Consider the following 111,486-nt stretch of genomic DNA (forward strand, 5'->3'; position numbering starts at 1 on the left):
CCATTACTGAACATTTTGATCAAAGAGTCTATAGAAGAATCCTTATCAAAAGGGGGGAAATGTTTCAAATTCTCACAGACTTCAGACTTTCTGGAGCCCCGGAGACTGGATGAACCCCCCGAAACTACTGCTCTGGGATAATCTTTAAACCTTAACCCAAAAATATCCCCTTAAGTCTTCCTAAAACCAAACAATAGTTTAGCTTAACTAGTAAAAAATGTCTGCTTTAAGCATTGTACTTTTTTTTTTTTTAAGTAATAGTGTTTTCAGTGAAAGTTTACACAGCAAATTAGGTTCCCATTTGACAATTTCTAAACAAATTATTCAGCGATATTAGTTACATTTTTTCACAATGTGTCAACATTCTCTTTGTGTTCTGGCTCTTCCATTTTCAGTGCTCTAGTATCCCTGCCCCCTCATCTTCTCATTTTTGCTTTAAAGTAATTGTTGACCTTTTGGTCTCCTATAGATTTTTTTTAATGGAGTACTGTACTCCTGGGTAATTTCCTTTATTTTGTGTGCTAATCTGTTATTTTCCTGAAGGGTGACCTCAAGGGATAGTTTCAGTTAAGGTTTAAAGAATATCTCAGGGTAATAGTCTCAGGAAGCCCTACAGTCTCAACTGGTGCAGTAAGTCTGGACTTTTTAAGAATTTAAGTTCTGTTTCACATTTTTCTCCCATTCTATCAGGGTCCATCTATTGTAGGCCTGATCAGAATGGTCGTAGTAGTAACTGAGCACCATCTAGTTCTTCTGGTCTCAGGGTAGATGAACTCGTGGCTCATATAGACTATTAGCTCTGCAGACTAGTTTCCTTCTCTCTTTGCTCCTGACAAGTAGAGACCAACAGTTGTATCTTAGATGGCTGCTTGCAAGCTTTTAAGACCCCAGACACAAGTCACAAAAGTAGGATGCAGAAAACACTGTACTCTTTTAAAGAACTATCTATACGGGATCAATCTGACAGCAGCAACTAGAAAGATTAGATAGAAAACCTAGGGGGCAGTGAGTTTATGTTAATGGGGGAGGAACAACTCAGAAAAGGAAGGTAAGAATGGTTGCACAACTTGAAGAATGTAATCAATGTCACTGAATTATACACTTAGAAACTGTTGAATTGGTGTATATTCTCAACAATAAAAATACATAAATTATAAAAAGAATAAATAAATAAGGTCAGAGGCCTGGGAAACCTGAACTAATGCAGGCACTGAACAAAATACAGAGTAGGTAACTACTGGCTCAAAAGCAATAGAAGTTGCAGAAGAGAAGGATGTCATTTAGATAAAAATTCCACAGCTCAATCCATTAAAAAAATGACAAAATGAGCCAGCACATGACTGAGGAGAGAATACAGCTGCAAATTAGGCAGAAGGTTAAAATCTCTGGGTTGTGAACCTTTTCAAAAAACAGCATCAGTAAATACCTCTAGGGTAAACTAGGAAAAGACGGAGACTGAATTTGCATGGAACAGAGGAAAGACATGGGAGCCCACTCTCACTTACAGAGAAAGGAAAGTTGGGGCAACTCTGGGACACCATCTTATGCATTAAAGCTACAGAAAACTTGTACAGAGATAACTTCCAATGCTGGCAGGCGTGCGGCAGAGCTGACACTGGTAAACACGGAGGAAATGTACATTGGCCTGCCCTCTTTGGGACCCTCAGGCCATTAATGGCACGGCAGTAGGGGTGGCTGTTCCCTAGGGGTGGGCTCTGAGCCTCCACACAATGAAGGGGTCAAGGGAAGGGCTGAGTCAAAGACCATCTGCAGACACGATGGAAGAGCCTTCAGGATAAACACCCACCTCACCTTTGAAGTACCCAGTGAATCACAACCACGATGGATTCAAAAACGCGAATACTGCCATTGAACAGAGGACAAGAACAGATCTCAGGAAATACAAGTGGCTCAAACATGCTCAACCTCACTCATAAGAGAAATGCAGGTATAACTAGACTGACAGAACATTTCTGAAGTTATTAGGGTGGACAAAATCCAGACATTTGAGAACAAGGCCGTGGGGAAACAGGCCTCTCACGTGGCTGAAGTAGAACGGTTCACCCCGGTGGAGGGTACTCAGGCGTATCTATCAAATTTACAAATGTCGTTTTCCTCTGCCCCAGCCACTCTGGTTCTGGGGGTTTGTCCTGGTGTCAGTTTGTCACACTGTGGTAGCTTGTGTGTTGCTGTGATGCTGGAAGATATGCCACTGGTAGTGCAAATACCCAGCAGGGTTACCCGTGGTGAACGGTTTTCAGAGGAGCTTTCAGACTGACAGACTAGGAAGAAAGGCCTGGTGATCCACTCCCCTGGAGAAGGACAGGCCAAGTGCCGGTACACCCTCTCGGTGGGGCGCTACGCGGCTGTGACAGACAGCTGTGACACCCCCACACACGCGGCTGTGACAGACAGCTGTGACACCCCCACACACGCGGCTGTGACAGACAGCTGTGACACCCCCACATACACGGCTGTGACAGACAGCTGTGACACCCCCACACACGTGGCTGTGACAGCTATGACACCCCCACACACGCGGCTGTGACAGACAGCTATGACACCCCTACACACGCGGCTGTGACAGAGAGCTGTGACACCCCCACACACGCGGCTGTGACAGACAGCTGACACCCCCACACACGCGGCTGTGACAGCTGTGACACCCCCACACACGCAGCTGTGACAGACAGCTGTGACACCCCCACACACGCGGCTGTGACAGACAGCTGTGACACCCCCACACACGCGGCTGTGACAGAGAGCTGTGACACCCCCACACACGCGGCTGTGACAGCTATGACACCCCTACACACGCGGCTGACAGACAGCTGTGACACCCCCACATACGCGGCTGTGACAGACAGCTGTGACACCCCCACACACGCGGCTGTGACAGCTATGACACCCCACACACGCGGCTGTGACAGACAGCTGTGACACCCCCACACATGCGGCGGTGACAGACAGCTGTGACACCCCTACACACATGGCTGTGACAGCTATGACACCCCCACACACGCAGCTGTGACAGACAGCTGTGACACCCCCACACACACAGCTGTGACAGACAGCTGTGACACCCCTACACATGCGGCTGTGACAGCTGTGACACCCCCACACACGCGGCTGTGACAGCTATGACACCCCCACACACGGCTGTGAGACAGCTGTGACACCCCACACACGCGGCTGTGACAGACAGCTGTGACACCCCCACACACGCGGCTGTGACACCCCCACACACGCTACTGTGACAGACAGCTGTGACACCCCCACACACGCGGCTGTGACAGCTGTGACACCCCCACACACGCAGCTGTGACAGCTGTGACACCCCACACACACGGCTGTGACAGACAGCTGTGACACCCCTACACACGCGGCTGTGACAAACAGCTATGACACCCCCTACGCGCTGCAAAGGAAAGCTCTCCAGGATATACCATGAAAGTGAAAAAAAAAAAGTGCAGGACAGTGTATATATACATGACACACTACCCTGTGTTACAAAGAGAGGGAAGTCATACACATTCACAGTTGCTTACACTGGCATAAAGATACTCTAGGAGGACAAATAAAAGAGAGAAAGTGATTGGGGCAAACAACACTTAGCACCGTGTGCCTTTTTATGCTGTTTTGATAGCTGAGCCACGTGGATTTACTATTTATTCATAAAACACTTTTTAATCTGCCATAGTAATTCCATTTTTAGTCATTTGTCCCACGGAAATAATTCAAACTCACACCAAAGAGAGCCTGCATGAGAGCATTCACTGTAGCACTGTTTATAAGCACATAAACCAGGAAGCAGGCTCCATGTCGAACACTTACGGAAAAGCTTAATAAGCTGCTACAGGACACAGCAGACCATCATACGGCCGTTATGACAGATGATGCCGACCACGGACCATGTTTGTTTGGGGTTTCTGAATCATCTATTAAACAGAATCCAGTAAGCCTGTACATGGCTTGCAGCCAAAAAAGGAAACAGTTGCACTTGGCTGCTAGAAATTGTAGCTTTTCAAAACGTTTATACATTTCAATATATTATCTTATACATTTTGATATATTGTTTTGTCTGTGTTTTTAAATAGGTAAAAAGAAAGGGCGGGGTCAATAACGAAGGCCCCAGCATGGCCTCTTACTCCCTGTACTAGGTCAGACCTTCTAGAGCCTCAAGATCAAGGCCAAAGGGATCCTATGTACATCATCTGGCCTTTGACTCCATCGACATTTTGTTTCTCGCTTAAAACATTTCTTCAAGCCTTCCTACAGGCAGGGATCCTAAACTGCTGCTCAGAGCCTCCTGGCCACGGGCAGATCAAGGTCAGCTTGACAGTCAGTCCATGACCCCGTCCCCACCGCCCCTGTGCTCCTGCTCTGGGCCAGGACCAGCTCTGTAGGGGGACCGCTACCCTCAGGGGAAGACAGATGGGGGGGCCCCATCCAGTGTCAGCTGATCAGGGGTCGCCCTGAGCATCTGGGTGAGATCACCTGTCCAGTGATGTTGGCAGGATGGCCCCCAGGGGAGAACACCACACCAGAGGCACGAAGGCTGGAGAGAACTCGGCGTGTTCCCAAAACTGTGGCTCAGGAGTGGGGCATGGGGACAGGGCATGAGGTAGGAGCTTGGTCTCTATTCTGTGGGCACAGGGAACCCATGGGGGTACAGAGGGGCTGCGAGAGAGGGCAGGGGGCAGCAGATAGACATGTGCCAACACTGAAGGGCCCCGAAGGGAGCCACTTGTCCCCAACAGGGACACAGAGGCCAAGGAGGGACTTGTCGAAATGGCCTGGTGACTCCTGTGGTTAACAGGGGCTGACACAGAAGGATGGGGGGGAATGGAGGGGTGCTAATCCTTGTGATGACCTCTGGGCAGGAGGGGCATGGCCTAGGGAGGGGACAACGGTGTTGACCTAGGGCAGCCCAGCCCCTCACCGCCCACTGCCCCCACCACCACCCCCACCACCACCCCCACCCTGGCCCCCAGTGTCCGGCGCTCCTGACATCATGAGGAACAGCACGACGGGGATGATGTACATCCACTGTGGGCAGAGAGCAGACAGGAGCACAGACAAACGGACACAGACACAGGGAGAGAGAGGAGGATGTGAGTGTCAGCATCGTTCTGCCCAGACCCCAGGCCCCGGGGTAAGAGGTAGGTGTGGGGACCGGCATGGGGGAGGCCACGTGAGGGGGGCCCAGGTCCCCTACATCACTACAGGCAGGGTAGGGTGTGGGAGGGTGGGGGGGGTCCTCACTCAGGCCTCCTGCGGTGGCGGTGCGGGCCCCGGGGCAGCAGGACGCAGGGCTGTGAGCAACACGGCCCCCCCCAGGATGAGGTGCCACTGAGAAGGGAGGGGGTGACACGTCAGGGCAGCCTCAGGGCCTGCGGCCATCGGGTGGGTGGGGGACCCTTGGATGGGGGACCCTCAGACAAGGCCGCAGCCTCCCCTGGGTCTCAGTTTCCCCACAGTGTGGTTATTCCTGTTGTCCTGACCTCAGGCTGGCAGTCAGCACCCAGCACGCACAGGGCAGTGGGGCTCAGTGTCCTGGGCTCAGCAACCTGCCACCCACCCTTGCCCACTCTGCCTCCTAGCTGGTCCTTGCCCACAGCCTGGCCCTGGTCTCCATTCTCAGGTGACCAGCACCTCAGACAAGACCGGCCACTCCCAACTTGCCCACCCTCCATCCCCCCCAGCCCTCTGCCCACTAGGCCTCCTGGGCCTTTGAGCTGCTTCTGGAAGCACAGTCCCTACCCCCCAGCTCAAGGTGGCCTCCTGGGCCCCAGCACTCCCAAGTGCCCCACACTCGGCCACAGTCTCCCAGGCTCCCCCAGTCCTGGCCCTTTTCTGCTCTCCAGCTGCCCAACTTTCCTGACCCCCTTTCCCAACCCCCCCTTCCTCCTGCCAAACCCCCCACCTGCCTTTCAAATCTCTCAGCCCATCCCATCCCTTACAGCCTCACGTGCCCCCAGCTCAGGCCTCCTTCGCCCCCACCAGGCCCTCATCCCAGCCTCCCCATGGTCTCCTGTCAGCGCCTAGAGCCTACCTATGCCTCCCCTCCTCACAGCCATCACACAGCCCTTCCTCCAAACAAGTCCCCACTTGAGAGACTGGGATGCCTGTGCCTCCCCTTACACTCCCCCCCAGTGTCCACACCTCCCCCCTCAAGCCTCTCTTGTTCCTAGCACCATCCAGCTCCCCAGCTGGCAGGCTGCTGAACTGGGACATTCCAGAGCTTTTTTTGTGGGGGGGCCGCTGACAGGGGCTGGGGACCACAGCCCTCCCCCCAGCTCCATGCGGGCCTAGATCAGGAAGGGGCGAGAAGGGACACGATGAGCCCTGCACTCAGGAGATCTGGAGGGTAAGAGACAGGACCCCAAGGGCCACGGGGGAGGAAAGGGCAAAGGGCCCAGCCACCTGGGCCTGCAGAAGGGGCAGAGGGGCGGGGGAACCACACTCACATATTTAGCAAAAAAAGACTTCTGCTCCTGAGGGTTCTTGGCCTTCTGGGCCTGCTCCATCTCCAGGCGCTCGATGAAGGCTGCTGTCTCAGGGCTGGACAGAAGGACAGAAGGGCTGGTGAGGGGCCAGCAGGGCAGGTGGAAGGAAGAGGTGCACGGGTGGTGAGATCCTGCGGTAGCAGGAGGAGTCATGGGAGGAAGCCAGTCCTCTGGGCGCTCACCCTGGAGCAGTGGTGGGCGGCTGCAGCTGCACTGTGGTGTTGAACAGCTCCAGGTCCACGTCTTCCACCTCGTAGCCGCGGCAGCCCCCGGGCAGTGTCACCACCGACACACCCACCACATTGCCAACCACGTCCACATGCAGGGTCAGCTGGTCTGAGAGGTGTGACTCCACCAGGGAGCACTGCGGGGGGGGGGGTGCGGGACGTCAGGGAGGCTAAGGGGCTGCTGCCCAGGCCACATCCCCTCCCCCAGGGCCCCCAAAGCACCTTAAGCACCTCTCAAACCCTTCCATGGCTCCTGCCACCCTCAGGCACAAGCCCACGCTTGCTAGCCTTGCCTGGGCCCCCATTATGCCCATGCTGCCTCCACTGAGGCCCCAGGCACCCTGGTTGCCCCCTCCGCCCCGCCGGGAGGTCCTCAGTGGTGGGGCCAGCTCCCTGTCCTCTGCCCAGTGGAGGCAGGAACAGTGGGACTGGATGGAGGCAGACAGGAGGAACGAGGAGGGGTCTTGGTCCTCGTCACTGACTCACCGCAGGGACAAAGGAGGAGACATAGCCGCCAGCTTCTGGGCCCTCAGGGGCCCCGGGTCGCCGTGGGACCCGGACCCGGTAGAGGCCATTCAGGGCTGCCACATCCTACAGGGAGGGCAGAGGGAGGGTGGTGAGAGGGACGGTGCCCAGCCCCCACAGGCCTTGGTGACCACTGGGCCCCCTGCAGGAAGACTGTCCCAGGCTCAACCAACTAGCATCCCTCACCCCTGGCCCAGCAACCTGAGTCTGCCCAGGACTCTTCCTGCTGGCGTGGCCCAGCCAGTGAGGGAGGCTGGAGCAGCAGAGGCCACCCCACCTGATGACAGCCATAAGAGGAGAACAAAGCCCAGCAATGGAGTGAGGCAAGGTCTAAGGACGCCATTCACGTACCTGGATCCAGCCGCACCTGACACTAACCCCATTCCTGAACTCTACAATTACATGGGCCAATAAATTTTCCTTGAAGCTTAAGCCAGTTTAAAAAACTCCCAGTACGAAGGCCAAAGCCAAAGGTACTTTCCCACACAAGGCAGGATCCTCTCGCCCTCTGCTGGGTGCCCACAGTCTCCAAGGCCCCTGAGACTCCACCCTCGTCAGGCACTGGGCCAGGGCTTATACATCCAACTTCCATAGCAAGCCAGGGGCCCTCCAATAAGCCATCCCCGGGCCTGGGTTGGCCAGGACCTCCTTGGACTCCAGTGCTCTGGGATGCCTGTCACAGGGCAGATCTGGCTGTGGTGTGTGTGTCTGGGGCTATCTGTCCCACCAGGCTGGGAGCTCTCGGGGCACAGCCCTGGGCTGACTCATCTCCACCCGCCATCCCCACCCAGGGCCAGGCACATGGGGTCCTGCCATCACCTGACAGTTCAACCAGAGCACTGGCCCGAGATGGGTTGACCCCCCCACACAGCTCCCAGGCTGGAGGACAGAGACACAGACGACCACGCAATGATGGCTGTGAGCTGTGCCAAAGAGTCAGTAGGTACCAGGTGGGACAGGTGGGTTGAGGCAGACCACCCCCAACATCCTCCACAGCGAAGGCACCACTGAACAGGGGCTACCAGGACGAAACCCATGTCTCCCAGCCTTCCTTCCGGCTGCCTCTGGCCCACGGCAAAGTGGATGGGAACGAAGCAGCTTTGGCACACTCACTAAAAGACGGCTGTTCCCCTCTGTTCCCCTTCGTCCCCTCCTCTAGCCTGCTGCCTTGAGAACTGGCTGGAGCCCCCACCTCCTTGCACCACCACTAGTGGGGCCAGGCAAGGCCTGGGAGGGGGTGGTGGAGCCTTTGCTTATCTAATCATGGCTGTTAGGGGAACCTCTTCCTCCTTACAACCAAACTTCATCCTAACTGACTACAGGCAGAGGAGAGAGAGGAAGCCATGGTGTGGGGACTGTCTGGGAGGAGAGCGCAGGCAGAAGGAGCAGCACACTCAGAGGCCCTGAGGCACGCAGGCCGCAGGCTGCCCGCACTCCGGGCAGAGCATGTGGCTGCCCGGGTACTACTTGGCCCTGGGAGGATGGCTGGGGCAGAGGGTGAGGGCGCAGGTGGCATAGACAGGGAGGGAGAGGTACAGGGAGGCCGGAGGGGGCTGCTGAGAGAAACGAACGGCTAGATGTCCCCCCCATCCCAGGCCCCACCTCACCCGGAGACGGCCCCGCTCCTCCTCACTGAGCTGCCGCTGGGACAGGGACAAGGTGCCATCCTGCTGGTTCCATAGCAGCGAGCCCCGCTTCCTGAAGTGCATGGCATCATCTGTGGGGAGCCCAGGTTCAGCAGCCACCCTCCCACAGCACCCGCTGACTCCCACAGGGGCCAGGAGGCCTGGACTCCACCTTCTGCCTCACCTCTGCTCAGCAGGGACCGAGTCCCTTCCCTATCTGGAGCCTTTATTTTCCCATCTGCGGTTCAGGGACATCCCACCCTGGCCTGCCCTCCTGCCCCACAGTGCAGCCTACAGCAGGTACCTGAACTCCAAAGCTCCTAAGCCCTGCCTCTGCCTTACCAGGTGACCCAGGGAATGGTCACATAACCTCTCTGAGCCTCAAGCTTCCCTAGCTGCAAAATACGGGGTTGTGGAGCTCAGAAACTCCAACTGTTTGGCTGTCAAAATTCACAGACTTGTTCTAGGTATATGCCAGGCTCTGAGTCAGTGGGTCTGGGGAGGGCAGAGCTTTGGTGTTTGTAACAAGCGCCCAGGGGTCTGGGGCCTGAGACTCTGTTATTAGCTCTGTCAGCACTGACGCTGGGGCTCTGGGAACCTGGACACCTGAATCTTGGCTGTTTAAGTTGGGCTTTGGAGTTGGTCCCACCTCCTATTCACTTGACAAGGGACCTTGTGTGGTGTGCTTCCCCATCTGAGTCTCAGCTTCCTTTTCTGGAAAATAGGGACAACACCAACACTTACTACCTCGAATAGCTGCTGTGAGGATGCTTGAGTTTATCCGTGACAAGCAGCCAACCAGTGCAGGGCACACGGCCATTGTTGCAAAAAGCCTGCTCTGAAATGATGACTGCTGCACCGACGAGTACTCTGAAAACTTTCTGACAGCGATGCTATAGGACAGGGAAGAACTAGCCCATAAAATTTCCAAGGCTGTAATCTTTTCGGGAGCAGACTACCACATCTTTCTCCTTTGGAGCAGCTGGTGGGTTTTAACTGTCAACCCTTTGTCAGCAACAGCGCAACCAGGGCTCCCCTAACAAGGCAAAAAACCAAAACCAAACCCGTTGCCACGTTAACCTTTGCACCACCCAGGGACTCTACAACCCGTTGCCATAGAGTCGCTTCCAACTCATAGGGACCCTATAGGACAGGGTAGAACTACCCCAGAGGGTTTCCAAGGAGTGCCTGGTGGACAAGACAAAAAAAAAAAATTTTTTTTTTTCTAAAGGAGCATTTAAATGCAATGTTTGTCTTCTCCCATGCCCTCCGCTCCAGAGGAAATCTGTTAGTAAATGGACAGGCACGGAATGGCACCTGGACCGGAGTCCTGACTCCAGAGCCGGAGCCTTTTGGCGTGTGGGCGCGGACTCACCAATCTCAAATGAGTGCTCCAGCAGCAGCCCCACCGTGCCGCAGCCCTCGTTTTCTCGGCCTTCTGCCCCGGCCTGCAGGAGAAACAGGCCCAGATAAGGACCACTGAGCCCCTGGTAGGGCAGAATCCACAGACCCCAGGAACGATGTGTTAAGAACCCAAAAAACCCAGAGCCCTCGAGTCGATTCTGACTCATAGCAACCCTATAGGACAGAGTAGAACTGCCCCATAGAGTTTCCAAGGAGCGCCTGGTGGATTCGAACTGCCGACCCTTTGGCTAGCAGCTGTAGCACTTAACCACTATGCCACCAGGTTTCCGATGTGTTAAGAGAGGCCTTATTTTCATATTAACACCAACAACTGACTCTAGCCCAGGATTCCACAGGAAACTACCGTCATAAATATTCATTATCTGGGTTCCCACCCCCTCTAAACCAGACCTTCAATTTGCAGGTCATGAGTTAAAGGGCACCTTCCAGGCGGCCTCGTTTTCACCTTAACAACCCCAACAGCCTGGACCCCATCCGCTCATATAAATTAAAGATCAACACCTTCCCTTTCTCCAACTTTCAAATTTCGCCTACTTCTGTATCCTCCACAGACCTACACCCTAGTACCTGTGCAGCTTTACTTCCACAGTACAAGAATCCCGAGAGCTCAAGACTCCGCCCCAGCCACGCCCCTCATGCACATTCACGAGGCACATCTCCAATCCCTCAAGAGCGCTCCGCCTTTCTTGCATTAACCGCCCCAAAGTCTGATTGGCCAAGATACCATTGGGGCCACACTTTCTCATGTATATTCAAAAGCTGCGAATTCCCAACGTTCTTTCCCCTCGCCCCCAACCTTTCGCTTAGGAGGAGCCTCGTTTTCACCCCACCAAACGCGCAGGCACCAGGGTCCATCCGAGCCCCGCCCCTCATGCATATTCATAAGTTAAAGCCTTCCTAACGTTCCTCTCGCTTTCTCTCCCAGCCGGTGCGGTCTCGTTCCTGGCCCGGGCACTTCATCGTATGCAGAACTGCAGCCTCGCTTTCCACCATTTTTTCACTTTTTCACTCTCGGGCCTGCGCAACTTTGTTTCCACCTTAGCCGATCTCAAAGCCCAAGACCTGGATTTCCGTCGGCCCCGCCTCCTATGCACAGCCAATAAGAACTCACCCCCCGTGTCGCGGCCCCGGCCCGACAGCCGCTGCCCCGAGCCCGGCTGGGCGCTGCTGCCGCCATCAGCAAGAGCAGGAGCAGCCGAGTTGCGCCAGCGCCGGCCGCCGCCATCTCGGTGCTCTCCCACCTGTCAAAAGGCCGGTGTGAGCAGAGCGCCGCGGAGCACTGCGGGATGAACGTGCCGCATCCCCCGCCCCCGTGCGCCTGCGCGGGCTCCTGACGCCTGCGCACTGACACCGCCGGGCGAGCGAGACGTGACGTCAGCGGCGTGGTAGCCTCTTCACCCTTGTCTCCGGGCACCGCCCCTCCAGTGACGTCACCAACCCTGTCCTCCGCCTTGTGACGTCACAGAGCCCGCGTCTCCGCCCTCCCGTTTCCTCCTGGGGCTTTTCCTTCCTGTCCCCGCAGGGGGCGGGGGCGTAGCGATGAAGCGGGGCAAATCTAAGTCGGACCTCTGTGGAGCAGGTGAGGCTAGACTAGGTGGGATGGCAGGTGAGGAGCTGAACTGGGCCGAAGGGAAGGGAGTGGAGCATGGGCAGGCTCCGGGGTGGAACCAGGCCGATGAAGCGGCGGCAGAGAGCCGGGATACCACCACCCTTACCGTGGGGCGTCCCCAAGCTCAACCTATTGCTATAGACCCCGGAACTTTGCCCTTCCAGAAAGCTCCCTGGCTCCAGCCTGTCCCACGGGCCGGCCTGGCCGGCTCCAACGCCACCTTCTGAGCGGCGAATTCGACCAGCTGCGGGACTTCCCTATCTTTGAGAGCAACTTCGTGCAGGTGTGGAGCCCCGGGGACCCGTCACATACCTCAGAGCCTTGCCCTGACCCTTCACCTCATGACTTGGGAAACCCCTGCTCTCCGTGCTTCTGACCTCGCCCATAATCTCCATCTCATGGGATTCCCCATCTCCAGCTCTTGATAATATATGACCTTATGCCCTCCATACTTCCAAACCCTTTGTTTCTCTATGAATCCTGACACCTGGCTCCCTTGCTTCCCTTTATGACTCTTGACGTTTGATCCCAGGATATCTGATCCCTGCCCTGATTTTTAACTCGCCTGGTTCATGACCCTTAACCCTACCAACATTTCCAACCTTTCATCCATTCTCAATTCTGCTGCTCATCTATCCCACCTCTAACCTCTGACCCCCGGCCCCAGGTGACCCGGTTAGGAGAAGTCGCCAACAAGGTCACCATGGGAGTGGCAGCCTCCAGTCCAGCCCTGGAACTCCCAGACCTGTTGCTGCTAGCAGGCCCTGCCAAGGAGAATGGACACCTACAGCTCTTTGGGTGACTGCCCCCACCCCAGCCTCCTTCCTCAACTCTGGGCATCCTCCTCCCCTCCAACACCTCTCTTCACCCAGGCAACCCCCAGGGCCAGGAGCCTTGAATGGCTGCCAGCCTTCTCTGGGCTGCCATCCACTCCCAGGAGAACCAGCCTGAGCCATCCCCAGGGACCAAAAAACAGGGGCTAAATAGACATGAGAGGGCAGTGGTGGTTCAGTGGTGGGATTCTCGCCTTCCTTGGGGAGACCTGGTTCGATTCCTGGCCAATACCCCTCTTGCACAGCCATCACCCATCTGTCAGTGGGGGCTTGCCTGTTGTTGTGATGCTGCACAGATTACAACGGATCCTCCAGACTAAGACTGGGAAGAAAGGCCTGGTGATTGACTTCTGAAAATCAGCCAGTGGAAACTCTATGAATCCCAATCCACAACAGATGTATGGGGATGGTGCAGGACCAGGGAGTGTCTTGTTCTGCTGTGCAAGGGGTCACCATGAGTTGGGGGCTGACTGGATGGCAGTTAACAATAACAACAGATAGACACAAGGGAAACAGTCCTCAGCTATATGCTGGGAGGGGTTAGGAGAACCGGCATTTATGCTGCTCCTACTGCATCCCAAGTACCCCCTGGGCCCAGGCACACAATCTCATCTCTGATCTCATACAAGGAGCCCCACACTCCAAAGAGAGAAATTGAGGCTTAGAGAGGGGAGCCACTTGCCCAGGGTCCCACAGGGGTTAGGGCTGGGCTGGGATTCAAACCTGAGGCTCCTTGTGATTGCTAATAATTGCCAACTTCCAATTTTTGAGTTCCTGTGCCACACAGACACTGCCCTTTCAGACTTTATTTTTTATCGAAAAAGTAATATACTGCAAACACTCAAAAGTACAAAACACAGCATAAAGTCATCCTTGGCACCTGCCCACCTCCATGCCCTCTCCAGCTGCAAATAATGAAACATTTAAATAATTGAAACGTTCTGCCTGCCAGTGGTTCTCACTATACTGACCACATTTCAAAGTTAATAAGAGAGAAAAAAGAACAACAAAAAAAGATAAATACAGAAAAACAAAGACAAAAATGAAGAAAAAAGATAAAAAAAGAAAAGGAAGGAAGGAAGAAATTTGCATTGTGACACACACAAGTCAACAACCCTTTGTCTGCAATTTTGAAATCCAAAAGATTTCTTAGTAACTCACTCGGAGGCAGAATCTGATTCTGACCAGAACTAATTCACTCAAGGCACTTGGCTGCTAACCAAAAGGTCAGCAGTTCGAATCCACCAGTTGCTCCTTGGAAACCCTATGGGGCTATAGGGTTGCTGTGAGTCGGAATCGACTCTATGGCAGTGGGTTGGGTTTGGCTTTTACAAGTTAAAAGGAGTCCCTGGTGGTGCAAATGTTTAAGTGCTCAGCTGCTAATCTAAAGGTTAGATGTTCGAGTCTACCCAGGGAAGTCTCCAGAGAAAGGCCTGGAGATGTACTTGTGAAAAATCAGCCACTGAGAACCATGTGGGGCACAGTTCTGTGCTGACACACAGGGTCGCCATGAGTTGGAGTCAGCTGACTACAACTGGTTTGTAAGTTTCACAAAGCAGTACTCTATTCTGTATTCTACTGTCTAGCATTCCTTTTGTTTGAAATACTAGTGCCCCATCAATTGACCTCCCCACTCACAAGAGTACAGCTGGAAGAACACTTATGGTGGTGCTGAGGAGTGGGTGGCTTTGACCCTCTCATGAGCTCCTTAAGCACCCTGCCCTACCCTGCAAATACCAAACTGATTGCCATCAAGGTGATTCCAACTCATAGCAACCCCGTAGGACACAGAACTGCCCTGTAGGGTTTCCAAGTCTTTACAGACGCAGACTACCACATCTCTCTCCCGCGGAGCGGCTGGTGGGTTCAAACTGCCAGCCTTCTGGTTAGCAGCCAAGTGCCTAACCACTGTACCACCAGGGCTCCTTCCCTTCAAGTAAACACCTCATCAAATAAAAATGGTGCCCTTGCTCTGCAAACGCAGCCTCAAGATGCTCCCCCCGGCCCCCCAAATCTAACCAGCTTGTGGCCCCCGAGCTATTCTGATGCAGTTAAACCAGTTCCTGTTGAGTCAACTCCAACTCATCGAGATCCCCGAGTGTGCATGTGTCCAAGAGTAGAGCTGTGCTTCCTAGGGTTTTTAATGGCTGGTTTTTGGAAAGTTGTCTGCCAGACTTTTCTTCTGAGGTACCTCTGGGTAGACTTGAACCTCCAACCTTTTGGTTAGCAGCTATGTGTGTTAACCGTTTGCACCCGAGGACTCCTCTGGAGCAGTTACTGATGTTGTTAGGTGCCATTAAGTCAATTCCAACCCATAGTAATCCCATGTGACAGAGTAGAACTGCCCCCATAGGGTTTCCAAGGCTGTAATTTTGATGGAAGCAAGACTGTCAGATCTTTCTCCCTGGGAGCAACTGGAGGATTTGAACCGCCAACTTTTTGCTTAGCAGCCAAGTTCGTAATCACTGAGCGACCGGGGCTCCTGTAATTACTGATGGGCGTATATATATGTGTGTTAGACACCTACTGTATGCTACTTCCTACTCCTATTTCCTTCATAAGCACTATATGTGTACTCATATCAGCACGAGTACTGCCACCGGCACCTTTTTTCGGACATACAAGATTAATAAGCCACACCTCTTCAGGCACCATGTCCACTTCGTGCTGTTACAATGTGCCAGTGACTGGCTTGGAACAAATATTTACCTTCAAACAGCCTAGGTTCAAAACTTGGCTTCACTTCTTGTTCACTGACTTTGGCCAAGTTCCATACCTGTTTGTGCCTCGGGTTTTCTCATCTGGAAAATGGGCATAAGGGAAGAGCCCATCTCCTGAGTTAGTATTCGTAAGCACTTAGAACAGTGCCTGCCACAGAGTAAAGCACTCCGTAAATGCCACCTGTTATTCTTCCAGCAGTTGATTGAGTTGCTGGCTATCTGGTGTCACCTGGGATTATAGCCAATGGAACCCCTCCTCATTGTGGACATCCATGTGCAGAAGTCTGCGCAGGTGTGAGAGAATCTTAAGGTCATTCCTAGAGGTGGTATTGCTGGCCCACAGGGTGTGTGTTTAAGACCATTAACTGGCCTGGGTTCACATCGCAGCTGGGTGACCTCAGGCAAGTCACCCACCCTCTCTTGATTCAGTTACGTCATCTGCCTTGTTGGACCTTAAATCAAGCTCAGTGCCACACTGGGGGCCTGAGTGGTTCATTCATTCAGATATCCAACAAGTATTCATTAAGCAGAAGCCCCGGTGGCACAGTGGTTAAGCATTCAGCTGCTAACCAAAAGGTTGGCCGTTCAAACCCACCAGCTACCTGAGGGAGAAAGACGTGGCAGTCTGCTTCCGCAAAGATTACAGCCTTGGAAACCCTATGGGGCAGTTCTGCCCTGTCCTACAGGGTGGCTATGAATCAGAATCAACTCAAAGACAATGGGTTTATTTGTTGAGCACCTACTAATGTGTAGGGAACAAACTGGGCCCAGATCCCTGCCCTCAGCGAGCTTGCAGTCTACTGGGAAGGCAGACAAAATACTGAACCATTTGTTAGGCGCGGTAAGGTCCGTGGAGACATATAAGACAGGGAGGGCATGAAGGTGCCCCTTGAGGAAGACCTGAAAGAAAAGAAGGGGAAGAGCAATTCGGACAGAAGGAACAACTGGTACAAAGGTCCTGAGGCAGGTTGAGTCTGGTGTGTTTACCACTGCTTGGTGTTGTGGAGGAATGGCAAGTAATCGAGGGGAAGGCATGGGACGTGAGGTCAGAGGGGGAACCATACCTCTTGCAGGGCCATGTGGGCCACAGTGAGGACTTCGCATTTTTTCTGAGGAAGACGGAAGCCACAGAGGAGTATGAGCAGAGAAGGGGGTAGCTGACTCAGGTTTTCACAGGCATCCTCTGGTGGCCGTGTGGGGAACAGACTGGGGGTAGGAGCAGAGTCAGGGAGCCCAGTGAGGGAGCGACTGGGCGGGGCGGTGGAGGGAGCGAGAAGTGGTTGTAGTGTGGGTACATCTTGAAGATGGAGCTACCAGGGTTTGCGGAGAATTGGATCGGGCAGGATGGAGCTGGAATGGGGACACAGGAGCCCATTGGGGGTAGGGGTCAGGCACTTGGATTTGGGACGTTATGTAGCCAATGTCGATCCAACACGCAAATGGAGATTGCACGTGTGCAGTTGTATATTCTGGAGTAGAGGAGAGAGGGCCAGCAGGAGCCACAAAGGGGAGAAATCTTTGTTGTTGTTGGGTGCCGTCGAGTAAGGGACCCCGTGTGACAGTAGAACTGCCGCCATTGAGTTTCCTAGGCTGTAGTCTTTATGGGAGCAGATCGCCAAGTCTTTCTCCTGAGTAGCCTCTGGGTGGGTTTCAGCCACCAACTTTTGGTGAGCAGCCAAGCGCTTAACCATTGCGTCACCAGGGCTCCTTAGAGAAATCTTTATGTATATATATATATATATATATATATATATATATATATATATATATATATATACCCACTGCCTTCCAGTCGATTCCGACTCATAGAGAAATCTTATAGGTGAATTTAAATCCATGCCTTTGGAATAAAGCTGGAGATGGATTGAAATTCAGGAAACAACGGAATTTCTTCCAGACAGAGGAGGGGCGGGCGAGTTGGGGCGGGGGGAGGCTGGGACCCTAAGGCCACCCCTCCTGCCCGCCCAGGCTGTTCCCCTTAGAGTTTGTCCAGCTCTTCGTCCACAACGAGTGCCGCAGGCAGCTCAAGGTCAAGTTCCGCACTGGCCGTGCCTTCTACCTGCAGCTGCGGGCCCCACCTGAGACCCGCGACAGAGAGTTTGGCCAGTGGGTGCGGCTGCTCTACCGCCTTCGCTTCCACTCAGCACAGGGAGCCGTGCCCTTCACGCAGGAGGACTCGGGGCTCGAGGATGGGGAGGATGAAGAGGAAGAGGAGGACGAAGAGGAGGAGGAGGACCAGGAGGCAGCTGCAGCCCGAGAGGAGGGGAATGAGGTGAAGGGGCGGGACCAGAGGAAGCTAGAAGGCTGGAAGATGGTGGGGGTGGGGTAGTGGGTGGTTCCAGGTCGGTGGAGGGGAGAGGAGAAGGGAGCTGGGGGCCTGGACTCCTGGGTCTGGGGGAGGAGAGGACCGTGGCCTAGGTTCCAGTGTTTGAGGATAGAGGGGGCTGGAGGCCTGGACTCCTGAGTCTGAGGGGGACCTGGACTCCTGAGTCTGAGGGAGGAGGGGCTGGGGGCCCGGATGCCTGGGTCCTTGAAGTTTATAAAGCCTGAGAGTAAAGACAGCAAGATCATAAAGCAGGGCAAGGCCTACAGGGCCTTGGTGCCTCTAGCCAAAGTGGTTTTATTTTCCTACTTGGGGACACTTGGTAGCCTCTCTCCCCCGAGCTACCACAGTGGAATATAGGCAGTGACTGCCTGGGCCCTGAAGGTGTGGAGTCCACCAGGCCAGATGTCCCAGTTCCCTGTAAGGCCTGGGGGAGGGAAGAGGTAGGGCAAGAGTCCATGAAGGTGGGGGGCACTGGAACCTGTGTAGCCTCTTCCTCTCGATATACCCCTCTCCCTGCCTTTCCAGTAAATACAGAGCTCACCTCCCCACCCCCAAACTGCAGAAATATCCACAGATCCAGGCCTCTGAGATAAGCTCTCTCTCATACCCAGACTCCAGCTATGGAAACTAGACTTGACCCACAGATCTCGGAACTCTGGGGACTCTGACTCTTCCAACATCCTTTGAGAGTATGAAAGACTAAGAATGCCTTCCCTCGGGGCTGGACAGATAAATTATTAAAGTTAATAAAGATCAGCCAATTAAGAACCAACATCCAGGTCAGTGAGCAGTTTCATCATTGTCGTCGTCAGTTCAACATGGCTACCTCACTGAAGTAGCTTTTCCAGTGTGGCTGTCTCAACCTGGTCTTCACTTCACCATGTCTTAATTCCTTGGGGCCGTCCCTATGAGATAGTGCCCACCATTGCAGCATAGCTTCTTCACTAGAATACCTTTCCAGTCTAGCTGCCTCAGCATGGCCTTGGGTCATCTTTGACTTGTAGTTGCCAGTACCACATGGTTGCCTCACTAAAGTAGCTGTTCCGAGATGGGTGGATCAATTTGGTCAGTTTCATCATGGCTGCCTTATTGTGGTTGCCATTCCAACATGACGGCCCTCATCACCAACCCAGACATGACCACCCTCAACTGCAAATTGAAGAACACACACGTGAGAGTCCGAGACAAGACTCATCAACTCATGTTCTTAATGCTAACTCCAGAAACGGAAACACAGACCCGGGAGGTCAGGGATTGGGATGACGATTCAGCAGGCAGTCATCTTGATGCATAGAAGAGAAGGCTTCACTGTGGCACTGTGGGGGAAATGAGGAAGGGGTGAGTAAGAAGCCCTGGTGGCACAGTGGTTAAAGGCTCACCTGCTAACTGCAAGGTCGACAGTTGGAACTCACTGAGTAGCTCTGTGGAAATAAGGACCTGGCAGTCTGCTCCCAGAAAGATTACAGCCTAGGAAACCCTATGGGGCAGTTCTACTTGGACATACAGGGTTACCATGAGTCAGAGTGGACTCAACGGCACCCAGCAACAACAAGGTGGGTTCAGGGACAGGTCCTAAATTCATGTGCCCCCACCACACCCCCTTCGTGTGCTGTATTCATTGACCAGCAAGGGGAGCAAGCTTACACTGTCCCACCCAGTTCCTTGGGTGGTGCTAACGGTTAATGCTCGACCACTAGCCAAAAGGTTGTTGGTTCAAACCCACCCAGAGGTGCCTTCAAGGACAGGCCTGGCGATCTGCTTCTGAAAGGTCACAGCCATTCAAAACCCTGTGGAGCAGTTCTACTCTGTACACATGGGGTCGCCCTAAGTCAGAATCGACTCGATGGCAACTAAAACTAAAAACCCAAACCTGTTGCTGTGGAGTTGATTCCGACTCACAGGGACCCTATAGGACACAGTAGAATTGCCTCATAGGGTTTCCAAGGAGCAGCTGATAGATTTGAACTGCCGACCATTTGGTTAGCAGCCAAGCTCTTAAATACTGCGCCATCAGGGCTCCCGACGGCAGTTAGCAACAAATTTCTCCTCCTTCACCTCACTTTTATTTGTTCTTCAACTCCTTTGGAAAACCTTCACTGACTCCCTCTCCTGCCCAGGCTGGGTCAGGTGCTGCCTCCACCCCGGCTCCCATAATGCCCTGGGGCTACCTTCTTTAATAGCAGCAGTCACCCTGCATTGTTCCTGTATGTGTCTGAGTTCGGCTTCCTAATTAGCCCAGGGCTGAGTCCTCTCTGGATCCTAACATTGCTTTCCCTGGGGCCCCCTGTTCTGTTTGTAAAGGACAGGAGTAAGGGTCAGCCAGGCAATATGTAGGGGACCCCGCATCCTCACCTCGGACGTCCAGCCGGCACTCAGCCAGCGCCTCCCCCAGCTCATTGACGGCCCGACAGGAGTAAGTCCCAGCGTCAAAGGGGGAAGGGCGGCGGATGTTCAGTGTCAGGACTCCCTGGTGATTGGTCATCAGGAACTTGGGGTCTTCACCAATCTCCATCTTGTTCTTCATCCAGACCACCTTCGGCTGTTGAGGGGAACAGGGGAAGAAGCAAAATTAGAGAGGATCATATGGGTGATGGCCCAAGGGGGCTCTGGAAGTAGATTTGGATTCTAGTCTTGGCTGTGCCACCTCCTTGCTGAATGATCTAGAATTAGTCACTTATTCTCTCTGACCCTCAGTCTCCTCTTCTATAATAGTAGGCTGATATTGTCTACTTTGCAGGGTAGTGGTTAAAGGCACCCTATTGCTGTCAGAATAGGAGCCCTGGTGACACAATGGTTAAGCGCCCCACTGGTAACCAAAAGATTGGTGGTTTGAACCCACCCAGCAGCTCCACAGGAGAAAAGACCTGGCAATCTATTCCCATCAAGATTATAGCCAAGAAAACCCTATGGGGCAGTTCTACTCTGTCACATGGTGTTGCTATAAGTCGGAATCAACTCAATGGCATCCAACAACGTCAACATTGCTTTCAGAATAAAGAGCTTACTTGTGTGGCTCACAGGGCCCTACATAACTTGGCCCCCATTACTTCTCTGTCCTCACCTCTTGTCTTAGTTATCTAGTGCTGCTGTAACAGAAAAACCACAAGTGAATGGATTTAACAAACAGAAATTTATTCTGTTTAGGAGACTAGAAGTCCAAATTCAGGACGCCAGCTCCAGAGGAAGGCTTCCTGTCTCTGTTGGCTCTGGGGAAAAGCCCTTGTCATTAATCTTCCCCTGGTCTAGGAGCTTCTCAGTGCAAGGACCCCAGGCCCAAAGGATGTGCTCAGCTTCTGGCTCTTTTTACTTGGTGGGAATGAGGTCTCTCTCCTCTCTACTCCGTTCTCTCTTTTATATCTCAAAGAGATTGGACTCAAAATACAACCTAATCCTGTAGATTGAGTCCTGTGTCATTAGCATAACTGCCTCTAATCCTGCCTCATTAACATCATAGAGGTTAGAATTTGTGTCACAGAGGATAATCACATCAGATCACAAAATGGAGAAAACCACACAATACTGAGAATCATGGCCTAACCAAGTTACACACATTGTGTGTGTGGGGGTGGGGGGGAACACAATTCAATCCATAACATTACACCCTTTGACCCCCAGAAATTCATGTCCTTGCAACACGTAAAACACATTGACCTGTCACTCCTCTCCCTCCCTCCCTCTACTGCAACCACACCTCAAACGGACCAGTCTAGACTCCCATCTCAAGTCCTTGGCACTGACTGTTTCCTCTTTGGACACTGCCCTTCCCTCCTCATTTTACTTAATTCGCATCTTCCTATCCTTCAGGTCTCAGCCCACATGCCATTTCTTGGCCCCCAGACTGGGACTAGTAACCCGTTGCCATTGAGTCAATTCCAAATCATGCTGGCCCCATGTGTGTCAGAGTAGAACTCTGCTCTGTAGGGTTTTCAATGGCTTATTTTTCGGAAGTAGATTGCCAGGCCTTTCTTCTAAGTCATCTCTGTGTGAACTCAAACCTCCAGCCTTTCATTTAGCAGCCAAGCACATTAACTGTTTGCACCACCCCAGGGACTCCTCGGACTGGGATGGGAACACCTGTTTTATACTCTCATAACTGCCTGCACTTCTCTACCAAAGTTACCACCATTTATAAGCTTTACTTGTGTGACTTTTGATTAATGTCAGTCTCCCTCAACATACAGAAACTTCTTGTCTGGTTCTTCCAGCACATAGAAAGCCTCTGAAAATGTTTGTTGAAAGAATAAATGAAAACGAGTGAATGAATGAATGAGGTAAATGAGTAAATGGAGTGAATGATGAAGTGAACAAATGAATGGATTGGTAAGTGAACGAATGAGTGGAGTTAGTAAATAACATGAGTAGTAGGAGAACTAATGAATCCATGGTGCGTCTAAGGGGGCTGAAGCTAAAAAAGCCTGAGGTCTAGATCACAGGTTGGCAAAGTTTTTTTGTAAAGGCCCAGATAGTAAAATAGTTTTGGCTTTGTGGGCCTTATGGTCTCTGTTGTAACTACTGAGCTTTCCTGTTCGTAGTGCAAAAGCAGCGCAGACAGTATGTAAACAAATGGTCATAGCTGTGTTTCAGTGTAACTTAGAAAAACAAGTGGTGGGCTGGATCTGGCGCACTGTAGTTTGCCAACCACTAATCTAGCCAGGTCACTGGAGCTCGAGGTTGCAAGTGTTCACATTCACAAACATCAGTCTGGAAATTGAGGGAGCAGGAACACCCTAGAAAGCCATGGAATTTTAAACCTGCCAGTGATTTCTGTTTCAGAGCAGTTGACGTTTATCCTTGAGTAAAACAAAAGAGACTAAATGGCCATTTCCTCAGGCTGCCAAGACGAGCTGTACCTGGCAGTCATGGGGCAGAGAAAAAGGCAAGAAGCCAGAGTGATTTGTGAGACCCAGGCTCTGGCCAGGGGAGGAGAGGAACAGGAAGCTAGAAAGTTCAGTTTGAGCCAGAGAAAGGAGGCAGTGTGCTTTTGGTGTTGGAAGTGGGCTTTTGGTGTTGGAAATGGGTTTAAAATGAGGAGATCCCATGAATCTCAGGGATGAAGAGCAGGCATGGCAGGGAGTGAGGTTTTATCTTATCGAAGATTTCCTTCCAAGATTCTGTACACATATATACCCACAGATCTCAGAGCCCCATCCTGGCACCTTAGGGTGGCCTCTGACAGCGCAGTTGAGAGCAGCAGAATACCCAGCAATGACAACCCGGTCTATTAGAGGTGTCAGGAACTTGGGAGCTGTTCGGAAGTCATGCTCCTGGTACTCAAACGGTTTGAGGGTGAGTCCTGGATGAGAGGAGATATACCTGTAAGGTGACTGAGTTCCCAGAATGTCCCCCAATCCACGGAACAAACCCAACCCCTCTTTTTTGTCACCAGGTACCATCTACATTGAGTCCTGGGGAGAAGGAGAGGGTCAGAGGAGTCAAGGGTGGACCTCTGTGGAGGGCGGCAGAAATACCTTTCTTGAGGATACGGGCCGTGTTCTTGGAGACACCAGGTAAGTCACTGAGTCCACAGATGTTCTCACTGTATACACGGAAATAGTATTCGTTGCCCACGATGAGGTCAGACACAGTGCAGGAGGTATGGCGATTGTGCTCGTAAACGGTGAACCACTCCTAGTGCAGGGACAGGGAGGGTCAGGCCCACAGGGACACACACAAGTGGACGGAGACACAAGAAGGGACAGGGGGTGAGAGAAGTACACCCAAGTGCACCCCACTTAAAAGAAACCCATCAATTTTGATCAAAGATTTATAGAAGAATTCTGATCAAAAGGGGGGAAATGTTGAACAAGATTTCAAATACTCATGGAACCCAGACTTTCTGGAGCCATTGAAGCTGAATGAACCACTGAAACTATTGCCCTGAGATAATTGTTACACCTTACACCAAAAATATCCCCTGAAGTCTTCTTAAAACCAAACAGTAGCTTCAATTTAACTAGTAAAAAGAATGTCTGCCTTACTCCTGTTTGGTGGCGAGCTGAGAAGAGGGGGACAGAAGCTGGTTGAATGGTCATGGGGAGTACAGGGTGGAGAGGAGGAATGTTCTGTCTCATTAGGAGGATAGCAGCTAGGTGTGCATAACTTTTTGTATGAGAGACTGACTTGATTTGTAAACTTTCACCTAAAGCACAATAAATAAATAAATAAATAAATTAGAATGTGTGCCTTGAGCATTGTGCTCTTCTAAAATCTATAAGGGAACAAATGGACAACAGCAACTTGAAAGATTAGGTAGGAAATTTAGGGGGCAGTGAATTTATGTTAATGAAGGAGGAACAACTTGGAAAAGGAGGGTGAGAATGGTTGCACAACTTGAAGAATGTGATCAATGCCACTGAATTGTACAGGTCGAAGTTGTGGCATTAGTGTAGATTCTGCTGTGTATATTCTCAAGAAGAACAAAAATAAAATAAAACAAAAAACCATCATTCTTAGTAACACCATTCCCAATAGTCAAAGATGGAAACAACCAAAGTGTCCATCAACTGATGAACAGAGACATAAAATTAGGGACATTCATAGAGTGAAATGAAGTTCCTATACACGCTATGACATGGATGAACCTTGAAAAAATTATGCTGAGCGAAAGAAGCCAAACACAAAAGGACAAACATCGTCTGCTTCCATTTATGTGAAAAACTCACAATAGGCAAATCCGTAGAGACACAAAGGAGATTAGTGGTTGCCAGGGGCTTGAGGGAGGGGACCATGGAGACACTGCTTAATGGGTACTGAGTTCCTTTTGGGGGTGATGGAAATGCTTTGCAACTAGACATTGGTGATGGCTGCACAACACCGTGCATGTGCTAAATGCCACTGAATGGTACACTCACTTTAAAATGGTTCATTGTTAATTTTGTATTGTGAATTTTACACATGACAACCTATCAGGCACCAAATCTCAGCCAAAAGGCTTCCCTCGCAGCCACACCCTGTCCTCCTAATCTCTCAGAGCCTCAGTGTCCCCAGCTGTGAAATGGGAACAGCAACACCTGCTCTGGCAACCTCACCAGCTCTACTCCCCTACTGCCCACCCCATCCCTTCCCTCTTATCTCTCACCATGGTTTTCTTGTCAGCTTTCTGGATGAGATAGCCCGTGACCTCGCTGTTCCCATCATCTCTGGGGGGCTGCCACTGCACCAGGGCGTTGGTGCCCCACACCTCCTTCACCATCACGTTCTCTGCTGGCCCTGCCTTTTCTGAAGAGGGAGGGTCACATGCCAGCCCCAGTCCCTCACCTGTCCAGCTCCTTACCTCCTGTCCCTCCTCACCTCCTCCCCCTACACCCACCCTCCTCACCTCTTGTCCCCACACCGACTCTCCTCACCTCTTCCCTCCACACCCACCCCTCCTCAACTCCTCCCCCCACTTACTCTCCTCACCTGTCCTCACACCCACTCTCCTCACCTCTTCCCTCCACACCCACTCCTCCTTACCTCCTCCCCATACCTACTCTCTTCACTCCTCTCACCACACCTGCTCTCGTCACCTCTTCCCTCTATACCCACCCTCCTCACCTCCTGTCCCCAAACCTGCCCCTCCTCACCTCCTCTCCCCAAGCCCACCTTCTTCACCTTGTCTCCCCATGACCACCCTCTTTACCTCCTCTTCTCATGCCAATCTTTCTTCATTTCCTCATTTCCTCTTCCCATCTCCAGCTCTTCTCAGCAACTCTCCCCTTTCTAATATTTCTTATGCCTTTTCCCCACTCTCATACCCTCACCTTACCGTATTCCCACCTTACCTCCTCCCTCATTCCAGTCTCTTTCACTTCCTCACCTTTGTGCTATCCTCATCTTGTCTCACCTCCTTCCCTACCGCCATGTATTTTCACTTGTGCTCTCCATCCCATTCTCTCTTCCTCACCTGTTCTCCTTCCTCCCTCCTCTCATCAATTCCTGGTCCATTCCTCTCCCAGCCCACGGTTCCTCTCTCCCTGCCCACCCCCCACCCTGTCCCAGAGGCGCACCCACGACCCGGATGCTGATGGTGGCTGTGTCTGTCATGTTCTCGATCTTCACACTCAGCTCATACTCCCCGGAGTCAGAGCGGGCCACCTGGCGCACGAATAGCACTGTGTCCATGTCGCTAGTCCGCACGTGCACCCGGGACGAGTCCAGCGGCGCCCCACCCTTTGTCCACACCACCTGGGGCCGTGGCTTTCCCTGGGGGGGCACCCACAGACAGGGAGAGAGGTCAGACCAGGCTCTGCACACACAGAAGTGTCCCACCTGGAGGAGCTCACACTTCAACCCTGGTCCCAGCTCCCCCAGCTCCCTGTACCTGGAAGGGGATGACGAGGTTGAGCTGCTCCCCCACTTTACGGATATAAGTCTGGCGAAGATGGCGGGGGAGACGGATCTTGGGTTGCTCTGTGGGCATAAACAGGGAAGGGGCTCAGCGCTGGGTTGAGGGGATATTTCAAGGATGGCGAGACCAATGGTGATGAGGTTGACTGGGGAGACCCTAATGATGACTACTGAAAAGGCAGGTTGAATGACACCAACTTGGTATTTAGGACATCAGGGGTCACTCACCTACAATCTCCCGGATGGTGACTGGCTGGGTCAGGGTAGCCGGCTGGCTTCGTCCTGCAATGTTGACCGCAACAACCCGGAAGGTAATTTTTGCTCCTGTTGGGAGATTCTTGACAGTGAAGCCACATCGCTCTGTGGGCTCCGTGTTAGCAGGGATCCATTCATTAGCTACGAAGACAGGAGCATGGCTGGTGGAACTCAAGACCTCCATCTGAGCCTTTCTGCACACCCTCAACTCAATGGCCTTCTGGTCACTTGGGCCCCACCAAAATAAAATTGCACCAACAGCAGCAGCAGCTTACATTTATTAGCACTTACTATGACCAGGATTCTAAGGGTGCCACATGTATTAGCTCATCAGTTCTCACCTCAGTACTATGTTATTCTCATTTTAGAGATCAGTAAATTGAGGCCCAGAGCGGTTAAGGAACTTGCCAAAGTCACATAGCTAGGATGTGTTGGATTAGGAAGGAAACCCAGACCTGTCTGATTCTAGGAAGCTCTTAGGCTCTGCTGTCCTGCCAAAATTGGGATAGAAGAACAGGGAGCATGGCTCTGTCTGAGGGCTCGAGAGGAGGGGGCCAGGGGAGCAAGCATACAAGTGTATCTGGGAGGGAAAACTGGGAGTAGTGGTTAGAGACAGCTCAACAAATTTCCTGCTTTTTTTGTGATATGCCGTTCTAGCCTTGATCCCATGGGTTGGTGAACCAGTGTGGGTCAGACCAACAATCAACAGACTAAACTCTAGCAAGCTTGGTTCTGAAACATCAGAGTGGCTGTAGCACAGATGGGGCGTGGGGCAACATGGAAAGAACAAGGTAAAGTGTTCCGGGAAGAGAAAGAGGGAAGAAGCTGACAAGAGTTCAACCATCCATTCATGTACATGCATTACCGAATGCAGTCATCACTGTACCCTGGCAAGATAGGAATTGTCTTCGCCATTTTGAGATGAAGAAATTGAGGCTCAGAGACTTGCCCAAGGTCACACAATTAGAAAGTTCAGGGGCAGGATTGGAACCCACATCTGTCTGACTTTGAAGCCTGGGATACGGTGTCGAGATGATCTGTATTCGGGTCTGTCTTTCCAGAGAGATGACCATGTTGGAGATATCTCTGTAGCCGTGGCACTGGGTCTGGCATGGAGTTAGTGCTCAATAAATGTTTGTTCAGTGGATGATGGAGAGATGGATGGATGGATGGATGGATGGATGGATGGATGGATGGATGGATGGATGGATGGATGGATGGATGGATGGATGGATGGATGAAGAGGTTGTTAATAGATGATTAGATAGTCACGGGTAGATAGATGGAAGAAAGGGAAGAGTGAGGGAAGGAAGGAAGGAATGAAAGAAGAAAGAAAATGTGGTAAGTAGGTACATGGGAGAAAAAAAATATTACTAGATAGATGGTTGGATGATCCAAAAGATTTTCAGATGGACAGAAGAATGAGTGGATGGATGGATGAATGACTGGATAGGCAAATGATTAGGAGGGAACAAGGAAGGAAGAAAATAAGGAAATGGATGGGTGGATGAATGGGTGGAGGGATTAATGGGTGGGAGGAAGAAGAGGAAATATGGCTGGATGGATGGACGGATGGATGGATGGATGGACAAATGGATAAAAGAAAGGAAAGAGGAAAGGAGGAGGGAAGGGAGGGATATAGGCATTAGATAAACAGATGTACTGAAGGATAGATGGATGGAAGAAAAGGTATTGCTGGATGGAGAATGGATTGAGGGAAGGAAGGGAGAGGGGGCAAGCTGGTCATTGGGGGCCTGGCTTCACCCATCCATCGTAGAACTTCAGGCAATTACAAACAAAACAAGAGCAGCCCACTACACCGGTTATCTCTCCCTGCACTTCCCCATTTTCAGTTCCCTGGACTGGATACGACAAGGCTCTGGGTGAGCCACTGCCCCCAACCAGGCCCAACAGGGTCACTCACATCCCTCCAGGCAGTACTCCACCAGGTACCCATCGATGCCACCTCCCCCAATCCTTTCTGGAGGCCTCCACTTGAGTGTAGCAGTAGTGTCTGTCACATCCTCCACCATCAGGTGCTGGGGTTCACTCGTGGGTGCTATAAAGATCCAGAGAAAGGGGTTGTTGGGGTAAATGAGAGATCAAAGGTCAGAGCTGGAGTCATTGGTCAGGAAAGGGATCAAATGGTGGAACAAAGGTCAATGAGCAACGAAGTATCAAGGATCATTAAAACAGCAAAATATCAAGGGACAGTGAGGTCTCCAAGGTCATGAATAGGTGTTAATCTGATAGGTCAGAAGTCAGTGGGGAATGTCAGCACAGAGTCTGGGGTCACAATGGTAAGTGTGTTGGATCAGGCAGGGATCAAGAGGATGGGTAAGGTTGGGAGTCAGTATGTTGGGTTGTTGGATGAGAGGAAACAAATCAACAGACTGTTTGGTCTAAGATCAATGGGTCAGAGATCAATGGCAGGGCAGGATGTGGGTCAGAAGTTGATAGAGGGTCAGTGAGGGGGCTAGGAAGGCCTTACCAACGGGCATAAAAGGTTTGGTGTTCATGCTGGGCTGGGAGGCTCCAATGGCGTTGACAGCAAAGACTCGCATCTCATAGAAAATGCCCTCGATCATGTTGGTGGACTCGTAGGTTGTGTCCGTAAAGACCTCAAAGTTCAGCTTCATCCAGCGCTGAGAGCCCTTCTTTTTCCGCTCCAGGAGGTACCCTGGAGGATCCCCAAGCAGAAAGAAGCAGGTGGTCAAGAGGAGGTTGTGGGGGTCACAAGTCAGTTGGGGCAGTGAGACTCACATCAGAGAGGTCACATGGCCCAGAGTTGATCTCAGAAGTCACAGAGCAGTTAGAGGCCACCAGTCATGGGGTTAGGAATCAAGAGGGGGTCATGGGTCACACAAAAAAAATTCCAGGCCATTGGCCAAAGTGAGGATTCTCAGGTCACTGGGGAGAAAAGACTCATGGGGGGAAGACCAAAGGAATTGTGGGGCATCAAAGATGAAAAACAATGACCTTCGCGGGAGGTCATTGAGGATCCTGAGGAATCTGGGAGGCAAAGGAGGAGTTATGGGGTAGGGGAGATAAGAGTCTATGGGGACACTGGCATATGGGCACTCACCGGTGACTGGCTGACCTCCGTCGTACTTGGGTGGGTCCCAGACAAGGATGGCCCAATCCTCTCCAACTGAGGTGACACGCACAGCCTCTGGGGGGTCTGGGACATCTGCGGGGAGTCAGGGGAATTAGGGGCCTCCTCATAGTCTCTGGGAACCACCCCCTGGCCCAGTGCTCCCAGCTGTCTCTGCTCACCCACAATTCTCACGAAGATGGAGGTCGAGCATTCGCCAGTGGGGCTGGTGACCTTGACAGTGTAGCGGCCTTCATCTGATCGCTCAGTACTCTCGAACACGAAGCTGCTGCAGTCGACCCACTGCTCAATGCGGGTCCTGCCCTCTGTGGCCGAGAATACCTAGACACAGCCAAGAGATGGCCTTGCTCTACATCTTCTTCCCAAACCCAGATCTGACTGTGCTTCCTCTACTGCTCAAAGTTTATCAGTAGTTTCTTATCACCACACAAGGTACAAGGCTCTGAACTTGGCCTTTGAGGCTTTTTTGGATCTAGACCCAGCCTTTTCATTCCTCCCAACTGTATTCCTCACCCTTCAAGCACCATCCTTAATTTCAAACAATAGACTGTTTTGTCCCCAGCCTTTGCAAGGTTGTCCTCTATACATGCAATGCCCTGTCCCACTTCTTTATCTGCAGTACTCTTACTCATCCTTTAGGACCCATTTAGGAGTCACCTCTTCCAGGAAGCATCCTTGGATGCCTCCAGCTGAAAGTGGTGGCTCCATATCTTGGATTCTCATAGCTTCTGGTATCTCCCTTTCTCTCAGCCCTGACCTCCCTGGACTGTGACTATCTTTTCCCAAGCCTGAAGGCTCTTGGAAGGCAGGGGCTGGGTCTGATTCATGGTTGTATCCTGAATGTCTGGCATAGAGGAAAACTAAGGGGATGTATGCTGAGTGAATGAATGATTGAAGACTGAGGCAAGTCTATCCGTTTTATAGAAGAGGAAACTGAACTCCAGAGGAGAGAAGAAAAATTGAACTGCCCCAGGGTTTGAAACATGCAGGATTAAAATATTCGCCAGATGGACGGGTGGGTGGGGTGAATGAATGAACTGATGGATCAATGGATTGATGGATGGACAGATATATGAGTATATAGAGAGATGAATGAAGGAATTGATGGTTGGATGGATGGCTGTATTGATGCATGGATGGATAAGTGGATTGAATGTCCACCATGTGCTGGGCCCTATATTAGATGATAGACAAATGTAACCTCTAATTTTCAAAACAATTCTCTGAAGAAGGAATCATCATCCTCGTTTTACAGACAATGAAACTGAGGCTTAGAGATGGAAAGCAACTTTCCTAAGCTCATCCAGCAGAGCTGAGAGGGAAAAGAACCCAGGGCACCCAGAAGTCCCCCCATACCTCATCTTCCTTTAGCCAAGTGGTGATGGGACGGGGCTCCCCTGCGATAGCCACATTCAGCCTCAGCTTGTTTCCAGCCACAACCACAATTGAATTATCTGCGGCCTTGCCTGTGCAGTCCAGGTGGATTGTTGGTGGCTCTGGTGGCAGAGAAGAGATACTGGGGGCTTGGGGTTGGGCATCTGGGCCCTCCCAATCTCCCACCAGAGGATACCCCAGAAGCTGGGTTCCAACAACCATAAAGATCCAGGAGTCCGACGCCCTAACTCTCTCATCTCCTGAGACCCAGAAGTCTAGCCTCCAGCTTCCTCCTCCCCTCAGACTCAGGAGTCTGGGCCCCCAGCCCCTTCTTCCCCCAGACCCAGGAGTCCGAGCCCCCAGCCCCCTGCTCTCTCACACATAGGATTCCAGGCCCTCTGCCCCTCCTCCCTGAGACCCAGGAGTTGGAGCCCCCATCCCCCTCCTCCCTGAGACCCAGGAATCTGGGTCCCCAGCTTCCTCCTCTCTTAGTCCCAGGAATTTGGGCCCCCAGCCCACTCCTCCCTTAAACCCAGGAGTCCAGCCACCTAGCTTACCAGAGTAGCTGTTGTCCTTACCTTGCTTGGGTACATACTCCACCTTAATTTCTGGAGGACAAAGAAGACTGGAGGGTTAGGTCTAAATCCAGCAAGACCCTCACCCCACCTTCACCACCCAGAGGCTGAGATGAAGGCTTGGCAGTCACCCAGGGAACTGGGGTGTTGGGGTGAGGTTCAGGCCCACAAACTATTCCTAATCCTGCTTTTCCTCCCACATGGACACCCTTCAGTGTATACAATGCTCTCTCCCACCATTTCTGACCTAACTCCATCACAGGAGAAGGACAGACGCTTGCCCTCAGCCCCACTGTACGGGGAGAAAATCATGAAAGGAGGTGGCCAGGGGTCCCAGGGCCTGGGAGGGTGGATCCTGAGACCCTTAGGGAAAAAGAAGGGGTGTTTTCACCCAGGAAGTGGAGCTTGGCCGAGAGGGACAGGGCATAGCCATCAGGCACAAATGTGTAGTCTCCCTCATCCTCGGGATGGACGTCATCAATCACCAATTTGTGGACTCTAAAGAGTTTGGGGAACAGGGTAGGAGTTAAGCCAGGCCACCCTGGAGAACACCACACAGCCAGGCTGCCCCCATCTCTTTCCCTCAGTGCCACCTAGAAAAACACCCACCTCAATCCCATCTACATGCCTGCCATTTTCATTCTGGGCTCTGAAATGCTGTTACCTGGGTTTAAATCCCACTCTGCCACATACTAGTTGTGTGACGTTGGGCAAAGCTACTTAACGTCTCTGTGCCTCAAGTTTCCTTATCTGTAAGATGGGGATGCTAGAAGCTATTCATAGTTTGATGAGGAATAAATGTACGTAAAGCATTTGAACCAGTGTCTGGCATACAGTAGCAACAAATGTTAGCTTTTCTCATTACTAATATTATCTTCTGTGTCTCCCCAAAAGATATGTCAAAATCCTGACCCCTGCATCGATGACTTGACCTTGTTTGGGGAAATGGAATTTATCTTTGCAGATGTTATCAGTTAACAAATCATGCCAGAGTAGAGTGAGTCCTAACCCTAATCCCCTCCGAGTAGCATCTTATAAAAGAGAGGGACAGACATGGAAACAGTCACAAGCACAGGGGGAAAAAGTCGCCATGTGATGACAGAGGCAGATGCATCTATAAGCAGCAAACAAAGGCCAAGGGTCGCCAGCAGCCACTAGAAGTTAGGAGGGAGGCATGGAACAGTTCCTCTCTCAAAGCCCTCAGAAGGAATCAACATGGTTGATACCCTGATTTGGACTTCTGGTCTCCAGGACTGAGACAATAAATTTCTGTTCTTTAAAGCCACCCACTGTGGAGCCCTGGTGGCACTAACAGTTAAGTGCTTGGCTGCTAACCAAAAGGTTGACAGTTCGAAGCCACCCAGCAACTCTGTAGGAGAAAGAACTGGCGATGCACTTCCATAAAGATTACAGCTTGGAAAACTCTATGGGCAGTTCTGTGCTGTCACATGGGGTCACTATGAGTCAAAATTGACTCAACAGCACCTAACAACAAAATACATGTCTATAGACACACACATACAGCCACCCACTTTGTGGTATTTTGTTATGGCCGCCCTAGGAAATTATGACATGCAGCTATAGCTAGGGATACACACACCCCACCCCTACCCCAGCCACTTCCGCGGCCTCCTCCTTACCTCCCTGTGTGGGAGATGGTGATCCTCTTGCTGGGCCGCACCTCAACCCTATTCCTGTACCACTTTCCCGTCACCTTCTCATCAGATACCTCGCAGGTGAACTCAGCCCGTTCTGCAGCCTTCACTGTCAGATCTGCGACATCCTGCAGGACTTCCAACTGCTTCGCTGAAAGGGGAGGGAAGGAGTGGGACCATCACAATCCCCAAATACTTGTGAGAACTCACTATGTGTCAGGCACTGCTCTAGGCACTGGGGATACAGCTGTGAACAAAATGGGAAAAGAAAAAAACTTCCTTCTTTCCTACCACCCTGCTTCCCTCCCTCCCTCCCTTCCTCCTTCTCTCCTTTCCTTCCTCCCTCATTCCCTCCCTCCCTCCCTTCCTTTCTTCCCTCTTTCCTTCCTTCCTCTCTTCCTCCCTATACAAATAGTAGCATATTTGCTCTTTTCGCCTAACACTGTATCTTAGAAATCCTTCCATATGAATAAATTTTTAAACGTTCCTTTTTTATGGCTGCATATAGATATACAGAAACCCTGGTAGTGCAGAGGTTAAGAGCTACGGCTGCTAACCAAGAGGTTGGCAGTTCAAATCCACCATGTGCTCCTTGAAAACTCTATAGGGCAGTTCTCTGTCCTATAGAGTCGCTATGAGTTGGAATTGACTCGATGGCAATGGGGTTTGGGTTTTTTTGGGTTTTTTATGGATATACAGTTGATTCTCATTATTTGTGGTAATTATGCTCTACAAAGTCACTGCGAACACTGAATTAGCGAATACTGAACCACTCTCCAGGGGAAATGCAGGATTAGGTTCCTGTGAGCCTCTGGTCACAACAGTTTCATCAACTGATCAATACGTGAGTTTATTTTACTTGTATTTCTGTTTAAAGATGCCTTACTTAATATATATTATTGATTCATGAATAATGAACTAATGGCCAATGGCACTGTAACTCATGCCTGAATGAAGCTTACCTCACACACGTTATTTTCTCCGTAAGGCACATCACAGCCTTCTTGCACTTAGGAACACTAGACAGCACTTCAGCACTACTCTTGGGGGCCATTTGAAACAGTGAAATCACCAACATAAGGCACAAAAATGTGAAACACATGGCACTAAATAGATCGTGAAAAGGATGCTTGTTACAGTTCAAGAGCTGAAACAAGAGGGTAGAGTGTCACTGTGCTCCACCTTGGCTGGGAACGTGCACGTGGGGTAACTCAGATTTTTCACTGCTTCGTGCGAGTCTGTGAATGACCATGGAGGCACAACGCACACTGATTTTGGGGTTATGACTAAATGTTAGTGAGTGGGCAAATTTGCAAATACAGAATCCGCAGAGAAAGAGAATCAACTGTACCAGAATTTATTTGGCTATAAATGACTTGGCTTTTCTTAACTTTTTATTTTGAAATGAGTATAGGTTCATAGGAGTTTGCGAAAAAAAAAAAAAAAAAGTTCATAGAGTCCCATGTACCTTTCGCCCAGCTTCCCTTAACGGGGTCATCTTATAAAACTGTAGTACTATATCCAAACTGCTTAAGCACTCGGTGGCTAACCTAAAGGTTGGTGGTTCGAAACCACCCAGCTGCTCCAAGGGGGAAAGGCCTGGCCATCTGCTTCCATAAAGATTATAACCAAGAAAACTCTGTTGAGCAGCTCTACTCTGTCACGTGGGGTCACTATGAGTCAAAAAATCGACTCAGCAGCACCCAAAAACAACATATTCAAACTAGAAGATTGACGATACAAGAATGTTGGAGTCCCTGGGTGGCACAAATGGTTAAGCATTTGGTTAAGGAAAAGATTAGTGGTTCAAACCCACCAGTAGGCACCTTGGAAGACAGACCTGATGATCTGCTTCCGAAAGGTCACAACCTTGAAAACCCTCTGAAGCACAGTTCTACTCTGCACACACAGGGCCGCCATGAGTCAGAATCGACTGAGTGGCAACTAGCAACAGCAACAAAAATACTGTTAACTAGATAGTAGACCTCATTTAGTTTTCACCATCTGGCTTATATTTTACAAAGATCATTCTGACTTGTGTGTGTGTGTGCATGTGTGTGTGTGTGTGAGGGTGAAGGGTGGGGATCAGCTATAAGGGGGAGAGGGAGCAGTAGAAACAGGGTAACCAGTGACATGATGGGACCAGATGGGAGCAGCAGAGATGGGGAGAAGTGGTCAGATTCAAGTTATGCTTTGAAGGTGGAACCAATAGGACTTGCCGGTGGATTGATTGCAGGGAGTGAGGGAAAGGGAGGAGTCAGGGACAGAGCCGAGATTTGGGGTCTGAGCAACTTGGAGCTATGAGAGGCATGCACAGCCAAGGCCTCCTCCCCATTTGGAGTCCCCTTACCTGCCACAATGAGCTCAGCCTCACACTGGCCACCGTTGGTTTTGACCTGATAACGACCCTCGTCATCCTGGGTCACGTCTGAGTAGATAAGAATATGGCGCTTCCCGTCCTTCTTGAAGCGATATGGGGCCTGGTGGGAATCCCCCCGAGTCATTTCCACACCATCTTTCATCCTGAGAGGAGGGGACGAGAAAGGGAGAAGTGAGAGGCCAGCACAGCTTTGAGTCTGGATATCAGGGGAGCCCTGGTGGTGCAATGATTAAGTGCTCAGCTCCTAACCGAAAGGTTGGCAGTTCAAACCCACCAGCCACTCCACAGGAGAAAGATGTGGCAGTCTGCTTTCATAGACTTACAGCCTCAGAAACCCTATGGGGCAGTTCTACTCTGTCCTACAGGGTCGCTATGAATCGGAATCCACTTGCCCGTAGTGGGTTTGGTTTATTGTTGTTGTTTTGTTTTTTGTCAGGAGCCAGGGAGTCCCTGGGTGGTACAAACAGTTAATGTGCTTGGCTGCTAACCAAAAAGGTTGGAGGTTTGAGTCCATCCAGAGGCACCTTGGAAGAAGGGCCTGGTGATCTACTTCTGAAAAATTAGCCATTGAAAACCCTATGGAGCACAGTTCTACTCTGACATACATGGGCTGCCATGAGTCTGAATCAACTCGATGGCAACTGACTGGATGAATGGAGGGGTGGATGGTTAAGTGGATGGATGATTGACTGGCTGCCTGAATGGATGATGGATGGATGGATGGATGGATGGATGGATGGATGGATGGATGGATGGATGGATGGATGGATGGATGGATGGATGGATGGATGGATGGATGGATGGATGAGTAGATGAATGACTGGACAGATTCATGAGCAGATACATGAGTAGATACGTGGCTGGATGAACCAAAGGATGGATGATTGATTAAATGAAAGAATAAGTATATGAACGGTAGATGAATAAATGATTTAATGAGTCTGTGAAACAGTAGAGATCAGAAAAAGGACCCCAAAGAGAAGTCATAGGTCATAATGCTGAGTAGATGCCAGAAATTCTAGAAAGAGTTCATGGGTGAAGGTCATGATATATAAAGGCTGAGGTCTCGTGGTAACTACCAAGTAAAGGTCAGAAATCCCTGAGACAGGTCATAGGGTGTCCCATAAAGATCAGAGCAGATTCAAAGAAGCTATGGGTACTTGCGAGGTTATCAGAGATCAAGTCACTTACCATGTGACCTCAGCACCTTCTTGTGACACCTCCACCATCATTTCCACACGGTCACCCACAAACACCTGCTGGTCCTCAAGGGGTTTGATGATCAGGACTGGAGGTACTATGAGGCAGGGGGGACAGGAGGTCAGTAGTTTCAGGACCCCTCCGGAGTTCCACACCCCAAGCAAGCTCAGGCCCAAATTCTGACCTCACCTCTGACGAAGAGCTCAGTGAAACACTTCTCATCATTGATGACTGCCTCATAAGCAGCATCGTCTGCCAATGTGCACTTGTTGATGGTGAGAATTCGCTTCTTACCAACATTCTCAAACATGTACCTGGTACAAAAGTCTCACCTCAACCCAGGGCATGGAGTACCACCCTAGCTCTGGGGTAGGTCCTCGCACCAGTTCTCAGGATGAGTCACCTCCCATCAGAGCCAAATTATGTGGAAGGGGCTATATTGTTCAATTCGTGTTTCTTCTCAGCTAAATCCGTGCTCTTTATCACCTTTACGTATTTTTTAGTAGGTATTTGCATTTTTCCTGTATGTTTGTGAGTGTCCTTTCTGTGTTGAGTGGCCAAGGAAAAAGACTAAACCCGTTGCCATCGCGTCAATTTCGACTCATAGTGACCCTATAGGACAGAGTAGAACTGTTCTATAGAGTTTCCAAGGAGCGCCTGGTCGATTCAAACTGCTGACCTTTCGGTTAGCAGCCCTAGCACTTAACCACTACACCGCCAGGGTTTCCTAAGAGTGGCCAGCCTTCCTTAAAAAGTTAAACATAGGATTACAATTAAAAAAAAAAAAATGTTGCCAACGAGTCAATTCTGACTCATAGCAACCCCATTTGTTTCAGAGTGGAACTGATCTTTTGGAAGTAGGTAGCCAAGGTTTTCTTCTGAGGTGCCTCTGAGTGGATTCAAACCACCAACATTTTTGTTGGTAGCAGAGCACTTAACTGTTGGTGCCACCCAGGGGCTCCTGGAATTACTATATGACCCAGCAATTTCACTCCTAGGTATATACCCAAAATACTTGAAAGGAAGGACTCAATAGACGAATGGATAAACAAAATGTGGTAATCCATACAATGGAATATTACTCAGTCATAAAGAGAAAAGAAGTCCTGAGACATGCTACAACATGGGTTAACCCTGAAAACATTAGGCTGAGTGAAAGAAGTCAGACACAAAAGGACAAATATTATATGATCCCACTTATATGAAATAGCTAGAATAGGCAAAAGCATAGAGACAAAAATAGATTAATGGTTACCAGGGGATGGGGAGAGGAGGGAATGGACAGTTATTGATTTAAAAAGAAAAGGATAGTCAGTCCAATTTCTCGGCTCTGTCTCCAGGCCTAGGATCTCGCCCACCCAGGGACTGCTCCATACATACTTGCCACTTGGTTTGATCTCCTGGCCATTCTTGAACCACTTGAGGGGAAGGTCTGGGTCACTGATCTCCAACACCAACTTGATCTTGTTGCCCTGGTCCACATGGTAGGCTGGATCCAGTTTCTTTGTGAAGGCTGGAGATTGGGGGAATGCAGAGCAGATGGAGGCGAGAAGTTCTCACTGCCTTTACTGCACCCAGAAGTGCCAAATCTCCCTCCATAGACCATGAACTCTCCAAGGTCAAGGTCAGGAAGCCTTCTATAAATTTGGAAGTCCCTGAGAACAGGGCTCTGTTAACCCTCATACGGGGCCTTCAAAAGTCAGGTCCAGGATCCAAACATCAGATACCCATGATGCAGGGCCCATCTCCTCTAAGACCAAGACTGACCTGAACTCTTCTTGACTTCGACCTTGACCTTCTTGAGCCGCTTTAGCATGCCTCGGAGGTCAGTGATGCCATACTGGAAGGCGATCCTCTCATACTCACTCTTCTTTGCCCCTTTCAGGAGCTCCCAAACCTCAGGTGGGATTCCTAGGTCATCATCATCACTCTTCTTCTTCTTCTTCTCTTGCTCTTCAGCCACCTCCCTGGGGGGTGGGGAGAGCAGGCCAGGGCCACCAGGGGTGAGAAGGTATGGGTCCTCCTTTACCTTCTCCCCTTGCTTGCTGTATGACTTGACCAAGTCGCTTTCTCTCTCTAGACCTGTTATATCTTATTCTGTCCTTCCTGGACCATTGTCCCAGCCTCCTCCCTGCCTTCTGGCCTCTGGTCTTTTCTCCTCCAGTCTGTTCCCCAAGTGGCCCCAGAGGGATATTTCTGACACCCACATCAGATGCCATCCTTTCTCTCTTCAAAACTGTCCGTGGCTCACTATTGCCTTGAAGAAGCCCCATCTCCTCAGCCTGACATTCACAACCCCACCTACCTTCCAGACTCCTCTCCTATCACCACTCCCACAACCATCCAAACCAAGCTACTTTTTTTTTTTTTCTGAACACACTAGGATCTTTCCTGCGTCCAAGTCTTTGCATAAAATGTTTCTCTTTCTGGATGACGCTTCCCCACCTTCCCTTCCCAATGAACTCCTCTTCATCCTACAAGATCCATTGCCAATGTTCCCGTCTCCCTCCCAGGAAGTAAGTTGCCCTCACTCTGGCTCTCACAGGTCCCTGTGGTTCCCTCTCTCTAATCACACAGGATAGTCTCAATCTGTGTATGTGTCTACTGGACCAGATCCATCTACCCACAGCAGCAATGTCAGAGACCCAGTCAAACTTCTCTCTGTCCCCTGATTTCAGCCCAGGGGTTGATTGACAGGAGCCTTCAGATGTCTGATGAGTGTTTGAGTGCATAATAAATGGATAGACCTTTGGAAGGAAGGGAAGGGAACAAAGAAAGGATGGATGAGTGGGTGAATATGGGGTCAATGAGTATTTGGATTGAAGTACAGAGTAATGAGTGGATAGACTGATAAATAGATGGGGGGTGGAAGGGACAAGAGAGGAGATGGATGGATAGGTCAATGGATGGCTAGATGGATGACCAGGTGGCTTGCTGAGGGATGGGTGAGTAGACAGATGAATGAGTTGGTGGGAGATGAGTGGGTATGTGGATGGATGGATGAGTGGTGGGGGGGGTGGTTGGGTGAATGAGTGGATTGATAGATTGGGACATGGTTAAGTGGGCTGCTGGATGAATATATTGATGGGAAATGGTTGGATAGGTGGTTGCCTGAGTGGAGACAAATAGATGAATCTATTACACCCTCTCCCTACTTATCAATATAGTTAAATTCAAAGACCAAGTCATTATGTGAAATTGGTGTTAATGTGAAAATGGAGAATGACCACATCAGCTCATAAAATGGAGGGTGACTACATCATTACAAAACTTCCGAATTACATCATTACTTAACTGCCAAACCACTGATAATCATGGCCCAGCCAAGGTGACCCCTAACCTTAACCGTCAAAGCCAGTGTTACTCTTACCTCGCTCCTCAGCATTCATTACTGCCAGACATACATCATTAATGTGCAAAATAGTCAGATAGTAGAATTTTTACCATTGTTGTAAATGAGAAATATTGGATAATGAGATAGTCGATAAGTGAGGAGAAGCTGTAGTAAGTGAGGTTGTCATGGATTTGGTTATGGAGATATATGGGAGAGTAGAAGAATTGATAAGTAGACCAGTAGATAATGAATATATGAGTGAGTGGGCAAATATTTCATTGAACCATATGAAATTGCCAATATTCAGCCATTTTTGACCTATAGAACAGCAATCTCATATAGCTCAATCTAACAGAGAGCTGTCTGGGTGGATGAATGTGTCAATGGAGGGGTGAACAGTTGATAGAGGAATGTATGGCTAGGTGGATGTGTGGAATGCTGGGTTCAATTGCAAGCAAATGGAGAGACAGATGGGAAGGTGGATGTATTGTAGACAGGTAGTGAAGAGGTGGGTAGGTGGGTGACTAGAGAGGTGGGAAAGTGTATGGGCAAATGAATGGACAGAATGGGTGGATGGAGGATGAATAGAAGGGTTAATAAATGGGTGACTGGATATATGGGCAAATGGGTGGATGGATAGGTGGGAAGATATGTGGGTAGGTGGATGGATGGATAAATGGATGGATTAGTGGGTGGGTTGATGGACAAGTGGATGGATGAATAAAGAAGAGTGAATGTGAGGAGAATAGGTTAAAGTGTGGGTAGGTAGGTGAATTGGTGGGCAGTTGGTTGAATGGATGGGGGTGTGGATGAATGGGTAGATGGGTGAATAGACAGGGGAACGGATGGGTTGATAGGTTGAATATTGGGTGGGCCCAGGGGAGTGGATGGATGGAGGAGGGGTTGAATGGTGGGCAGCAAGTCTAGGGATAACAGATGGGAAGCAACAGAGGCCCTACCTCAACCTTACCCACCATCCTCCTCCTCCCTGTGCCCCCACTTCCCCCTCCCTATGCCGGGTGGAGTTGACTCACCTCTTCTTCAACAGGCTGCTGAAATCCAGCTCACCTGCGTCTGACTTCGCATCACCCCTATGGTCATTGAGATGAGTGTGAACCCCACTGTGGTCCTGTCCCCCAGACTCATCCCAGGGTTCCCATTCCTTGCCTTCCCCAGTCCTCTCTTCTCCCACATCTCCCAAACCCAAGGGAGACCCTCCCACGGTCCTTGGCATCAGGAGACAGGAATCCTCTCCCCAGGGTCCAGGGTTACTTACGTACGCTTGAAGCTTTCTAGACTCTGCCCAGAGGCATCCTGACGAGGTGCTGGGGGGAGGGGATGAGGGGGTGGGAGAATGATAAGCTGGAGGCAAAGTTTGCTCCAAGACCAGAGTGCCCCTCCAGGCCTGCACAGCCTTTCCAGGACCCCCCCTTACTCTCTAAAGGTGGACACCTTCGCTCCCCAAGCCCTTCCTGATACATTCTCAAGCCTGTACACCATGACCTTGGAGTCCGCATAACTCACCACCTAAACCTTCGTATGTGCATTCCAAAACCCTGGACGCTTTCACCCCCAAATCTATACCTTCTTGCTCCTAAGCCTGATGCACACCCTCACATTCTAAGCCTATAGACTGTCGCTCCCAATTTTGAATTCCCTGACAAAAGTCCACCTATCCATATTTCTACCCAAAGCCTGTGTCCCCTTACCCCACTCCTGCACACTCTGGTTACACATGGCTGGTACAACTGTCTGCCACCCTAGACCCACAGCCCTTCACGTCCACCCCCGCCAGTGCACCCTCCACATCGATGCTGAAGCCACAGCTGTCGCAGGTGTCCTTGGATTTGACCTCGAGCCGGTAATCCCCACGGTCCCCCAGTACCACCTTTCCAATGTGCAGCTCCACGGTGTACACCTGGGGGCAGGACCAGGGGTGTGGGTGCACATGACCACCCCCCATCACCACCCCCATCATCCCCAGAACCTGCTTCATAACCCTCTCCCTGAGTCCTCCCACCCCCACCCCACACCGGGGCTGAGAGAGACAGAGAGTAGGGAAGCCTTGGCCAGCACCCAGTGGGGCTGGCTCAGTCTCTTGCTTATACCTGAACAATCTTGACCCCTGTGGGCCCCTAGTCCCTGACTCCCTGAAACCTTTCTGGGATCACACAGCCACAGCCAAGTGCACCCTGCCCTAACCCAACCATTCTCCCCTCCTGCCCAGCACAATCTAATGAACAGCCTGCGCAACCTCTGTTCTGAGAATCTCATTCTCCATCTACAAGGCTCCAGGCTTATAGTTTGGTCTCAGGCAACAGGCCTTCTGGGAAATGGGGCCTCCACAACCTCCAGCCCCAGCTGGCATGCTCACATTACTGGCAGAGTCGTGATGCTCTTTGAAGGAGAACCGGGTGCCACTCTTGATGCCCAGCTCCAGCCACTTCCCCTTGAACCACTTGATGATTGGTGTGCCGGAGAGCTCCTTCCCATTCAACTTGGCCACGATCAGCGTGTCCTTTCCTGGGTGGGAGGTGAAGATGGGGATGGGGCAAGTCAGGAATCATAAGACCTTCCAGAATAGGCTAAGGAGTCCAGGCCCCAGCTCCTCCACCCTCAGACCTGGGAATCTGGGCCCCCAGCTCCCTCCTCCCTCAGACCCAGGAGTCCTGGCCTAAGCCACATCCTCCCCAGGCCCCCTCTCTCACCAGCCTCCACTGACACCGAGTTCGGCTTCTTCAGGAACACCCCAGTGGGCTCCTCGCTGAGGGGGGACTGATCCTCAGCTGGGGCTTCTGCTCAGGAGACAGGATTCTGGGGTCAGAGACAAGCTGGGCAGGGGGCTTAGAGCCAGTGACAACCCTCTGCTCAGAAGCCAAAGGTCAGAGGGGGAGAAGTGGCTTCCCCTGACCTGGGAAAGATCCACTGTCACCCAGGTGGCTGTGTGACCTTGGCAAGGCTCCCTGCTCCCTTTGGGCCTCAGTTACCCATCTGTGAACTGAAGGGTGGTGGTCTGGATGGTCTCAAATGGGCCTTTGGGGTAGGAGAACCTTAAAGATGGCCTGGAGGTGTTTGGAGCTGGGCAGGACTTGATCAGCCAGCATGTTGGTGAGACTGAGAGGCTGGGCTCTGTCCTGGGGTACTGGGGAGCCATGGGAAGGGTGGAAGCAGAGGAGGGGCATGGTCAGCTCTGGGGCCTTGTAGGGGCTGGACTGGGAAGGGGAGACTAGAGGCTGGGAGGAGGCTGGGCCAAGGGTACACAGGAGTGAGGGGAACAGGGGGAAAATGAGATGCCAAGTTTGGCTGAGCCCAAGGGAATCCCAGTCTCACCTTTGGGGGGCTCTGCAGGAGCACCCTTAGGGAGAGTTTCTTTGGGGGCTTGTTTAGGGGCATCTTTGCCTTTGGGGGCCTTTTTGTCCTCTGTGAAGTGGAAGAAAGAGATATTCACAGTTGACCACGTTCTTCCGCCTTCCTCTTCCAGGACCCAGGAGTGGAGGCCACCAGCCCCCTCCACCCTCAGACCCAGGAGTCCAGGCCCTCAGCCCCCTCCTCCCTTAGACCTAGGAGTCCAGACCCCCAGGCCCCTCCTCCCTCAGGCCCAGGAATCTGGTCCCTAGCTCTCTCCTCCTTCAGACCCAGGAGGCCAGGCCCCCAGCCTCCTCCTCCTCAGACCCAGGAGTCCAGGCCCCCATTCAAAGTGTAAATTTATCTCTAATCTTAAGTATCTGTGGAATCAGGTTTCCCTTTACCCCAAGCAGGCTCTGCCTCATCTACCCAGGCCACCAGGCCTTGACCTTTTGGGATCTGGGGGTATAATTAGCTCTTTCCTTGAGCTGGAAACTGGACACCCTGTGCTGACCACAGCACCCTCCACCTGCCCTGCTTCTGGCTCCAGGCCTGCCAGGGCCCCAGCTTCAGTGAGGGCTGGACCCTCGCCCCACAGCCTGGTTAGCCTAGGGCCAGTGAACTGGACACCCCAGGGGAGGTGACTTCTGGGGGCTGTGTCTCCTGTGTTCATCTCAATCTAGAGAGAAAGACCCTGTTCCTGTATAAAGCAATGCCTCCTAGTTCCATTCAAATAGGGTCTCCAAACTCCACTTAAAGAAAGGACCCCCAGCCCTTATATGGAGAAGGCCCCCTAATTCCTACACAGGGAAGCTCCCAATCCCCGTATAAAAAGGGTCTCTCATCCTTATACAGGAAGAGCATACCTCACCACGCAGAGAGGAACCCTTGTCTTCTTACACTTGAGGATCTCAACCCTCTACAGAGAAAGACCCCCCATCTTCACGCAGTGGCATGGCCCTAATTCCTACCTAAAGAATGCCAACCCCAGATGTAGAAGAACCCCCAAGTGCCATGCAAGAGAGACTCCCTTATCTGCACACACAGGTTCCCCTGCCCCAATAAGAAATGACTCCTTTCACAATCAGAGAATCCCCATTTATACCCAGAGATGGCTCCCTAAACCCCAACAGAGAAGGGATCCCTTCCCCATGCAGAGAAAAGACACTCCCCTAAACAGATAGGGGCTCCCCTACCCCCACACACAAGGAAGAGAATCTCCTCCCCACACAGAGAAGGAACCCCATTCTCCCAACCCTACAAAGAGAGAAATCCTCAATTCCCATTCAAAAAAGAGGGTCCCCGTCCCCATATAGAGAAGGGGTCCTGGCAGCCACCTGGCTTTGCCTCAGGCATGTCGGCGGCGGCGGAACTCCTTCTGCTCCTCCGACTGCAACCGCTTCCCGCTGGGCCCTGGGGAGGATGCGTGGGCCCCCAGGGAGAGCCCTTTAAGGAGTCCAGAGACTCCCAAGAGGCCCCGGGAGGCATCGGGCTGCAGCCCTCCCCGCCCCCTGCCGCCCCACATTCCGCCCGCGTGCTCTAAAGAGCGACAAATAACAGCTGGACCTAGAGAGACGCCAAGTCCTCGGGGAGGAGGGGCTGGGGGCTCGGACACCTGGTCTGAAGGAGGGGGCTAGAGGATCCGACTCCCAGGTCTGAGGGAGGAAGAGCTCAGGGTCCAGAGTCCCAGACCAGAGGGAGGAGGAGGCTAGGACCCCGGACTTCAGAGTCTGAGGGAGGAGTGAAGGGGCAGGGGTCTCAAGTAGGTAAGGGCTGGGAGCCAGCTCTGGCCTAGGGGTGTGGGGCCGGCGAGGGGGGGAGGGGTGGGGGGAAGGGGTGCGGAGGAAGGCCAGGTCTAGAAAACCATTCTTAGTATCTGCAAGTCAGGAGTTTTCGGGAAACTGGAGCCGAGAGGGAGGGTCCTGTTTCCCAGCGGAGGCAGGACGGCCGGGGCGGGGGAGTCTCTGTGCCTGTGGGGACGGCGCTGGGGCACTGGGACTTCAGTCCCCTCCCCAGGCTTAAGCAGGTCCCTCCTGGGACCACGCCCGGCCACCTCCCCAGACTGTTCCAGGTGCTGGTGCGGCGGGCACCGGACGCGGGAGACGAGGCGGGTGTCCCCGGCGGGGGCAGGGGGCTGGGGGAGCCGGGAAGGCCCTGGAGGGCTGCCCGGACGCTGGCGCCCTTCCCGGCAGGGGGACCTGTGGCTTTCTGAATGGGGGTGGTGGCTGGACTCCAGGCGGGGGGGGGAGGTTTCTGGGGCGGTAAGGGGCGGGGCTTGAGGAGACCAGGTGTTCTGGGGAGAAGCGCCAGGTGGGTGTGAAAGGGAGGGCAAGGATGTGAGAGGGAAAGGAAGAGTCTGGGGACTTGGCGTTAAGGATTTGGGGACGGGACGGGAAGTAACGCAGGGTGAGGGACACAAGTGTGACGGAAGACCAGCCCCTAGTCTCTTTCTGCCTGCCCATCTCCCTCCTCCCCCTTTTTCCAAAACCCCCTATGAGCCGGAAAGTTCCCCGCCTCCCGGGCGCGCCAAGCCAACCCGGCGGCGGCCGCTAGATGACGTCATGGGTTGCCAGGCAGACCGCCACGCCACTTCGGCCAGCCCAGAGAAGTCCCGACCCATATTAGGAGTGGCAGAGCTGCCACCAGGAGCCCTGCACCCCGCCTTGCCACCCCAAGGTCTCAATCTAGTGACAGGAGGACGGAGACCCAGAGAAAGAGGATCCCATAGATCCGGGAGGGTAGAGACCTAAAGAAAGGGCAGTGACCCAGAGAGAGAGGGAGATACAGACCCAGAGAAAGAGAGGGAGATGGAGACCCAAAAAGAGGGGGTACAGAGACCCAGAGAGAGAGAGGGACAGAGACCCTGAAAGAGAGGTGAAGAGACCCTGAGGGGAGAGGAGACAGGGAAGGGGTGGGGAAGCACAGATTGGCAGGAAGAGAGGAAGACGCAAACATTAAATGCAACCCCTCAGGCCCACATCTCAAGCGCCTTGCCGGGACATTCAAGGCGCAGCCTGCCTGGCTCTCTTGCTTCTCTGCTCTTTCTCTTCTTCCCCTTGCCGTCTAGTGTCTCTGAGAGTCAGCAACTCCGGTGGTGGAAGGGGCAGGGTTGCAGTTCCAGGCACTGACAAAGGGTCCCACAGGCCTAACCTTGTTTTTTTTTTTTTAAGTTTATTTCACATTTGGGTGATGGTGATTTTTTTTTTTTTTTTTGCAAAATGTACATCATTTGTAGGAGGAAGCCCTATGGAGGACATGTTGGGCCCCACATGCCCCTCCCAGCTGCCTCCTGCCCCTGGGGCAGTTCCTCTCTTGAGGGCAGGTCCCCGGCTGGGCTCTGCCACCAGCAGCTGTGTGCCCCCTAGTGGACCCCTCCTCGCCCCTCTGGGTCCTTGATGCTTCCTCCTCATCCTCTTCCTGGTTACCAGTTGAGGGTGGGGTGCACCACAAAGGCTTAACTGGGCTGCAAGAGATTTTGCTCCTCTTCCCCTTTCACAGACGGGGCAAACTGAGGCCCAGATGCAGCAAGTCATGTGTCTTCAGTCTCCCAGGCACCCAGGCTCAAGGATCTCTGGGCCACAGCCTCTGACCCCTTAGCAGTTCCAATCAGATCTCCCGTGGTTCGTCTCAGCTTCAGTTCCAGCTTGGTGTGCACCAGGGGTTGAAATGCAAACAGTGTGGGCTGAACAGGCAACTGAGTGAAGTAGATGGTGTAAGACAGCCAGGAGTGGTGGGGACTCAGGCAAACTGCAGAGCAAATGCCCCATCAGGAGGGGGCCACTGGCTGGCTCCACACAGTGGAGCTGGCCCATTGCCATCACTGGATCACCCAGAGTTTTAAGTGAAGCCAGAAATCGGGATTTTGTAAACTTTCCCCATTTTTGGAACGTTGGATAATTCGGATTTCCCCCCACCCCCCCCCCCCCCACCACCAAAATGCTGCAGTGAACCAAAGAAAACACCACCAGGGGCCTGGTTTGCCCTTGGGGTCTACCAGCATGAGACATCTGGTTAGAAATGAAATGGGAGAGGGGTGCCAAGGTCACCCAGAAATCAGGCAAGCAGCTAGAATGATCCCCAGTGTGGCCACAACAAGGGCACCCCAGAAGGGCACAGGCCCCACAAGAACTCAGGGTTGCTGGTAAGGTCCCCGAACAGACATATCTGATGGGGATCTCATGGGTGGGCCTCATATATTGATTGGAGGATTCCAGACATGACAAAGTTCACCAAGGTCCCCCTGACAGGCCTGACAAGGGTGATTTCAGACATGATCAGACCATCCCAGCGGGACCCTATATGTGATTGGAGAGTTCCAGACACGAAAAAATGATTGCATGGTGGTTCCAGGCCATCTCAAAGATGACAGGGGAATTTGGGGGGACACATATGACGACGGGGTCCCAGATGGGCTCCAAACGTGACACAGAGATCTGAGACGTAATAAGGGGTTCCCAGACATAACTGAAAGATCTCAGACCTGACAAGAGGGGCCCAGACACGACAAGGGGGTCCCGGAGGGGCCCTGTACAGGGCTTAGGGTTGCTGGAGTGGCCCCCTTTGGATGTAGGAGTCTGTGGGTTCCTCCTCAAATGTAACTGAGGGGCTGCAGACACACACACGATCTCAGAGAGGTCCCAGGTCTGTTTGAGGGACCTCAGACATCACAGAGGAATCCCAGAGAAGCTCTGGAGGGCCCAGGGATTCTGGAAGCACTGCCCCCCAGCATCCACCACCCCACAGTGGTCTATGGGTCCGGTGACCCAAGACATAGGATCCTAGACATGAAAAGGGATTCCCAAAGGGGCCCCAAACACGAGTGGGGGATCCCAGGGGGGCCCTGGGTAAGGTTTAGGGATTACAGGAACCCCCCTCCCCCCAGTGCGGGGTCCATGGGCCCCAGGACCCAGGGTGTGGGGACACCAACGTGATGCAGGAATCCCAGAGAGGTTCTGGCTGGGGCATGAGGTCCCCAGGTGGCTCCACAAGCGGCGTGGGACTCCTGGCGCTCCCCAGGCAGGGCGCGGAGCCCCCAAGAACCCCCAAGTAGGGGTTCAGGCCCGGCGGGCGGCGGGCAGCAACGCGCTGTCGAATTGGTAGGTGAGCTTGCGCTTGACCTTGCGGATCTCGCCGGTCTTGGCGTAGTTGCGCAGGGCGCGCGCCAGCTTCTGGTAGGTCATGCGCTTGCGGTTGCCCTTCTGCTGGCCCCAGCGGCGCGCCAGCAGCTCCTTGTGCTTGGAGGAGAACTGGAAGACCCCGGCGCCCGGCTCCACCCACCACACGCACTCGCGCATGTCGCCGCGGGTCAGCAGCCCCAGCAGGAACTGGTACAAGCGCAGCTTCTTGCGGGCTCCTTGGGGCGTGGTGGGGGCGGTGCGTCAGGGTGAGTATTCCTCAGACCCTACCCCCCACGCCCAACCCTCTTCCACCCAACTGGGGCCCTTGCCAAGCCTCAGCCTCCCCATCTAGAGAGTGAGGTGAAGCAGGTGGCTGTGTGGGGGTCTGCGCCCCTGCCGCCAGCAAGTGGCTCCACTATCTGAGCCCAATACCCCCAGAACCCCATCCCCCGCTTCCCATTCCCAGTGGGATCCTGCGGGAGACCAGAGGGTCTGATTCATGCACTCCTAGGAGCGGCAAGGGCCCCACAGAGCTGGGTAGCTCACTGGATACAAGAACCTCACCTCTGCCATTTCCCAGCTGTGTGATCTTGGGGTGGTGACTTAACCTCTCTGAGTTTTTCATCTCCTCAGCTATAAAATGAGGCTAATGTGTGTGTGGAGTCCCTGGGTGATGCAAACGGTTAATGAGCTCGGCTGTTAACAGAAAGGTTGGTGGTTCGAGTCCACACAGAGATGCCTCGGAAGAAAGGTCTGGCGATCTGCTTCTGAAAAATCAGCCAATGAAAATCCCATGGAGCACAGTTCTACTCTGACACACATGAGGTCGTCACCATGAGTCAGAGTCGGCTCAGTAGCAACTGGATTAATGTGTGTGTGTGTTTTAATTTTATAGACATTTTACATTTTGCAAAGTTGTTGAGAATTTAGTGCCAGGCAGAGTGCCAGATGCTTTACTGTTATTTAGCTCATTTAATCTTCATCATGGGTGGCGCAAACAGTAAAGCACTCAGCTACTAGAAGAAAGGTTGGCAGTTTAAACCCACCCAGAGGCGCCTCGGAAGAAAGGCCTGGTGATCTGCTTCTGAAAGGTGACAGCCATTGAAAACCCTATGGAGCACAGTTCTACTCTGTACACATGGGGTCGCCATGAGTCAGAACCTTCATCATAATCCCGAAAGGTGGAGATGATGATGATGGCATTCATTTTACAGGGGTGAAACTGAAGCCCAGATAGGTGAAGTAACTAATAACCGCAACTCCCCCGGGGGTTCAGCCTAATGGATGCCAGGCACATGGCTGAAAGCAGGGGTTGACTAGATGGGGGTGGACATTGTTATTTGTTGCTATTTTGTTGCTAATGCTGATGAAGACAGCTGATTTTTTGTGCCCTGGCTCTATCCCATTTCCTTGGAGTCCCTCGGTGGGGCAAACGGCTAACTTGCTGGTAACCCAAAAGTTGGCAGTTCACACTCACCCAGCAGCTCCATGGGAGCAAGACCCGGCGATCTGCTCTTGTGAAATTTACAACCGAGAAAACCCTATGGGGAAGTTCTGCTTTTGCCGGCACCTAACAACAACGGCAGCATTCCATGTAATCCTCCCACTGACCTTATGAGGGTAGACACTGTGACTGTCATCCCCATTGTACAGATAGGAAACTGAGGCACAGAGAGGTAGAGGAACTTGCCCAAGGTCACACAGCCAGCAAGTGGCAGATCATTGCTCCCAGGGCTGACATATACAGTAGGTCCTTTTTGAGAAGCCATGGTCCCTTCCACTCCCTCCCCCAATCCCCAGCCAGAGCATCACCCCCACCTCACTGGCTCACACGTACCTGCATCAGATCCTCTCCCCTCAGTGGCACCAGTCAGGAGGGCCTCATCGGACTCGCTATCCGACACTTCCAGGGCAGGACTGTTTAGCACAAAGTCTTCCTCCTCGGATAATGCAGGGCTGGGGTATGGGGCGTATGCTGCTGGCGGGCTCAGGGTCTGCAGAAGGTCAGGGTCACCCGCACATTCAGGGGGGCCCTTCTCTCCCTCCCTCACCCCTCAGGTGTCCCTCCCCCTCCATCTTGGTTATGAGTATGGACTCTGGCCTCGGTTCCCATCCGCATGCTGTGGCCAGGGGATGCCCGAGCTACATCCAGGAACACAGGTCTAATACAAGTACTGCTATTCCATAGTCTCGTCTGGGCCTCAGTGGGCTCATTTGTGCAATGGGATAATGTTGCTATTGTTAGTTGCCTTCGAGTCAGATCTGACTCACGGCGACCCCATGTGTGCAGAGTAGAACTGTGCTCCACAGGGTTTTTTGGCTGTGATCGTTCAGAAGCAGATCGCCAGGCCTTTCTTTTGAGGCACCTAAGGGTGAGTTCAAACTGCCAACCTTTTAGCTAGTAGTTGAATGCTTAACCGTTTGCGATACCCAGGGACTCCAATGGGGTAACAGTGGTATGGAAGCTCAGAGGGTTGTTAAAAGGATGCCAGTCAATTGAAAAAACAAAAAAACAAACCCACTGCCATCAAGTCAATTCCAACTCACAGTGACCCTATAGGACAGAGTAGAACTGCCCCCATAGGGTTCCAAGGCTGTAAATCTTTACAGAAGCAGACCGCTGCATCTGTCTCCCTCGGAGTAGCCAATGGGTTTGAACAGCCCAGCACTTAACCACTGTGCCACCAGGGCTTCTGGCCAGGCAATAGTTTAGCTTCACTAGTGAAAAAGAAATGTCAGCCTTGAGCATTATGCTCTTTTAAAACCATTTATAGGGGATCAGATTGACAACAGCAAATTGAAAGGTTAGCTAGGAACCTTAGAAGGTGGTGAATTCATGTGAATGGGGGAAGAACAACTCAGAAAAGGAGGGTGAGAATGGTTGTCCAACTCAAAGAATGTCATCAGCGTCAATGAACTGTACATGCAGAAACTGTTGAATTGATGTACATTCTGTTGTGCACATTCTTAGCCACAACAAAATAAAATAAATTATTTAAACAAAAAACACAAGGGTACCAGTTGCCGTTGAGTGGATTCTGACTCACGGCAACCCCACGTGTGTCAGACTAGAACTGCTCCACAGGGTTTTCAATGGCTGTAAACTTTCAAAGTAGATCGCCAGGACTGTCTTTGAGGCATCTCTGGATGGGTTCGAGCCATCAACCTTTTAGTTAGTAGCCAAGCACTTAACCCTTCGACTCACCCCTGGACTCCATCAAAAAGGTGAAAGGGGTTAAATATGGATAGGTTTTAATGCAGTGCCTGGTATCTTTTTTTTTTTTGGTATCTAGTAAACACACTCATTCAAATGATGGGGGGTTTTCAGGTTCTCCAAGCCCCTCACCTGGCTAGTAAAGTCCTCCGTGGGGTACATTGAGAGGCTGGGCCCCAGGGCCTCCAGGCTGGGCACTGGGTCAAGGCCCCCTGCAGGGCTGTAGGTCGAGGGTCCATAGCAGAGAGGGACACCCTGGGAGTGGCCGAAAGTGGCCGATGTGGGGTCGAAGGCCTCGTAGAGGGCAGGTGGGGCAGGCGGGGCCTCGGTCCAGCCCCATGGCGAGTCTAGGGGGAGGATGCTGAGTCAGATGCCAGGAGGCCTGGCCATGCCCTTCCCCCTACACCTACAGTCCCCAGCACAGAGGGGCCATTGTGGGCCGTGCAAATCTCTGAACCCAGGATTTGCATGGGGTGGGGGGAGGAAACTGATCTACCCTTATCTTGCCAAGTCAGGTGACAGCCTCCCCTGGGCCTCAGCTTCCCTGTCTGTGAAATGGGCCAGGGAGGGAGGAGATGGGCCAGGGTGACTCACCAGGAGCTCCCTCTGCATCAGGGTAGCTGGGGTGTTTGCAGCTGTCCAGGTCATAGAAGACACCATCCGAGTACTGAGGAGGGTAGAGGTGGGAGAGGGGTCATCCCAGGCTGCAGGGAACCCCTACCCCCACCCTGGACAAGTGGGGAGACTTCGACACAGACAGTGGAGCAGAGGGGAGAGACTAGGAGAGAGACAGAAAGTAAGAAATAGAAACGCGGAAACAGAGAGACGCCTGGTGAGAGAGGTACGGAGAGACACACAGAGACAGAGAGACAGCGGTATACAGAGATACGGGACAATGCAGGAGAAACACACACACACACAGAATGGAAAAGAGAGAGAGATACAGGGAAAGACATACAGATACAGAAACTCAGAGACTCAGAAAGAGACAGAGCAAGCCAGCTCCTGCTGAGACATGGACTCCCGAGGACCTTGACTGGGCAGTCCTGTCACCACTGGGTCCCCAGTACCGCGGTACACAGTCAGCGCTCCATAGAGCCCAGGGAAGGTGTGGAAGAATTCACCCCAGTCTTGCCTCCAGGGTGTGGGACAGATTGGGGGTGGTGAGAGGCTGAGGGGGAGGAGGTATTTTTGCAAAGCTGAGTCTCAGCGTTTCTTTGATGCCCCTACAAATTCCTTTGATTCGTCCCAGGAATCACGTGTGGCTTTAGTATTTAACATCTAGTAAAGATGAAGGAAAAAAAAATTTTTTTTTTTTTTTTTTTTTTTAAAAGATGAAAGCAAGGAGCCCTGGTGACCCAGTGGTTAAATGCTTGGCTGCTAACCAAAAGGATGGCAGTTTGAACTCACCGGCCACTCAGCAGAAGAAAGACCTGGCAATCTGCGGCCTAGAAAGGTTACAGCCTAGAAAACGCCATGGGGCAGCTCTGCTCTGTCCTGTAGGGTCCCTATGAGTCAGAATCGATGCAGCTGCACACAACAATAGCACCGTATTCATACCATGGAGTACTATACAGCAAGCAAAAAAATCAATTGCTGACACACATTCAATGCTGAGTGAACGAAGCCAGATACCAACGGGGACACACTGTAAGATTTACTTTATAGAAAATTCAGAAACAGGCAGAACAAACCCATGGAGGGAAATGTGAGAGGGGGTGGGTATCAGGGGAAGGAACACAAGGGAAACTTCTGGAGGGGTGGGGAGATGCTCTGTCTAGATCTCGATCTGGTGAGTGGTTACGCAGGTGCATTCATATGTAAAAACTCAGCGAGGTGTGCACAGGGGATTTGCCACTTTGCTGATTGTAAATTATACCTTAATTAAAAAAAAAAAAAAAAAAAAACCTCATCAAGTTGGAGGGGGACGGGATGTGATGGAGAGGGGCACACATACATCCAAAATCCACTGCCGTCGAGTTGATTCTGACTCACAGCAACCCTGTAGGACAGAGTAGAACTGCCCCACAGGGTTTCCAAGGCTGTCATCTTTATGAAGGCAGACTGCTACATATTTCTCCCAAGGAGCGGCTGGTGGGTTTGAACCACCAACCTTTTGGTTAGCAGCCGAGTGCTTGACCACTATGGCACCAAGGCTACTTATTACACATACATCAGTAAGGTTTTATTTCTCAGACTGGGTGGTGGGTTACTGGGGGGTGGGTATGTATATCTGAAACATTACAGAATTAATTTTTAAAAAATACAAAGAAAAGGAAAGAGGGAATAAATAAATCTCTGGAATGTGGCATGAACAGAGACACAAACGCCAGAGAAACACAAACACACAGCACACACACAACACATATACACAGCTCACATTTCATACACACGTAACATTACAGCATACAGACATCACATACCCACAACACATATACACTGCACACACGCAAGACATACACAGCACACACAATGCACACACGTACACATCCAAGGAAGTGGACCCAACACCGGAGAGAGGGAGACATCAGAAACATGTTAATGATACAGACAGAAAAGGGGGACATACTTGAGGGAGAGACACCCAGGGAGAGATTCAGAAAGACAGACAGGAAGAAGAAACTGAGGCAGGGAGCCAGCGACCCCTCTGAGGGAGGTTGTGGTGGGCCACATGAGTCCCCCCACCCTTCCCTGGTCCTCAGGGGCCCCAACTCACCAGACAGCTGAAGTGTGGCCCATCAAGCCTAGCGAGGGAGAGACACAAGGGCATGTCAGGGCACCTCCAGCCACCTGAGCCTCCGAGTGATTGGGGAAGCTGGTGGGGGGCAGAGGTGGCAACAGCTGTGGCCACAGCTCATCTGCTGTGTGGGACCAGCCGCAGCACTTTCTCCCCACTCCGCAAGGGGACAGGAAGTGGGAGGTGGGGGCTAGGCAAATGCCCCCCCACCCAGATTTGCATAGACACAACTTGGGGGGGGCAGGAAAAGTAAGGGAGAGAAAGTCCCCAGAGAGGAGGTGTAGGCACCAAGGGCAGGTGGGGGTTGGAAGGGGCCCTCTGGGTCATCGGCTATCCAGTCTGCTAAATGGGGAGAGCGGAGTCCCTGGGACAGGAGAGAGATGGACGAGAGATACCTGGATAGAGAAGGAAAGACACAGAAGAGGCTCAGACAAGGGCGGAGGGGAGAGGTGGGAAGAGAACAGTGTGGGGAGAGTTAGATATGGGTACAGGAAATATTTACTGAGTCCCAGAGGAAGAAAGATGAAGTGGGGGAGAGAGAGGGAGGCAGGAGAGACCAGTAATTGGACAGAGAAGAGAGACACACAGAACTGGAAAGACAGAGGGACAGAGAGAGAGAGCAACAGGCAGTCAGAGGAACAAGGAAAGAAATGGCCAGATACAGAGTGACCCAGTGAGAGACAGAGAGAGGACTGAGTGGGGTGCTGGGAGGGACAGAGATGGAGAGAGACCAACAGAGATGAAGACCCACCTGGAAGAGGCCAGCGGCAGGAGGGGAGAGAAGCAAGTGTTCCAGGGCAATGAGATCTCTGGGGACTAAGAAAGACAAGGATGGGAAAGGAGGATGTAGAAGAGTCAGGGGTGGGAAAAGAAACAAAGATCCAGAAGGGGCAAGAGAGTATACCCCCTCTCCCTGCCCACCTCCCCCTCTGTGAGGGTCCCAAGTACAAAATCAGGGGCTCCCACTTACTGTGCAGCCTCCAAGGCGAGCATGGTGGCACTGGGCTAGGCTGGTCGCCGGCTGCAGCCACCACCCCTATTTATACCATGGCCCAGCCCCCAGGGAAGGGGGGGGTGCTGGGGCTGTCAGCTCAGCCCTCCTCGAAAATCCCCTCGGGGAGGGGGCCAGGTTGCGCAACCCCTTGGTCACGTGGTAGGGAGAACGGGTCTGGATTTGGGGATCCCCAAGGTTGGGGGTGGGGATGGGGAGTTGACCCTGAGGGGTAGAGATGGGAGGAACTGGGTTTGGGGGGGACCCTGGAAAAGTAAAGGAAGGGCTGGGCAAGAGGTGGGTCTCTGGGACCAGAGGGGGTGGAAACGGGTGTGGGGAACACTGGACCCAGGAGCCAAACTTCAACCCCAAAAGGGGAGTACTGGGGTGCTGGGGTCTGGGGGGGTGACAGGAGGACCTGTGTCCCTGGGGATGTATAAGCTCGAAGGTGACCAGCCCTAGGGGACAGATATAGGGACCACCAGGAAGTCTCAGAAGAGGACATGAGGAAGACCCAGGCCCGAAGGTGATCACCAGGACCCCAAGGTGGAAACATTTGTGGGTGTGATATGGGGGGGTCCCCTAGGTCAGGCCAGGGAGCGGAAACCCGCAGTCCTTGGGGCTGCCCCAGGGCCTGGTGGAAATGGGCCAGCACCTGGTGGGCGGGGCAACTGCGGGGCACCCCAGGGGCCATGTGGGGGAGATAGATGGCCCCCAGAGAGGGCAGGTGTTTGTGCTGGACACCAGGGTTCCCTGAGCAGAGCAGAGAGGAACTGGCAAAAATGTTCACTCAGGGGCGCACGGGGAGAGGGAACTGAGGTAGCCTCGGCAGCAGAGGCCACAGCCCCAGAGTTTGCACTGAAATCCAGGGGGGCCCCACTGGAGTCAAGGGGTCCTGATGAGTAGAGATAAGCCACGCCTTCCGGGCCAGGCAAGGGCTTAGGAGACTGAACTCGCCCCTCAGAGACCACAAAGACCGTAACAAAAGGACGAACTTTATTAATCCCCCTGCCCTGGTGGGAGGCCCGAGAGGTCACCAGGCCTCAGGGCCTGGGGGTCCAAAGCGCCGCAGCAGCTGCTCCTGGTCCTCCAAGTCCTTCCGCACCTTCTTGCGCATGTAGAAGATGGGGCAGTCCCGGCTGTGGGTGGGGGCAGGTCAGGGTCAGGGCCAGTGGGCCCAGGTGGCCCCAGGAGTCCCGATGAAGCCCAGCAATGGGGCAGGGGCCTTGAGCACAGGTCCCCAGGGACAGGAGCTGCTCCCAGGACTTTGGCCCCGCCTGCTGCCCCCCCACCTGACTCCTCCCGCCAACGGGCTGTTTGCTCAGCGGGCACAGGGAGACGATAACAGTGGGTACCTGCCGAGGCGCCGGCCACCAGCCGTATATCACCTGTCACCTGGCGTGGGAACCTGCCCCGCCCACATGTTCCCTGGGGAAAGCAGCCCCGCCCCAGGGGGTGGGGGACCGTGGGGGTGGGGGTGTGTGTCCAGAAGGGCTGCCACCCCCCAGCAGATCCTGGGGGCCCAGCCCTGCCCCCAGGCACCCACACCCTCCCAGAAGACTGGACACGGGCCCACCCATCAGGCAAGAACACTGAGGCCCCACCAGGAGGGATATAGGAGAAGACCCTGGTGTCCAGGCAGCTGGGGACCACCAGCCACAGGCCCAGGAGCCTGGTGAGGGGGTGGCACCTGGTACAGATGACATCCTCGTGCAGGCTGCCCTGGCAGCGCTGGCACTGGGTCCACAGTCGTGAGAAGCGCTCCTCCAGGGCGTTTAGGTGGGACACCTGGGTGGGCAGCGGGGGTGCTGAGCAGGGTGGACCCTCACTCCCCTGCCCGGCCTCCCCGGCCCCCCTGCCAGGCCTCCCTGGCCCTCACCTCCTTCTGATAGAGCTCTGACTCCCGTGGCCGGCAGAACTTGCACACGGCTCCTGGGGGCAGGGGGGTCAGCACAGGGCTCGGCTGCCCATCCCTGCCCCTTTCCCGCCCGCCGCCCATCCGGCTCCTGAAAGTCCCCAGAGGCTCAAGAACAAGGGAGCAAGTGTGTGTGGGGAAAACTCCCCTGGGGAAGTCCCAGGGTGGGGGATGTGGACCCTCCTGGGTGGGCGCAGGCCAAGGAGAGCCCCCTACCCGCAACCCTGGAGGCAGCGCTGGCTGGTGGGGAGGGGGCTCACCCTGGTGGTTTAGCACAGTGCGGCAGCCGATGCAGCAGGTGCGGCGCTTGGCAAAGGCCAGCAGGCCGCCCACCTTGCCCGTGAGCACGGTCTTGCAGCGGGTATGCTCCCCTCCTACAGCGCAAGGGCAGGTGGTGGGCTGGGGTCCCCAACTCCTGGTGTCTCCCCACTCCCATGTCCCCCACCCACTGGCTTGCCCTTACGCAGCAGCACAGCCTCGGCGCGGCCCTCGCCCAGGATCGGCTCAAAGATACGCAGGAGGGGCTTGGCCAGCTGCTGCTCCAGGTAGTACTGCGTGTCAATGGGCAGACTGTGCTCCAGCACGAAGAGAGGGTCCTGCAAGCAGGGCTGCGGTCACCATGTGGGGGATGGGTGGTGGTCACCCACGGGGACAGGGGGCAGTGGTCATCCACGGTGGGGACAGAGGGGCCATGGTCATCCACGGTGGGGACAGAGGGGCCATGGTCATCCACGGGATGACAACAGAGGGGCCACGGTCACATACTGGATGGCCTAGGAGAATGCAGGGGGGACTCAGTCACACAAAGTGTGGATAAGGGAATTGGGGACACAGTCACACAGAAGTGGGCAGGGCACTGAAGGGTACAGCCACACCCCAGGAGCGGGGAGGGGAAGCTGCAATCACACATTAGGCAGCTGAGTGAGGGGCACCTGGAGCCCAAGGGTCCTCCAGTCACAAACTGGTGGTGGTGGTGGGGGTGCTGCCCTTGGGTCTGGAGTGGGTCAGAGGTCATGGGGAGTCTCTGAGCCACAGACTCTGTGATTCATGCTGGGGGACACAGGTGGGGGCCCTCTCATCACCAAATAAGGGTCAGAGTTCTAGGTGGGGGGGGCAAGGGTGACGGTGGGCAGGAGCTGGAGCTGGAAGCCATGAAGTGAGGAGGCAGCACAAGAAAGGAGGTGGGTGGCTGAGGGAGGGTCATGAGGGTCAGAGATCACAGGAGCTGAGAAGCAGGTCACTGCTTGGAGGTCTGGGTAGGAGGCAGTGGAATGCGGATCTAAGGGGATCAAGGGCTGCAGCACAGGAACCAGAGAGAGACAGAAAGAGACAGAGATGGAGAGAGACAGACAGACGGGGTGGGTATGCAGGATGAGGACCCGGGGGCCCCTTTTTCTATGGGGGGAATCTGACACTGCAGAGGATGCTGGGAGCCTGGGAGCACAGGGTCACAGAGCATCCCCAGGCTGCCGGGGACCCCGGGTGTGTCTTGGGGGGCGGTTCCCAGGGTCCCGTGGGGCTGTGGAAGGAGCCGCCCTGCCCTCCCCCTGCCCCTGCAGGAAAGCAGAAGTGAGAGTGGGGGAGAACTGGGGAGGGGCCTGGCCAGGTGGGGCCGACCTCAGACTTCATGTAGGCAGCCACGCCTTTGGTGGCCCCGATGATCACGTAGGGGACACGGTCGCCCAGGCTGGGCGCACTCCCGGGGTCCCGCTTCCTCATCCTGTGGGGGGACAGGGTGGCAGGCGGGTAAGGGCAGGTGGGGTGGCCGGGCTCACAGGAAGTGGTGGCCCAGCTGGCACAAGGGAGGCTATTTCTGTCCCGCCTCCCCATGTCTCCTGGCCCGTGTCCCTCAGGCGGACCTCTCAGCCAGCTCCACGTGGGCCTGCTTGCCGGCGTAGTCGGCGGCTGCACGGGTCAGCTCCTTGGTGATGACCAGCTGCGAGATGTCAATGCGGTTGCACAGCAGGTCTGAGATGACGTCCTGTGCATGGGCCACTGCACCATCAGGGTCTCTGTAGAAGGTGGGGCCGGGGGTGTCACTGATGCCACCGAAGGCCAGGCTAGACCCCCACTGCCTGCATAAATCACCCCAGGGCCAAGGGGTGGGGCAGGTGCTGAGTGGAGGTTCAGAACAGGGAAGGGCTGCAGGCCCCAGGGCAGCAGGATGGTGGAGGTGGGGCTGAGTCCACAGCTGCCCACTCAGACTCTTTCCACTGCTCCACCACAGGGGGAGAGTGAGCCTGACACCTGTGTCCCCAGGGAAGGGCTGAACCCTGGGTCTGAGGGAGGAGGGGCTGGGGGCCCAGACTCCTGGGTTTGAGGGAGGAGGGGCCGGGAGCCTGGGCTCCTGGGTCTGAGGCAGGAGGGAGCTAGGGGCCTGGGCTCCTGGGTCTGAAGGAGGAGGGGGCCGGGGGCCTAGACTCTTGGGTCTGAAGGAGGCGGCTGCGGCCTTGGCTCCTGGGTCTGAAGGAGGAGGGGGTGGGGACCTGGGTTCCTGGGTCTGAAGGAGGAGGGGGCTGGGGGCCTAGACTCTTGGGTCTGAAGGAGGAGGGGGCTGGGGGCTTAGACTCTTGGGTCTGAGGGAGAAGGGGGCAGGGGGCCTGGGCTCCTGGGTTTGAAGGAAGAGGGGGCTGGGGGCCTGGATTCTTGGGTCTGAGGGAGGAGGGGGCTGGGGGCCTGGGCTCCCGGGTTTGAAGGAGGAAGGTGCCGGGAGCCTAGATTCTTGGGTCTGAGGGAAGAGGGGCTGGGGGCCTGGGCTCTTGGGTCTGAGGGAGAAGCGGGTGGTGGGCCTGGGCTCCTGGGTCTGATGGAGGAGGGCCTAGGTGCAGTGCCTCTCACCGGTCGATGAGCAGGCGACGCAGCGAGGCGGTGACGAGGTTGGCCACGAGGGGGCAGTTGTCCCTCCGCACGGCCTCCAGGCCCTTGCAGTCCATGCGGTCGTGGACATCAGGGCAGGAGGAGAAGAGCAGACCAGCGTAGCGCTTCTTGCTGATGAGCAGGTAGGGGAAGTAGACCTGGGGGAACCCATTCCCAAACTTGGGATTCAGACACTTGGGGAGACGGGCCTAAACCTGAGGTAAGTACACCCTACGAGTGAGATGGGCCTAAGACCCTGGCATGTTGTCAGAACACAGCTCCTGAGCCCAGGAGCATGCTCACACCAGGGACCCAAATCTGAAACAGAGCCTGGGGTGAACCAGAGATAGCCCCAAATCTGCATGTGGGACAGACCTCTGAGGCAGACAGGGGGACAAAGTGAGGCCCCCTCAAAGAGAAAGGGACTGAAATCAGGGTGGGCCCTGACACAGGAGCTCCTCCACACCAAGGGGCCCCAAGCCCAAGAGTGGCTGTGCCCTGAGGCCTCACCCCACATTTGAATCTTGGGGGAAAGAATGTCAGTCTGAGATTGCCCAGGACCCAGGACTGATACCTGCTGGGGTCTGGGGGGCCTGGATGATGGTGCCCAAGCCAAGATATGCCCACATCACAGTCCCACTGCCCAGGGCAGCCCTCAAACTTGCAGCAGGAATTGGTAAACCCAAATGCGGGAGAGACTCCAAGCCTGTGACATGGTGTCACAAGGCAGACATCATCTTGTCTCGTAAAGCCCAAAATTCTAGACATTTCTAAAACTAAGGCCTGTGTCATGGGTTGAATCATGTCGCCTAAAAAGAAATGTTGTTTACCAATGTTCACTGCAGTACTTTTCATAATAGCAAAAAAGTACAAATAACTGAAATGTCCATCAACGAATGAATGGATAATGGAATATTACTCAGCCATAAAGAGGGATGAAGTCCCTCTGTGTGCCACAACATGGATGAAATGAGAACACTATGCTGAGAGAAATAAGTCAGACACACAAGGACAAATACTGCATGACATCACTTACAGGATATCAGCAATTATATAGAAGCCATAAGTAGTTAACGGTTACCAAAGGCAGGAGGGAGGGGAAAGTGGAGGTTTTTGCTTAGAATGGATTGAATGCATGTTAATGGAGGTGGGATCATTTGGAAAAAGATACCAAGAATGGTTGTACAACTTGAAGAATGTAATCAATGTCACTGAAGCATATATGTAGAAACTAACAAAATATTGTATGTCGGTTGTATGCATAGTGCTATAATAAAAAAGTAGATATTAAACCCATAACCCATTGCTGTCAAGTCGATTCTGACTCATAGCGACCCTATATGCCAGAGTACAACTGCCCCATAGAGTTTCCAAGCCTGGTAGATTCAAACTGCTGACCTTTTGGTCTGCAGCCATAGCTCTTAACCACACACACCACCAGGGTGTGTATATATGTATATACACACATATATATATCTATACACATACATACACATACATCTACACGCATACATATATAAAGATATGTGGAAATCCTAACCCCTGTTCCTGTGAATGTAACTCTGCTTGGAAACAGGGGCTTTCTTTTGTTATATTAATGAGGGCATATGGAGTAGGGTGGGGCCTAAACCCAATCCCTTCTGAGCAGTGTAGAATATAGAGCAGAAGAGATACAGAGACACACAGACAGGAGGAAGACAGACACCATGTGAAGAAGGAGACAGATGCATCTACAACACCAAGGGAACGTCAAGGATTACCAGCAGTCACCAGAAACTAGGAGAGACACCCCCAGAAAGAATTGACACAGCTGAGACCCTGATTTGGACTTCAGCTTCCAGAACTGTGAGAAAATAAATTCCTATTCTTTGAAGCCATCGCCGTGGTTTTTGTTATAGCAGAACTAGGTAATAAGACAGCCCCAAACTAAGGAGATCTAGGTAGCAAAACACCTTGTAACTGGGGCTTATGAACCTGAAGAGTACCCCAGTTAAAGTACCCCAAAATGAAGAGACCCTGAGCAACATCAAGGTTCCCCCAGATCCTGACATGTAAGAGGGTCCCCAAACTAAAACATTCTTAAGCTTTGAAGGTGCCCTGAATATCAGAGACCCCTCAAAACTGGCAAGACCCACACATAGCCCACTCCAAGCCCTGGGTTGGGGGGTCCTCACTTACCTTCTCAAACTCAAGCCGAATGGGCGGGGGGAAGTGGCCTGACACCCAGTCGGCAGCCTCCCGCCCTAGGGCCATGGCTTCAGCCACCGAGGAGACGCCAAATCGGCACATGACGGAGTCAGTGTCACCATATACCACCTGGAAGATGGGGCACAGGGAAGGGTGAGTACCCCAGGGACGTGTACCCTTCTGCCACCACCAAGTGCTCAAGGGACCCCAAGGGCACAGTGGTAGAGCAGGTAGGTGTGACCAGGAAGCCTAGCCCCCAGCAGTCACCCACACCAGCCCAGGTGCATCTCCAGACCCATCGCAGGGTGGTGGAGCTGGCGGGGCAGCCCCTAACCTTGGCATCAGCGCTGTAACCATTCTCCACTGTGTACTTGGACTCCACCAGTTGCTTCGTTTTCTCAATCATCTGGCGCCCGAACCCAGTGACACTCTGCAGGGTGGGAAATCATGCTGAGTGAAATGCCAGTGCCTTCTGCAGTGGATGTGAGCTCAGGGCCCCATCTCAGTTTCCAAATGTGCAAAAGGGGTCTCTAGGCTGCTCTTCAAAGGTCTGTTGGGTTCCCCGGCCTAGAGCTCTGGGCACAGAGAAAGTGGCTGGGGCATGGACAAGGAATTGGTTGCATCAAAGTGTTGGAAGGATCTGAGCCAGAAAAAGCCATCAGTTCAGTGTTTCTCCAGAGGTGCTGTGACATCATGGGAGGGGGCAGCTCTCCTCACTGTAGGACCCCTGACATTCCTGCCTCCTCACTGAATGCCAGTAGCACCACACACGCCCATCCCTGGGCAACAGAAATGATCCCACACACTGTCAAATGTCCCCCAGGGGGTAATATCATGTCAACTGAAACACAATATTTCTTCCCAACTGAGAAAACTGAGTCTGGTGAGGGGGTGGGGACACCAAGGAGAGACAAATATAATTCTTTTGCTTTTTTTTGTTTGGATTTAGTCAGAAAATCTTTGTCTTTTAACTAGAACATTTAGTCCACTTATATTTAGTGTAGTAACAGACGTACTTAGGCTTAAATCTACCATCTTATTATTTGCTTTGTTATATGCCACCTGTTCTTTGTTGCTGTTGTTCTTGTTTTTTTTTCAATCCTTTATTCTCTTCTTCTGGAATAACTCAGTACTTTAAAAAAATTATTCTATCCCCCTATCCCCGTAAGCTTCAGACATAAATACAAAAAGAGGCCAAGAGAAAGAGACAGAACAGAGAGACAGAAGGAAGGGATCAAGAGAGAAAAGACAAAAGAGGGTCTAGAAGGAGCAGCCCTTGTGAGGAAGCATGAGGGGAAGGCAAAGCCCTAGTTGGCAATACTCGTGTGTGTTGTCTCACACTGTTGTTGGGAGAATTAAGTGTACAACTCCAGTGGGAGAGGACAGTGGGAAGCTCATGCTGGGTCCCAGAGCTCACCTGTGAGATCTCCAGGCATGGCAGCTTGCCCACCTGGGCGCCAGTGAACCCATACACGGAGTTAGCGCTTATCTTTAGTGCCAGCTGCCGCCCATCCAAGACCTGCCGGCGCAGGGGGTCCTTTTCCTTGGCTAGTTCGGCCTTTGCCCTGTTGGGGGGTGGGGGGGACGGGGAAACAAATCTCACTCAGATGGCACCCCAGAGGAGACAGAGGTCTGGGTACTGGAAAGAGGTGCCCTATACAGCACCCATGGGACCTGGGCCACTTAGAAGGGGGTGTCTTTCTCTAAGTCAAGAAAAGACACGGATGAGTTGCTGCCAGGCGGCCCTGGGGTAACCCAGAGGGGTATGGGGACTGCCAAGAAGCCTCAGCAAGTTTAAGCGGGGGCAGGGGACTCAGACCACCTTTTCCGGGCGCTGAGTAGGTTCTCCAGGATCTGCGGTAGCAGCCCCTTGCGCACCGACGTCTTCACAAACTCATCCCCTGTGGGTGTCTTGATGAACTGCTCTGAAGTCAGGCTGGGTCAAAGGTGGGTGGGGCATAACTGCCTGGCCTCTCCCTTCTTCTCCCTTCAGCCCCACCTCTGCCCTTGCCTTGGTGTGAGCGGGCTCAGGCCCTGCAAACTTCCCCACCTCGCCTGTCTCTCCCTTCCTCACTGTCTGTACCCGCCAGACTGGAAGTTCCCAGGGGGCAGGGCCCTGGCCGGCCTGTCTCTAGCCCCCAGAGGCCTCAGAAGACACGTGTGGGGTAGGGGTGTCCATACCCCAGCTTCTGGGCAGTGCCAGGCCGCAGCAGAGTGGTATAGCACAGGTTGTGAGCCATCATGATGGACGGGTACAGTGAGGAGAAGTCCAGGGTGGCGATGGGCACGTCATAGTACCTGGGGGCAGGGATGCGAGAAGTCAGGCTGGGGCCCCCACCACCCCTGCCCGGCTGCAGGGTCCGGGGCCTTACCCTTTGAGTGGCTCGATGACCGTGGCCCCTGTGTAGTCTTCGCCTCCCTCTGTCTTCACCACAGGCATCACCAGCCCCTGGCTCATGGCCTGGGAGGAAGAGGGGGACAAGCAGGTGGAAGGAAGCAGAAGGGGAAGGAGAATCTCATATGCCGGGGTCGTGGGGGAATTCAGTGGGTGTCGGGGGACAGGGGCCCACTGACCTGCCGAAGCAGTTGGGACACGACCTTGACCTGCTGGCCGCGGGTGAGCAGGTAGCTGAGGGGCACACCAGTGACACGTGCCATCTCCACAGAGTTGACGAGCACCATGAGCCGCTCAAGCAGCCGCAGTGGCAGGAAGGCGTCCTTGAGGCAGTACACAGCCAGGCGGCGACGCGTCTGCTCATTCCCGTTCTGGTGGTGGGGGCAGGGGGAGAGGGATTGGCTTCTGAGTGGCCAAGAGAGGGCGAGAGTCTGACTGTGTGAGTGGAGGGAGGTCAGGGGTCAGGGTCAGTGTGAAAGGACCAGTGTGGACTAGAGGTCAGCAGTGGGGGAGGAAAACAAAGTTCACAGGGCTGGAGGTCATGGGAGCAGGCAGAAAATCAAAGTCAGAAGTCAGAAGAGCAAACAAGAGGGTGAGGTGAGAGGGTAGGAGGTGGGGGTTTAAGGTGAGAGTCTAGGAGAACATGTGGGACTCTGAGGTCAGGGGAGCAGATGAACGGGTGAAGTCGGGGGTAAGGCTGGGAAAACAGGTGGGAGGTTGAAGTCAAAGGTCAGGAAGGTGGGCAGGAGTTGAGGTCAGAAGAGTAGACAAAAAGGTCATGTCAGAGGTTAGGAGCTAGGACATTAAAATAAGAGGTCGAGAGAGCAGGTGGGAATTTGAGGTCCGAGGACAGGGGTGTAGACAAAAGCATGAGGTCAGAGGTCAGGAGGCTAAGGTGAGAGATTGGGAGAACAGGTTGGCGGTTGAGGTCAAAGGTCAGGGAACTGAGTGGGTAGTTGAGGTCAGGAGGGTGGGTGTGAGGGTGAGGCTGGGGCAGGGTATGAGGTCAGAGGGTGAGGCCGGGCACCTGCAGGTCGGTGATGATGCTGTGCTGCACATCTTCCTTCTGCTCACCCAGGAAGTGGAAGCTCACGGCATTGAGCGTGTAGGAGCGCAGCTTGTACTCCCGCAGCAGCACCTGGGTGGGCGGGGGAGGCACGGTGGGCATGGGCCCGGGAGTGGCCACCTGGGCAGACAGGCAACCCCAGGAGCGAGCACCTGGGTGGGTGGGGGAAGCATGGTGGGTGCGGGGCTGGGAGTGACTTGCCTGCCCGCTGGCTGCCATACCTGCAGCATGTCCATCTGCACTCGCCCCACCATGCTGACCACTTTGCTGTCCCGTCGGCCCATCTGCTTTGACTGGAAAGACGAGTCGCGGATGGTGGAGGGGAGCCCAGAGACACGGCCCAAGAAGGGGAACCTCTGTACCTGGAGGGACAGCCCAGCGGGTATGGGTCGGCTACTTAGAAACCAACCACGACACCCCCACAACAGCACATCACCCCTGGTGGGAGCCATGGGAGGGTGGGTGGCTTTGGAGGTGAGACTCCTCCGGGGCTGTGTGGGGGATAGGCTGGGAGTGGCAGAATGGAGGCTGGGGAGGGTCCAGGGGGAGACGGTGAAGGAGGGGCCAGAGGGGTGGGCTGTGGGGCACCAAGGACCACTGTCCGCCACCAGAAGCTAGAGAGAGGCCTGGAACAGATTCTCCCTCAGAGCCTCAGAAGGGATCAACACAGCCAATACCCTGACTTCTGACTTGTAGACTGCAGAACTGTGAGACAAAAAATTCCTACTCTTTTAAGCCACCTAGTTTGTGGTGACTTGTTATAACAGCCCTAGGAAACTCGTGAGGAGCTGTCTTAGTCACCTAGTGCTGTTATAATAGAAATACTGTTTAAGTGGATAGCTTTAACTGAAGTTTATTCTCTCACAGTCTAGGAGGCTAGAAGTCCGAACTCAGTGTGCCAGCTCCAGCTTTCTCTCTGTTGGCTCTGGGGGAAAGTCTTTGTCATCAATCTTTCCTGGTGGAGGAGCTTCTCAGTGCAGGGACCCAGGGTTCAAAGGACACGCTATTCTCCTGGCTCTTGTTTCTTGGTGGTAAGAGGTCCCCCTGTCTCTATGCTCGCTTCTCTCTTTCACATCCCAAAAGAGATTGACTTAAGACAACCTAATCTTGTATATTAAGTCCTGCCTCATTAACACAACTGTCTCTAATCTTGCCTCCTCATAGAGGCAGGATTTACAGCACATAGTAAAAATCACATCAGATGACAAAATGGTGGACAATCACACAATACTGGGAATCGTGGCCTAGCCAAGTTTACACACGTTTTTTGGGGGACACAATTCAATACATAACAGGAGCCCTGTGGGACAATGGTTAAGCGCCCAGCTGCTAACCAAAGGTTGGTGGTTTGAACCCACCCTGCAACTCCTCAGAAGAAAGACCTAATGATCTGTTCTCGTAAAGATTACAGCCTAGAAAACCTCATGGGGCAGTTCTACTCTAAACACATGGGGTCTCTATGAGTCAGAATCGACTTGGCGGCATCCAACAACAGGAGGCTCACACAGGGGCCATGAGAGATTTTTTTTCATTATGAAATTGGCCAGATGAACAGTAGGAAAAGAATACAACATACTCTACATACCCATACCCACATTCAACAAGTATTAAGACATTGCCATACTCCAAGGAACCCCCCCTTTTTCCTTACTGTATCTTAAAGTAAAGCCTAAAAAAGGGGTCACCGCACCCTGACATGCTACAGTCCGCACCCTAGAATACACAGGCCTTTTCTTACTCAGCCATCACACATCGCCTTGGACAAAAGCTGTGGTAACTTTTTGGACTTTGGGTAGGGCAGGGGCAGCAGCGGGGCAGAGCTGGGTTTTTGAGGATCTCTCTCGAGCTACTGGGAATAAGGACTGCAGGGGCTGGTAGGGGACAGAGCCCCGAGGAGCCCCCTTCCCAATACTTTGCCCTTACCTTGAGGGTCTGGGCCCGGGAGATGAGGTATGGAAGGTCAAAGTTCTGAATGTTATAGCCCGTGATCACATCAGGGTCCATGAGGTGGACAAAGGCGCACCAGGCCTGGGCGATGAGAGCGCATAGGGTCACCTAGGGCATGCCCCTGCGGTGGATTCCCCACTCCCAGAATGTTCTGGAAGCTGCTGAGAGGAGCCCTAGTGCCCTCCTGTCTGCAGTGGAAAGATGCGGCTGGCATTTCTGGAAATGCTAATGTGACTTAAGGGGAAAATGTTTGTCCCCTCAACCCACAGGGTTCCAGAACCACCCACATGGGTGTCAATATCCAGGGACCACCCCCAGGTTGGCTGATTGGCTGGGATGTGGGCTGGAGGGAGCAGAAGACAGTCACCTGGAGCAACTCATCCTCACGCTCGTAGCTCTGCACCTTGGCACCCAAGATGGGGGCGCAAGGCCTCAGGGTGAGTGCCAGGCGCAGGAAGGGCTCTGGTTCGCCCCAGCGCAAGCCCAGTGAGCAGATTTGGATCACGGGGTCCCGATCTGGCTCAGGGAAGATGCCTGTGGAGGGAAGGGGAGGGTGCTGCCGAGACACTGACTCCTCCCCCTACCACAACACACAGGTCGGCTGCACCCCTAAATGTGGCTGGCTGGGCCCTGGCTGCAGTAGCTCCTCCCTGCCCCCACTCTGCCTTCCCTATGTGCTCTGCTCTGATCTCCACGCAGAAGCCTGATGGGTCCCAAACACATCCCTAAACAACTATGGGGACTCCCCAAAACCCTTAGACTCTGAACAGTTCACCTCCATTTCCTCTCTGCCCTCACCTCCTGCCCTCTTGCCCTCACTCATTCTGTTTCAGCCACACGGGCCTTCTGGACATTCCTCATACACCCCAGGACAGTCCCGCCTCAGGGCCTTTGCACCTGCTGTTCCTGCCACTGGGGATGCTCTCCTTGCCCCCACCCCACTCCCACCTCTTCATATGGCTGTCTCCTTCCCTTCAGGCCTTCCCTGCCTACCTTGTCCAAAGCAGCCCTCCTACTCCCCATCACTGTCCCCCATGGGATTTCCAGGCTTAGTATAACAAACAAAGGTGACATGTCTCTGTCCTCCCCAGCAGGAGCTCAAGAAACCCAGGGACACAGGGACTCGGCTGCTTTTGTTCCCAGTACACCCCGTCCCGTGCCCGGCACAGGGTCTGGCCCATAACTGATGTCCAAGTGAGGGGCAGGGAGCAGCCCTGGGCCTCACTGACCTTTGCGGCCGGCGCACTCGATGTCGAAGCTGAGCACGCGCAGAGGTGCAATCCGCTGCCAAGGCCCCTCTGGGGGGTGACTGACCACGTCGGACCACAGCACATCTGCCTCCAGCTGACACAGTGTGGTCTGGGGGTGGGGGATGGAGCGTCAGTAGCGTGTCCCAGCTCCCCAACCCCCAGGAGCTCTGCCCACTCCCAGCCTCAAGCTGCACCTTCCCCTCGGGCCTCAGGACGTATTTTCCAGCCGGGAGTTCCAGCCAGTTGCAGCCGACAATGTCCATGTCCACCATGAACCTACAGGGGGCTGGGGGTGAGTGGGTAGGGGCCGGCAGAGGGGGCGGGGGAGACAGAGGTGGAGAAGAAAGAGGGGCATGGGAAGAGAGACTGTACCGGATCTCAAAGTCCACGTTGGCCTCATAGGGCTTAAAGCTGGGGGTGCCCAGGCCAGACACGCGGATGCCCTGCTCCAGGAGGCGGCGAGCGGGCGCCACGAGGCGGGGCAACGCCAGCGTGATGCGCAGGAACGGGGAGGGGCCGTGTCCGTGGTATCCGAACATGCCTGTGGACACATGAGGCTGGGACCTGGCCCCGTAGTCCTGAGACCCCACCCTCTGTGGCCAAAGCTGGCACCTACTCTCACGGGTACAGAGCTCCACGGCTAGCACCGTGGGCTCCGTGAGCTCCTTCCCCCCACGCTGGTCCCGGCTGATGGCTGCGCTCAGCTCCTGCTGCAGGTCGGCCAGGTGCTCGGGCCCGAAACCTGGGGGTGGGAGGGTAGGTTAGACATCCAGGGGCCTCCAGATGGCTAAGGGAAGGGATGGGGTGCCGAGAGGCCTTCCAGAGCTGCTCACCGGGGACCGCTGGAGTGTAGAAGTAGGGCACGAAGCCATGGATGTGGCAGCAGACGGAGAAGCCGGCGTCGGTGACCCCGAAGGCGCGGAGCACAGGCACAGAGCCGCGGGATGGCGGGGGCGTCCCAGGCAGAGGGAGGGGCCGGGCCGGGCCTGCAGGTCACAGGGGAAGACTGTCACATAAATGGAACCAGTGTGCTGCCTTTTGAGTCTGGCTTCTTTCTCTCAGCATGACGCCTGTCATGGGTTGAACACTGTTGGTAGATGCCACCAAGTCAGCCCCAACTCATGGCAACTCCATGCACAATGGAGTGAAATGCTGTCCAGTCCTGTGCCATCCCCACGGTCGGCTGTGGATCTGATGACGTCCCGTTGTGCTCCACAGGGTTCCCGATGGCTGATTTTTGGGAGCAGATCGTCAGGTCTTTCTTCCTAGTCTGTCTTAGTCTGGAAGCTCCCCTGAGGTCTGCTCAGCATCATAGCCACACCCAAGCCTCCAGTGACAGACAGGTGGTGGCTACGCATGAGCTGCACTGGCTGGGAACTGAACCCGGGTTTCCTGCATGGAAGGGAAGAATTCTGCCACTGAACCACCACTACCTTGATGGACTGAATGGTATCCCCCCAAAAGATATGTTGGAAACCTACCCCTGGTACCTGTGAATGTGACCTGGTATGGAAGTAGGGTTTTGGAGACGTTATCAGTTAAGTTCAGGTGACACCATAATGGAGGAGGGTGGGTCGTAATCCATTGTGAGTGGTGTCCTTATGCCAGAGGACAGGAGAGACAGACGTAGAGAGAAGAACTACATGAAGAGGGAATTATGCTGCACTGCAGGCCAAGGAACACCTGGGGCTCCCAGAACCCAGAAAAGCAATCAAACCCGTTGCCCTCGAACTGATCCCAACTCATAGCCACCCTGCAGAACAGAGAAGTGCCTCATAGAGTTTCCAAAGCTACAATCTCTATGGAAACAGATTGCCACATCTTCCTCCCATGGAGTAGCTGGTAGGTTTGAACAACCAACCTTCTGGTTAGCAAGTGAGCGCTTAACCACTGCACCACCAGGGTTCTTTAACCACAGGTATGGGGGTTAGGATTTATAACATATTATTTTCAGGGGACACAATTCAATCCATAACACTACCCAAGAGACAGCAACGCCAGAGCGGCCCCTCCTCCTGCCTCTATTCCCCAAACTCACCCACATAATGGTCAATCTCCAACTGCTGAAAGATGAGGGGCTCCATCTGGGGGTCCAGGGGAGGTGGGGAAGGTCGACCCCAGCGGGGATCTAAAGTTGACGGGAAGAACTGCCCTGGGGGGGGGGCGGGAGATGGGGGTACGTGGAGTCACGGTCCCCCTTAGAAATGAGTTAACCCTCCCATCCCAACCATGGTCCCACAAACAGCATCCAGTTTGAAAAAGGAAAGTCAGGTGAAGATAGTCTGGGTCGGGCAGGCAAACTCAGGAGGCTGTAGGGTCAAGCATCGGGGCTCAGGACAGAAGCTGCAGGCAACAGAGGGTTGCACGCTGCCAAAGGGGTCATAAGTCAGCTTCTCTTGGGACTTAAAGTGGACCAGAGGTCAGGGATCAGGGTGGGGGTCATGGGTGACAGGTTACAGGTCAGCTTTGTGGTTGACTCCTAGCTCAGAGGCAAGATGAGAGGAGTGCAAGGGGTTCCCACTCCCGGTCTCACCATCCGCAGTCCCCTCTGGGGCCGACTGCAGCTCCTCCTCCTGCTCCTGCAGCCTGCACTCTGCCTCCATCTCCTCCAACAGTGCCAGCTCCTCCTCAAACTGGGATGGCCGAGGCGTGTCATCCTCAACCCAGAAGCCCCCACGGGCCCGTTTCGGGGGCACCCCGGGTCCCGGAGTTGGTGGCCGCTTGCCATCCATCCTGCTGGGCAAGTTGGGCCGGGTGAGAGTTCCGACCAGAGATACATTGTGGTGCGATGGATCACTTTTACATAGCCTTTCTTGTTAAGGTCTTGCAACTTCTACCACATGACTGGGTGGGACTATGCAAATGAGGTTCTTGTGGCCCACCAAGGGGACTGGACAGCTTGCTAATAATGCAAATAAGGTACATGGCACCCTTTTGGGAGTGGGACCATGCAAACAGGGTGCATGGAATCCTAATGAGGGGTTTGGTCAGTTTTGCCATCATAGTAGACTTAAAATGAGCCATCCAGAGGTGAGACCTCACTACCACCTAGAAAGAACCAGGAGTGCAGTCCGTCCTTTGGGCCTGGGGTCCTTGTGCTGGGAACCTCCTAGACCCAGGAGACAGAAAGAGAGAAAGAATTGTAACACAAGAGACAGCACAAGATGGTGAGAAGTTGAGGCAGAGAAATGGTGGCAGCAGAACCAGGAGACTGGCGTGGTGGGCTCCCAGCCCATGGAGCGAGGAGGTTACAGTAGGGTATCTCTGGGTACTTGGTGGAGCTAGGCTTGCTGACCCACAGAGAGAGATAAGCAGGAGGCTGGTTGGCAGAGTGGGATGCCTATGGACACTTATCAGTGGAGCTAAAGAGTTTTGTCTAACACTTGCTTAAGCAGGGCAGATGCCAGGCCCGACCAAGAGGCCCAAGAGGTGGAGGACCAGGGAGAGGCCTGCCCCTGGGCATGGCCAAGAAGCTGTTCTGATGGAAGAACTGTATCCTGAGCCATTCCTGATCCTGAATTGTAACCTGTTACTTCCCTAATAAACCACATAATCATGAATAAGGTCTGTGGGTTCTTTGTGGCCATTGTAACAAATTATCAAACCCAGCAGAGAAGTAGAAAGTGCCACGGGAAGGATAACTGGTGTCAGAATTGGTAAAAAGGTTGGAGGATGGAGGTACATCTGACCTCCACCTCATAGGAATCTGCTTTGGGCTGTTGATGCTAATAATGATTCTCCACCTTGTGAAGTTAGGCCAGGAGATCTGAGGACACTGCTGCCAAGCCATTTTTACAGACTCTTTCTCCTGTCTGTTCCATGGTCTCCCATGCACCTACCATGACCAAGAGCCTTTTAAGTCTCTGAAGTGGCTGAAGATTAACACAAGTCTATAGGCTTACAGGAAACCGTGGTGGCATAGTGGTTAAGTGCTACTGCTGCTAACCAAAGGGTCAGCAGTTCGAATCCACCAGGTGCTCCTTGGAAACTCTATGGGGCAGTTCTACTCTGTCCTATAGGGTTGCTATGAGTCGGAATCAACTCGACAGCACTGGGTTTGGTTGTTTTTTTGGTTTATAGGCTTACAGGGTGCCTGGCACATTCCAGATGCTCAATAATTGTGAGCTAATGTAATTATGTCCACTTCAATTTAACCCTTTCCTCATATGCTCAAGCCCCCCCCCCACATCTGAATCCCCATTTGCCTCCCCCTTGCAAGCACCCTCATCCCCACATATTCTGGCCCGCATATTCTCTACCCTCTTACCATCACAAACTTAGTGTTGTTGTTGTGTGCTGTCAGGTATATTCCAACTCCTAGCGACCCCATGTAACACAGAACTGCCCCATAAGTTTTCCTAGGCTGTAATCTTTATTGGAGCAGGTTGCCAGCTCTTTCTCCCACAGAACCACTGGGTGGGTTTGACCATCAACCTTTTGGTTAGCAGCTGAGCACTTAACCATTGCATCAAGAGGACTCCCCATTGCTTAATGGGTACTGGTTTCTTTTGGGGTGGTGGAAATGTTTCGGAACTAGACATTAGTGATGGTTGCATAAGATCATGAATGTACTAAACGCCACTGGGTCATACACTTTAAAACTGTTAACGTTATATTAACCTTTCCTCTCAAAAAAAAGAGGATGTATCGTCTAGTGTCGTTTATACAAAACTCCAGAATAGGCAAAACCAATCTATGGGAACAGCAATCAGATTAGTGGCTGCATCTGCAGTGGGAGAGGTTGGCTGGGAAGGGGCTTAAGGGAGTTTTCTGGGGTGATAAAATGTACTGAAAATCGAACTGCACCCTCAGATCTGTGCAAGCGACTAAGACTGCATGGAAATTACACCTCAGTTAAAAGCATAACCGTTTGGTGTCCCTAATTCCACATCTAGGAATTTATGCTAGAGATAATGCCATCCTGTATGAAAAATACATCTTTACAAGGTAATTTCCGGTAGCATTGTTTAAAATCACAAAAGACTGGAAACCACCTAAATGTCCTCCCCTAGGAGACTGTTTAAATAAATTATGGTTGGTCCATTCAAAGGACTACTATGCACCTGTATAAGGGAATGAGGAAGCTTCTATGAACTGATATGGAAGGATCTCAAAGATGCATTGTGAAGGAGAGAAAGCAAGGTACAGAATGGTATATTTAAAATGGTATTTTAAAAAAAACACAGTGTTGAAAATGTTTACCCTGATTTTAGTTATTTGGAAACAGTTGAACAAATCCAAACTGAAGGACAGCTTGCAAAATGACTGGTCTTTAAAAAAAAAAAACAGGCTACAAAGAAATTTTTCTACATTCAGGGGGACTAAGGTGACATGAAGGAACCCTGGTGGTGCAGTGGTTAAGTGCTCAGCTGGTAATCTAAAGTTCAGCAGTTTGAACTCACCCAGCGGCTCTCTGGAAGAAAAGACCTGGCAATATGCTCCTGGAAAAGATCACAGCTTTGGAAACCCTATGGGGGAGTTCTACTCTGTCTTAGGGTCACTATGAGTCGGAATCAACTCAATGGCACACAACAACAAAGGAAACATGACAACTAAACGCAACGCGTGATTAAAGAACAAAAAGGAGCTCTGAAGGATGTTACAGGGACAACTGGGGAAAAGGACATAAGGAAGGACAGCCCATTAGATAATAGCACTGTCTCAGTGTTAAATGTCCTCAGTGTGATAAATTATACTCTAGTTATGTTGGTGGACATCCTTGATCTTGGGAGACACCTGCTGGAGTTCCTGGAGGTGAAGTATCATGTCTGCAATTAACTTTCAAATGTTGTTAGCTGCTGTCAAGTTGGCCCCTGTCATGGTGACCCTATGCACAATGGGATTGCACCACTCTGCTCTATAGGGTTTTCACTGGCTGATTTTCAGAAGTAGATCACCTGGCTTTTCTTCCTAGTCCATCTTAGTCTGGAAACTCCGCTGAAACCTGTTCAGCACCATAGGAACATGCAAGTCTCCACTGACAGATAGGTGGTGGCCGCACATGAGGGGCATTGGCCAGGAGTTGAATCCAAGTCTCCCATGTGCAAGAGAACACAAAAAACCAATTGACAGCGAATCAATTCTGTAATGCGATGAATCGTTTTTACACGGCCTTTCTTGCCATGGTCTTGTGACTCCTACAAAACAATTGGATGGGGCTATGAAAATAAGGTGCTTGTGGCCCACCGAGGGGATTAGAGAGCTTGCTAATAATGCAAATAGGGTGCATGCAACGCTTATGGGGGTGGGACCATGCAAAAAAGGTGTATGGAACCCTAATGAGGGGATTGGTCAGTTTTGCCACCCTGCTAGGGTTAGAAGACAGCCAATTTCAGCAGAGAGGGGACCTCACTTCCACCAAGAAAGAAAAGCCAGGAGTGGAGTGCATCCTTTGGGCCCGGAATCCCTGAACTGAGAACTTCCTAGACCCAGGAGTCAGACAGAGAGAGTTGTAACGCTGGAGACATCATGAGACAGAGAGAGGTAGCAGCAGAGAAATGGTGGCAGCAGAACTAGGAGACAGGCGCAAGACAGTGCAGTGGGCTTCCAAGCCCACAGAGCACGGCAGTTTATAGTGGGGTACCACTGGGCACTTGGAGGAGCGGAACTTGGTGAAGCTAAGCTCACCAATCCATGGAGTGAAAGAGTTGAGTGCCTTTGGGCCGAGGCTTGCTGGCAGAGGGGAGTGCCTCTGGGCACTTATCAGTGGAGCTTAAGAGCTTTATAATACTTGCCCAATCAGGGCAGAGGCCAGGCCAGCCCAAGAGGCCCAAGGGGCCAAGGGCCAGGGAGAAGCCTGCCTACGGGCATGACTGAGAAGCCATCCTGACCGAAGAACTATATCCTGAGTCGTTCCTGATCCTGAATTGTAACCTATTACTTCCCTAATAAACCCCATAATCGTAAGTATTGTCTGTGAGTTCTATATGGCAGTTGCAAAGGAGCAGAGAGTACCATGGGAGGGACAGGTGGCGTAGGAATTGGTGAAAGGTCTGTAGAGGGGAGGTATGTCTGAGCTCCATTCATAGGAGCCAGCCTTGGGCTGTTGCAGCTGATAATGATTCTCTCTCCTTCTCCTCTTGAAGTTAGAGTTCTGACGCTGCGGCGACGCCATGTGGACAAATTCCAACTCGTGGCAACCCTGTGTGTGTCAGAGTGGAATTGTGCTCCGTACAGTTTTCGGTGGCTGATTTCTCAGAAGTAGATTGCCAGGCCTTTCTTCCAGAGCATCTGTGGGTGGATTTGAACCTCCAGCCTTTTGGTTAGCAGTTGAGTACATTAACCATGTGCACCACCCAGGGACTTCAAAGAGAATGTGACAATCATGAATAACAAGAATTGCCTGTTCTTCTTTATTTTGTGGACTGCTGTTTTTCTGCCTCCTCCGGCTGGACTATGAGCTACGTGCAGGGAGGGATTCTGTCAGCTTTGATCCCTGAAGTATCCTGAGAGTCTACAACAGTGCCTGGCACATGGAAGACACTCAAGAGATGTTTGTTGCCCTGAGACCAGAAAAACTAGATGGTGCCCAGCTACCACTACCAGCCATTCTAATCAAGGTCACAATAAGTGGATTCTGACAGAATGGGAGAAAAAAGGTGGAATAGAACCTCAAATTCCTAAACAAAACAAAACAAAACAAACAGACTTCCTGGACCGATTGAGACTGAAGGATTCCCAGAGACTACTGCCCTGAAATACTCTTTAAACTTTGAACTGAAACTAGCCTGACGTCACCTTTTAGCTAAATTACGGATAGGCTCACAAAGTAAAGAACATCACCCATTGAGTACTGTGCTCCTTTAAAAAATCATTTATATGAGACCAAATGGTCAAAAATTACTTTAAAACAAAGATGAGAAGGTAAGGGGTCAGGGAAACTAGACTAAAGGAAACAGAACAACTAGAATGGAAATGAGAATGTCCATGCATTGTGAAGAATGTAACAAATGTCACTGGAACTTGTGTAGAAACTGTTAAGCAGGAGCCTAAACTGCTGTGTAAACTTTAACTGAAAACACGATAAAAAACCCAAAACCAAAGCCACTGCTGTTAAGTCTATTCCAACTCACACTAACCCGACGGGACAGAATAGAACTGTCCCACAGGGTTTCCAAGGCTGTAAATGTTTATGGAAGCAGACTGCCACATCTTTCTCCTACGCAGTGGCTGGTGGGTTCAAACCAATAACCTTTCAGTTACCAGCCAAGTGCCTACCCACTGTGCCAAGACTCCTTAAAAGTGCAATATTATTAAAAAAAAAAAAAAAAGAAATATTTGTTGAATGAAGAGCCTCCTCCTTGGTCTCCCGCAATCTACCCTGCCCCATTTCAAATACTCTCCACAGGCAGCGAGGGATCCTGTACAAGTACGTCAGACCACCCCATCTCTCCTCTCACTGCCCCAGCTCCTATCTACCTCAGAATTGAAGCAAAGTGCTCATCGTGGCCCACAAGGCGTGCTGCACCCCCCTCCCCTGCTTCTTCTCTCTCTGCCCTCACCCCTAGCCCTCTCCCCCTAGATCACTTGGCTCCAGCAACACTGGTGTCTTCGCTGTTCCTTAAACACACCAGGCTGGCTCCTACCTCAGGACTTTTGCACAGGCTGTTCCTTATGTCTGAATACTCTTTCCCCAGAAGTCCCCATGGCTCACTCCCTCCCTTCAGGTCTTTGCTCAGATGTCACCTCAGTGAGGCCTTCCATGACCACCCAGTTTAAAACTGCAGCACTGCCTAGCCCTGCCCCTACCACCCCAGCCCCACCATCCTGGTGCTCTCCAACCCCTTTCCCTGCTTTATTTTTCTTGCTAGCACTCGTATCTGTCTGATGTACTGTATCAGTGTTTCTCAAAGTGTGGTCCCCAGACGTGGGAACCTGTTGGAAATGCAAATTCTCAGCCCTGCCCCCCCAAACAAAAACCTGTTGCCATGGAGTTGGTTCTGATTCATAGCGACTCTATAGGACAGAGCAGACCTGCCCCACAGGGTTTCCCAGGAGCAGTTGGTAGATTCAAACTGTCAACCTTTTGGTTAGCAGCTGAGCTCTTAACCACTGCGCCACCAGACCTAAAGAACCAGGAACTCTGGAGGTGGGGCCTGGCAATCTCGGATTTAGTAAGCCTTCCAGGTGATTCTGACTCTGCTTAAGTCTGAGAACCACTGCTTGTGTTACCTTGTTTACTGTCTGTCCCCACTACTAGAATGGGAGCTCCGCGACAGCAGGGATTTTGACTTTTGTTTCCTGCTATATCTCATCCAAAGAGCCCCAGTGGCACAATGGTTAAGCATTTGGCTGCTAACTAAAAGAATGGCATTTCAAATCCACCCAGCAGCTCCATGGGAGAAGGACCTGGTGATCTGCTTCCGTAAAGATTACAGCCTAGGAAACCCTATGGGGCAGTTCTATTCTGTCACATGGGGTTGATACAAGTCAGAAACAACTTGATGGCACCTAACAATGTATCTGGAGCCCTGGTGCTACAGTCGTTAAGAATTCAGCTGCTAACCAAAAGGTCAGCAGTTCGAATCCACCAGCCGCTCCTTGAAAACCGTATGGGGCAGTTCTACTCTGTCCTGTAGGGTTGCTCTGAGTCAGAATCGACTCGATGGCAATGAATCAGGTTAACAATATATCTCATCCACCTAAATGTATCTTGCGCCTGGGACAGAGTAGGTGCTCAATAAACATTTGCTTAAATGACAAATGAAGGAGCTCACAGAATCCTCCCAAAACCCTCTGAGGTCGGTGCTGCTATCACCACCCTTTACCATGGCTGGAACTGAGGTCTAGAGAGGTAAAGCAACCTGCTGATGGTTACACAGCCAGCCAGGGGGGCCAGAGCCAGGGCTCAAACCCAGGCAGCCTGGCTCCAGAGCCCTAGTGTTAACCACCACTCCATTCTACTCTCCTCTCTGAGTGCCAGGAGAGAGACAGAGAAAGACAGGCAAGAGCAAGAACTGCCCTTCAGACTCATAGCCCAGTGGGGAAGACAGCCTTTGAAGATGACAGATTTGTCTGCTTGTTTACCACTGTATCCCCTGGCCATACTGAGTGTTTGTGGGATAAAATCCTTCTCCCTGTCCACCATCTAACTGCTGTGCATCCCTGGGGACAGCTTTAGCTCCACCCCCCCATGCTGACAGGTGCCTCTCAGGGCTCCCACACCTACTTGCCTTATTGCACGTGCACACCCTAGACTGGGGTCTCATTCAAGCCAGAGTCCCTAGGATTGCCCAGCACAGTGCCTGGAACACAGGTCAGTTCAAATCATGTGAGTTTTGAGTTCCCTCAAGTGTCACCAGAGTTCCTGGGTGGCCCAAACGGTTAATAGTCTGGCTGGAACAGAAATGCTGGAGGTTTGATTCCATCCACAGGCATCTTGGAAGAAAGGTCTAGCTAGTATTTTTGAAAAATCAGCCATTGAAAACCCTATAGATATCCCTGATACCAAAACCAGGTAAAGATACCACAAGAAAAGAAAATTATAGACCTATATCCCTCATGAATGTAGATACAAAAATCCTCAACAAAATTCTAGCCAATATAATTCAACAACATATCAAAAAAATAATTCACCATGACCAAGTGGGATTCATACGAGGTATGCAGGGATGGTTCAACATTAGAAAAACAATTAATGTAATCCACCACATGAATAAAACAAAAGACAAGAATCACGTGATTTTATCAATTGATGCAGAAAAGGCATTTCACAAAGTTCAATGCTCATTCATGATAAAAACTCTCAGCAAAATAGGAATAGAAGGAAAATTCCTCAACATAATCAAGGGCATTTATACAAAGCCAACAGCCAACATCACCCTAAATGGAGAGACCCTGAAAACATTCCCATCGAGATCAGGAACCAGACGAGGATGCCCTTTATCACACTCTTATTCAACATTGTGCTGGAAGTCCTAGCCAGAGCAATTAGGCTAGATAAAGAAATAAAGGGCATCCAGATTGGCAAGGAAGAAGTCAAAGTATCTCTATTTGCAGATGACACGATCTTATACACAGGAAACCCTAAAGAATACTCCAGAAAACTACTGAAACTAATAGAAGAGTTCACCAGAGTATCGGGATACAAGATAAACATATAAAACTCAGTTGGATTCCTCTACAACAACAAAAAGAACATTGAGGAAATCACCAAATCAATGCCATTTACAGTAGCCCCCAAGAAGATAAAATGCTTAGGAATAAATCTTACCAGAGATGTAAAAGACTTATACAAAGAAAATTACAGTACGCTTCTGCAAGAAACCAAAAGAGACTTACATAAGTAGAAGAACATACCTTGCTCGCGGATAGGAAGACTTAACATTATAAAAATGTCTATTCTACCCAAAGCGATCCATACATTTAATTCCGATCCAAATCCCAATTCCGATCCAAATCCCAACAACATTCTTTAATGAGATGGAGAAACAAATGACCAACTTCATATGGAAGGGAAAGAGGCCCCGGATAAAATAAGGCATTACAGAAAAAGAAGAACAAAGTGGGAGGCCTTATTTTACCTGATTTTAGAACCTATTATACCGCCACAGTAGTCAAAACAGCCTGGTGCTGGTACAACAACAGATACATGGACCAATGGAACAGAATTGAGAATCCAGACATAAATCCATCCACATATGAGCAGTTGATATTTGACAAAGGCCCCAAAACAGTTAAATGGGGAAAAGACAGTCTTTTTAGCAAATGGTGCTGGCATAACTGGATATCCATCTGCAAAAAAATGAAACAAGACCCATATCTCACTCCATGCACAAAAACTAACTCAAAATGGATCAAAGACCTAAATATAAAATCTAAAACAAAAAAGATCATGGAAGAAAAAATAAGGACAACATTAGGAGCCCTAATACATGGCATAAACAGTATACAAAACATTATTAAGAATCTAGAAGAAAAACTAGATAACTGGGAGCTCCTAAAAATCAAACACCTATGCTCATCCAAAGACTTTACCAAAAGAGTAAAAAGACTACGTACAGACTGGGAAAAAGTTTTTAGCTATGACATTTCTGATCAGCACCTGATCTCTAAAATCTACATGATACTGGAAAAACTCAACTGCAAAAAGACAAATAACCCAATTAAAAAATGGGCAAAAGATATGAATAGACACTTCGCTAAAGAAGACATTCAGGTAACTAACAGATATATGAGGCAATGTTCATGATCATTAGCCATTAGAGAAATGCAGATCAAAACTACAATGAGATTTCATCTCACTCCAACAAGGCTGGCATTAATCCAAAAAACAAAATAATAAATGTTGGAGAGGCTGTGGAGAGAATGGAACACTTATACACTGCTGGTGGGAATGTAAAATGGTACAACCACTTTGGAAATCGATTTGGCGCTTCCTTAAAAAGCTAGAAATAGAACTACCATACAATCCAGCAATCCCACTCCTTGGAATATATCCTAGAGAAATAAGAGCCTTTACACAAACAGATATATGCACACCCATGTTTATTGCAGCACTGTTTACAATACAGTAAAAAGATGGAAGCAACCAAAATGCCCATCAACAGATGAATGGATAAATAAATTATGGTATATTCACACAATGGAATACTACACATCGATAAAGAACAGTGAGGAATCTGTGAAACATTTCATAACAGGCAGGAACCTGGAAGGCATTATGCTGAGTGAAATTAGTCAGTTGCAAAAGGACAAATACTGTATAAGACCACAATTATAAGAACTTCAGAAATAGTTTAAACTGAGAAGAAAACATTCTTTTGTGGTTACGAGGGGGGGAGGAAGGAAGGGTGGGAGGGGGCATTCAGTAATTAGATAGATAAGAACTACTTTAGGTGAAGGGAAAGACAGCACACAATACAGGGGAGGTTAGCACAATTGGACTAAACCAAAAGCAAAGCAGTTTCCTGAATAAACTGAATGCTTCCAAGGCCAGTGCAGCAGGGGCAGGTGTCTGGGGACCATGGTTTCAGGGGACTTCTTAGTCAACTGGCATAATAGAATGTTTTAAGAAAACATTCTGCATCCCACTTTGAAGAGTGGCGTCTGGGGTCTTAAATGCTAGCAAGCAGCCATCTAAGATGCATCTATTGGTCTCAACCCACCTGGATCAAAGGAGAATGAAGAACACCAAGGACACAAGGCGATTACGAGCTCAAGAGACAGAAAGGGCCACATGAACCAGAGACTACATCATCCTGAGACCAGAAGAACTAGATGGTGCCCGGCTACAACCGATGACTGCCCTGATAGGGAACACAACAGAGAACCCCTGAGGGAGCAGGAGAGCAGTGGGATGCAGACCCCAAATTCTTGTAAAAAGATCAGACTTAATGGTCTGAGAGAGACTAGAAGGACCCTGGTGGTCATGGCCCCCAGACCTTCTGTTGGCCCAGGATAGGAACCATTCCCAAAGTCAACTCTTCAGGCATGGATTAGACTGGACAATGGGTTGGAGAGGGATGCTGGTGAGGAGTGAGCTTCTTGGATCAGGTGGACACTTGAGACTACGTTGGCATCTCCTGCCTGGAGGGGAGATGCAAGGGTGGAGGGGGTTAGAAGCTGGCGAAAGGGACACAAAAACAGAGAGTGGAGGGAGAGAGCGGGCTGTCTCATTAGGGGGAGAGTAATTGGGAGTGTGTAGCAAGGTGTATATGGGCTTTTGTGTGAGAGACTGACTTGATTTGTAAACTTCCCCTTAAAGCACAATAAAAATTACATTAAAAAAAAAAAAACCCTATAGAGCACAGTTCTACTCTGGCACACGTGGGGTTGCCCTGAGTCTGAATCGACTCAACGGCAAGTGGTTTCAAGTGTCATCAATTCCAGCAGGTGTTGCAAAGAGAGGATTATAAACATTTAGTTTATAAGTAAACAATAAAGAATGCCACCATGCCCCACGGACACTATCCAGTTCCCCCATCCCGTCGCTCCAAAGACCCTCCCAGCACGTCACCCCGAGGCCCGGAGCCCGGCGAACCCCGCGCATGCACCCCTAGAGCCGAGAAGCACCCCATGTCATCTTCCCGCGCTCCCCGGCGCACGCGCCAGAGGATCCCTGGCCCCTGTCCCTATGCCGCATGGCCCCGGAGCAAAGGGTCTCTCTCACGCCGCCAGTTTCCACGTGACCCCTCACAACCCTCTCTCTTGCCCCTGTGCCGCACTCCTCGAGCCGCTTACCCTGCCAGGCCGAAGCCCCCAACTCCCTTTCTTCCTCTACTTACCCGCTTCAAACAGCGTTTCCCGCCACAGCCGACGCCGCCGTAACCCCTGACTCCGGCGCGAGCAGGCGCACAGCGGTCGCACCCCGGGCCGTGCCACGCCCCTTCTATCCATATACGGATAAGGCCACGCCCCATTCCCCAACTTGACTTCCCAGGCCTCGCCCTGTTCTTCCCGCAAGGGAACAGGCCACGCCCCTTCACCCAACTTGGGTTGTGGCCTCGCCCCCTACAAACAGGTCCCCGCCAAACCCCGCCTCCTCATGGCTGGTGCGGCCAAGGCCACGCCCCTCCGTGTTGCTGGTGAGTAGGCCACGCCCCGCCGCGAGTTCGCGCTTGGCACTGCCTGCGCGCGCAGCGACCCTGGCTGGCGCCGGACTCTTCCCCGCCCTCCCCCTCCTCGTCCCATCCTTGAGTGCTGCGCGCGCATCCTCCGGCTTCATGCCAGAGCGCTGAGTCTTGGTCAGTCCAGCTCGCTCGGGTCTTTACTCCCTGTAGATCCTGGCAGATACGCGCTCGGGTCGTGGCCTAGCTACTTCGCCCGTCTCACGGCCTCAAAGTTTCCCCTCTGTAAACTAGACCCAGCGCAGGGCGGGGAGACTGCCAGGCTAGGGCGATCGCATATAACCATACTCTTCCGAAATAAACATACCTTTTCGGTACCCAGCCCATCCCTGAAAACAGGCCGCTATTCACCCTGGACCGGTACTGCCAGTCCAGCTCACCTCGGTGTCCCCTGAGGGCCTGGCTCAGAAGGAGGAATTGTGGGAACTCAATGGCCTGCCCTTGTTCTAAACTACATCATCAGGTTTCTTACTTTCCAGTCTGTGCCCATGGATTCCCTCAACTTGGACTCCAGCCACCTCATCTTTTAGGTCCCTGTGAAGCCTCGCCTGGCCACCTCCTTTGGACCCCCACACTACCACGGGCCGCTGCTATTAAAGCTCCTATTCCCAAATATTCTGTCCCAACTATCTGCCCGCTGCCACCCGACTGGTTGCAACTTCAGTGTCCGTTGATTTTTTTCAGCGCCTTCAACTGCGTTTGGCATGTACAGTGAAACCTGTGAGAGCCAGAACTTGACGGGCCTGCCTCTCCTGGGTCTGGCAAGTTTTCCACCTTTAGCAGAATGCAGTCTTACCACTTTTCTATTGCTATTATTCAAGTTTTCTTTTTCTGAAAGGTTTCTGCCTTACACAGATTTTACTGTAGTAAACAATAAATGTTTGTTGAATGGAAGCCTGGTCCCCAGCAAACCAAATGTGCTGGGGTCAACTCTGACTCCCGGCAGCCCCATGTGTGTCAGGGTAGAACTGTGTGCCGCAGGGTTTTCAGCAGCTGATTTTTCAGAAGCTGATTGCCTGACCTTCTGAGGCGCCTCTGGGTGGACTCCAACCACCAAATTTTCAGTAAGCAGCCTGTTTGCACCACTCAGGGACTCCACGCCCACAGGTTGCCGTTCTCAGTTGCAAGGACCTCGGCAAATACTGAGCAAAAAGTCCTGTCCCCCTCATCCACTTATGCCCCATTTGTCCTTCGCAAGGTTCTGATTCATCTTGTACAGGAAGGTGGCCCCAGGCCGGCAGGCCTCTCCTCTGGAGTCCCTGGGGCCTGGCACACAAGACCTGTGCTGTGCTTATCTGGGTCTGGCCCCAGCAGCCTGGTCGATGAGAACTCCGCTGGAGCTGGTCCAGGGGCTGGCGTGAATGGAGACCCTGGCAGCCCACCCCTTCTCCACCTCTTGACCACACTCCAGCTCAGAGCAGGTTTGTATTCCTATTTGGTTTTTTTTTAATTTTATTAAATAAAAGGAGTAGAGAAAGGCGGGGGGACCCTCTGGTCTCTCGGGCTGTTGGGAGAGATGTGGTCCCTCCCCTCCCTCTGTTCAAGGTGCACTGCGCGGTGGGCTGGAGGTGTAAGCTGGGTGGGGAAGGCAACCGGGAGCACTGGGAGAGGTCAGAGGTTGGGAACTATGACCCCTCTGCCCTCCCAGGAAGACTTGCTGGGCAGGAAGGGAGCCTGCCTGGACGCTGACCCGGGTCACCCCAAAGGCTGAGGCCTGGCAGAGCCACAGGGCGGGCCCTCAGGCCCGGCAGGCCCCCTTCCAGCCCAGAAGGAGGAAGGGGCAGCAGTGTCCATCTGCTGACGGCCGTGGGGCGGGCCCCTCACTCGTGCACGTCCCAGATCTCCGACAGCAGGGGCGGCAGCTTCTTGTCCTGGAGCCGAAGGGCAAAGACCTGCTCCGAGTGCACGGAGCTCAGCGTGCGCAGGCTCACCAGCTTCATCAGCATGCGAGGGAAGCGCAGCTGGTCCTGCGGGCGGGTGGCACTGATGAGGGGCACTGCTGGCCTCCCTCAGACAGCCAGCTTAGGCAGAGCATGGACTTGAAGGCTACCCCACCGCACCCGGCCTACCCACCCTCCACCACCAGACCTGGACCAGGCCTGGCTCCTCAGTGGGAGGACAGGGGTCTGAGGACAGACCTTGTGAGGGAACAGCGACCGGGGCTCAGGGAGCTGCTGTGGGGCAGACGGAGTCTGGGCTTTGACGAGGACGTAGGACTCCAGCCCCAGGCACAGACCCTGAGGACTCCCTGAGGACTGACCCACATGAGCCTGGTCCCTCGCCAGGGCCTCGGGGCTGGGTCTCTGCTCTGGGTAGCCCGTACCTGTGGTCTCTTGATGCGCGTGTAGGAGAGCAGCGCGTCCACGTAGGGCTGCTGCAGTGCCTCCACACGGCTGGGCTCCTGCACGTTGGGCCGGTCAGCCGAGAAGATGTTGATGGCGATGAGGAGGGCATACTCAGCATCGTCCAGGCCCAGCCGCCGCATGGCCCGTGAGAACTCGAAGATGGGGTTGATGAACTCTACCTGCAGGCCTGTAGCAGGGCAGGGGCCAGAGGAGGAAGGGCGTGGGAAGACTGCCTGCTTTCCAAATTTCCCTGGCCTGAAACTGGCCCCTGTGCCCAGGGCCCTGACCTGCCCACCACCAATGGTGGTGATTGCAAGGTCTTTGTCATTTTTGTTCCCTTCTGTGTCCCCGTGCCTATACAACTGCCTGACATGTTGTTGTCGCTGGGTGCTATGAGTCAATTCTGATTCATAGCAACCCCATGTGACAGAGCAGAACTGCCCCATAGGGCTCCTAGGCTGTAATCTTTATGGCCTAAGAAACCCTATGGAGCAGTTCTATTTTGTCACATGGGGTCACTGTGAATAATCTTTATGAAAGGAACCCTGGTGGCACAGTGATTAAGCGCTCTGCTGCTAACTGAGAGATCAGCAGTTAGAACCCACCAGCCGCGCCACAGAAGAAAGGTGGCAGTCTGCTTCTGTAAAGATTACAGCCTTGGAAACTCTATGGGGCAGTTCTACTCTGTCTTACAGGGTCGCGGTGAGTTAGAATGGACTCAACAGCAATGGGTTTTTTTTTTTCTTTTTTGGTTTAATCTTTATGGAAGCAGATCACCAGGTCTTTCTCCCACGGAGCCACTGGTGGGCTTGAACCGCCAACCTTTCAGTTAGCAGCTGAGCACTTAACCACTGCACCACCAGGGCTCCTAGCAGATGTAATACCTCTTCCCTAGATGATGGCATGCATCAGGAGAGAGAGCATTTACTCAGTGTCTCCAACTCACTCTCGCTGCACAAACGCAGCTACTCCTCCCTGGCTGCCCTACAGCTGTCCTTGTGCCAGAGGAAAGTCTTTTTAATCCTAGGTCAGGTCACGTTACCCCTGCGGTGGTCCCCCTGCTCTCCGGGTAAAGGCCATACTCAGTCCCGAGACTGCCTCGTGAGTTCACTCCACTTTAGTAAGCACCTGCTGTGCACCATCACCACCCATCTGTCAGTTTGTCCCACTGTGGTGGCTTGCATGTATCAATGATGCTGGAAGCTACGCCACCGGTATTTCAAATAGCAGCAGGGCCACCCATGGTGGACAAGTTTCAGCGGAGCTTCCAGACTAAGACAGACTAGGAAGAAAGGCCTGGTGATCTACTTCTGAAAATGAGCCAACACACACCCTATGGATCACAACATAATACTGTCTGACAGCGTGCTGGAAGATGAGCCCCCTAGGTTCCTAGACACTCAAAACACACAGTGGCCACAACAATGGACTCCAGCATGCCAATGACGGTGGAAGTGGAGCAAGATTGTGCAGTGGGTGGGGTCACCATGAGGTGCCGCCAACTTGATGGCCGCTAACACCACCACTATACACCAGGCCCTGAGACAGAGCCGTTGCCAGGACAAAGTCACCGCCCTTGTGGAACTTACATTTGAAGGTTGAAGGGACAAACACTAGAAATACCTGGAAGTAAAATATCTAGCTTGTCAGACGGTGATAAGTTCTATGGAACAAAATGAGGCAGGGAGGGAAGAGTATTCAGGATTGTTGAGGGTCACAATTATGTTTTAGACAAGGTGGTCAGGGAAGGTCTCACTGTAGGGGGACATGCGACTCAAATGTGTCATTTGAGCAATGAGCTGAAGAAGGGCTGGCTAGGGCTGCCCCATCCAGCTGTGTAGGTTGTGCACTGCACAATGCACTGAGATTCAGTCTGCTCTCCCTTGGCCAAGATCAGGGTAGGGGCTAGTGCCTTTTCCTAAGATGCCCTGTGTGACCACAGAGACGCTCTGTGTCATCCTCGATGACACTTGACCTGAAGGTGTCATTTCAGCAGTCACCCTAAGAGAAGAAGTAACAAGGGCATGTGACTGTGCCAGGCAGGGTGACCAAGTGCCTGGTTTGCCTGAGACTGGGGTTTTCTGGCCCACAGGACTTTCAGTGTTAAAACCAGAACAAGTTGGTCAGCTTGGTTCCATGCAGAGGGAACAGCAAATGCAAAGGCCCTTAGGCAGGAGCACACTTAGTGCGTTCAAATCAGGGCAAGAGGCTTGTGTGGCTGGAGCTGAGGGAGCAACAGGGAGAGGGTGGGAGGTGAGGCTGATCCTGTGGGGCTGTGAGGGCTGCGGTGAGTGGCTTTCGCTTTTCTCTGCTTGAGAGCAGTGAAGGGTTCTACGCAGAGGAGGGGCATGAGGCGTCCTCTGGCGGCCATGTGAGAGAACAGACTGGATCAGGCAGGAGTGGAGGCAGGGAGCCCCATGCCGAGGTACCCTGCAATGTTCCAGGAAGTCTGGCCTGGGGTGGTGGCAGACAGGGGGTATGAAGTGGCTGGATGCCCTGCCCCCTCTGCAGCCCCATCTCTGTGTTTTGGCTGCCTTGGCCTTCTATAGTTCCTCAAACCTGGCAGCTCTTCCCTGCCTCAGGGCCTTTGCACATGCTGATGCCCTTGCCAGAAACACTCGCCCCTCCCTGTGCTGCCCTGCTAAACTCACACTCAAAGGGTTCCTGGGACTGTCTTGGGTGATGGAGAGGCTGGAGGCTAGAAGAAGATGAGGGAGCTGGGCCTTTATGCACGCTGCAACCTGGCCTCAATGCTATCCCCACCCCTGTCCCTTAGGTGGTGCTTCTTACCCCTCAGGCCTCAGCTCAACTGCACTTCCTCCAGGAAGCCCACCTGCCTGCCCACATCCCCCAGGTAAATGCTCTTGGAGAGCAGGGACCAGGGTTGCTCCCTCCAGCGGCACAGGCTGTACGTTGTACACTGCACAGTGTTCTGCACACAATCCAGCCTGCTCTCCCTTGGCTGAGAGATCAGGGTGGAGGCCAGTGCCTTTGCCTAATTCCCACCAAGATGCCCCCCATGACAGCCGACAAACTCTGTGGCATCCTCCTTTGTGTCCCACCGTACAGAGCACCTCTTGTCTCGCTGAAGGCTTGTTATGAGGCGGGCTCACCCCTCACCACCACTTTGGACATAATGAAATGCAGGATCAGCCAGAAGTGTGACAGCCCGAGGTATGCCAGCCAGCAGGGGCCGAGAAGGGTACCAGGTGGCTCCCAAGCCTGCCCGTCATGGATGGACTGTATTCCCTAAAAAGTTATAAGGACGTCCTAATCCCTGTACCTATCAATAGAACCCTGTTTGGAGATAAGGGTTTTTTTGTTATGGTAATGACGTCACATCAGAGTAGGGTGGGCCCTAAAACTAATCCCTTCGCAGTGGTGGTATAAAAATCAGAACAGGCACATACAAGGTCAAGAGAGACACCTGTTAGGACCCATCTACAAGCAAAGGAATGGCAAGGATTGCAGTAGCCACTGGAAACTAGAGGAGAGGCGCCCAGAAGTAACCAACATGGACAACATCCTGCTTTAGACTTTGTTGTTGTTGAGTGCTGCTGAATCATTTTTCACTCGTACTGATCTCATGTGACAGAGCAGAGCTGCCCCCAGTAGAACTGCCCCCTAGGGTTTACTAGGCTGTCATCTTTACAGAGGAGCCCTGGTGGAGCAGTGGTTAAGTGCTTGGCTACTAACTGAAAGGTCGGCGGTTCAAACCCACCAGCCTGCTCCGCAGGAGAAAGATGTGACAGTTTATTTCCATAAAGATTAGAGCTTTGGAAACCCCATGGGGCACTTCGACTCTGTCCTAGAGTCACCATGAGTCAGAATCGACTTGATAGCATCTGGTTTGGTTTGGTTTTGGGTTAATCTTTACAGGAGCAGGTTACCAGGTCTTTTCCCCGGAGAGACCCTGGGTGAGCTTGAACCACTAAGCTTTATGGTAGCAGCTGAGCAGTTAACCTTTGTGCCACCAGGACCTCCCATCTCTGAGACAATAAATGTCTTCCTGAAAGGCCTTGCTACCCCCACACCTCCCCACCCTGCCGTGGTGTTTTTCTGTCACAGCAGCTCTAGGTAACTATGATGCTGCGCTTGGCCTACCCGCACGGTGGAAGTCGTCCTTGCTGTAGGTGAAGTCCTTCAGAAAGGTGATGCACTCCGTCTCATGGTTGTAGCGCCTGGCCGTCTCCAGCAGCATGATCTGAGGGTGGTGGGGACCAGGGGGAGGCTGGGGGCACGAGGGGGCCCTGTGTAACCCTTTAGGCCTCCCCTTTCGGCCCAAGTCAGGGGCTGGTCTCATCAGGATCACTGCTCAACCCTGACCCCTGCTCTCAGCTACATCACCGCTGGTCCACACGTGGAGCTCTCCAGGCTCCTTCCCTCCCCCAGGCTTCAGCACGCACTGCATCCTCCACGTAGCTCATGCTTTTCCCAGATCTGTACCAGGAAGGCAGCAGAAGTGTTCGTCTATCTTTGTCTGTCTGGTTCATTGCTCTATCCCCAACACCTAGGACAGAGCCTGGCACACAGTAGGCTATTGTTGTTCTTAGGTGCCCTGGAGTTGATTCCGACTTGTAACAACCCCATGTGACACAGTAAAACCGCCCCATAGGGTTTTCTAGGCTGTAATCTTTTACGGAAGCAGATCGCCAGGTCTTTCTCTTGAAGAGCCACTGGGTGAGTTCCAAAGCCAACCTTTTGGTTAGCAGCCAAGCACTTAACTGTTGTGCCACCAAGGCTCCTATACAGCAGACAATCAATACTTATTTGTTATCCTGGAGAAAGCCTTCTTGGCACACTCTTCCTAAAGCAGGCCCCTCTAGCCCAGTCCTCAAACTCAACCCCTTGTTCCTTTCTGTCCTGGGATCAGCAAAACTCTGATGGTCCTGTGAATGCATCTGACATCCACTACCTTCCTCTGTAACGAGTCCTTGGGTGGCATTAACAGTTAAGCACTCGACTACTAACTAAAAGGTTGGTGATTTGAACCCACCCAGAGGCGCCTCGAAGACAGGCCTCACAATCTGCTTCCAAAAGGTCACAGCCTTGAAAACCCTATGAAGCAGTTCTACTCTGCACACGTGGAGTCACGAGTCAGAACCGACTCAATGGCAGCTAAGAACAAGAACAACATCTTCCTCCATGGAATGTCTCCTCCAAGAGAGCAGGGACTGGTAAGTCCTGCTTGCCGCTACCCAGCATCTACCCTAGGGCTCCTCTCCAGGGTCCCTCGGAGGCAGGAGGGCAGCGCCTGCCTGGGGATGGGCGGGCCAGCCATTACCTCGATGGTGGATGCCTTGAGGAGAGCGATCTGGTCTTCTCGGCCCAGCTGTAGGAAGCCGGGTACCTGCTTGGCGAAGTCCACAATCTCCTGCACGGAGATGATGGCCAGCTCTGTGAAGTGGGCGAAGCGCTGCTGACGGGCATCACGGGACTGAGGGTCTGCACCCAGAGGCCAGGGCTGAGGACACAGGTGGCCAGAGTCACACAAGACTCTTCCCTGGAACCAGGGCCACGGGGGCACCTGGAGGCCAAGCCTCATCCTCTAGAGCTCCTGCCCTCCCTTGCTTTAGGCCACAGCCCTGCCGGCTCGACCCTGGTGTGCCTGGCCCTCCTCGAGGCTGCACGAGGGCCCATACCGTGACTTTGGGCTGGTCTGAGAAGGAGCGCTTGTTGCACTGCAGCTGGGCCGCCACCAACTGCTGGATCATAAGTTCCTGAGCCGCCGTTAGTTGGACGCCCTCTCCTTCCCCAGAGCCCTGGCTGCCCCCTTCAGGCTCCCCAGGGGAGGCCCCAGGCCCAGAGGATAAGCTGCTGCCACCTCCTGACCCCACGGGTGACTGCTGCTGCTGTTGCTTCTGTATCTTCTTCTTCCGAATCTGTTCTTCGGAGAGGACACCTGTGTGGGCACACGGACCTCAGCAGAGGCTCTAAGGAGAGTGGGCGCCGGGCTGGCACAGCCCCGCATCCCACCGCCCACACTTACACTGCTCCCTCATCCCCGCCTCTTTGCACTTCCGTAGTCGGCACTGCTGGCACTTGCGCCGCATAAAGGCGTCCATCTGACACGTTCCACCGCCCCGGCAGGCATAGCGCCCAGCCCCACCACGGACCACACTGCGCCGGAAGAAGCCCTTGCAGCCCTCGCAGCTGAGTACGTTGTAGTGGAAGCCAGAGGCCTTGTCCCCGCACACGCGGCACAGCTCATGGCCCAGCATCTTGGGAGCTGGGCCCTTCTTCCGCTTGCGCTCTGGCTCCTCCATTGGGTCTGGGATGACTAGGGTGGTCAGATGAAGATCATGAGAGAAGGAGCCACAGGGAGACAGGCCTAAGAGAGGTCCCAGGGTGGAAGCCCGAGCAGGGAGATGTGAACACCCAAGGAGATGGAGACCAGAGAGAAAGATGTGTCAGTGCACCCCAAAGAATGAATCAAAGCAAGAGATGACAAGGGGGAACGAGAGAGGCAAAAAATCAACAAGAGGCAGGGGCTTGCCATCTCCCCATCCTGGTTCTAATCTTTCTACCTTCCCAGATCCCACCTTGAGCCCCAACACCTACTTCCACATCCCATCCTGGGGCCCCATCTCACCCACGCTGCAGGCAGAGCCTGCCCCATCTGTGCCTGGGACATCGGGGTCTGGACCCCCAGGCCAAGGCTCAGGGCCCTCCTCCTTTATAGCAGGTGAAGAAGAGGGGGCTCCAGGCTGAGGGGGGCCATTTCCTGGGAGAGAGGCAACAGGGAGGCACAGTGAGTGCCTCCTTCCTGACCGATGTGTGTGTGTTGCGGGGGGGTGGGCTGGGTGTGGGTGCGGGACACTCACCAGGCAGGGGGCTGTCCAGGGAACTGGTGGTGGGGGTGGACATGGTGGGGTCACGGAGCAGCCTGCAATACAGGGGGATTATGAGCCTCAAAAGGAGTCCTGGTGGCGCAGTAGTTATGTACTTAGCTACTAACTGAAAGGTTGCTCGTTTGAACCCACCAGCTGCTCTGCGGGAGAAAGATGTGGCAGTCTGCTTTGGAACTCTATGGGTAAGGTCTACTCTCCTACAGGGCCACTATGAGTCACAATCGACTCGATGGCAACACATTTTAAGAGACTTGAGGAGTCAGGATGGGTCTCCTCTGAGCTAGTTACATGTGCTAATGAGGTCCCCTCTCCTCCTTCCATCTCTCCCAGACTCCTCCCCAACTCCATAAAGACGCCACCAGGAGCTCCTACCTTCAAACCCTCCCATCCTATTCTAAAAGGCTCTGCCCTTTTTCTGCTCCAGGCTCCTCCCCTCCCCATGTCCCCAGGTCTGGCCCCTTCTGCTCCAAGGCACACCCTACTAAGGTTTTTCCCTCCTACCTGCTACTTCCAGGTCCCACCCTCCTCCTTCAATCCTGCTAAGCATTCACTCCTCCCTCCCATCAAATTCCACCCCACCTGTTCTTATGCGGGTGGCCTGATGGTTAAGACCTACAGCTGCTAACCAAAAGGTCGGCAGTTCGAATCCACCAGGCACTCCTTGGAAACTCTATGGGGCCATTCTACTCTTGGCCTACACAGTCGCTGTGGTTCACAATAGACTCTTAGGCAACAGGTGGGGTCTTTTTGGTTTTACTTATTCAGGAACCCTGGTGGTGCAGAGGTTAAGAGCTACAGCTGCTAACCCAAAGTTCAGCAGTTTGACTCCACCAGCCCCTACCAGATATCCCATGGGGAAGTTCTACTCTGTCCTACAGGGTCACTATAAGGCAGAATCCACCACACGACTACTGGCTTGGGTACTCAGACTCCACGTCACTTCTTCTGAGCAAACTTTAGTTCTGTCCGCATCTTTTCCTTTCAGATCCTCACCCCCTTCTTTCCAAGTTCGGTTCTCATCTCCACCGCTCACGGCCGCCCCCAACATCGTGCTCCAAGCCCCGCCCCATCCGTACCCCCTCTCTACAAGCCCCGCCCCCTCCCCTCCCGTCAGGCTTTTCCCCCTCGCCCCATCATGCTCCGCCCCCACACCTCGCTCCAGGTCCCGCCCCTCTCCAAACACCAGCGGGGGGCGGGGCTCATGGCTGCGCGTGGGGGTCTTCGGGGCGGCCTCTCGCGGGGTCTCCTGGTTCCGTTACCCTGGAAACAGCCGGGGGGCGGTACGAGTTATGAAGGGGCGGGGGAAGAACGAAAGAAGGGGGCTGAATGGAGCGGCGCGGGAAGGGCTGAGATGCCATAGCCCCGGACTCCTCCCACGCCCCCCTCGGGTGCACCTGACTCTGTCCGCTTTCTCTGCTCCGCTTCCTCCTTCTCTGTATCCCCTTGAACGCCGCCACTGCTCCGGTCCCCTCAAAAGTAACTTCGCCACTTCTTCCGGCAACCCCGTCGTGCGTCACCTCCGGAAAAGGGCGGGGAGTGACAGATGACGGAATTCCGGTGCGCGTTACAACAGCTGAATCGGCTGCCCCGCACGAAAGTGGCACACCCACCGGAAGTTTGCCCCCTCCGGGTTGCTCCACTAGGGTGTGGCTGAGGAGTTCCGCGCCAAAGCAATCAAATGTCCTTGAGGGGGCGTTGCCAGTCCCCAACCTTCCCGTCCCGAGCTGTGTGGCCTTAGCGCTTCTGTGGCCTCTCTGGGCCCGCAGCCAAAGATTCGTTATTGTTAGGTGCCCTGGAGTTTAATCCGACTCATAGAGACTGTACGCATAACAGAACTAAACAACGTCCGGTCCTGTGCCATCCTCACAAGCGTTTCTATGCTTAAGCCCATCATTGCAGCCAATGTGTTAATCCGTCTTGTGGTGGTCTTCCTGTTTTTCACTGAGCCTCTACTTTTCCAAGCATGATGTCCTTCTCCACGGACTGGTCTCTCCTAATAACATGTCTGAAGTACATGACACAAGTCTCATCATCCTCTTTACTAATCAGCATTCTGTCTGTCCTAGATTCATACTTCGAGCATTCCATAATCCGATTGTTAGTGGATGTTACAGCTGTTTCTTCTCATTTTGAGTAGTGCCACGACAGCAAATGAGGTTCCGAAAGCTTTACCCCATCCACATCACTAAGGTCAACTCTATTTGAGGAGGCAGCTCTTCCCCAGTCGCCTTTTGAGTGCCTTCCACCATGAGGGGCTTATCATCCTGCACTATATCCGATAATGTTCTGAGACAGGTCTGGGGTCCTGAGGTAAAATTAACCCTCTTGCGAGCAGAAGCTGTAAAAATTCGAAAGCAAACAACATATGGCGTAGGCCGGACACAAGAGAACCAGTATCTTAACCTGAGGCTAAATTTTGAACAATAAGCAACCAGATTTCCCTTAATGCTTCCTCTTAGGATTGTTTTTTAGGCAAACCAACTAAAACTAGAATCCTGCATAGACACAGAAACGATTTGATTGCCCCATGTCATAATTAGTCCTGCCTAGGAACCAAGGAAACCCTGGCGCTTAGTCGTTAAGTGCTACGGCTGCTAACCAAAGGGTGGACAGTTCAAATCCGCCAGGCGCTCCTTGGAAACTCTTTAGGGCAGCTCTACTCTGTCCTATAGGGTCGCTATGAGTTAGAATTGACTCGACGGCACTGGGTTTGGTCTTTTGGTTTGAGGAACCAAGAAACTCATGTCAAGGAACTAAAAACACTGGACATATGTCACCAGATAAAAGCCAGGACCAATTTAGAAGCAAAAGGTCTGAGACCCACTTCTGTGCTAAGTCTTAGCTCAGCTGTTCTTTTAAATATGCTGCTACCCTTCCCCCCCCCCGAATGAGCTCTTTCTATATAATGTTGTCGTTAGGTGCCTTCCAGTCAATTCCGACTCACAGCAACCCTATGCATAATAGAACAAAACAATTCCCAACCCTGTACAAGCCTCACAGTCATTGCTATGCTTGAACACATTGTTGCAACCACTATGTCAGTCCATCTCGTTGAGGGTCTTCCTCTTTTTTGCTGACCCTCTATTTTACCAAGCACGATGCCTTTTCCAGGGACTGATACCTCCTGATAATATGTCCAAAGTACGTGAGACGTAGTCCGGCCAACCTTTCTTCTAAGGAACATTTTGGTTGTACTTCCAAGACAGGCAAATTGTGGAATGACATCATACATGGAGAAAGCAAGAGGTCATTAAAAAAGACAGGAGAGAAAGAAAAGACCTAAATGGATGTCAGAAGAGACTCAGAAACTTACTTTTGAACATCGAGTAGCTAAAGCAAAAGGAAAAAATGATGAAGTAAAAGAGCTGAACAGAATATTTGGAAGGGCAGTCCGAGAAGACAAAGTATTGTGAGGATGTGTACGAAAACCTGGAGATAGAAAACCAAAAGGGAACAACATACTCAGCATTTCTCAGACTGAAAGAACTGAAGAAAACTTCAAGCCTTGAGTTGCAATACTAAAGGATTCTACGGGGAAAATATTAAACAGCAGAAATCATCAAAAGAAGATGGAAGGAATACACAGAGTCACTATACCAAAAAAAAACTTGGTTGACATTCACCCACGTTAAAAGGTAACATATGATCAGGAACCAATGCTACTGAAGGAAGAAGTCCAAGCTGCTCTGAAGGCATTGGCGAAAAACAAGGCTCTGGGAATTGACAGAATACCAGTTGAGATGTTTCAACAAATGGATGCAGCACTGTAAGTACTCACTCATCCATGCCAAGAAATTTGGAAGACAGCTACCTGGCCAGCTGGACTGGAAAAGATCCATATTTATGCCTATTCCCAAGAAAGGTGATCCAGCCAAATGTGGAAATTATCAAACAGTATCATTAATATCACATGCCAGCAAAATTTTGCTGATTCAAAAGCAGGTGCAGCAGTGTATCAACAGGGAAGGGCCAGAAATTCAAGCCAGACTTGGAAGAAGACGTGGAACCAGGGATATCATTGCTGATGTCAGATGGATCCTGGCTGAAAGCAGACAACACCAGAGGGATGTTTTCTTGTTGTTGCTAGGTGCCGTTGAGTCGGTTCCGACTCATAGAGACCCTATGCACAACAGAAAGAAACACTGCCCGGTCCTGCGCCATCCTTACAATCGTTGTCATGCTTGAGCTCATTGTTGCAGCCACTGTGTCAATCCACCTTGTGAGGGTCTTCCTCTTTTCTGCTGGCCCTCTACTCTGCCAAGCATGATGTCCTTCTCCAGGGACTCATCCCTCCTGGCAACATGTCCAAAGTATGTAAGATGCAGTCTCGCCATCCGTGCCTCTAAGGAGCATTCTGGCCACACTTCTTCCAGGACAGATTTGTTCGTTCTTTTGGCAGTCCATGGTATATTCAATATTCTTCGCCAACACCACAGTTCAAAGGCGTCAGCTCTTCTTTGGTCTTCCTTATTCATTGTCCAGCTTTCACACGCATATGATGCGATTGAAAATACCATGGCTTGGGTCAGGCGCACCTTAGTCCTCGGGGTGACATCTTTGCTCTTCAACACTTTGAAGAGGTCCTTTGCAGCAGATTTGCCGAATGCAATGCGTCTTTTGATTTCTTGACTGCTGCTTCGGTGACTGTTGATTGCGGATCCAAGTAAAATGAAATCCTTGACAACTTCAATCTTTTCTCCGTTTATCATGATGTTGCTCATTGGTCCAGTTGTGAGGATTTTTGTTTTCTTTATGTTGAGGTGTAATCCATACTGAAGGCTGTGGTCTTTGATCTTCATTACTAAGTGCTTCGAGTCCTCTTCACTTTTGGCAAGCAAGGTTGTATCATCTGCATAACGCAGGTTGTTAATGAGTCTTCCTCCAATCCTGATGCCCCGTTCTTCTTCATATTGTCCAGCTTCTCGTATTATTTGTTCAGCATACAGATTAAATAGGTATGGTGGAAGAATACAACCCTGACGCACACCTTTCCTGACTTTAAACCAATCAGTATCCCCTTGTTCTGTCCGAACAACTGCCTCTTGATCCTTGTAAAGGTTCCTCATGAGCACAATTAATAGTTCTGGAATTCCCATTCTTCGCAGTGTTATCCATAGTTTGTTATGATCCACAGTCAAATGCCTTTGCATAGTCAATAAAACACAGGTAAACTTCCTTCTGGTATTCTCTGCTCTCCGCCAGGATCCATCTGACATCAGCAATGATATCCCTGGTTTCACATCCTGTTCTGAAACCAGCCTGAATTTCTGGCAGTTCCCTGTCGATATACTGCTGCAGCCGTTTTTGAATGATCTTCAGCAAAATTTTGCTTGCGTGTGATATTAACAATATTGTTCTATAATTTCCACATTCGGTTGGATCACCTTTCTTGGGAATAGGCATAAATATAGATCTCTTCCAGTCAGTTGGCCAGGAAGCTGTCTTCCATACTTCTTGGCATAGATGAGTGAGCACCTCTAGCGCTGCATCTGTTTGTTGAAACACCTCAACTGGTATTCTGTCAATTCCCAGAACCTTGTTTTTCGCCAATGCCTTCAGAGCAGCTTGGACTTCTTCCTTCAGTACCATCGGTTCCTGATCATATGCCACCTCTTGAAATGTTTGAATATCGACTGGTTCTTTTTGGTATAATGACTCTGTGTATTCCTTCCATCTTCTTTTGATGCTTCCTGCATCATTTAATATTTTCCCCATGGAATCCTTCACTATTGCAACTCAAGGCTTGAATTTTTTCTTCAGTTCTTTCAGCTTGAGAAACACTGAGCGTGTTCTTCCCTTTTGGTTTTCCATCTCCAGCTCTTTGCACATGTCATTATAATACTTTATTTTGTCTTCTCAAGAGGCCATTTGTAATCTTCTGTTCAGTTCTTTTACTTCATCAATTCTTCCTTTTGCTTTAGCTGCTCGACGCTCAAGAGGAAGTTTCAGAGTCTCCTCTGACATCCATCTTGGTCTTTTCTTTCTTTCCTGTCTTTTCAGTGACCTCTTGCTTTCTTCATAGATGATGTCCTTGATGTCATTCCACAACTCGTCTGGTCTCTGGTCACTAGTGTTCAATGCGTCAAATCTACTCTTCAGATGGTCTCTAAATTCAGGTGGGATATACTCAAGGTCATATTTTGGCTCTCATGGACTTGGTCTGATTTTCATCAGTTTCAGCTTGAACTTGCATATGAGCAATTGATGGTCTCTTCCACAGTCAGCCCCTGGCCTTGTTCTGACTGATGATATTGAGCTTTTCCATCGTCTCTCTCCATAGATGTAGTCAATTTGATTTCTGTGTGTTCCATCTGGTGAGGTCCATGCGTATAAAAATAGTCACTGTTTATGCTGGTGAAAGAAGGTATTTGCAATGAAGAAGTCGTTGGTCTTGCAAAATTCTATCATTCCATCTCCAGCATTGTTTCTATTACCAAGGCCATATTGTCCAAATACTGATCCTTCTTCTTTGTTTCCAACTTTTGCATTCCAATCACCAGTAATTATCAATGCATCTTGATTGCATGTTCGATCAATTTCAGACTGTAGCAGCTGATAAAAATCTTCTATTTCTTCGTCTTTGGCCCTAGTGGTTGGTGTGTAAATTTGAATAGTCGTATTAACTGGTCTTCCTTGTAGGCGTATGGATATTATCCTATCACTGACAGCGTTGTACTTCAGGATAGATCTTGAAATGTTCTTTTTGACGATGAATGCAACATCATTCCTCTTCAAGTTGTCATTCGCAGCATAGTAGACTATATGATTGTCTGACTCAAAATGGCCAATACCAGTCCATTTCAGCTCACTAATGCCTAGGATATCGATGTTTATGCGTTCCATTTCATTTTTGGTGATTTCCAATTTTCCTAGATTCATATTTCATGCATTCCAGGTTCTGATTATTAATGGAAGTTTGCAGCTCTTTCTTCTCATTTTGAATTGCGCCACATCAGCATATGAAGGTCCCGGAAGCTTTACTCTATCCACTCATTAAGGTTGACTCTACTTTGAGGAGGCAGCTCTTCCCCAGTCATCTTTTGAGTGCCTTCCAACCTGGCGGGCTCATCTTCCAGGACTATATTAGACAATGTTCCACTGCTATTCGTAAGGTTTTCACTGGCTCATACTTTTCAGAAGTAGACTGCCGGGTCCTTCTTCCTAGTCTGTCTTAGTCTGGAAGCTCAGCTGAAACCTGTCCTCCATGGGTGACCCTGCTGGTATCTGAATACCGGTTGCATAGCTTCCAGCATCACAGCAACACACAAGCCCCCACAGTACGACAAACTGACAGACACGTGGGGGAGAGATGTTTACCTGTGTTTTATTGACAATGCAAAAGGCATTTGGCTGTGTAGCTCATAACAAATTATCAAAAACACTGCAGAGAACGGGAATTCTGGAACACTTAATTGTCGTTGTGAGGGATCTGTACTTGGATCAAGAGTCAGCCGTTTGAAAAGAACAAGGGGATACTACATGGTTTAAAGTCAGGAAAGGTGTGGGATAGGGTTGTATCCTTTCACCATATAGGTAGTAATCAGATAATATATATACATATACGAGAATATATGATGCGTACGTTTTTGTAACTTGTGCTGTCCACTAAACAGTACAATACAAAGATCCTTTTATGCTCAGCAAATGCACTACCCATTCCTGGCCTTTGAGGCCGTGGAATTTTCCACCCAAGCATGTTAGCAGTAAAGCAAATAGTTAATGTGGGTGTCCTGGTCTGGCAGAACTGGGTGTCTGACACTTCCTCGTTGTGTAATGTTGAGGCAAATTACTCAACGTCCCTGTGCCTCGGTTCTCATCTGTAAACAAGGGACAAAAGAAAGAATTGACTTCAGTGCATTGTTGTTATGATTAAATGAGGTAAACAGCATGAACTGGGCCAGGCTCAAATAAGGAACTTGATACTTTGGAACTGTGTTTATTTTTATAGACATCAAAATTATTTCTAACTTCTTACTATTATTGTTTTTACTGTTGAATGCCATTGAGTCGATTTTGACTCATAGCATATGGCACAGTAGAACTTCCTCTGGTTTCCTAGGCTGTACAGGAGTAGATCACCAAGTCTTTCTCCCTTGGAGCTGCCTGGTGGGGTCAAACTGCCAGCCTTCCAGTTAGCAGCGGAGTACTTAACTTTGCACACCAGGGCTCTTTTTTTCACATAAACCAAAGCACACTGCCGTTGAGTTGATTCCAACTCATATTAGAACCAGGCAAGCTAAAGATGAATTACCACATTTGGGAGTAAGTTATATCACTTTCTTGGCCTTCCGTAAAGTAAGAATAAAAAACCAAAAAACAAAAACCAAACCTGTTGCCATAGAATTGATTCCAACTCATAGCAACTCTATAGGATGGAGTAGAACTGCCCCACAGGATTTCCAAAGAGCCACTGGTGGATTTGAACTGCCAAGCTCTTAAACACTGCACCACCAGAGCTCCAAAATGGGAATGGTTCATTGTATTTCTCATAAAGGTCATGAGAACTCAGGGAGTGAACTGTCTGGCATATATAAGCATTCAGTCAGTGGCAGTTTTGTTATCTGAACTGGATTGAAGATCAATATTCTCATCTGTAAACAGTTCATTGTCCCTTAAATTTTTTGTAACATCTTTATTGAGATACTACAAAAAAAAAGAATTTTTTTTTTTTTACCCATATATCATACAGCTCACCTGTCTATGGGTCAATGGTTTTTGGTATATTCACAGAGTTGTGCAACTCTCACCACAATCAACTTTAGGACATTTTCATCACCCCAAAAGAAACCTGGTAGCCTCTTAGTTGTCACCTCCTAATCTAATCCTCCTACCTCCAAGCCTTCCTGCCCTTTTGTTGTTTTCATGTGCCACCAAGTGCATTCTGATTCATGGTGACCCCATGTGATACAGTAGAAGTACCCCATAGGGTTTTCTATGTTGTAATCTTTGTGGAAGCAGATCGATAGGTTTTTCTCCCATGGTGCCACTGGGTGATTCGAACCACCAACCTTTAGGTTAGCAGCTGAGCACTTAACCATTTGTACCACCTGGGGTCCTTCTCCTATTCCTAGATGACCATTAATCTACTTTTCTATAGATTAGCTTATTCTGAACATTTCATGTAAATGTAATTATACAATATGTGGCCCTTTGTGACTGGCTACTTCAATTTAGCATAATGTTTTCAAGGTCCATCCATGTTATAGCATGTATCAGTGCTTCATTTCTGCTTATGGCTAAATAATATTTTGTTGTATAGATAAACTACATTTTATTTACCCATTCATCAGTTGACAAACATTTGAGTTGCTTCCACTGTTGGGCTATTATGAATAACACTGCTGTGAATATTTACATACAAGTTTTTGTGTAGACCTATGTCTTCATTTCTCTTGGGTGTATACCTAGGGTTATCAGGAGGCACCAGACCCTGGAGAAGGACATCATGCTTGGTAAAGTAGAAGGTTGGCAAAAAGGAGGAGGACTCTCAGTGAGATGGATTGACATGGTGGCAGTAACAATGGGATCGAATACAGCAACGATTGTGAGGACAGCGCAGAACCAGGCGACATTCCATTCTGTTGTGCGTAAGGTCACTGTGAGTTGGAACTGACTAGATGGCACCTAACAACAACAGCATACACCTAGGAGTGAAATTGCTGGGTCATATGGTAATTCTATGTTTAACAATTTAAATAACTACCAGGCTTAAAGCAGCTACACTATTTTACCTTCCCATCAGTGGTGTACGAAGGTTCTGATTCTCCACATCTTCACCAACACATATTATTATCTGTTTTTCTGATTGCAGCCATTTTAGTGAACGTGAAGTTTCATTGTGATTTTTATTTGTATTTCCCTGATGGCTAACTATTTTTTTAAATCACAAATAATTTGTTTTGTGTAACTTTGCCTTTGAATTATGGTGTTGGTGAAGAATATTGAATATACCATAGATTGCCAGAAGAATGAACAAATCTGTCTTGGAGGAAGTACAGCCAGGATGCTCTTTAGAAGTAAGGATGGCAAGACTTCATCTCACTTACTTTGGAGATGTTATCAGAAGGGACCAATCCCTGGAGAAGGGCATCATGTTTGGTAAAGTAGAGGGTCAGTGAAAAATAGGAAGACCCTCAATGATAGATTGAAACAGTGGCTGCAACAATGGGCTCAAACATAGCAATGATTGTGAGGATGGTGTAGGACCCAGCAGTCTTTGTTCTGTTGTACATGGAGTTACTATGAGTTGGAACCGGCTGGACAGCATCTAACAACAACAATAACAATTTTTATGTTGACTATTCTGAAATGAAATTCATATATAATATAACCTAAAAAAAATTTTTTTAAAGGTGGTGCAAATGGTTAAATGCTCAACTACTAACTGAAAGGTTAGCAGTTCAAACCCACCCAGAGGTGCCTTGGAAGAAAGGCCTGGCCATCTGCTTCCAAAAAGTCATGGCCATTAAAAATTCTCTGGAACACAGTTCTACTCTACACACATGGGGGTCACAATGAGTTGGAATCAACTTGATGGCGAGATGAGTTTGTTTTTTCTTTATAACCTACCTACGTCCACAACAACAAAAACACTCCTTCACCAGCTGTAATACAAATGATGAAAAAAGAAAAATTAAGTTGTAATAAAGTGATATGTACCTCAACATACATAAAACAAAAGACACTGTCATGGATTGAGTTGTGCCCCCCAAAATATGTGTCTACTTGGTTAGGCCATGACTTCCGGTACTGCATGGTTGTTCTCCATTTTGTGATTTTCGTATGTATTATAAATCATAATCTCTGCCTGTGGCTAAAGAGGATTAGGGTGGGATGTAACACCCTTGCTCAGGTCACATCCCTGATCCAATGTAAAGGGAGTTTCCCAGGGGTGGGGCCTGCACCACCTTTTATCTTACAAGAGGTAAAAGGAAAAGGAAGCAAGCAAAGAGTTGAGGACCTCATACCACCAAGAAAGCAGTGCTGGGAGCAGAACGTGTCCTTTGGACCTGGAGAAGCTCCTTGTCCAGGGAAGATTGATGAGAAGGACCTTCCTCCAGAGCCAACAGTGAGAGAAAGACTTCCCCTGCAGCAAACCAAAAAACACCAAACCCAGTGCCATCAAGTCGATTCCGACTCAGCAACCCTACAGGACAGAGTAGAAATGCCCCATAGAGTTTCCAAGGAGCGCCTGGCGGATTCAAACTGCCAACCCTTTGGTTAGCAGCCATAGCACGTAACCACTACGCCACCAGGGTTTCCTCCCGTGAGCAGACGCCCTGAATTTGGACTTTTAGCCTACTAGACTGTGAGAAAATAAATTTCTCTTTGTTAGAGCCATCCACTTGTGGTATTTCTGTTATAGCAGCACTAGGTAACTAAGACAGACACCATATGGCAGCGAAATATTACTTCAAAATGTAAAATCATTGTGAATTTCACAGCTATGATGCAGTGTGCCTCAGGCAGCATTGCCATGAATGTGATTTTTTTTTTCCCCAAAATGATGGCTAAGTGTTAATAAAGTTATCCACCAATCAAACAATCATTTTTCTTTGGTATATATAATAGCAACACTCCTGGAAAAATTCAGGGTATGTTGAAATCACACCCAAAATTACACTTGCGTTTATACATAAAAGAGAGTAGATTGCAAGTCACATAATTATACAGCACGGTTTTGATGGAATGTCCAGTGGGACATTCTGGCTTTCCATATGCCCACCATTCTCAACCCCTGGCAACTAAATGCCAGCCCCAGTTATTGTGGAAATAAAATAATGTCCCCCTCAACACAGAATAAATTATTGTGGAGCCATTGAGACTGGATGAACTCCTGAAACTATTGCCCTGAAGTAATCTTTAAACCTTAAACCAAAAATATCCCCTGATGTCTTTGTTAAGCCGAACAGCTTAGCTTAATTAGTAGAGAGTGTCTGCCTTGAGCATTGTGCTTTTTAAAAGAACAACCTATATGGGATCAAATTGACAACAGCAAGTCAAAAGGTTAGGTAGGAAGTTTAGGGGACAGTGAGCTTATGTTAATGGGGGAGGAACAACTTGGAAAAGCAGGGTGAGAATGGTTGCACAACTTGAAAAATATAATCCATGTCACTGGATTGTACATGTAGAAACTGTTGAACTGGTGTATGTGCTGTTGTACATATTTGCAACAATGACAAAATTCAAGTATAAAAATAAATAAATAATAATACCGCCCTGCCAAATAAAACATGGAGAGGTAAACAATGTGAGGGAAGGCGCCATATGCAACGCTCAAAAGAGAAGTGTTCCAGCCAGAGGGAACAGTCAGTGCAAAGACCTGAGGTAGGAGTAATGTTAGCTTATTCAAAGAACAGCAAGAAGGTAAGGGTGGCTGGAGCTGAGTAAGCGAGGGGGAGGGGGTTGAGGTAAGATCACAGATGGAAAGGGGTCAATCATGAGGCTCCGTGGGCCAAATGTGACTGACATCATCAGAGCATTCACAAAAAACAGTCTCTTTGCCCTTGAAGGAGTCCTGGTGATGCAGTGGTTAAGAGCTCAGCTGCTAACCAAAAAGGTTGGCAGTTCAAACCCACCAGCCGCTTCTTGGAAACCGTATGGGGCAGTTCTACTCTGTCCTATAGGGTCGCTATGAGTCCAAATCAACTCCACCGGCAACAAGTTTTTTTTTCTCTTTTTGCCCTTGGAAGCACAGGAGGACTACATTTCCCAGGTGACTTTGCAGCTAGGCCTAACCACGTGACTGCCTTCCGACCAATAGAATTAGAGCAAAAGTGAGAGGCGCAGTGAAGGGAGGCCAGGTATCTGTGCTGACTCCAAGGTGTCTGAAGCCTGATGACTCAGGTTCAAATCCCCACCGAGTGCACACCAGGGCTTCGAACTGGTTCCTTCCAGTTTGACCCCCTGCTGAGAATCTGCATTTCCACCCCAGATATACTGAATCAAAATCTATGTTTTAGCAAGATCCCCAGGTGATTCTCATCCCTGGTCACAAACCACTTTGCAAGACAGGAGGTGACACAGGTCCCCTTTGCTTGCTGGAAGCACATTTTCCAGCTAGCTTGGGCAGAGGACAGTCAGGGAGGGCTTCCCGGGGAAGGTAGTATTTGCTCTGCACCTTTTACCATCAAGGGGGGAAAGTGAGAGAGTCAACATTCCAGGCAGTGGGAACCTCAGGGGCCAAGGCAGGAAGGCTTAAAACTGCTTATTGTGTTGGGGGAAAAGTAGACCTACAACACCACCGTGTGGCCATGTAGGAATTAGCAGGCCTCTCCAAAAAAAATCCAAACCTGTTGCCATTGAGTCCATTACGACTTATAGTGACCCTGTAATTTTTTAGGACAGAGTAGAACTGCACCATAGGGTTTCCAAGGAGTACCTGGTGAGTTCGAACTGCGGACCTTTTGGTTAGCAGCGGTAGGTCTTAACCACTAGGCCACCAGAGCTTAGCAGGCCTCTCAGAAACCCCTTAACTTCTTAAGTGCCAAGGAGTTGATTCCAACTTATTAAAAAAAACAAAAAACAAACCAAACCTGTTGCCTTGGAGTTGATTCGGACTCATAGCAACTCTATAGGACAGAGTAGAATTACCTCATAGGATTTCCAAGGAATGCCTCGTGGAATCGAACTGCTGACCTTTTGGTTAGCAGCTGTAGCTCTTAACCACTACACCAACAGGATTTCCTGCCAATTCATATCGACTCTATATGACAGGGAACAACTGCCGCATAAGGATTTCTAGGCTGTGATCTTCACAGGGGCAGGTCATTAGGTCTTCTCTCCCACGGAGTGGCTGGTGGGTTTGGTTAGCAGCCAAATGCTTAACCACTGTGCCAAGAGGTCTCCTTGTCCCTTAGCTTGAGTGGGAAGGAAATGACTTGTGGTAGGAATTTGGTGTTGCAGAATCAGGGGTGGGCAGGAAGGATTCTTAGAGAGCTGGAACTGAGTTCCTCTGCTGCTGAGACAGAAGGGGGATGTGGTGAGAGTTATTATAGAAGCACTGATGGTCTGCCACCTCAGGGAAGTACCCTAATGCAAGGGGTGCTCAAAATAGGTCTTTAAAAACATTTCTGAAGCCCTTAAAAAAAAAAAAAAAAACCAAACCCATTGCCGTTGAGTGAATTCTGACTCATAGCGATCCTATAGGACAGAGTAGAACTGCCCTGTAGAGTTTCCTAGGAGCACCTGGTGGATTCGAACTGCCAACCTTTTGGTTAGCAGCTGTAGCATTTAACCACTACGGCACCGCTTTTTTGCATGAAACCCTTACTATGTACCAAAGGAGCCCTGGTGGTGCAGTGGTTAAAGCCTTGGCTGCCAACCAAAATGTCAGCAGTTCAAAACCACCAGCCGTGTTGCAGGAAAAAGACCTGGCTGTTTTTGTAAATACCACAATCTTGGAAACCCTATGGGGGTGTTCAGCTTTGTCCTACAGCTTTGCTATGAGTTGGAAATGACTCAATGGCAATGTGCTTGATTTGGTACTATGTACCAGGACCAGGCACAGTTCCTAGGTACTGGGGACACAGTGGCAAATGAAACAGATTAAGATCCCTGCTCTCATGGGAGTTAGATTCTAATGGAGAAAGAGACAATAAAGGTAATAAGTAAATTACCAGTGTGGGAGACTGATTTATAACCTAACAAAAATATCCATGTCATGATCTCCAGAGCCTGTGAATATGTTACTTTATATTGCAAAAGGAGCCATGATGGCAAAAAAGTTAAGTGCTCATCTGCTAACTGAAAGGTTGGCAGTCTGAACCCACCCAGTGGCTCTGTGAGATGTCTGTTCTCATAAAGATTACAGCCTTGGAAACTATGGGGCAGTTCTATGTGTCACATGAGGTCCTTACGAGTAGTAATCAATTCGATGGCAACAACAAAAACAACATGGTAAAAGGGACTTGTGGATGTATCTTTCTTCCCCGTGTGTGTTTCTGTGTCTATTCTGCTCTTTTTATAAGACATCACTCAGAAGGGATTAGGTTTAGGACCCACCCTACTATGGTAAAAAATTACAGCAAGACCACAGGAGCCAAAATACGACCTTGATTATATCCCACCTGAATTTAGAAGCCAGGTTTTATGCGCAAAACAGATTTTATGCATTAAACACTAATGACTGTAGACCAGACCAGTTGTGGAATGACATCAAGGACATCATGCATGAAGAAAGCAAAAGGTCACTAAAAAGACAGGAAAGAAAGAAAAGACCAAAATGGATGTCAGAAGAGACTCTGAAACTTGCTCTTGATCATTGAGTAGATAAAGTGAATGCAAGAAACGATGAAGCAAAAGAGCTGAGAAGAAAATTTCAAGGAGGAGCTCGAGAAGACAAAGTAAAGTATTATAACGAAATGCCCAAAGACGTGGAGTTAGAAAACCAAAAATAAAAAAACACTCTCAGCACTTCTCAAGCTGAAAGAACAGAAGAAAAACTTCAAGCCTTGGGTTGCAATATTGAAGGATTCTACAGGGAAGCTTCAAAAGAAGATGGAAGGAATACACAGTCACTGTACCAAGAATAATTGATTGACGTTCAACCATTTCAGGACGTAGCATACGATCAAGAACCAATGGTACTGAAGGAAGCAGTCCAAGCTGCGGAGAAGTGAATGGTGAAAAACAAGGCTCCAGAAATTGACGGAATACCAACTGAGATGTTTCAATAAATGGATATAGCACTGGAGGTGCTCACTCGTCCATGTCAAGAAATTTGGAAGACAGCTTCCTGGCCAACCAATCAGAAGCAATTCATATTTGTGCCCATTCCAAAGAAAGATGTTCACCAAATGTGGAAATTATTGAACAATGTTATTAATATCACACACAAGAAAGATTTTGCTAAAGATCATTCAAAAGTGGTTGCAGCAGTACATTGACAGGGAACTTCCAGAAGTTCAAACCAGATTCAGAAGAGGACGTGGAACCAGGGATATCGTTGTTAATGCCAGATGGATCCTGGCTGAAAGCTACGAATACCAGAAAGATGTTTACCTGTGTTTCATTGACTATGCAAAGGCAATCAACTGTGTGAATCATAACAAATTATGGATAGCATTGCAAAGAATGGGAATTCCAGAACACTTAATTGTGTTCATGAGAAACTTGTACATAGTCCAAGAGGCAGTTGTTCGAACAGGAGAAGAGGATACTGTATGGTTTAAAGTCAGGAAAGGTGAGCGTCTGGGTTGTATCCTTTCACTGTACATATTCAATCTGTATGCTGAAAAATAATTCAAGAAGCTGGACTGTATTAAGAAGAACACAGCACCAAGATTGCAAGACTCGTTAACTATCTGTGTTATGCAGATGATACAGCTTTGCTTGCTCAAAGAAAAGAGGGCTTGAAGCATTTACTGATAAAGATCAAAGACTTCAGCCTTCAGTATGGATTCCACCTCAACATAAAGGAAACAAAAATCCTCACAACTGGACAAACAAGCAACATAACAATAAATGGTGTGTGATGGTTAAGATTGTGTGTCAACTTGGTTGGGCCATGATTCTCAGTGTTTATATGTGATCCCCCCATGATGAGACCTGCTGTGAATAGCCAGTCAGTTGAAAGGGAGTTTCCTTGGGTGTGTGGTCTGCATCCGAATATAAATGGACATTCTGGTTTTTGCCTGTGCTGGATCCTGCAGTTGCCTCCTGTTCATCTAACCTCCAGTTCTTGGGACTTGAGCTATCTGCTGATCTTGAGATTCATGGATCTTCACAGCCTGTGAGCAAGAGCCCTGTTCTCCGACCTGCCAATCTTGGGTTCACCAGCCCTGTGGCTACATGAATCAGGAGAAGCCTCTATCCTGGTCCAAGGACTTGGGACGTTCCAGCCTCTACAATTGCATGGGCCATTTCCTTGATAAAAATCTCTCTCTATATATATCTATACGCTTTACTGGTTTTGCTTCTCTAGAGAATCCAGCCTAAGGTGTTTGGTACTGAGAGTGGTTCTAGAGAAACAAAATTGTAAGGATGAATTTTCTAAATTGGTTCTTAAGTCTAGCTAGTCTTAAAGATGTTGATGACTCTGCTTCCAGCAGTAAAGAGGGCACTGCTAATCCATGGCATGAGGTGGCGATACAAATATGCAAAATATCACCACCAATAGATCCAGTATCAGTGAAAGGTGAGGAATCTGGGTAAACACGTGTGTGATATCATTCTACAGTTTTGTCCTAATGAGAAGTGTAAGGAAGCTGGTTGGTCGGTCCTACTTTCACTAGACAAACCAGTGAAAGAAAGAGGTGCGCTCAGAGCTTCAGAGTCAAAGCTCAAGTGCCGCATAAACAACCTCAAAGTTTCCACTGTGCTTTGAAAGAAAGCCTATTTCTTGTAGTAACACAGCTGATATTGCCAAAAACCAAACGCAGAGTCTTATCGTAAGAGTGGTTGAGTTACAATGCCAGCTCAATTGCCAATCTCAAGACGTGTCCAAGGTTAAAGTGAGGGCATGGATTGGGAAGGCATGGGATCCTGAAACTTGGGATGGGGGCATATGGCCAGATAATCAGGAACCTGGAGACACTGAACCCCTAAACTCTGTTGAATCACTCCTGCCAACAGAACCACTCCCACCTGAAGAGATTACTTCATGTTTGTCTACTGCACCACCCTGCCCAGAAAAACCATTAGCCCCTCCACTCCCGGCTGCCTGTAAAGAGATTAACCCTACCCCAGCTGCCTGTAAAGAGCCCTTGCCTGAGTCATTGCCTGGGGCATTGCCTGAGGCAGGTGCTTTACAAGACAATGCTGAATGTTCTCAAAACAATTCCACACTACCGATTCTGGCTTATAGACTATAACTAGGCTTAAGTTCCGGTGAACCGTGAAAGATGAAATACAAAGTGTGACCCAGAAGGAAGTACACTATACTCCAAAAGAACTGCTTGATTTTTCTAACATGTACAAACAGAAACCTGGGGAATATGTGTGGGAATGGCTATTAAGGGTGTGGAATAATGGTGCAAGGAACATAAAGATGGATCAGTCTGCACTTATTGATATGGGTCCACCAAGCACAGATTCTTCATTCAATGTTCCAGCTCAAGAAGTTGGGAAACGATCTAAGAGTTTATTTGGTTGGGTCACTGAAGCATGGATTACACGGTGGCCTACACTAACTCAGGTTGAAGTACCAGACCTACCTTGGTGTACTGTAGAAGAAGGTATCCAAAGGTTTAGGGAGATTGGTGTGCTAGAGTGGATTTATCAGGTTAGACCCACAAACCCACACAAGGAGTGCCCTGAAGACACACCTTTTACCACAACTGTGAGGAACAAAGTTGTGAAGGGAGCTCCAGCATCCTTGAAGACTGCTGTGTTTGCTATTTTATGTAAATCATATTTGACAGTGGGAACTGCCCTAACTGAATTAAGACACCTAACTACAACAGGTTGATTGGACCCCGTGGTAGTAGGGCCCAAGTGGCACCACTCGATCGACAAAGATAAAGTGGGAGTGGTTACGGTAAAGGGCAGCAGAGTCAAAGCAGTAATCAGAATAGCCTCACTCATATAAACCTATGTCATTGGCTACTCAGTCATGGTGTCCCTAGGAGTGAAATAGATAGGAAATGTGCTAAATATTTACTTGGTCTGTACAAACACATGAATTTCAGGTCAGATGAACAGCAACCTAACTCGAATCACCAGAATAGAGAGTCATGGTCCCTCAGTC

At 51.2% G+C, this 111,486-nt stretch overlaps 6 protein-coding genes across 14 annotated transcripts; 1 reads left to right on the forward strand and 5 right to left on the reverse strand.

Annotated features, from left to right (window-relative positions):
* Positions 1-1,317: 1,317 nt before the first annotated feature.
* EMC10 (ER membrane protein complex subunit 10) lies at positions 1,318-11,644 on the reverse strand. Of its 4 annotated transcripts, none has more exons than XM_049901339.1 (8): positions 11,423-11,644; positions 10,262-10,334; positions 8,869-8,978; positions 7,223-7,327; positions 6,692-6,873; positions 6,471-6,564; positions 5,266-5,352; positions 4,977-5,049 (listed from the first exon to the last, which is right to left on the reverse strand). In XM_049901339.1, the coding sequence occupies exons 1-7, from the start codon at positions 11,534-11,536 to the stop codon at positions 5,266-5,268; spliced, it is 765 nt and encodes a 254-aa protein (XP_049757296.1). In that variant the 5' UTR covers positions 11,537-11,644; the 3' UTR covers positions 4,977-5,049. The 4 variants fall into 4 exon arrangements, with proteins under 4 accessions (XP_049757295.1, XP_049757296.1, XP_049757298.1 ...); XM_049901341.1 differs by lacking the exon at positions 11,423-11,644 and adding an exon at positions 11,217-11,348 and having other exon boundaries at positions 10,262-10,333; XM_049901340.1 differs by lacking the exon at positions 11,423-11,644 and adding an exon at positions 11,108-11,208.
* A 21-nt stretch (positions 11,645-11,665) lies between these two features.
* On the forward strand, positions 11,666-18,571 carry GARIN5A (golgi associated RAB2 interactor 5A). Its single transcript, XM_049901342.1, has 5 exons — positions 11,666-11,890; positions 12,085-12,203; positions 12,588-12,718; positions 17,442-17,745; positions 18,411-18,571. The coding sequence occupies exons 1-5, from the start codon at positions 11,851-11,853 to the stop codon at positions 18,465-18,467; spliced, it is 651 nt and encodes a 216-aa protein (XP_049757299.1). The 5' UTR covers positions 11,666-11,850; the 3' UTR covers positions 18,468-18,571.
* A 414-nt stretch (positions 18,572-18,985) lies between these two features.
* On the reverse strand, positions 18,986-44,796 carry MYBPC2 (myosin binding protein C2). Its single transcript, XM_049901671.1, has 28 exons — positions 44,698-44,796; positions 43,346-43,435; positions 42,724-42,810; positions 42,390-42,538; positions 41,816-41,933; positions 41,292-41,340; positions 41,050-41,106; positions 38,449-38,648; positions 38,062-38,194; positions 36,871-36,995; positions 36,673-36,778; positions 35,452-35,624; positions 33,087-33,252; positions 31,838-31,944; positions 31,450-31,479; positions 30,854-30,993; positions 29,659-29,818; positions 29,468-29,572; positions 28,874-29,062; positions 28,307-28,441; positions 26,356-26,523; positions 26,102-26,190; positions 25,788-25,983; positions 24,878-25,017; positions 23,268-23,427; positions 22,956-23,092; positions 20,152-20,338; positions 18,986-19,115 (listed from the first exon to the last, which is right to left on the reverse strand). Exons 1-28 carry the CDS (start codon positions 44,714-44,716, stop codon positions 19,105-19,107), a joined length of 3,426 nt encoding a protein of 1,141 aa, XP_049757628.1. The 5' UTR covers positions 44,717-44,796; the 3' UTR covers positions 18,986-19,104.
* Positions 44,797-47,279: 2,483 nt separating this feature from the next.
* On the reverse strand, positions 47,280-55,428 carry SPIB (Spi-B transcription factor). 3 transcript variants are annotated; one of them, XM_049900852.1, is made up of 6 exons: positions 55,399-55,428; positions 54,408-54,435; positions 52,286-52,358; positions 51,824-52,038; positions 50,315-50,433; positions 47,280-48,713 (listed from the first exon to the last, which is right to left on the reverse strand). In XM_049900852.1, exons 2-6 carry the CDS (start codon positions 54,428-54,430, stop codon positions 48,415-48,417), a joined length of 729 nt encoding a protein of 242 aa, XP_049756809.1. In that variant the 5' UTR covers positions 54,431-54,435; positions 55,399-55,428; the 3' UTR covers positions 47,280-48,414. The 3 variants fall into 3 exon arrangements, with proteins under 3 accessions (XP_049756809.1, XP_049756808.1, XP_049756806.1); XM_049900851.1 differs by having other exon boundaries at positions 50,315-50,471; XM_049900849.1 differs by lacking the exon at positions 55,399-55,428 and having other exon boundaries at positions 50,315-50,471; positions 54,408-54,531.
* Positions 55,429-56,399: 971 nt separating this feature from the next.
* Positions 56,400-84,909, reverse strand: POLD1 (DNA polymerase delta 1, catalytic subunit). Its single transcript, XM_049900844.1, has 27 exons — positions 83,910-84,909; positions 71,569-71,768; positions 71,074-71,187; positions 69,869-70,021; positions 69,652-69,777; positions 69,408-69,576; positions 69,230-69,311; positions 69,015-69,144; positions 68,153-68,319; positions 67,762-67,866; positions 66,060-66,200; positions 65,800-65,910; positions 64,952-65,143; positions 64,750-64,838; positions 64,559-64,675; positions 64,200-64,313; positions 63,795-63,942; positions 62,712-62,807; positions 62,369-62,506; positions 60,173-60,348; positions 59,194-59,346; positions 58,952-59,054; positions 57,798-57,930; positions 57,595-57,708; positions 57,299-57,351; positions 57,110-57,207; positions 56,400-56,558 (listed from the first exon to the last, which is right to left on the reverse strand). Exons 1-27 carry the CDS (start codon positions 83,927-83,929, stop codon positions 56,453-56,455), a joined length of 3,348 nt encoding a protein of 1,115 aa, XP_049756801.1. The 5' UTR covers positions 83,930-84,909; the 3' UTR covers positions 56,400-56,452.
* Positions 84,910-85,040: 131 nt separating this feature from the next.
* On the reverse strand, positions 85,041-94,323 carry NR1H2 (nuclear receptor subfamily 1 group H member 2). Of its 4 annotated transcripts, none has more exons than XM_049900845.1 (10): positions 94,193-94,323; positions 93,951-94,058; positions 92,772-92,833; positions 92,540-92,671; positions 91,937-92,278; positions 91,590-91,849; positions 91,232-91,411; positions 90,052-90,178; positions 85,926-86,134; positions 85,041-85,569 (listed from the first exon to the last, which is right to left on the reverse strand). In XM_049900845.1, exons 3-10 carry the CDS (start codon positions 92,812-92,814, stop codon positions 85,423-85,425), a joined length of 1,440 nt encoding a protein of 479 aa, XP_049756802.1. In that variant the 5' UTR covers positions 92,815-92,833; positions 93,951-94,058; positions 94,193-94,323; the 3' UTR covers positions 85,041-85,422. The 4 variants fall into 4 exon arrangements, with proteins under 4 accessions (XP_049756802.1, XP_049756803.1, XP_049756804.1 ...); XM_049900846.1 differs by having other exon boundaries at positions 85,043-85,569; positions 90,052-90,151; XM_049900847.1 differs by having other exon boundaries at positions 85,044-85,569; positions 91,937-92,227.
* Between the last annotated feature and the right edge of the window lie 17,163 nt (positions 94,324-111,486).

The sequence above is a fragment of the Elephas maximus genome, chromosome 11 (assembly GCF_024166365.1).
Source record: "Elephas maximus indicus isolate mEleMax1 chromosome 11, mEleMax1 primary haplotype, whole genome shotgun sequence".
Classification (NCBI taxonomy): domain Eukaryota; kingdom Metazoa; phylum Chordata; class Mammalia; order Proboscidea; family Elephantidae; genus Elephas; species Elephas maximus.

Coding starts and splice junctions, on each gene's coding strand:
- MYBPC2 (XM_049901671.1), bottom strand. Junction 41,107..41,291: donor CTAGAAAGCTTCAAGCGTAC/GTAAGTAACCCT, acceptor CAATGACCATAG/GGGTGATGCGAAGTCAGACG. Junction 29,573..29,658: donor CATCTTCGTGAGAATTGTGG/GTGAGCAGAGAC, acceptor GACTCCCCGCAG/ATGTCCCAGACCCCCCAGAG.
- GARIN5A (XM_049901342.1), top strand. CDS start 11,851: ATGAAGCGGGGCAAATCTAAGTCGGACCTCTGTGGAGCAG. Junction 12,204..12,587: donor TTGAGAGCAACTTCGTGCAG/GTGTGGAGCCCC, acceptor CCCCGGCCCCAG/GTGACCCGGTTAGGAGAAGT. Junction 12,719..17,441: donor GGACACCTACAGCTCTTTGG/GTGACTGCCCCC, acceptor CTGCCCGCCCAG/GCTGTTCCCCTTAGAGTTTG.
- SPIB (XM_049900849.1), bottom strand. CDS start 54,461: ATGCCCTTGTGTCTCTCCCTCGCTAGGCTTGATGGGCCACACTTCAGC. Junction 50,472..51,823: donor CGGAGGACTTTACTAGCCAG/GTGAGGGGCTTG, acceptor GACCTTCTGCAG/ACCCTGAGCCCGCCAGCAGC. Junction 48,714..50,314: donor GGGGAGAGGATCTGATGCAG/GTACGTGTGAGC, acceptor CCACGCCCCAAG/GAGCCCGCAAGAAGCTGCGC.
- EMC10 (XM_049901338.1), bottom strand. CDS start 11,536: ATGGCGGCGGCCGGCGCTGGCGCAACTCGGCTGCTCCTGCTCTTGCTG. Junction 6,565..6,691: donor CCGCCCACCACTGCTCCAGG/GTGAGCGCCCAG, acceptor CCTTCTGTCCAG/CCCTGAGACAGCAGCCTTCA. Junction 5,050..6,470: donor AGTCTTTTTTTGCTAAATAT/GTGAGTGTGGTT, acceptor CTCTGCCCACAG/TGGATGTACATCATCCCCGT.
- NR1H2 (XM_049900845.1), bottom strand. CDS start 92,814: ATGTCCACCCCCACCACCAGTTCCCTGGACAGCCCCCTGCCTG. Junction 91,412..91,589: donor CAGACCAGCCCAAAGTCACG/GTATGGGCCCTC, acceptor CTGTGTCCTCAG/CCCTGGCCTCTGGGTGCAGA. Junction 86,135..90,051: donor GGACGACTTCCACCGTGCGG/GTAGGCCAAGCG, acceptor GCCCTGCTACAG/GCCTGCAGGTAGAGTTCATC.
- POLD1 (XM_049900844.1), bottom strand. CDS start 83,929: ATGGGCTGGGTACCGAAAAG. Junction 70,022..71,073: donor GGAGATTGACCATTATGTGG/GTGAGTTTGGGG, acceptor TGTGACCTGCAG/GCCCGGCCCGGCCCCTCCCT. Junction 67,867..68,152: donor GTGAGGATGAGTTGCTCCAG/GTGACTGTCTTC, acceptor CTCATCGCCCAG/GCCTGGTGCGCCTTTGTCCA.